Below are 103,061 nucleotides of genomic sequence, written 5' to 3'. Positions count from 1 at the left end.
GCAGCGCCAGCTCCTCCTCTCCTGCGCGCAGGAGAATCTGGAGTGGCCGGCTTTGTCTCCACCCGCACAGAGAACAGTGTCATCAGCAGTCACCATCGGGGCAGAGGCGACCACTGCCACTGCTGCCACCCCTTCTCCCCTCCCCCGCAGCGGCTCCTGGGAGCCCCGGGAAGCCCAACAAGCAAGCCTGGGAGATGCAGGCCGGAGGTGCCACCGTGTTGGTACCGCTGGGAGAAGCCCTGTCCTTCCTGGCCAGCTTGGTGCCCCACCCACTCGAAGCAGCCTCCTTCCCTGGCGGTTCTTGGGGGCTGGGGAGCCTGTGGCGCCCACGCTGGCCTCTGACAGGTGCCCTCTGTGTGGAAAGAAGCTGCTGGAGACCTCCCTGTCTGGTCAATTCGTCTCCCCAGCACCCTTGGTCGCTAGGACCATAGGCTTGGTGGGTATGGCCTTTCGCAGAGACATGAGTCAGAGGCGCAGGCCTCTTGCCCACACCACTGGGGACAGGAAGGGGCTCTTTCAGTCTCTCGTCTTGTAGGAGACGGGGTGCCAGGAGTGAGGATGTGAGGTGCGCCCGCTCTGCTTGGGTCCTCACTGAGTGCCTCTCTGCCTTCTCTGGACTCTGGTTTTCTTCTGGAAAACCTCAGACACCCTGGTTTTCTTCAGGTCTACTCTGAGCACCAGCAGGCTCAGCATTACCTGGAGAAGGTGTCACAATGCAGGTTACAGGTCCCTGCATCAGACCAACCGAACCAGAATTTCTGGGTGTGGAGCATGAATAATTCCAGGATTCAGTAGGTCTGGGGCAGGGCCTGGGAATCTGTATTTATAAAATTCTCTGGTGCTATTGTGGCATTATTGTTCATTTTTATGTATAGTGGTTATTATTATTATTTTTTTTTTGAGACAGAGTTTTGTTTCTGTCGCCCAGGCTCGACTGCAATCTCAGCACACTGCAATCTCTGCTTCCCGGGTTCAAGTGATTCTCCTGCCTCAGCTTCCTGAGTAGCTGGGATTACAGGCGCCCATCACCATGCCCAGCTAATTTTTGTATTTTTAGTACAGACAGGGTTTCACCATGTTGTCCAGGCTGGTCCTGAGGTTATGATTTTTTTCAAAGAAAACCTTTATCTAAAGTATTTAGGGATAAAATGTCATCTGCGTTTTGCCTTAAAATAATCCCAGTGGGGAGATACGGTACTGGTATAGAAGAAACAAATATGTCACCAGCTGTTGAAACAGAGTGATGGGTAAATGGGGTACACTATAACTATTCCCTCTACTTTTCAGTATTTAAAAAATGTTGGCTGGGTGCGGCAGCTCACGCCTATAATCCCAGCACTTTGGGAAGCTGAGGCAGGCAGATCACCTGAGGTCAAGAGTTTGAGACCAGCCTTGTCAACATGGCAAAACCTTGTCTCTACTAAAAATAAGAAAATTAGCCGGGCATGGTGGCAGGCGCCTGTAATCCCAGCTACTCAGAAGTCTGAGGCAGGAGAATCGCTTGAACCCGGGAGGCAGAGGTTGCAGTGAGCCGAGATCATGCCATTGCACTCCAGCGTGGGCAACCAAGAGTGAAACTCTGTCTAAAAAAAAAAAAAAAAAGAGTTTCAGAATTAAAGACTTGGGGAAAAATAAACCTTTCCTGGCAATTCTGATGTTGAAGCCCATGGAACTGCATTCAAGATTCATTGCAAGAACCCCCTTGAAGCCAGCCAGCTTTCGTCTCTTGCAGCATGATTTTAAAGGAAGCATGTTGATCAAGAACCCTTCATACCATCTTAAGGGTTCTAGTTTGCAAGTACAGGAAGAGCCCTTCCTATGGCAAAGGAAAGATCCCCTTAGTTGCAATTAACAGGTATCTTCTTGGAATTTAATCTTTAACTGATTACTCAAAGTCTCAAATGCTCTCTCTTCTCTTCCATAAGTGACAAGGTATGGGGCTGAAATGCTTGTTGCTTACATGATCAGTAGCCTGGAGAAGTAACAGAATGTACACACGTTATAATACTGATTCTTGTGATTTCAAGGTGATGAAAGCCTCTCTCTTTCTGGCCTCAAATTTCTCCTTCTGGACTCAAATCCCCTCAGTTTTCTATGGGAGGATACTTTAGGAGACCAAACCGTAAAGAAAAACAAGTATGTGATTGTCAAAAAAACAAAAAATTGACCGCTTGTCTTTCTGCTACCCCAATCAGAAAGAGGAGCTGTGATGTGGTAGAGGGGCACGTGGAGGGCTTCTGAGGGCTGGCAATATTCTTTTTTTATTTTTTACCTGAGTGGCAGTAACATAGGGTTTCATTTTACAATAGGTTATTAAACTCTACAACTGGTTTTGTGCACTTTTAAGGGTGTGTGTGTGTATTACGCCCTGTTTTAAAAACTAAAACAAAATGCTTCAGAACTTGAGAAAGGACTGGAAATGAGAGCAAAATCTGATTCCTTGAAATTCAAAGTTAGGAACCGAGTTAGCCTTAGAAAGACTCCCAGAAGTGAAAATGGGCAGAGGTTGTGAGGGTTTCTGAGCACTGTCCTAAAGCAAGTTCCACATAACTCTAGTTCTGGAGGATGTCATATGAATAAGTTGGGAAATTCAGGCCACACACACAAAATGAGAGACTTAAGGTCTCTCATTCCAAGCACCATGAACTTGATGGTCCTCGTCTAAAGTTAATTCGCTTTCTTTACGGTGGGACGACTCAGACCCCTTAATTTGCTGCTGTGATCTGAATGTCTACAAGGGGGAACAGGCTCTGCAATGCTCCTCAAAGTCGTAAGTCCCTGGTGCATCAGCCCCGGTGAATGCTCTGCCTCGGATTCGCTCAGCCTTGCCTCTCTCCAGGCCCTTGGCTTCTTGCTCATGGAGATCCTGGATGCTACTGGGCCACGGTCATGAATTCATCCCCTACTGCTGGTGGCTGACTTGGCCTTTCCTGGCATGAGTCTGGGCACTAGCCTGGCCCCCATTGTGTTCACTGAGGTGGAGACAGCAGCTGCCCCACCCTTGTCCAACCCAACTGGACCGTGGAGGCCCTGGCACCTCCCACCATTTCCAGACTCAACTGAAGTATCACCCAATGTGGCAGATGACCTTGCTCCCCCTGCAGCTGTGCCACCTGAAGTCAAGGCGGAATGAACAGTATGGGAGGCAGGAGACAGGAAGGAGCCAGCAGACACATTTCTTTTTTTTCTTCTCTCAGATGAAGGACTTTGAATCATGTTCTGTTCTTTATGGCCTGCTGGAAACATTTCACATGACTAAGCAGCCAGCCCAGTCTTTGGTGAAGCTGTGGCCAGCTCAGCCACGCAACACCTTGCCTGGCTTCCCTCCTTGCCTGCCTCACTTCCATTTTCCTTCCCTCTGTTGGCCTTGGGAGTGTACCTTGTAGGGTCTTAGAAAACAATACCCTGAAATGAAGGCCTCCCTCGGAAGCAAACGTTTCTCTTTGACCTTCTCCTGCCCTCCTGTCTCTGGTCCCTTATTCTCCCCCAAGGCTAGCCATAAAAACTACAATCCCTCTTCTCCAAAAGCCTGCCGTAAAACCTAAAAATATTACTCTAATTTTCCCCTTTCTTTCTGTGTAAAACTGGCCATAGGAAATTATTTGACCTTTGTCTGATTGTAGGTCAGAAGACCCCCATCCAGAGAGAGTCCTGCGCCATATGAGGAAGGAAGGAATGCTGCGCAGAGAGGCCAAAAAGAATCTCGACAGACGGGCCTCGTGGGGTTCCCCACTCAGTCTATCAGCATCAGATCAAGCTCTTTTGTCCAGGCGTATTTCTACACGGCCGTCCATACTTTGTTAAACTGAAGGCTAAAAATGGACAGCTTCTCCTGTATCTTTGGGTCTTCATTCTGAAGGCTCTTGTATCTCATAAAACCATGGTCAAATAAATTTGTGTATTTGTGTGCCTTTTCTCCTATTAATCTGCCTCCTTTTTTTTTTTTTTTTTTTTTTTTTTTGAGACAGAGTTTCACTCTTGTTGCCCGGGCTGGAGTGCAGTGGTGCAATCTTGGCTCACTGCAACCTCCGCCTCCTGGGTTCAAGCAATTCTCATGCCTCAGCCTCCCAAGTAGCTAGGATTGCAGGCATGCTCCACCATGCCCAACTAATTTTGTATTTTTAGTAGAGACGGGGCTTCACCATGTTGGTCAGGCTGGTCTGGAACTCCTGACCTCAGGTGATCCGCCCTCCTCATCCTCCCAAAGTGCTGTGATGACAGGCATGAGCCACTGCACCTGCCCAGCCTTAATCTGCCTCTTCTTGATGATTTTCAGTGAACCTGTAGTGAGCACGGGGAAGTCCCTATAACCTGCAACTCAAGCATTTGAATTTTGCCTCAGGCTCCGTTTTCTGGAGAACCAGAGCAACAACACGTTGAACCTGTTTTTAAAGGACCAGCTCAGGGCTGGCTTTCCATGGAGTCCACACTGGGAAATGGTGGTGTCAAGAACTCCTTCACTGGGACCTAAGCCTAGCCCTGCCATTGCCTCCTACCAGGGGTCCTGTTCATTCACACTCAACCCTCATCTCCAGGAAAAAAACGCTGAATGAAACCCCGGCTCCTTTGAAGAACAGGAAGAGAGCATTGTGCATTTATTAAAACAACATATAACACAAACTGTTACCACCCCATATGTCTGGGATAGGCACTGAAATACAGCACATCGACCCTGTAAGTGCTACCCCATCCTCCCGCTCAGGAAAGGAAGTGAGCAGCTCTATCAACCTGGCTTCTTTCCCCTCTTTCTGACAATCACAGGTCACCCAATGACCGGGCATTATTATACAAAAGTTCCTTTACAAAAAGCACCAAATTGGCATACATATACAAGTATATACAAAAATCACATTTAAAAAATGTACAAAATATTCCATTTTGCACCAATGTAGAAAAGTGTCCTGTGTGATTGTTTCAAGCACACTTCCAATTCTGGTTCAGTGTCTGCTGGATGCAGCGGTGAGGGTCCTACCCTAGTCCCTGCACTCTGAGCAGAGAGAAGACGTTACCTCCCCATTGCCCCTCCAGGGGCCCTGACCCCTCCCACCCTAGGCCTGTCACCAAGGCCGCTGGGCCCCTCCCCACCCTCTGCAGTCTCTCTGTGTCTGAGGGCCTCTCATCATCCAGCTCCTTACTGGTGTCCTGAAATGAAGAAAAAGATACAGAGGCAAGTGGTGAGACAGGGACTCAGGAGGATCCAAGGCTTACCAAGCTACTGTTTATTCAAATAGGAGTTTGAATAAAACATCAAACTCCAATTCCTCCTGGTCTCTTCCTTTTAAAACCAAAATAGAATTTAGCTGCCCAAACATTATGGATTGTACATCAGTACAAAACTCCAAAAGACTACCCTATAGTTTTCAACTGGATTGGAATTTAGTTTCAGAACCTGTGGTTTGAAAAATAACATTTGCAAGCATGTGCTAATTAGCAAACGTCCTTCCTATGCACCAGACACCGTGCTGAATGATTATCTTATTCACTCCCCACTACAACCTTTTGACGTCAGTACTGTTATGCCCCCATACACAGATGAGGAGCCCAAGACTCAGAGAAATTGTGAGCTGCTGTGATTCAGAACCCAGGCTCCTAATCAAACTCTGCCAGGCTGGCAAACTCAGATGCCTACAAGGAGCCAGCAGGTAACATGAATGAGTGAAGCAAGCGGGATTGATGGTGGTGGGGCTGGGGGCAAACTGGCAAGGGCATGTCCCATTTTTCATTTTTCTTTTCTTTTCTGTTTTTTTTTTTTTTTTTTTGAGACGGAGTTTCACTCTTTTGCCCAGGCTGGAGTGAAGTGGCGTGATCTCGGCTCACTGCAAGCTCCGCCCCCCTGGGGTTCTAGCAATTCTCCTGCCTCAGCCCCCCAAGTAGCTGGGATTACAGGTGCCCATCACCACGCCTGGCTAATTTTTGTATTTTTAGTAGAGATGGGGTTTCACACGTTGGCCAGGATGGTGTCGAACTCCTGACCTCAGGTGATCCGCCTGAGCCTCAGCCTCCCAAAGTGCTAGGATTACAGGCGTGAGCCACCGTGCCAGCATGTCCCCTTTAAAGCGGAGAGCCACTGCCCAGAGCCAGCACTCTTGAACAAGGAAGTTCAAGTCCAGCATTGTTTGCTTTTTCTAAACTTTCACAAGGTGAAAATGCAGATTCTTAGTTGAAATCTCCTTTTTCTTAATCCTTAAAAAAAAAAAACACCTAATTTAAAAAATGTTAGCAATTAATTTTTTCTTTTTAACAGACAGTGTAGTGTCCTTCTCTGTTGCCCAGGCAGGAGTGCAGTGGTGCAATCACAGCTCACTGCAGCCTCTACCTCCTGGGCTCAAGCAATCCTCCAGCCTCAGCCTTCCGAGTAGCTAGGACTACAGATATATACCACCACGCCTGCCTAATTTTTAAATTATTTTTGTAAAGACGAGGACTCGCTGCGTTGACCAGGCTGGTCCCAAACTCCAGGTCTCAAGCAATCCTCCCGCCTCAGCCTCCCAAAGTGCTGGGACTATAGGCATGTACCACCACACCCAGCCAGCAAGTAATTATTTATTTATTATTTATTTGAGATGGAGTCTCACTCTTGTCACCCAGGCTGGAGTGCAGTGGCATGATCTCGGCTCACTGCAACCTCCACCTCCCAGGTTCAAGCGATTCTCCTGCCTCAGCCTCCTAAGTAGCTGGGACTACAGGCGCCTGCCACCAAATTCAGCTAATTTTTTGTATGTTTAGTACAGACAGGGTTTCACCATGTTGGCCAGGCTGGCCTTGGCCTCCCAAAGTGCTGGGATTACAGGCTCCAGTCACCGTGCCTGTCCAGCAAGTAGTTTTTTTTGTTTGTTTGTTTGTTTTAATTTAAACACAATGCTGGCCAAATAAAACACCTCAATGGGCCCAGCCTCGCTCGTGAGCCCCTGTTTTTTCCTTCTGCTGTGCCACAGTGCTTTCCATTTAAGAAGATCATTTAGATGTGAAGTGGGAGCATTTTATTATGAATAGTTTCGGTTTTTTTTTCTTCTCTAAGGGTAAAGAGAACAGGACTTTACCCTCAATAGGATTAAAGCACGTGCTGGGGACAAGTCTCAGCGTCATTGCCAATGTCTAACACGGTGCTTTGCATATAGTAGGTACCTCAGGTTGTTGTGGAATGAATGAAGGAAGGAAGGAATGGAGGTAGATGAATTTCTTACCTTCTTCCTTCCCTTCTGTGGAGTCTTCCTCTTCCTGATCTTCTTCTTCAATGAATTCTTCCTCTTCCTCATCTGTGACAAAAAAACATTTGTGTTAGGATGGGGCCGGTTCCTTGAGGAGCTACTTGAAGAGGAACCAGGCAGGACAGAGCATGGTCTAAACCCCTTCCCGTGCCCAGTCAGGTCAAATGGCCACACAGAGACCGGCAGTGGTCTGGGAGGGGATGGGCTTGCCACACCCACACTGCACAGAGGCTCTGCTCCTGCAATCCCCCGCACTCCGTCCCAGGGAGCTGGGCTCAAGACGCTTCATTGCTCCAGCAACAGCAGCTTCTATCACTTGCTCTGCCTGTGACCAGGGAGGGGACTCTGAGGAAGCACACTCTGTGCTTCTGCACATCTCTCAGGTAGGCAGATAAACATTGCCTGGGGAGGAAAAACCTCCTCCATCCCCAGGGATCAGAGTCCTTGTCTTGAAAGAAGCTACTTAGCCTATGAGATCTGCTTGTTCAGCAGCTCCTGTCCCGTTTTCCTCATTCCTTAGCCTGTGGAGGGGAGGGGTGGACATGATGGGGAAGCACTTCTGGAGCCACCTCTGCTCCCTGAAGCTGAGCACCAGAGGGACAGTGACTGAGCTGCAACTCATGTCCCCACTTTTTCATCCTGAGATGTCACCATCAAGCTTTAACAGGGAACATCTCCCTCCCCCGATCTTCTCCCAAGCCATCTCCTTAATCTTTTGGGGCCCTGAAGGGGCCACCACAGAGTCAGGACATTTGTCAAGAGTATCTTCAGGCCAGGCTTGGTTGCTCACACCTGTAATCCCAGCACTTTGGGAGGCTGAGGCGGTCAGATCACCTGAGGTCAGGGGTTCAAGACCAGCCTGGCCAACTTGGTAAAACCCTGTCTCTACTAAAAATACAAAAAATTAGCCGGGTGTGGTGGCATGCACCTGTAATCCCAGCTACTTGGGAGGCTGAGGCAGGAGAATCTCTTGAACCCAGGAGGCAAAGGTTGCAGTGAGCTGAGATCACACCATTGCACTCCAGCCTGGGTGACAACAGCAAAACTCCGTCTCAAAAAAAAAAAAAAAATAGTATCTCCAAAATGACAACCAAAATTCCAGCCAAGTAACTGGGATCAGAGTATAACCCAGGGAGTTCTGTTGTTTAATCATTATCACAATGACTACTCTTAATAGCAGTTGCTGAGTACTTACTATGTGCAAGTAGTGTGCTAAGTGTTGAATCTGCATCGTCTTATAAAATCCTCCCAAGAGTTTTGCAAGCCAAATGGCCCTCAGTAGAATTTGCATGGGCTACTTGCTAGCTGTGTGGCCTTGAACAAGTGGCTTACCCTCTCTGAGCTTTAAGTTCCCTCAACTACAAAATAGAGATGGTAACAGAACCTATCCCGTGAAGTTGTGTTGAATGATAAAGCTTATGTTAAGAGCTTAGTGCTTAGGACAAACAGAACGTTCGGTGACTGCTGGTACTCTCCTCATTTTACTTGTGGAGAAACTGAGGCTCGGGGAGATTATGAAGGCCAGTGCAGGACTTCACAATATTATGTTCACACCGTATCACCCACTCTTGAATATCTATTTCTTTTTTTTTTTAGACGGAGTTTCGCTCCTGTTGCCCAGGCTGGAGTGCAATGGTGTGATCGCAGCTCACCGCAACCTCTGCCTCCCGGATTCAAGCAATTCTCCTGCTTCAGCCTCCCGAGTTAGCTGGGATTACAGGCATGTGCCACCACGCCCAGCTAATTCTGTATTTTTAGTAGAGACGGGTTTTCTCCGTGTTGGTCAGGCTGGTCTGGAACTCCTGACCTCAGGTGATCCGCCCGCCTTGGGCCCCTAAAGTGCTGAGATTACAGGCGTGAGCCACTGTGCCCGGCCGACCCACTCTTGAATATCTTAGCTTAGGGAAGCCGACAGTGGAGCAGCTCACTACAGCAGTGGATGTCCCCAAGGCCATTGGTATCTCTGCTTTGGGATGTATTTTGTCCTTACCTATGAAAGGGGTATATCTGGGGCTCTGAAAACAGACTTAGCACCAGATACTGAAGGTTTTCAGGAGACAGACACAGGAGGTGCCAAGAAGCTCTTCTCTTTCTCACGCCAGCCCACTTACAGTTCTTCCTTGTTCCTTCATCATCCCCCTGTCCCCCAACCTCAGGTGGTCATTGGAGCACCACCTCTCAGACCAACACAACAGTCAGCAATGTGGGATCTGCCCTCTCTTTCTCTGTTGCCTTTTAGCTGTGTTTCCCTTTTAGCTGTGTGACCTTTAGTAAATTAACATATTTGTTTCCATTCAGTTTCTTCATTTCCTTTGTTATTTTCACCCTTATTATTGTTATGGTTGCATTGTTACAATTATTCTAGGCACTCTATGGAAGAGTAATTATAAACAGAAATGAGGACATGATGAATTTTTTTTTTTTTTTGAGACGGAGTGTGGCTGGCTCTTTTGCCCAGGCTGGAGTGCAGTGGCACAATCTCGGCTCAGTGCAACCTCTACCTCCTGGATTCAAGTGATTCTCCTGCCTCAGCCTTCTGAGTAGCTGGAATTACAGGCACATGCCACCACGTCTGGCTAATTTTCGTATTTTTAGTAGAGATGAGGTTTCACCATGTTGGTCAGGCTGGTCTCAAACTCCTGACCTCAAGTGATCTGCCCACCTTGGCCTCCCAAAGTGCTGGGATTACAGGCATGAGCCACCACAGCCAGCCAGAAGTTGGCTATATGAATTTGATTGATATTTGGGGATCTTTATTAGTGTATCTGCCTCCCCATGGGGCTCAGTGGGAGGGATGCTGGTTTCCAGGGGTCAGGCAGGCAAATAGACAAGTGGCATCACCACCTCCTTTACCTGTCCCAAAGTCGATGGCTCTCAGGGCATCTGCTATGTGCTCTAAATTCAAAGTAAAGTAGTCCATGTTCTCAAAGCCCTGCTCTGTCTTCCCCAGTTGGCAGCCCTTGGAAGCTTCCACAATGCTGCAGGGGAGACAGAGAGAGAGGCAGGATGAGATCTCTGGGGCTGAGTGCAGGGAGGAGAGGGCACATGCCTTGCCCACGCCCAGGCCTTCTACTCAGAGGCTCCCCTGGAGGGATAGAGTATTTCCTCTCCAACCTCAAGCACAAGGAGTGGTCCAAAAAGTCAGGGATGCAAAGAGTCAGGGAAGCCAGCCTGGAGTGAGGCCCTCCCAGCAGTCCTAATGCCCAGGACGAGGCTTCCTGGACATAGGCCCTGGTGGGAACTAGGGGCTTGGATCATAGCCTCTGGGGAGACACTGACCTTTTGATGAGTTGCTTGGCAGTCTGCAGGGGGAGAGAGAACAAAGGATTAGGACTGCAGAAGAGGTAACCCCAGGAAATCAGCAAAACCAGTGAACTAGGTGTTGTAGGTGGATATTTGGTGCTATTCCCTAGCCCAGTTGTGACCTGCTCCCCACCCCAAACTGAGCAGAATTTGGAACTTTTCCCTCTGTCTGTGGTCTGTTCAGGTCTTGGTTATCACCCTAGGACCCACTGTCTTGACAGGAAGCTTGGATTCTAGGGGTATCAATCCCAAAACTCCTAAACCCTGAACTCCCCAATCCTAACCACCTTTTCATACCCAATGTCTAGCACAAAGCCTGGCCCACAGTAGAAGCCTAGAACATTTTTATTGAGCTGAACTACGAAGTCTTATAACTGAGCCTTTTCTGTCCTCCCCAACAAGCTCTCTGAGGGCAGGGCTGTGTCTGGTTTATTTCCTTGTCTTCCACCTCAGAGCCTGGCCTGCAGTAGGGGCTCAATTAATAGCCCATAAATGGGACACTGTATTTTGCAGCTCACAAAGTCATTTCATAAACATCCTCTTATTTGATCATCATAAAATCAGTAAGAGGAAGGTGGGGGGTGTTACATGCCCATTTGACAGATGAGGAAACTGAGGCTCACAGAGGTTTAAATGGCTTTTCCAAGGGCCCACGGGTGATCAGTGGAGAAGCATAACTTGAACCTTAGAGCTGCAGAGTTGAACTGACCCCACACAGACCCTTCTAGTCCTGCTCACCAAGAGGAAGGTGGCTCCCCCAGGCTCGTCCAGGGACTGGATGGCAGTCTCTACCAGCTTTGTGGACTTGTCCAGCTGCTCCTGGTACTGCTGGATGAGGGCCTCGATGAAGCTAAGCTTTTCCTCCTGCTCCTGCGTGATCCGCTGCAGCAACTCGCTTTTCTTCTCATCCAGGATGGCATACAATGTGTCAAACTTCTGGCTCAGCTCTTCCTTCACCTGGTGACTGTTCTCCTGAGGACGGAAGTCTCGCGGTCACATTCTGTAGGGTCCTTATTCCCTGCCCACTACACTCCCTTCCTGGGACAGTGGCAGGGAATCTAAAGCTAGAAGAGCTCTCACTACATACATCCCCACACTACAAAAGATGAAACAAAGCCTTAACAAGAAGAAAACGCTCATCTGACCTCACAGCTACTTAGTACGCCAGTGATATTTGGAGGCTGACGCCTTGAAAAACAGCTAGCCCCTTCTTCCAAAATAGAGGCTCTAGGGTCACATGACACAACATGTTCTTCCTTTTTCCTGCACCCTCCACCTGTCCCCCAACATCACCTCTCAGACCAATGCAACAGTCACCCAGGATCTGCCCTGTCTTTCTCTGTTGCCTTTTTTTTTTGAGATGGAGTCTCGCTCTGTCGCCCAGGCTGGAGTGCAGTGGTGTGATCTTGGCTCACTGCAACCTCCACCTCCCAGGTTCAAGCGATTCTCCTGCCTCAGCCTCCCAAGTAGCTGGGATTACAGACACGCTACCATGCCTGGATATTTTTTTGTATTTTTAGTAGAGATGGGGTTTCACCATGTTGGCCAGGATGGTCTCGATCTCCTGACCTCATGGTCCGCCCACCTTGGCCTCCCAAAGTGCTGGGATTACAGGCGTGAGCCACCGCGCCCGGCTCTCTTTTGCCTTTCAGCTGTGTTTCCCTTTTAGCTGTGTGACATTCAGCAAATTAACGTATTTGCTTCCATTCAGTTTCCTGGGCCTCCCATATGTCCCAGGTCACGCTCTTCCATCCCTTTCAGGACCAAGACTGGATTCGGGAAGCTCTGCATCATTTGGTCCTAGGAGAGGTGGAAAAACAGCTCCTTTCCTAGCACCCTCCTCAACCGAAGCTCCCTTCTATGTTCTTTTCTGTCAAATAGGTGTGACAATAGCATCTCATTAGACCGGGAGCCTCTCAGGGGTGATCACAATGTTCCCCTCCTTCTTACCCTTCGCCTAACTCTTCATCCACTAGCAATTATGATGACCCCTTCCCCTCATCTCATCTCCAGATCCCTACCCCAAGTGAACATGGAAAATCATGGAAGCTTTTTTCAGGGATAGAAAAGTTCCCTTCTGCCCTCAACAGTCTCACTACTCAAAGTGTGGTCTGTGGACCCAGCAGCTTGGGCAAATCCTGGGAACTGGCTAGAAATGCAGCTCTTATGCCTCATTCCAAACCAACTGAATCAGAACCTGAATTTCAACATGATCCCAGCGTAATTTTCATGCACTTTAAAGTTTGGGAAGTGTTGGTCTATAGCGCACTGAAGAACCGTGCTCTGAAAACGATTTGTGCTGAATAAATACTGAGAATTATTGATGGGCCACTCCTTGAGCTCAGGGACCACGTCTGTCTGGTTCATTCCTCCATCCCCCACAACTTGGGTGGGGCCGGACACACAGCTGTGCTTAAGAAGCATTTGTTGAGAGAGTGGATGAATGGATTAGTCCCTCCCCTGCCATCCCTGCTTGGCCGCCCCAGGCCCCAGGCCCCAACCTTTAGCCACAACCTACGGGTGAGCCTTCCCCAGAGACCAGGCTGCCCTGGAAAGCTCCAAATCCCCAGGCAGGACTATTCTGTCCCCTCACCTTGGTCACTCGACAGGAGTCCTCCAGCTGAGTGATGATGGTCTGCACGCGGTCATTCCCCGCCACCAGCATGGAGATACAGTTATTCAGTTCAGTCTAGATGCGGGTGTGGGGGTCAGGAGAGGAGAGACACAAATAGCCTCAGGGCCTACCCACTGGGGCATGGCAGCAACATGGCTCCCTCCCTCCCCTCTCTGCTAGAAAGAGCCTCCAGTAGGGATCTGGCCCCTCTTTCGGGTATAGCTCAGCTCCAGAGTAGAGGATATTAGAAAGATACTGCATCCCTTATTTTACAGATGAGGCCAAGAGCAGGCAAGTGAGCTGCCCAAAACACACAGCAAGGAACTGGCAGAGGAGGGGCTTGTTTCTAAGAAAGAAGGGACAAAAAAAGAAACAGAGTTGGAGACGCCTAGAAGAGAGAGACTTAGAGAAGAGTGGGGAGTGGGGAAGAGAGAATATGGAAAGGGGGTGTCTACGGCTTACTGCACAGACAGGGTGGTGAGCCCCCACAGGCCCAGGGGCCCAGGGAGAAGGCTCTAAGCTGCCTCCTGCTGCAGGAGAATGTGAAGACTAGAAGAGGTGAGAGGCACAGGAAGAGGTATCTGGGGGATGGAGAAGCCGTGGCCTGAGAGGACCCTAGTGGCCTGGCTGGGGCGTCTGGCCGCTCCCCTGTGGCCACACCCAGGTGCTCTCGAGTGGATCTAAGTATAACCGTGAGCTCAGCTGCCTCCCCCAGGAAGGCCAGGGCTGCCGTCCCTGTGGCCTGGGAAGTCCCTCCTGAGGGACTATTCCTGAAAGGCCAGATCAGCAGATCTACAGGGATCAAATCTGCCTCCTGAATCATCAGGCCATGCCCAGCAGGCCCAGGCTGGGGGTAAAAGTGGCTGGAGCCAGTACCTTTTGTCCCTGGAAGACACTCTGCAATGGGGCCACCTCGCAGGCCTTGTGGACCCCAAACACCTTGCACATGGAGCAGGTGGGCACCTCACACGTGAGACAGTAGATGTTGATTTTCTCATCTTCGTGCTCCTTGCACATGGGGTGACTGCCCTTCTGCAGCGGCCGACTGCAGTGGAGAACAGTCACAAGTCATGGGGGTCCTGTGTGCCCGCATCCCCCTCCCCAGCTCCAGTGCACCAGTCGCAGCTACTGGGGAGGCTGAGGCAGGAGGATTGCTCAGCCCAGGAATTCAAGGCTGCAGTGTGTCTGTGAATCTCCCGATTTATGCCCTGGGCTCTCAGTGTTTGGCTGCCCTAAAATCTTTTCATCTTCTGGGGACCAAGGACTTGGGAAGCCAATGACACCAAATCTGTCCCCACATCCTAAGAGGGAGTTAGCCTGAGGCTCTGCCAATGCCAAGGACACAGAAAGGGCCATAGAATTCCAGAGTCAGACCTGGAGATGTTTTAGAGAAGAAGAAACTGGGCTCCAGAAAAGTGAATTGACTCGTCCAAGGTCATACAGCAAGTAAGGGCAGAGGAGGCTAGAGTTCAGTTGCTCTAATTATAGTTACCTTAGCTTTGGTTGCTGCAGGCTGGGCTCTGAGCTAAGAAATTTACACTGATGGCCTCATTTAATTCTATATTTAATCTACCAGACTGTAACCTCCATCAGGTTAGGGAAACTTGCCTGTTTTCTTCACCTGTGAGCCTACACTGTACAGTGCCTGGCATAGAGGAGGTGGCAATTAAACAAAGGTAGAAAGAATAAATCCATAAGGCTGGGCGCAGTGGCTCACGTCTGTAATCCCAGCACTTTGGGAGGCCGAGGTGGGAGGGTCACCTGAGGTCAGGAGTTCGAGACCAGCCTGACCAATATGATGAAACCCCGTCTCTACTAAAAACACAAAAAATTAACCTGGCATGGTGGCATGCACCTGTAATCCCAGCTACTCGGGAGGCTGAGGCAGAGGAATCACTTGAACCCAGGAGGCAGAGGTTGTGGTGAGCCGAGATCGCACCATTGCACTCCAGCCTGGGCAACAAGAGCAAAACTTCGTCTCAAAAAAAAAAAAAGAAAGAAAGAAAGAATAAATCAATAACTAGCATAGGAGTCAATAATATTCACCATCTTGAACTTATTAAGATTCTCCATAAGAAAACAATTATTTTAAAAAAGAATATTCACCACAGAGTCAGTCATACCTTCTCTCTTTCTCTTAGCTTCACCACTTGCTAGCTGTATGGCCTTGGATAAACCTCTGACCCTCTCTGAGCCATGAGGTTGCCCCTGAGGCTCAGAGAAGGAGCAGCATGTATGCCCCATGTCATGGTGACTGGTGAGTGGGTAGCCCAGGGCTGTCCAACAGCCCAGCACAAGCCTGACTTCCAGTCCAGAGATTCTTCCAAAGGCCCAAGTCTCTTCCTCTGCTTTCTCCCCTAACACATATGCTTAGAACTACCTTTCTTCCCTGAGACCTCCGACCTGTTATTTGTGCTTCTCTTGGGACATCAGTCATTTCCTAACCTAGATTCATTGGGGTTTGGGGGGGATTTTTTTGTTGTTGTTTTGTTTTGATTTTTTGCCCAGGCTGGAGTGCAGTGGTGTGATCTTAGCTCACTGCAACCTCCGCCTCCCGGGTTCAAGCAATTCTCACGCCTCAGCCTCCTGAGTAGCTGAGATTACAGACGTGCACCACCATGCCCAGCTAATTTTTGTATTTTTTAGTAGAGATGAGGTTTCACCATGTTGAGCAGGCTGGTCTCAAACTCCTGGCCTCATGTGATCCATCTACCTCAGCCTCCCAAAGTGCTAGGATTACAGGCGTGATCCACTGCACCCAGGCTTTTTTTTTTTTTTTTTTTTTTGAGACAGGGTCTCACCATATTGTCCAGGCTGGAGCGCAGCAGTGATTCACAGACACACTGCAGCCTCGAACTCCTGGGCTGAGCAATCCTCCTGCCTCAGCCTCCCCAGTAGCTGCAACTGGTGCACCATGCCTGGTGTAGATTCGATTTTTTGAGTCTTCTGTCTCCAGCTAGACTATACACTCATTGAAAGCCAACACTACCTTCGATTCCCAGCCCCGAACAGAACAGGCATCTTGCAAATGTCAAATGGTGACTGTTCCCATCAGTGTCAATGCCTCACCTCCAAACAGCCTTACGTGACTGATCACACCCTGTGCTCTATTGTCCTCTCAAGTTCTTAAATAAGTCCCTTTCCGGGCTTGGCTTTTTGCATCTTTTACCCCAGGGTCCCTGTGCTGGCAGGGGTCTGCCATTGCTACCTGCCTCCATCCCCGATAAAGGGATGGCAGGGAGTGCAGAGGTGAGGCAAGAGCCTGAGGGTCTGGTTCCTGCACCCACAGCCCTCCCAGATGCCCACCCTCCCAAGCTCAGACTTTGGCATCAGGGTTCATATCCAGATTGTTCTTTTACATTCATTTTTGTGATTTTGGACAAGTGATTTCACCTCTCTTGCCAGGGATTCCTCCCAGAACTACTGCAATCATGGTAGAAATTGTCTATAATGAATGTGGAGTGCCCGGCACAGAGCAGACCCTCAATAGAGGGCAGCTGTCATTGTCATTCAACTGTGCGGAAAGGCCTCAAAGGTTCACATACAACATGCTCTTCAGAGGTCAGCACTGGGTAGGCTAACACTGGTGTGGAATTGATTTTATTATTCCTTATGATCAACAATACGTTTGCATTTTGTAGTGTTGTGCTCTAGTAACGTGAGAGGCAATCTAGAGCAGCAATTAAGAATATTCACCGGCCGGGCTGGGCACGGTGGCTCACGCTTGTAATCCCAGCACTTTGGGAGGCCGAGGCGGGCGGATCACGAGGTCAGGAGATCTAGACCACGGTGAAACCCCGTCTCTACTAAAAATACAAAAAAAAATTAGCCGGGCGTGGTGGCGGGCGCCTGTAGTCCCAGCTACTCGGAGAGGCTGAGGCAGGAGAATGGCGTGAACCCGGGAGGAGGAGGTTGCAGTGAGCCGAGATTGCGCCACTGCACTCCAGCCTGGGCGACAGAGCGAGACTCCGTCTCAAAAAAAAAAAAAAAAAAAAAAAAGAATATTCACCGGCCGGCCAGGCGCGGTGGCCCACGCCTGTAATGCCAGAACTTTGGGAGGCCAAGGCGGGTGGATTACCTGAGGTCAAAGTTCAAGACCAGCCCGGCCAATGTGGCGAAACCCTGTCTCTACAAAAAATACAAAAATTAGTTGGGTGTGGTGGTGCACGTCTGTAATCCCAGCACTTTGGGAGGCCGAGGTGGGCAGATCACCTGAGGTCAGGAGTTTGAGACCAGCCTGGCCAACATGGTGAAACCCTGTCTCTACTAAAAATACAATAATTAGCTGGGCCCGTTGGCACGCGTCTGTAGTCCCTGCTACTCGGGAAGCTGAGGCAGGGGAATCACTTGAACACAGGAGGCGGAGGTTGCAGTGAGCCAAGATCGTACCACTGCCCTCTAGCCTGGGCAACAGAGCAAGACTGCCTCAAAAAAATAAATAAATAAAAATAAAAAATATTCTCACACCCTCTCTCTCTCAGCTCTACCACTTGCAAGCTGTGTGGCCTTGGACAAATCTCTGATCCTCTCTGAGCTTCCATTTCCTCATGGTAAAATGGAGACAGGAATGCCTTCCCAGGTTACTATGAGAAGTAGATAGGAAAAACGCCTGAAAGTGCTTAGTACAGTGCCTGCACACAGTAGGTACCCAACAAATAGTTGATACATTAACCATTTTCCGTTAATATCTTATTTGACAGCCACAATAACAGATCTTACTATTTCTGTTTGCAGACAGAGGAAATGACGCTCTAAAGGCTTACCCAAGATGGTATAGTACATTAGTCACAGAGGCTGACTAGCAAGCACAGTTCCCCGGGCCAGGGTTTTTTCACCTGAGATCTGGTCTGTCACCTTCCCTTGGGCTGGGCACTGCCTGCAGGCAGATGCTTGGTGAAGGTTTTGGACCTTAAAGGCTGTGAGGTCAGCACTCCTGGAGTCTTACCAGGATGTCCTGATTTGTAAAGATCTTTCCTATAGCTGTGTCTCTCCCAAATTTTTGTGTTGTGTTGTGTGTGTGTGTGTGTTGTGTGTGTGTTTAGATGGAGTCTCACTCTGTCACCCAGGCTGGAGTGCAGTGGCACGATCTCTGCTCACTGCAACCTCCGCCCCCCTGGTTCAAGCAATTCTCCTGCCTCAGCCTCCTAAGTAGCTGGGATGACAGGCATGTGCCACCACGCCCGGCTAATTTTTGTATTTTTAGTAGAGATGGGGTTTTTGCCATGTTGGCCAGGCTGGTCTCCAACTCCTGACCTCGAATGATCCACCCATCTTGGCCTCCCAAAGTGCTGGGAGTACAGGCGTGAGCCACCGCACCCGGCCTCCCAGTTTTTTTGTCTGTTTGAGGCATAGTCTCACTGTCACCCAGGCTGGGGTGCAGTAGCACAATCACGGCTCTGCAGCCTTGACCTCCCTGGCTCAACAATTCTCCTGAAGAGCTGGGACTATAGGCATGCCCCACCATGCCCAGCTAGTTATTAAACTTTGTAGAAACAGGGTCTCACTATGTTGCCCTGACTGGTCTTGAACTCCTGGCCTCAAACAATCATCCCAACTTGGCCTCCCAGAGTGTTGGGATTATGGGCATGAGCCACCACGTCTGGCCCTCTCTCCCCAGTTTGAGGCCAACCCTTCACAACCTCCACCACTCACACATTCTGCCTATTGAATGAGCTGCTATTTTATTAGCAGGAAGACTCAGAGCTAGATTGACTGGGTCAACTCCCAGCCCTTTCACTTCCCAGCTGGGAAACCTTAGCTAATTGACTTCTCCTCTTGGGCTTCAGTTTCCTCATCTGTGAAATGAGGATAATAAAGTCATGCCTGATTTATGGAGTTATTGGGAGGTACTTAGATGAAGCATTCCCAGCGCCTGATGCTGTTCCTTGTGGCACACGGGAGAGTAGCTGTTGCTATCCTTATAGACAACCTGGCTGTTTCTCACTGGGCGTTCTCTCTGCTGACCAGAGCCACTTAGCTGGCCCCAGGGCCTTTCTTTCCCTCTCACATCTCATCTTTCCCCCAGTCTCTGTCTTGGTATCACCTGGAAGGGCAGCCTAGTGTCTGGGCCCCTTCCCATCCGCTGAGCAATCCTGAGAGCTGGGTTGGGGTGTATGGGTCTCCAATCCTACCTCTGAATGGCTCGTGTAGCTAGTCCAGCTAGAGGCCTGGATCCCGAGCAGATGAAGGAGGGGGAAGGAGCTTGGGGGAGCTGAGCACAGCATGGTTGGGAAGGAGGATGGGCCCCCAGCATGCACGAGAACCGACCTGGAGCACTCCTGTTTGTAGATGTCGATGATGTTCTCCACCAGCAGGTTCCGCTGCAGGCCGTACACTCCGTGACGATCCATGATTACCTCGTGGCGGCAGGTGGGGCAGCGGAAACGGCCTCCAGACATGGACGCTGAGCTGCCCCGGCTGGTCCAGTAGGGATTTGCAGCCTGCAGGTGGCAAAGGTCAAGGTGAGGCCTGGGCTCCCTCCTCAGCCCTTCTCCTTTCTAATCTCCTCTTATCCTTTCCTCTGCCTATCCCAACCACCCTGGTCAAACCTAATGACCTGGAGCTCCGCAGACTGCGATGAGAACCAGTCCTCACACACAGAGCACCTGAGAAGCAGCTAAGCAGTCGTCAGGATGGGGAGGCAGGAGACCTGGGTTCAAGTCATGTTTATTCTCTGAGTGATTTTGGGCAAGCAACCTTATCTGTCTAGGCCTCAGTTTGCCCACTTATGAAATAGGTATTACAATGAGAGCAAGCTCCTAAGGCTGCTACTTTAAAGATAATATCGTGAAAGAACATTTTGTAAAGTGTCCCTGGGGAACCTCGCATCCTGCCTCCCAGCCAGGACACCTACCCCCTTCCTTTCTCGGGGAGTTGGAGCCCCTTCTGCCCCCATATTGTAGGGAACAGCCTCGAAAGAGAAGATGCCTCTACTGCCCCCTGCCTCCTTGCCACCCTCTTCCGAAAGCTCTGGGCCTCTTGCCACCAGGACCTGGCTCCAGCCCCAGGGGTCTGGTTTCTCTCTCCTGTCCCTGCCTCCCCTGCTTATCACTTGAGGCATTTGATTCTTGATTGGAGAGTCAACAGCAGTGCTCAGGGCAGGGGTGGGGGAGCTGTGGGCAGGGTGGGGAGGGGAAACATGTGTCATGGAGAAGAACCGCAGCAGCCAGAGCCGCCTCCCAGCCCCCTCTCAGCCCTGTCCAGAGGTCTCTGCAGGGGTTCACTTCCAAGGGGAAAGAGCCTGTCCAGGTTGGAAGGCTAAGGGAGAAGAAGGGTTTCATCACAGGGAAGCCAAGTAGCAACCTGGGGCCCCCGGATGAAGCTGCACCCGGCACTTACCTGGAAGATGTCATTGGCACACTTCCGGCACAGGTTGTGCTGGCACGGCAAGATGACCACTGGCTTGGTAAACATCTCCAGGCAGATAGGGCAGATCAGCTGCTTCTCCAAGTTCTCCATGGGATTCCCATCCTGGATCAGGCTCGACTTGTAATCCATTCTGTGGGCAGGAATGAGAGCTGCGCCTAGCTGCCTCCTCTACTAACTTCGCTCTAAGTAGACCTGGGGGGTCTTGCCTTTGTCACAAAACACGGGGTCGGATCCTGTTGGCTTCCTTCTCCTGGTGCCCGAATTCTGTCTTGGTCTGAGGCCCCTCTGATATTTATAGCTAGATCTTGGTCACATGAGCCCCAGGAGGGGACCAGCTGAGCATTCCGATGCCAAGCGGCTGGTGGGGCTTGAGTTTCCTCCAGGCCTGAAAGACTGGCCCTCTCAAATCACATGCAGGGATGAGCAATCACTGTTCTGCTGGGACGGGGGTCATAAACAAGAACAGCCTGTTCAGAGGCAGGCTTATGGCAAGACTGGGTACCCAGAGCTTCCTCCAGAAATTGGTCTCCCCCCGGCACCAGGCTAGTGGGTCGGGGATGGGACCCAGCAAGTGAGCCACTGGGATTCAAGAGGTTAATACCCAATGCTATGATGAAAATGTCCGATGAATGAATTTTATTCATTCATCAAACATTTTTCTGAGTACTAGTATACATCAGGCAACTAGTACACATCACAACGTGACAGATGGATGAGTGATCTCTTTCCCTGCCCCGAGAAACTCACAGCCCAGGAAGGGAGATAGAAAGGATTGTGCAGTGGCGCGATCTCTGCTCACTGCAGCCTCTGCCTCCCAGGTTGAAGCGAGTCCCCTCTTTCAGCCTCCCAACCTCAACCCCCTCCCAGCCTGGCTCAACCCCTCACTGACCTAAATCAATTCCATCCCCTCCTCTGGAGTCCTGGGCAGCTCCTAGATGGAAGGGTCGGGCAGCCGCTCTCTCTGAGCCCATCCCTCTGCCTCAGACTTCAGCACAGCATTTTGCTGGAGATGATGGAGACCCCCACCCCAGCCAGCCCATCCTCCATCCCTCGGCCACTTATTTCACTTAGTGCTGAAAAGCCTCCCTTGAAACACAGTCCAGTCCCCTCATCTTATAGATTTTGAAATGGGACTCGAGAAGAAAAGGATTGTATTCAAAGTCAGTTAGAAAGTAAGTGGCAGCCGGGTGTGGTGTCGCACACCTGTAATCCCAGCACTTTGGGAGGCTGAGGCAGGTGGATCACTTGAGGTCAGGAGTTCGAGACTAGCCTGGCCAACATGGTAAAACCCTGTCTCTACTAAAAATACAAAACTTAGCTGGGTGTGGTGGTGGGTGCCTGTAATCCCAGCTACTCAGGAGGCTGAAGCAGGAGAATCACTTGAACCCGGGAGGCGGAGGTTGCAGTGAGCTGAGATCGCGCCACTGCACTCCAGCCTGGGTGACAAGAGCGAAACTCCATCTCCAAACAAAACAAAACAAAAAAGAAAGAAAGTAAGTGGCAAAGCCAGAAATTTTATTCATTCATCAGACATTTTTCTGAGTACTAGTATACATCAGGTAACTAGTATACATCACAGTGTGACAGATGGATGAGTGATCTGTTTCCCTGCCCCAAGAAACTCACAGCCCAGGAAGGGAGATAGAAAGGAAAAACCCACCGGGCACAATGGCTCACACCTGTAAACCTAGCACTTCGGGAGGTCAAGGTGGGCAGACCAGGAGGTCAGGAGATGGAGACCATCCTGGCCAACATGATGAAACCCCGTTTCTACTAAAAATACAAAAATTAGCTGGGTATGATTGCACGTGCCTATAATCCCAGCTACTCAGGAGGCTGAGGCAGGAGAATCGTTTGAACCCAGGAAGCCGAGGTTGCAGTGAGTCGAGATTGCGCCACCACACTCCAGCCTGGTGACAGAGTGAGACTCTGTCTCCAAAAAAAAGAAAAAAGAAAGAAAGAAAGGGAAACCCCTCATGCGGTGCCACAAAGCCCTACCTGGACACCTAGAAGGCTTCCCTCAGCTCGCTGCACACATTTTAACTTTTCTCCAGGTATTTTAGGACATCTTCCACGTTGGCAAGTAGAAGTCATTAGAGCAGTTGCAGTGGCTGATTTTTTTTTTTTTTTCCGAGACGGAGTTTCACTGTGTCGCCCAGAGGCTGGAGTGCAGTGGTGCCATCTAGGCCTCCGCCTCCCAGGTTGAAGTGAGTCTCCTGCCTCAACCTCCCGAGTAGCTGGGACTACAGGTGTGTGTCACCACACCCAACTAATTTTTGTATTTTTAATAGAGATGGGTTTTCACCATGTTAGCCAGGCTGGTCTCGAACTCCTGACCTCAGGCAATCCACCTGCCTTGACCTCCCAAAGTGCTGGGATTACAGGCACGAGCCACCGTACCTGGCCTCCAGTAGCTGTTTTTAAGGTAGCATCTAATGAAAGGACTGTGGGGTCATCTGGTGCAAGGCCAGAGATACAGAGCAGTGGTATCAGGGCCCAAGATGAGCCTAAGAGGCCGTGGAATACTCAGGAGGAGTATGAAGGATTTCAAGAAAGAGGAATGATGGGAGCAATGAGACAAGACATAGAGCAGAGAAGCAAACCTTGGAAGAGAGGAAATGGGAGGAGAAGAAGAGGAACAAGTTACAGAAAAAGGAGGAGGCCTTAAAAAGAAAGGGCTGGAGGATTTCGAGGAGAGAGTTGTTCCCCCAAAATTTTGCTGAGCACTTAGGTTTTGCTGAGCACTTACTATGTGCTATGCATTGTGCTAAATGCTTTGTATGCATTATTTCATTTTACCATCTCAACAGCCAATAACAAAAGACCCATAATATCCCCATTCCACAAGTGAGGAAACTCAGGCACACGGTAAAATAACTTGTATGAGGTCCCACAGATAGCACGAGGTGGCTCTAGGACATGAACCCAAATATGCTTGACTTAGGAACCCAAGCTCCTCACGTAGACGCTATTGAACTGTGTTTGGGTCAAGTCAACACTGACCGAAAAAAGGCCACCTCTCCTTCTTGCTCATGGGACCTCAGTTTAGTTCAGGCATTGGCAGCATTGTGCTCCAGGGAGATGGCCCTCTCCACTGACACAGGAGATGAGTCACACACAGTTTAAGCCTATCATACAACCCCATTCTCTTTTGCCTAATGACGCAGTTATGGCCAATGAGACGCAAGGATATGTCTGTTGGCTAAAGATAAAGGATTTCCTCCACGATACAAATGAATGTGCAAGAAGAAAGCTTTGTCCTTACCTCTGAATGGGGTTGTGAGAGGGTAGAGCAGCTGTCTTGCAACCACAAGGGGACAAGGCTGAGGATGATGTCAACACCCTGAGGATGGCATAGAGGAACCGTAGGAGGCACCTGGGTTAGAAATGCCATCATTTTGTTGCCAATTTATCCAACTCTAGAGCTGCCCGTCTCTTGACTACTTAAGACGTGAGATTACAAATGCCATTATAGTGTCATTACTCTGTTACTTGAAGCAGTGAGCACCTCATAAACATGCATGATTCCAACTCCCATATGCTGATGATTCTCAACTCTCTAATTCCAGTTCCGACTTCTCTCTCCCCCAAGCTAAAGATTTGTTGGAGATTTCTACTGCGATGTTCTAATAGCATCTCAAATTCATCATACTCCAGCCAGAATACACCATCTTCCCCGATACCTAGCTCCTCCCTCCATTTTTCTTGTCTCTCCTCTTAGTGAACAGCACTGCCATCCACCCATTTGCACCAACCAGGAAGCTGAGAGTCATCTTAGGGCTCCCTCTTCTTTTCATCACATGCCTACTTAATCTCTGTGTCAGGCATGGCCCATCTTTGCATCTCACTTGCCATATTACCATCATCTGCTTGTGAGTCCAACTCTCCCTCTGGACTTTGAAGACGTTGAGGGCAAAGATGGTCTCTATTCATCTCTGTACCCCCAATGCCTGGCACATAGTAGCACTCAACAAATGTTTCTTGGCTGGGCACGGTAGCTCACACCTATAATCCCAGCACTTTGGGAGGCCAAGGTGGAAGGATCACTTGAGCCCAGGAGTTAGTGTGAGCCCAGCATGGGCAACATAGTGAGATCCTATCTCTACAAAAAATAAAAAATTAGCTAGGCGTAGTGTTGCCCATCTGTAGTCCCAACTACTCAGTAGACTGAGGTGGGAGGATTGCTTGAGCCTGGGAGGTTGAGGCTGCAGCAAGCTGTGATCACACCACTGCACTCCAGCCTGGGTGACAGAGTGAGACCCTGTCTCAAAAAAAAAAAAAAGTTTCTGAAATGACTGGACAAGTGAATGAGTGGGTTAAATATAAAGGAGCAGCTGCATCACTGTCAGACTTGGTTCAGATACTTGAGCAAGTTTTTTTTTTTCTTTTTGAGACAGTGTCGCTCTGTCACCAGGCTGGAGTGCAGTGGCACGATCTTGGCTCACTGCAACCTCTGCCTCCTGGGTTCAAGTCATTCTCCTGCCTCAGCTTCCCGAGTAGCTGGGATTACAGGCACCCATGACCACGCCCAGCTAATTTTTGTATTTTTAGTAGAGACGGGGGTTTCACCATGTTGTCCAGGATGGTCTCGATCTCCTAACCTCGTGATCTGCCCGCCTCGGCCTCCCAAAGTGCTGGGATTACAGGTGTGAGCCACTGCGCCCAGCAATTTTTTTTTTTTTTTTTTTGGCTGAGATGGTGCAGCCAATGGAAAAAAAGTACTGGAGATGGGGTTTGGGGGATGATGGAGTAAATTCTAAAGCCTTGGGAAGGAGAGGGACGCTCCAACCTTTGAGTTGGAAGGATAGAAGGAGGGGAATGGATGGAGGTGTTGGGAGGTGGAGAGAAAGGTGTTCATATTTGATGACCTTGATAAAGAGAGCATTGAGGTCAACTTCTGAGGCTAAGGAATCAGTGGTGAAAAAGGTTTGGACTGGCCAGTGTGGAACACAAGAGGAAGTGCCCTGGAGAGAAATGGAAGGATTGTCTGGGGCAGAAGAGCCTCACTGATGTTTCCCAGTACTGATGTGTCATTTGCAAGGAGCCATTCACACGGCCCTGTTGACTTTCTCCAGCCGCACTTGGCAGTCTAGGTGCAGACGCCAAACAAATGGACAGTGGGATCGACTCCAGCCGGGGTGCTGGCAAGGCCAGTGCTGCTGAAAGTCAAGGGGTGAGGAACGGAAATTCCCACATGGGCTGTGCTGGGCATCAAAACATGTCATTTAATCCTCACCACAGTCCTGCAGGGGAGGTTTTATGATCTTCGGGTTTTTTCGCAGGAGGAAATGAGGCTCAGAGAGTTAATTGGCTTGGCTGGAGTCACACAGCCACAAGTAGCAGAGCCGAGCTGGGGTTCATATCTACGGCAGCCTGATTCTTCAACCTGTGCTCCCCTCACTGGAGGATTTACTGAGCGCTTATTATGTTCAGGCGTTGTGCTAAGTCCTTTCCATCCACCCTCCCATTCAGTACTCCAAATAACTTGGTACAGCAGAGATCATAATTTTCCCTGTTTTGCAGGTGAGCTTCAGAGGCCCAGTGAGGATAAGTCACACAGCCAAAGTCCCCCAGCAGTGGGTAGCAGAGCCAGCATCAGAATCAGGATGTGATAAGCCAGCATCATTACAGTTATAAGAACATACCGTAAGACTATAGTACTGGCAGATGAAGAGACAATTATGGAACACCAGTGGTGTGTCCGGACCCAGAGCTCTTAACCACTACATTTACTGCCTCCCTCTCTGCAAGTCGCTTCATTTATTTTTATTCCTTATGAACGAAAGTTTCAAACACACAAAACTAGAGAGAACAGTATAATGAGTTTATGTAATCAAACCCAGCTTAACTCATTCATCATTGCCCCAATATTCCCACACACTTCTTTTATCTTTTCTTTCTTTCTTTTTTTTTGAGACAGTGTTTTGCTCTTGTTGCCCAGGCTGGAGTACAATGGTGCAATCTCGGCTCACTGCAACCTCTGCCTCCTGGGTTCAAGCAATTCTCCTGCCTCAGCCTCCTGAGTGGCTGGGATTACAGGTGCATGCCACAATACCCGGCTAATTTTTGTATTTTTAGTAGAGACGGGGTTTCACCGTGTTGGCCAGGCTGGTCTCAAACTTCTGACCTCAAGTGATCAGCCCACCTCGGTCTCCCAAGCTACTGGGATTACAGGCGTGAGCTACCATGCCTGGCCCATGCTTCTTTTTTCTAAATTTTTTTTTTTTTTTTTGAAACAAAGTCTCACTCTGTTGTCCAGCCTGGAGTGCAGTGGCATGATCTTGGCTCACTGCAACCTCCACCTCCCAGGTTCAAGCGATTCTCCTGCCTCAGCCTCCCGAGTAGCTGGGATTACAGGCACTTGCCATCATGCCCAGCTAATTTTGTTTTTACTTTTAGTAGAGACGAGGTTTCACCATGTTGGCCAGGCTGGTCTCAAACTCTTGACCTCAGGTGATCCTCCCACCTTGGCCTCCCAAAGTGCTGGGATTACAGGCGTGAACCACTGCACCCAGCCTCTTTTCTTTTCTTTTTTTCGTTTCTTTTCTTTTCTTTTCTTAGAAGGAGTCTCACTCTGTTGTCCAGGCTGGCTGAAGTGCAGTGGTGCAATCTTGGCTCACTGCAACCTCCGCCTCCCGGGTTCAAGCAATTCTCTGCCTCAGCCTCCGTGCCCGGCCTTTTCTAAAATATGTTAAAGAAAATGTTAGACATCAAGTCATTTCACCCATAAATACTCCAATATGCATTTCTAATAGATAAGGATTTTTGTTGCATAATCACCATGCCATTATGTTAACAAACAATAATTAAGGTTTTTTTTGTTTGTTTGTTTTTTCTGAGACAGGGTCTCACTCCGTCACTCAGGCTGAGACCTCTGTTGTTTTTGTCTCATGGATCTCTTTTAAACTGTAACAACCATCATCCCTCTCATTCTTCTGTGCCATTGATTTGTCAGATAATTATTCTGGGTATTATGATTCTAATTTTTGCATATCAGGCACTGAAGCTTAAGGGACTTGTAGAAAGTCACCCAGCTAAGCGACAGACCTGTCATTTAGAATTGCTCCCAAAGTCTGTGTCACGAGTGTAGGAAGCTTAGTGCCCAAGAGGGTCCCAGCTGGGTAGAAGACAGGCAAGGCATCAGGGAGAATGGTCTAGGCCTGGCAAGGAAAAAGGGGAGGTGGAGGGTAATAGCAATTATAATGCTATTTTTTATTGATTCAGTGCTTGCAAGTGGCTGGGCATCTACAAAGAATTTTGAGGCACTATTTTATTCAGTCCTCACACAACCATAAATAGGTTATCCTTAAATTTTTTTTAATCGACAAGTAAAAATTGCATATATTTATGGTGTAACACATGATGTTTTGATGTATGTACATATTGTGGAATGGCTAAATCAAGCTATTTAACATATGCATGACTGTGCATACTTATTGTTTCGTGGTGGGAACACTTCAAATCTACTCTCTTAGCAATTTTCAAGTATACAGGTCATACTTATTGTCCTCGTTTTACAGATGAGGCACAGATCAGGGTGTGGAGTTGCCCCACGACCCACAGCTCATGTAGGCAAAGCTGCAACAGGCCTGTTTAACCCTCAAAGTCTATGCTTTTTCTTTTTCTTTTTCTTTTTTTAGACAGAGTCTTGCTCTCTGTCACTCAGGCTAGAGTGCAATGGCGCTATCTCAGCTCACTGCACCCTCCACCTCCTGGGTTCAAGCAATTCTCATGCCTCAGCCTCCCAAGTAGATGAGGTTACAGGTGCCCACCACCACACCTGGCTGATTTGTTGTATTTTTAGTAGAGATGGGTTTTCACCATGTTGGCTAGGCTGGTCTCTAACTCCTGACCTCAGGTGATCTGCCTGCCTCAGCCTCCCAAAGTGCTGGGATTACAGGCACGAGCCATCGTTACCAGCCTATGTTTGTTTGTTTTTTTAATTGTCTCTAGAAAGGGGACTTTTCAGAGATATGAGACTTTTTTGACGCCTCTTGGTTCAGAGGAGAAAACCCTGGCCTAGGGCCCAGACACCTGGGCTCCATCTCCATCTCTGCTGGAGACCTGAAATATGATGCCCAGCAAACCACACCCACCCTTAGTTTCTCCATCCGCCAAATGGAGCATCTACAGGAGATGATCCTGGATGGTCCTTCCACGGCCCCAGTGGCCAAGTTCTCAGAGGAGTGCTCCAGTGATGACACAGGCCCAGGGGGTGGTGATGCTGGAGAGGAAACCACTGTCGGTCTCCCCTTTCATGTCCACATAGTTCAGGCTTGTGGAAGTGCTTCCCTGGTACATCATGGAGCAGATCTTTTTCACGTGTGTGTACCTGTTCTCCCTCATTTCCTCCCTAGGAGTGTGAGGTCTGCCCTGCCTTGCTCTGGATTTCCCCTCAAGCCTCTGCTTGGAGCACCCTCAGGAAGTGGAACAGGCGTGGCACAGGGACTGTTTTTTTTCTTATGGTTTAAGATCCCCATCACATGCTTTGATGTCATCCTCATTGAAGAATCATCCCAAATCACAGGATCAAACCAATGGGTCATTTGATCTAGTGGTTAAAGCTGGGGCAGTTGGCAGAGGCAGGTCTATGGGGTATGGGACATGAAGCAGTGCCCTCAGTGCCAGGGCAAAGTCCACTGGACCTGGCCTGCATGCCACAGAAGGGGAGCAGAATGTCCCAGGACCTCCTCACTCATGGCCTGGGCTGGGAGCCACACAGGCCTCCTCCCACTGTCCCCAGGGCCAGATAATGCTTGTGGACAGCTACAAGGGCTCTGGGGAGTGGGCGGTCTTTAGAGAAAGGGACTGCCCCAGGGCGAATGGAGGCAAGTAGGGTCAGGAGGGGGCTCTGCATTGATGATCCTGAAATGAAGTATTGGAAGTGCTTTATAAACTGTGCAACATATAAACTGTGAAATGCAATAAATCCTTACTATAGGACCCTAAGAGTGCAGAGCAACAAAGAGGCTGCCCCAGGACGAATGGATCTGAGTTCAAGTTTTGACTTCTCCACATATCAGCTGTTTTATCTTGGGCAGGTTACATGACCTGTGTGTGTGAGTTTCCTCATCTATGAAACAACAAATGGGTAGAGTAATGATGTCTGTGGGCATTTCTAGTCCTGAGAGTCAAGGGTTCCTGGTGACTATCCTCCCCCAGCATTCTATGCCTTGCTGAAAACTGATGGCACAGAAGTGGGAGTCCATTTGCACAGGCACATAGCACATGTTTGACACATGGCAGACACTTAACAAACGTTGTTAACATTATCACAGTTGGGAATAACACGGGTTAGCATTTACTGAACAGTTAGTATGGGTAACCCCATGGCTTGCATACCATCTGTTGTTGCATAACAAATTATCCCAAAATGTAGCAGCTTAAGACAATAACAAACATTTATTATCTCGTACAGTTTCTATGGGTTAGGAATTCAAGAGCAGCTAAGCTGGGTGGTTCTGGATCTGGTCGCTAAGGAGGTTGTAGTCAAGATGTTGGCTGGGGCTGGGCGCGGTGGCTCAAGCCTGTAATACCAACACTTTGGGAGGCTGAGGCAGGAGGATTGCTTGATTCAGGAGTTTGGGACCTGCGTGGGCAACACAAAGAGACCTTGTCTCTACAAAAAAAAAAAAAAAATTAGCTGGGCATGGTGATGCGTGCCTGTAGTCCTAGCTACTCAGGAGGCTAAGGTAGGAGGATTGCTTGAGCCCAGGAGGTCAAGACTGCAGCAAGCTGTGATAGTGCCACTCCAGCCTGGGCAACACAGTGAGACTCTGTCTCAAAAAATAAATAAATAAATAAAAATATATATATATAGGCTGGGGCTGCAGTTGAGTTTAGCAGAATGCTTGAGTGGAGCTGGAGGATCTACTACCGAGATGGCACGCTCCTGGCCGGCAAGTTGGTGGAAGGCCTCAGTTCCTAAGTACACATACCTCTCCACAGGGCTGCTTGAGCATCCTTATAACATGGCACTGGCTTCCCCCAGGGCCAGTGATCCAAAAGAGCAAGACAAAAGTGGTACTATCTTTTATGACCTAGCCCGAGAAGTCACACACTATCATTTCCACTGTATTCCATTGGACACACAGACCAACCCTGATACAGTACAGGAGGCAACTGCACAGGACCTGATTACCAGGAGGCAAGAATTATTGAGCTCTATCTTGGAGGCCATCACAGTCTGTTCTAAGTGTTTTATAGGTATTAATTCATGTGTTAATTCATGACATTGATACCACTATCATCCCCATTTTACAGATGAGAAAACTGAGTCACACTAAGATTAGGTGACTTGCTTAAAGTTACACTTCTAAGAAATGGACTGGGGTGTTGTGATGGACTGAATGCTTGTGTTCCCCCAAAATTCACATATGGAAGCCCTAACCCCAAATGTGAAGGTATTTGAAGATGGGGCCTTTGGGAGGTAATTAGGGTTAGATCAGTTCATGAAAGTATGTCCAATGGGATTAGTGCCCTTATAAGAAGAGACATAAGGCTGGGCAGCTGGGCAGATGGGCATGGTGGCTCACGCCTGTAATTCCAGCACTTTGGGAGGTCAAGGCGGAAGGATCACTTGAGCCCAGGAGTTCGAGACCAGCCTGGGCAATAGAACAGACCTGGTCTCTACCAAAAAAAAAAAAAAAAAAATTAGCTGGGTGTAATGCCACACACCTGTAGTCCCAGCTACTTGGGAGGCTGAGGCAGGAGAATTTCTTGAGCCCAAGAGCTGGAGGCTGCTGCATTGAGCTATGATCACACCACTGCTCTCCAGCCTGGGCCACAGAGAGAGACCCGTCTTTAAAACAAAAGAAGAAGAGAGACACAAGAAAGCTTGCTCTCCTTTCTTCTCTCTCTGTTTCTCTTGCTGTATCTATGTCTCTCTGAAACCGCCTTTGCAAAAATTGTAACTAAGGAAACTATGACAGTGAAAGATTTCAGATCTAACCAACTCCGTCTTGCTTCTAACCTTTAAGCAGTCCTTGTTCATTCCTGGGCTTAAGCCAAACTAACCTAGGGAGGAATTTAGTTTGACCTGAAACAAAATTGATAATAACCCTTTCCTGAAAAGACCCCCTTCTTTTGTTGGGACCAGTCTGCTTTTGTAAGACTAACAAATTAGCTACAAGATTAGAAATTATGGTTTAGGGGTCATGCAGCCTCTGACTCCAAGAGTCTGAACCTCCCCCAAATTGCTCCTGTGGACATCACTATTGTAAAATCTAAGATCAGTGCTTAAGATATTTCGCAGACCCCGCACTTGATGGATCAGCTGACACCACCCAGGCCAGTAATCTGACTTAACCAGTTCTGCGATCTTACCCAGGAACAGAAGACAGCAAGAAACCTTGACTTTGACCCCCTTTATGATTCTATCTCCAACCTGACCAATCAGCACTCCCCACTTCCAGAGCCCCTACTCACCAAATTATCTTCAAAAACTCCCATCCCCGAATGCTAGGGGAGACTGATATGAGTAATAATAAAATTCCAGTCGCCCACACAGCCGACTCTGCGTGAATTATTCTTTCTCCATTGCATTTCCCCTGTCTTGACAAATCGGCTCTGTCTAGGCAGCAGGCAAGGCGAACCTGTTGGGCGGTTGCATCTCTCTCCCATTCTCTATGCATACACAGCAAGGTAAGACCATGTGAACACATAGCAGGAGGGTAGCTACCTCCAAGGCAAGAGAAGAGAACTCAGAATAAAATCACCTTGATCTTGGATTTGCCAGCCTCCAGAACTGTGAGAAGTAAATTTCTGTTGTTTAAGCCACCCAAGCTGTGGGATTTTAGCAGACTCATCAGGCTTTGCACTCAGAGGGTTCAGGATTTGACTTCAGAGCGCTGACTGTTTAGTCCTTGTTCTTAACCTTTCCCTCTTTCTCTGGTGCTAACACAGGCCCTGGCGCCCCCTGATTCCCGCCTGGCCCCTTGGCTGGGTGAGAGGCTCTCTCCACTGACAGTGAGGCCCGACGTGCCACTGGGAAGATTTGGAAACAGGACTAGGGGAAGCCTCTGGGGCAAACTCCAAGTCCAAGGGTTCAGTGCTGACCCAGATGTTCCTTTGTTTATACCCCTGGGAGACAGTCTTGGGGGCTCAGCTGCCCACCCACCTGGCCTGCCGCTCCCCACCCCCACAGCTTGAACCTGGGGTTTGCCACACACACCCTCAGGGACTAGCCAGATCACAAACAGTGAGCAGGAGGAAAACAAACTATATTTAAACCAGCAGTTGCTTCACAAACAAAGCTGGTGGGGGGAAAACACTAGAGACATGAAAAGACCAAATGTCAAAATCCATAATATGTTAAAATTTTAAGAATAAGCAAAAGATATAAAAAGGCAATTCACAGAAGAATAAATGTCAACGTCCCCAAAAACAAAAACGAAAAAAAAGTGCTCATCCTCACTAATTTAAAAATATCACATTAAAACCACAACAAAATCTGATTTTTCTTTGATCCAATAGACAAAAGTGTTAAAGATTAATAACATCTAAGCTCAGTGAGCGGTAGGGACATGGGCACTGGCACTGCTCTTGGCCCTGGGGGAAGAGGAGAGTGCAATCTGACAAAGAAAAATGTTAACTGTGCATACATGTGACTCAGCAATTATATTCTGAGGACTCTATCTTATCAAAAAACTAGAAAGATAACAGAAAGACATAATTAGATAGATAGATACAGATATGCAGATATAGAGAGCTATTTACACACCAGGACGTTTTTGCAATTTTGTTTGCAGTAGCAAAACGTTGGAAACAGCCCAAATGCCCATCAATGGGACAAATAAATAAATTGCCGTATGGTCACCTAGTGGAATATTATACAGAATTAGAATAAACAAATCTTGCCACACGTAACAACATGAGGGAAGCTCATAAATAGAATGTCAAGCAAAAGAGGACATCCTGTATAATTCTGTTTATATAAACTTTGAAAAAGGCAAAACGAATCTGAGCTGTCAGCATTCAGGAAGCTGGTTATCCTTGAGGAGGCCAGAAGGAAGCATGGGGCCCCTGCGAGTGCTGGTGATGGCCTGTTTCTTGACCCGGGTGTGGGTGATGCAGGTATACTCACTCTGAAAATGCCTTGAATTGGCTGGGCGCGGTGGGTCACGCTTGTAATCCCAGCACTTTGGGAGGCCGAGGCGGGCGGATCACGAGGTCAGGAGATCGAGACCACGGTGAAACCCCGTCTCTACTAAAAATACAAAAAAAAATTAGCCGGGCGTGGTGGCGGGCGCCTGCAGTCCCAGCTACTCGGAGAGGCTGAGGCAGGAGAATGGCGTGAACCCGGGAGGCGGAGCTTGCAGTGAGCCGAGATTGCGCCACTGCACTCCAGCCAGGGCGACAGAGCAAGACTCCGTCTCAAAAAAAAAAAAAAAAAAAGAAAATGCCTTGAATTGTACACTTAGGAATTGTGTACTTATTTTGTTTTTTTGAAACAGAGTTTCACTCTTGTCACCCAGGCTGGAATGCAGTGACGCGATCTCGGCTCACTGCAACCTCCACCTCCCAGGTTCAACCAATTCTCCTGCCTCAGCCACCCGAGTAGCTGGACCTACAGGCTAATTTTTGTATTGCTTGGTAGAGACGGGGTTTCACCATGTTGGCCAGGCTGGTCTCAAACTCCTGACCTCAAGTGATCCACCCACCTCAGCTTTCCAAAGTGCTGGGATTGCAATGTGTAGTTTTCTGAATGTATATTATACTTGAAGAAAAAGTTTACTAAACAAAAACAACAAAAAGCATACCCCAATAAGCATTCCAAATGTCCATGCAGAAAAATAAATACTTATTATATATACATAAATATTCCTCCAATTTTAAAACAATGGACATTGAGCTTTCCATATTGAATACCAATATCAAAAGATGTCAGCAATATATTGTTAGGCACAAACAGAAAAACACATGCCTATTAAATGTAATCTGATCCTATTCTTTTAAAAAATATTATACATGGGTATGTAAATACACGTATGTATCAAATATGTGGTACAGGCATAGAAAATAGATGGAAAGAAATCTCCAAACTGTTAAAAACTAGGAGCCAGGGCTCCTTAATGAGGCCCTCTAAAGGCTCCTTAATAAGCCCATTTAATGAGGCCCAGCAGGAAACTTGAGCCACAGCTGAGCAGAACTGGGCCCTCACCTCTGTCAGAGCTGGGCCCTGGCACAGCCCTGGGTAGGCCAGGGCCCACTTAGGATCAGAGTTTCTGGAAGCACCATGCAAGGCGAGCCCTGGGGGCCCTGGAACAGGCAGGTCAAGGCCAGGGGAGTGGACCCTGAGAGGTGGGATGAAGACATGAGAATTAGCCCTGGTCTCATGGGCCCCAGTGGTGTTGGGGGAAGTGGGAGGAAAACAGCCCTATCTGGACACACCAATTAATCATCACAACCCTCAGGACACCAAGGTCATAATGTTAGTAGGTAGAATAGCCAGGCCTTGATCCCAAATCTATCTGAATCTCAAATTAGAGGCTCTGCACTGGGCTGGGGAGGGCGTGGTGAAGACAGCAGAAAGGAGCACGGTGCCCTGTACAAAGACGCAGAACCCCACGGCAGGAATCACAGAAGTGGCTTTGGCCCAGTGCCCGCAGCTAAGCCACCCTCTGGGGTCAGAACTCAACCACTAAATCTGGCCCCAAGGGCCACTCCGTTAACTCAGCACTGACACCTCCAGCTCCAGCTTCCAGCAGCCTGGAGGCTGGCCCCAGCCAAAATAGATCCCAGGAGCAAGAGCCAGGTCTGTCTACTGTGCCTCTGTACACAAACACCCCCAATCCCCCTACTCACTCTCCACCCTACTTTCCCCTGCCCCCTTCACCCACCCCGCCCCTGTGTTCTGAGTCACTCGGGACATGATGGCTATTAAGGAGATGGCAAGAGTAGGGGCAGAGGAGCAGGGGTGGCTGGAACAGCCCGGGTCCCAGGTTCAAGTCCCCAGAGTTGAGCCAGATGTGGCCTGGCTGATTGTCCTAAGCAACTTAGAACAAACAAATTTAGCGGGTGTGGGACAGCAGTCGGCAGTTGGGAGCCTGCTGTGTACTGGGTTTGTTCAGTCTGTACAACTGTCGGTATTAGTGTCTCCATTTTACAGATAAAGAAACTGAGTTCAGAGGTGAAGTAACTTGTCCAAGGTTACCTACAGCTTCGACCACTGAACCAAGGAAAACGTAGATTTTGAGCACAGTCCTGCTACATACTAGGAGGAAAGCCATGTGGCTTGGGCAAGTTACTTTACCTCTGTAAGCCTCAGTTTCCTCATCTGTAAAGATGATATTAAATTAATATTTAAGTTATAAAATTGTGAGGATTCAAAAAGGTAATGTTAATCCGAGTGCTGTGGCACACACCTGTAATTCCAGCTGCTCAGGAGGCTGAAGCGGGAGGATCGCTTGAGCCCAGGAGTTCGAGGCTGCAGTGAGCTGTCATTGCACCACTGCACTCCAGCCTGGGCAACAGAGCAAGACCCCATCTTTAAAAACAAAAAAAGGTAATGTTAAAACTCTTAGCATGGTATCTGGTACATAGAATGTCCTTAGAAAATGTTTGTTTTACTTTTTTTTGAGACAGGGTCTCTCTCTCTCTCTCTCTCTCTCTCTGTCTCTGTTATCCAGGCTGAAGTGCAGTGATGCAGTCACAGCTCACTGCAGCCTCAACCTCCCGGGCTCAAGTGATCCTCCTGCCTCAGCCTCCGACTAGCTGGGACTACAGGCATGCGCCCCCACACCTGGGTAATTCTTTTTATTTTTTGTAGAGACAGGGTCTCGCTATGTAGTCAGGCTGGTCTCGAACTCTTGCCCTCAAGCAATCCTCCCACCTTGTCCTCCCAGTCTTAGCAAATGTTATTATGATTAATTTAATTATCTGACCAATGAGAGAGTTTACTTCCTCAGAGCAGTGGGGTTAGCGAAAGTTTTTAACCTTCCTAGATCAATCCAGGATGTCTTCCTGAAAGAAGCAGCATTTCTGTCCCATTTTAACCTGAGACCATGAATTCCCTAGGTATATAAGGTTGTGATGGGGTAAGCATGGGGAGCATTTGGTAGAAGAGAGCACAACTTGGATAGGGAGAATTGCCTCAGTCTGGGTGTGGGGGGTCAGGCCAGGTCTAAACACAGGCAGGACTCCAGATCTCGTTCTCGGAGAATGTCCCAACATCCTGCTTGGGTACCTTGGATGATAAACAGGTTGTCACCCTCCAAACCCCAAGTGAACCTGATAAATCCTGGCAAAGCTGAGGCGAGGAGAAGAGGCCCATCTATAAATACTCAGTGACTCAGGCTCAGTGTCGTGTTGAAAGAGCTGCTTGTGTTTATGGCTCGGTTGTTCTGGAGAGGCCATCCAGCTCTAGGAGGAAGGTCCAAGCTGCCCTGAAGTCTCAGACCTCCCAGTTTTCTCTGCTGGGGCAGGTTTGGGACCTGGGGCCAGACCCACCATACCCTGGCTTAGTGTCCAGTCCGTTATGGGACTCTGAACAAACCTCTCACTTCTCTGAGCTTCTAGCCATGCAGGAAATGAAACATGTTGACTCTCCCTACTTTGGCCAGATAGGCTGTGAGGCAGGATGGTCTAGTGATCACGCACTCAGGTTTTTGGTGCCAGATAAATATAGGTTCAAGTCCCAGTTTCATTTCTTAACTAGCTATGTAACTTTAAGCCAGTCAATTCATGTTTCTGAGCCTCAGTTTCCTGAACTATAAAATGGAGACAATAATGGAACTTTCTTCACAGAGTTGTCATGAGGATGAAAGAAGAGAAAATATACACAGCACTTAGCACAGTAACTGACAGGTAATAAACACTCAGTTAATGATAGTATTATGATTGCAAATTAAGCTAACTGTTTAAAATACTTTGAAAAGGGATATTGGAGATCTTGGTTCCCCCAGAGAGATATTTTGGGAGTCAATGATTACCCAAGAACTTCCACCACCTCTCTGCTTCCCAAACAGAAAGAGCCAAGCTATGAGGAAAACAAGACAGTTCCCCAAGGTTGGTAGGGAAAGGGCAAGGCACTGTCACTCATCAAATACCTACTGTGTGCCAGCTGCTGTCACCTCCAACATCATCTCACTTACTCTCCAGCCACCAGCAAGGTACAACTTCCCTACACAGACCAATAAACCCAGACCCTGTGAAATGAACTGAATGGCAGAGCTGGGATTTGTGCCCAGGTCTGAGTACTTTCAAAGTGCTTGTGTGTGGTCCTATCACACTATGGTACTTGGCTGCCTCCCTGGTCTAGGAAGGTGGCCAAGGAAGAGACAGAAGTGAGAGAATGAGGAAGGAAGATTCAAGGCGCTCAGCAACAGTCAAGGGAGAGTGTAGAGATTTAGAAGGAGATGGGAGGTGGGGAGCTGTTTGGAAGAACACATGACTTTGAGGTGACTGTTCTATGGGTCAACCAGCAGGCAGATGGAAAAGTACAGCTGAACTCGGAAGAAAGATCAGACTGGAGGCCGGGAGCAGTGGCTCACATCTGTAATCTCGGCACTTTGGGAGGCAGAGGCGGGAGGACCATTTGAGTTCAGGAGTTTGAGACATGGCGAAACCTCGTCTCTACAAAAAAATGCAAAAATTAGCTGGGTATGGTGGTGCACACCTGTGGTCCCAGCTACTTTGCAGGGGTTGAGGTGAGAGCATTGGTTGAGCCCAGGAGGCGGAGATTGCAGTGATCTGAGATCACACCACTGCACTCCAGCCTGGGCAACAGAGTGAGACCCAGTCTCCAAAAGAGAGAGAGAGAAAGAAAAAAGCTGGGATGGGGTTGTAGGGAAAGAATCCTTTGCTCAAGGCTGTCTGAAATGACTTCTAAACTTACAACCCCTCAAGACCCTCTTCTGCATGGCTTTGAATGCCGTCTCTGCAGCATCCTACCTCCGGGCCTTTGCACATGCTGTGTGATCTGCCTAGAATAGTCTTTTCCTCCTCAGCTGAGATGTAACCTCTTCAAAGAAGCCTTCTTTAACCACTCTATTTAAATAGGCCCTGTCCCATTACTCCTGGACTGAGCACCTGCTTGGTTCTTTCTCAATATTTATCACAATCTATATTTTACCCAATTTATTTGTCAGTTGTTTGTCCCCACCCTCCGCCCAAGACAGTATCTGTTCCATAAGCGCAGGGATTGGATGAGCTTGTTCACTGCTATCTACAGCTCCTGGAATAGCGCCTGGCATACAATGCAGCTTAGCGCGTTTATGGAATGAATGAATGATCCAGTCCCACCTGTCTCCTAAAATCCTGTCTCCGACTGTCTGCTCGTTGGAACTGATTTCCCACTATTTCTCCATTGCACCCTCCTCGTTCTCCCCTTCTATGGTCCCCTACTTGGAATACCCCCTGCCCTCTGCCCATTCAAGCCCTGCCCAAGGCTGAGCTCCCTTGGGAAGCCCACTTACCCCCAGATCAAGTGAAGTGAATAATCTATATAACTGTACATGGTGGCCCTGCTCCAAGCACCACTACTTACCTTAAGTAAGTCACATCAACTCTCTGGACCCTATTTTCCCCAGTTAATTCTATTCTTGGGACTGTATCCAAAGGAAATCATTTAACACCAGAGAAAAGCCAGAAATGGCCAAAGATATACCCTGAAGTATTATTTAAAATAGAAAAAAGCTTTTAAAACAACAAAAATGTTAAATGTTAATAATAATAAAAAGCTACTGTATAACAAGTGCTTAAATGGGTCTGGCAGTGAGCAGCTGTGGTTCAGAGCTGTGCTTAAGCACACAGGCTCTGGACCCACAGCCCTACCACTTACTGTATGATCTTTTAGTTTGTTTGTTTGAAACGTAGTCTCGCTCTGTTGCCCAGGCTGGAGTGCAATGGCGTGATCTCAACTCACTGCAACCTCCGCCTCCCAGGTTCAAATGATTCTCCTACCTCAGCTTTCCAGGTAGCTGGGAATATTATAGGCAGTGTGCCACCACACCCGGCTAATTTTGTATTTTTAGTAGAGACAGGGTTTCACCATGTTGGCCAGGCTCGTCTTGAACCTCTGATCTCAGGTGATCCACCTGCCTCGGCCTCCCAAAGTGCTGGGATTACAGGTGTGAGCCACCACGCCTGGCCCTGATCTTTTTTTTTTTTTTTTTTTGCTCTGTCACCCAGGCTAGAGTGAAATGGCACGATCTCAACTCATGCAAACCTCTGCCTCCTGGGCTCAAGCAATCCTCCCACCTTAGCCTTCCGGGTAGTCGGGAGTACAGGCATGAGCCACTGCACCTGGCTGTACTGTATCTTGAGCCAGTGATTTTACTTCTTTGAGATTCAGTTTCCTCATCTATAAAATGGGAATGATAAAGTTTCCTTCCTTGTAGAGCTTTTGTTGCTGTTGTTATTGTTGTTAAGTAAACCTTTTACCGACTGTAATCCAAATACCAAATTGTACATGACTAAGCGTGTAGCTGAATAAATTTTCACAAAATAAGCATTGTTGTGTAATCAACAAAAAAAGATTATTTTGATGATTACATGAGACAACACGTGGGAAATACTTAGAGCAGTGCCCGGCACAGAGAACACGCTGGGATGGGTTGCTCCTGTTTCATGGCCATTGTGCTAAGCACTCTCTTTACGTGCATTATTTTTATTTAATTTTGTTTTCCGTTTATTTACCTCACAATAACCCTATGAGGTAGGCACTAATATTACCCTCATTTCAAATAAGGAAACTGAGATTAAGAGAAGTTAAATATACTGCCCAACATCACAAAGTTAGTAAATGACAGAGGTAAGAGAGGAACCCACGTCTTTTGCCAAAACCTCCTTCCAAAACTCCTTGATATATAATGACTCCCCAAGACATCTATTGCAGCATCAGCTAATAAGCTATTTTTAAAAAGGATATTCAATGACCATCTAGGTAAACTGTGGTCTGCTGAATTCTCTTTTTTTTTTTTTTTTTTGAGATGGAGTCTTACTCTGTCACCCAGGCTGGAATAATGCAATGACTCGATCTCAGCTCACTGCAGCCTCCGCCTCCCGGGTTCAAGCAATTCTCCTGCCTCAGCCTCCCAAGTAGCTGGGATTACAGGTGCCCACCACTACACCTGGCTAATTTTTGTATCTTTAGTAGAGATGGGGTTTCACCATGTTGGCCAGGCCAGTCTTGAACTCCTGACCTCAGGTGATCCGCCCACCTCGGCCTCCCAAAGTGCCGAGATTACAGGCGTGAGCCACTTTGAGCCCGGCTGGTCTGCTGAATTCTCGAGTTGATAAAATAAATATCTGTTGAGCACCTACTACATGCCAGGCACAGTTCTAGGCACTGGAGATACAGAGAAAGCAAGAAAGAAAAGCTCCCTTTTCTCCCCAGGGAGCTTATATTCTGGCAGGAGAAGACAGATTTTTAAAAACAAAGATAATTTCTGATGTAATAAATGCTATCAAGAAAATAAACCAGGCCGGGCACGGTGGCTCATGCCTGTAATCCTAGCACTTTGGGAGGCCAAGGTGGGCAGATTTCCTGAGCTCAGGAGTTCGCAATCAGCCTGGGCAACATGGCAAAACCCATGTCTCTACTAAAAATACAAAAAATTAGCTGGGTGTGGTGGCGCGTGCCTGTAGTCCCAGCTACTTAGGAGGCTGATTCAGGAGAATCCCTTGACCCCGGGGACGGAGGTTGCAGTGAGCTGAGATCACACCACTGCACTCCAACCTGGGTGACAGAGTGAAACTCTGTCTCCAAAATAAAAAGAAAAGAAACCAGAATCGACTGGGAGCAATGGCTCATGCCTGCAATTCCAGCACTGTAGGAGGCCGAGGTGGGAGGATCACTTGGGCCCAGGAGGTAGAGACCAGCCTGGACAACATAGAGACATCCTGTCTCTACAAAAAATTTAAAACTTAGCTGGGCATGGTGGCACACGCTTGTAGTCCCAGCTACTCGGGAGGCTGAGGGAGAAGGAGTTCAGGAGTTCGAGGCTGAAGTGAGCTATGATGGCTCCACAGCACTCCAGCCTGTGCAACATAGCCAGACCCTGTCTCTATAAAAAATAACAGTAATAAAGTATTCTAAAAAAGAAAGAAAGAAAGAGAAAGAAAGAAAGAAAGAAAGAAAGAAAGAAAGAAAGAAAGAAAGAAAGAAAGAAAGAAAGGAAAGAAATTTAGTTGGTTGGGTGTGGTAGCTCATACCTATAATCCCAGCACTTTGGGAGGCTGAGATGGGGGTATCGCTTGAGTCCACAAATTCCAGACCAGCCTGGGCAACACAGCAAGGCCCCATCTCTACCAAAAAAAAAAAAAACCCCAAATATGTATGTGTATATAATCTATGTGTGTGTATATGTAAATATAAATATATAAAGTAGAGTAATAGGATGGAGAGAGACTTTCATTGAGGGAGACTGCCTTGGATGCTTTAGATATGATGTTCAAGGAAGGCCCCCTGAGGAAGCGACAGTCGATCTGAGACTTGGATGATGTGGAAGAGCTGACTGAGTGACAACCTTGGGGAAGGACACTCCAGAGAGAGCCTCAAGGGTATGCAGCCATTCTAATATATTGTATTGAGACCTGGAAAAAAGTAAAACAAGGCCAGGTGCGGTGTCTCACGCCAGTAACCCCAACACTTTGGGAGGCCGAGGCAGGCGAATCACCTGAGGTCGGGAGTTTGAGACCAGCCTGAATAACATGGAGAAAACCCGTCTCTACTAAAAATACAAAATTAGCCGGGTGTGGTGGCGGATGCCTGTAATCCCAGCTACTCGGGAGGCTGAGGCAGGAGAATCACTTGAATGTGGGAGGTAGAGGTTGCAGTGAGCCAAGATGCGCCATTGCACTCCAGCCTGGGCAACAAGAGGAAAACTCTGTCTCAAAAAAAAAAAAAAAAAAAAAAGTAAAACTAAGATGACAACTATTACAATACATGGGCTCACCTGGTCCCAACCTTTGCCAGATAGATAACGTCCTCAGAAAAGCGAAACAGTCAGTTACTGAGGTGCTGTGATTATGGGTGTTTTGGTTTTCTTGTCCTTTTCCAAAAAAATCTGCTGTTGTTACATTTTTCTTTTTGCAACTTTTTTAAAGTACAGAAGAAAGAAGAAACAGTCCAGGAGTCTCATACAAACCAAATAAGAGTTCTCTGATTACTACGAAGGCTATGTGTGTGAGAAGAATGTATTATCTTAGTGAACATGCTGTGCAATCTCAAGGGAGTCACACTCCCTCTCTGGGCCACAATACTCAACATGCAGGATGTCACATCCCCTGCTATACCTGCCAAATGTGGGGTTCTCCATAGGAAAGAGCACTGGCAAAGTCAAGGCTTTCTGCTATTCATATGGTACATACTTTCAAGAACACCTATTTTTTTATTTTTAATTTTTTTTTTGAGATGGAGTCTCACTCTGTTGCCCAGGCTGGAGTGCAGTGGTGCAATCTTGGCTCACTGCAACCTCCACCTCCCCGGTTCAAGGGATTCACGTGCCTCAGCCTCCCAAGTAGCTGGAACGACAGGCACACACCACCACACACAGCTAATTTTTATATTTTTAGTAGAGACAGGTGTCTCACCATGTTGCTGGTCTCTAACTCCTGACCTCAAGTGATCCACCCACCTCGGCCTCCCAGTGTGCTGGGATTACAGGTGTGAGCCACTGTGCCTTGTCAGAACACTTACTTTTTGGTAACAGAGGAAAAGAAACACTGAGCCATTAATAAAAATCAGTCAGGATAATGATGAGCCAAGTCAACAGACTGGGAGAAAATATTTGCAAAAGACGCATCTGATAAAGGACTATTATTCAACATATACAAAGAACCCTTAAAACTCAACAATAAGAAAACAAACGGGCCAGGCACAGTGGCTCATGCCTGTAATCTCAGCACTTTAGGAGGCTGAGGTGGGCGGATCACGAGGTCAGGAGATCGAGACCATCCTGGCTAACACGGGGAAACCCCGTCTCTACTAAAAATACAAAAAATTAGCTGGGCGTGGTGGCGGGTGCCTGTAGTCCCAGCTACTCAGGAGGCTGAGGCAGGAGAATCGCGTGAACCTGGGAGGTGGAGCTTGCAGTGAGCTGAGATAGTGCCACTGCACTCTAGCCTGGGGGACAGAACAAGACTCCGTCTCAAAAAAAAAAAAAGAAAAAGAAAACAAATGACTCGATTAAAACATGGACAAGGCTGGGCTTGCTGGCTCATGCCTGTAATCCCAGCACTTTGGGAGACTGATGGACTGATCACAAGGTCAGGAGTTCGAGACCAGCCTGGCCAACATGGTGAAACTCCGTTTCTACTAAAAATACAAAAGTTAGCTGGGCGTCGTGGTGGGTGCCTGTAATCCAGCTACTCAGGAGGCTGAGACAGGAGAATCATTTGAATCTGGGAGGTGGAGTTTGCGGTGAGCCGAGATCGCACCATTGCACTCCAGCCTGCGCAACAGAAAAAGGCTCTGTCTCAAACAAAACAAAACAAAACAAGACAAAAAAAATGGACAAAAGATCTGAACAGACACTTCACCAAAGAAGATAAACAAATGGCAAATAAACACATGAAAATATGCTCAACATCATGTGTCATTAGGGAATTGCAAATTAACACAACAATGAAATGCCACTACTAGAATGAAATACCTACTAGATTAGCCAAAATCCAGAACACTGAAACCACCAAATGCTGACGAGGCTGTGGAACAACAGGAACTCTCATTCATTGCTGGTGGGAATGCAAAATGGTACAGCCACTTGGAAGACAGTTTGCCAGTTTCTTACAAAACTAAACATACTCTTACCATACTAGCCAGCGATCACACTGCTTGGTATTTACTCAAAAGAGTTGAAAACTTATGTTCACACAAAAACTTACACATGAATGTTTATAGCAGCTTTATTCATAATTGCCAAAACTTGGAAGCAACCAAGGTGTTCTTCAGCAGGTGAATGGATAAATAAACTGTGGTATATCCAGACAGTGGAATAGTATTCTGCACTAAAAAGAAACGAGCTAGCAAGTGATGGAAAGACAGAGAGGAACCTTAAATGCATATAATTAAGTGAAAGAAGACCATCTGAAAAGGCTGACATACTATATAATTCCAACTATATGACATTCTGGAAAAGGTAAAACTATGGAGACAATTAAAAAATTAGTGATTGGCCAGGCACGGTAGCTCACGCCTGTAATCCCAGCACTTTGGGAGGCCAAGGCAGATGGATCACTTGAGCTCAGGAGTTTAAGACCAGCCTGGCCAACATGTGAAACCCCATCTCTACTAAAAAATACAAAAATTAGCCAGGCATGGTGGCACACGCCTGTAATCCCAGCTACTCAGGAAGCTGAAGCAGGACAGTTGTTTGAACCCAGGAGGCAGAGGTTGCGGTGAGCCAAGATCATGCCAATGCACTCCAGCCTGGGCGACAGAGTGAGTGAGACTCTTATCTCAAAAAAAAGAAAAAAAAACAACAAAATTAGTGGTCAGTGGTCAGTGGTAAGCAGGGAGCAAGGGATGAATTGGCAGAGCACAGAGGATTTTTATGGGAGTGAAATTACTCTGTATGGTACTGAAGTGGTAAACACATGTCACTATACATTTGTCCAAATTCCTAGAATGTACAACACCGAGTGAACACTAATGTAAACTCTGGGTTGGGGTGATAGTGCCGTGTCCACACAGGTTTATCAATTGTAACAAAGGTACCATTCTGATCACCTAAGGTCAGAAGTTCGAGACCACCCTGGCCACCGTGCAAAACCTTGTCTCTACTAAAAATACAAAATTTAGCCGGGCGTGGTGGTGGGTGTCTGTAATCCCAGCTACTTGGGAGGCTGAGACAGGAGAATCGCTTGAACCTGGGAGGTGGAGGTGGCAATGAGCCAAGATTGGGCCACTGCACTCCTGCCTGGGCGACAGAGTGGGACTGTCTCTAAAAACACAAAAACAGAAAAACCAAGGTACCGCTCTGGTGGGGGATGTTGATGGCGGGGAGGCTGTGCATGTGTAGGGGCCAGGGCTCTATGGGGTATCTCTGTACCTTCTCTCGATTTTGCTGTGAACCTAAAAACTGCTGTAAAATTAAAGGGTATTACTTTTTTTAAATCAATTTTAAAAATATTTTTTTCTTTGTTTTAAGAAAACAAAGAAGCATTGTCTGGTATAATTTGTTAGCTCAGGTGGAGGGATGAAAAATTCCTGGAAGATCTTTGTTCCTTAAGATCTGCCACGGCTCCCCTGGGGAAGAACAAAATGGGAAGTTGTGTGTAAAAATGAGGAGTTGGGCTACCGACACCCACTACTTCCCAGACACTTGCTGTACGCTAATCCCTGTGCTTTTAGGACTTATTTCATTTGTCCTTTCAACAGCCAAATGAAAATGTTCCTATTGCATGTGTAAACCAAGAAGAGTGTCTAAGACAGGTCTCCATCAGTTTAGAGGTTTATTTTCCCAACATTGAGCTGGAGAGGAAGGAGGAAATTAAAAAAAAGGGAGGGTAGAAAAAATGAGACAAGTGTGGTTACATTGTTTTGAGGCTTTGCTGAGCCCTCACTGAATCCACATGTTGCATCTGAAAAGGAGGGGGTAGAGGAACAGTCTGTATTTCAGCTGGGTGCGAGTGCAATGGCTCATGCCTGTAATCCTAGCACTTTGGGAGGGTGAGATGGGCGGATCACCTGAGATCAGGGGTTCGGGACCAGCCTGGCCAACATGGTGAAACCCTGTCTCTACTAAAAATACAAAAATTAGCGGGGCATGGTGGCGTATGCCTGTAATCCCAGCTACTCAGGAGGCTGAGGCAGGAGAATCACTTGAACCCAGGAGGTGCAGGTTGTAGTGAGCCGAGATCGCACCACCGCACTCCAGCCTGGGCAACAGAGTAAGACTCCATCTCAAAAACAAACAAACAAACAAACAAAAAATTATGTATTCCTCTCATGCTCAACGTGCTCAGTAAGTCTACACTTTACATAAGATAAACACACAGCAGAGGGAGAAGTCAAATACGCATTCCTCTGGGGTGGGCGGTGGGACTATTTCTAGTCTCCTCTTGTCCCATACCCGTCAAGATAAGATGCTCCTTTACATTGTCAGGGTGAGGGAGGCCACCTGGGGAGATACCTATTTAAGAAGAGAAGGAAAGGCAATTGTTTATGTGTGACTCAGTTTCCAAACTTAACTTTCCCTTTTGGCACAGTGAGTTGGGGGTCCCAAGATTTTATTTTCCTTTCATACATGGAAGGTGTAAAAAGTAAAGTAGAGGTTCCTCTTCAAAGACTTTCCTCCCCATCTAATTAGGAATAAATCATAACTTATCTTAGAAGCAATTTATTCAAAGGCCTGTGCTAACATTCTTAAATATCTGCTAGCCGTAATAAAGAAATCAATATACTTTATGTTCTTAGCTTCCACAATTTAGCCTAAATATTTGCCCTGGCATGCTTATACTGGTCCAAGCAAGCATTAGGTCATAGCCTGTTCCTCTTCCTTATTTAAAAGTGTTTTTACCTTTCCCAGCATTCCACAAGTTACTTCCTCCTTCCTTTGTTCCCCTCTACCTTTGCCTCTTTTAAAAAGTTCTAAGTCGCCAGCCAATCGGGATAAATACAGAATGTGAGGCCCCATTCCAGCCAATGGAAACCGGACACAGTAGTAGGGTGGACACGTCAGGTTATAAATGACCCTGTCTCCTTTGTTCGGTGTACTCTCGTGGCAGAACTGCTGGAGAGGGTGAAGTAAAAATGGCCTTACTAAATAAATTTATGTCCAAGTGCTATTTCTTTACTGCACCGAGGAACAAACATTTCAAACAAAGGGTTCAAACTTAGTATTATTCCCAGTTAACCGCTGAGGAAACTGAGGCTGAAGGATGTAGATTTTCCCCATCACTCAGGTCTGCCTGAGTCCAGATGTTGTGTCTAAACCCCTAAGGCAGACGGGAGTCCTTTAAGCCCCCTTCCAGCTTTGACAGTCCTCTGTTCCATGCCTGGATCTGTTCCTTCTGGGAGCGCTGCTCTCTTGGGCTTTGGATCCCTGGAAGGACAGTGCTGTGCCCGTAGAGGACTGAGGAGATGACAGCCTGGCGTTTGACTTCATGCAGGAATTTCACACCTTCCCAGACCTTAGAGTGCAGGTGGAGGGTGTCTGGCAGAGAAGGCGCCAAGTACTGTCTGCTGAGGCTGGGAAGGACTGCTCCCATGGCTAGGGAGGCCAGCGGCTCCTTCTCCTGCCCTGGCCACCTGTTTCCCAGCCCTCCCCTCCCCAGCTCTCCACCTCAGAACGCTAAATGCAAAGCTGGTGGGCTGGCTGGGTATTAATAACTCGACTCTGACAGACTCTGATGTCTACGCTGATAAGAAAGCCGTTTCCTACTGGAGCCAAGGCATCTGCGTGCCTTCTCAGCCATCTCTCCAACCCCTCAGGGGCCCTGAAGAGAATGAGGGTGGCAGGATAATAATAGTAACCATAGCTACCCTGTTTTGAGCGCTGTAAGGTGCCAGGCCACCGTGCCAAATGCGTCACCCACATTGTTGCATTCAATCCTACAGCCACCCCTTCAGGTACTTTTAGTATCTCCATTTCATATATGAAACAACTGAGGCTTGTGAGAGGTCAAGTAACTTGCCCCAGGCCGCACAGCAAGTGAGCCGCAGAGAGAAACTCAAATCCTATCCTCCAGCAGCACCAAACCCTCGTCTTCTCCCCTCTAGTGGGTGGTGAGAGCCAGAGGGAGGCACGCTGCTCCGGCTGGCTGGTGCGCAAGGGAAGTTCTGTGCCTGGTTTCTTCAACTTCCAGGAACAGAGTGGACTAGGATGGGGCAGAGAGGGAGGGGACGAGCTTCCAGGAAGCCGCCTTTCCGGTGGATGAACAGCAGGATCAGGGCTGTTGGCCCAGGCCTTGTGATGGCCCCAGGGGGCAGGGGCAGGGGCAGGGCCAGCCTGGGAGAGGCGCCCTCCCCAGGCTTCTAGAGTGCGGAATCGGGTAACAGGAACATCTGTTCCTGCCCAGGGAAGGCGAGGTTGTGCTTGGAGCAGGCAGGGCCTTTCCACCTCTGCCCACCTCTTCTCCTGTGGTCCCTGGTTCTCCATCCATCGCTCCTCCCTTCCCTCCTTTCAGGTGCTTGACATTTGGAGTCTCCCAGGAAATAGGGAAAATCACAGGGGGAGGAGAGCAGAGCAGCCCATTTGTCCGAGGCTCTCAGTCACAGAGGCCTCAAAGTTAGGCTTTTGACCTTGGCTTCTGAGTGGCAGTGAGGCATAATGGTTAAGCCTGCAGCCCCTGGAGCCAGATTTCTGCTAGACCACCCTCCCAGGGCCACCACTTAATGCTGCCTAACCTTGGGCAGGTTCCTTAACCTCTCTGTGCCTCAGTTTTTCTGTCTGTAAGATAGGGATAAATAACTACTTCATAAGATTTTTGCAAAAATGCAATGAGTTGATAAATGTAAAGTAGATATTTCTGTAAGTGTGAAGCCTGACACAGAATAAGCACTCTCTCGGCGTTAGCTGCTGTTTCCAAATGAAGTTACATACAGAATCATGGATAGAATGGAGAGAAGGCATCCATCAAAGAAATTTTCAAAACCAGTCCCCTGGCCAGACGCGGTGGTTCATGCCTGTAATCCCAGCACTTTGGGAGGCCGAGGCAGGCGGATCACGAAGTCAGGAGATCGAGACCATCCTGGCTAACACGGTGAAACCCCGCCTCTACTAAAAATACAAAAAAATTAGCCGGGAGCGGTGGCACATGCCTGTAATCCCAGCTACTCGGGAGAGGCTGAAGCAGGAGAATCGCTTGAACCCAGGAGGCGGTGGTTGCACTGAGACAAGATCTCACTACTGCACTCCAGCGTGGATGACAGAGCAAGACTCCGTCTCAAAAAATAAATAAAATAAAATAAAATAAAAAACTGTCTCCTATAACTACACCACTCAGCACAACCATCAACCCCATTTCACTCTATTTCCTTTAGATTTTTTCCTGGTCATCATTTTTATAACATCGTAACCATCACACGCTTAAAAGTTGTAAAACTTTGGCTGGGCATGGTGGCTCACACCTGTAATCTCAGCACTTTGGGAGGCTGAGGTGGGCGGATTACTTGAAACCAGGAGTTTGAGACCAGCCTGGCTAACATGACAAAACCCCCTCTCCACTACAAAAGTTAGCTGGGTGTGGTGGTACACGCCTGTAATCCCAGCTACTCGGGAGGGTGAGGCAGGAGAATCGCTTGAACCTGGGAGGCGGAGGTTGCGGTGAGCCGAGATCGTGCCACTGCACTCCAACCTGGGTGACAGAGTGAGACTCTGCATCCAAAGAAAAAAATAAATAAATAAAAAGAGTTGTGTAACTTTGGGACTTTTTTTTTTTTTAACATTTTATCCTAAGCATTTTCTATAATAACTCAGTAGGTTTTTGTTGAGGGACTACTATGCACCAAGCATTGTTCTAAGCTCTGAGTATACAGCAGCCAACAGAACAAAGCTCTTCTTCTCCAGGAACAGAACAGACAAAGCCCTTCCCTCAAGGGCTTGGCGACATTTCCCACTGGGCATTGATTGCTACATGGTCTTAGAACTCATTCTTTTAAATTGAGGTCTAATTTCGTACAGTAGAGTGCACACATATAAAATGTGAAGTTCAGTGAATGTTCATGTGTGTAGTCACCCATGTAACCACCACCCATCTCAAGATACAGAACATTTCCAGTGCTCCAGAAGATTCCCTCTCCTTCCCAGTCAATAACTACCTTTCTTCCCCTCATGTAACCTTCTGGCTTCTATCAACATGGATTAGTTTCACCTGTTTAAGAACAAGATCCACTCTTTTGAGAATGTCCACTTTCTAATGGCTGCAGAATATTCTATCCTGTGGATATGTTGTTGGACACATGTTTTACTTTTAGTTTCTCCCTGTTATTAATAACACTACCTTGGGCCAGGCACGATGGCTCACGCCTGTAATCCCAGCACTTTGGGAGGCCAAGGCAGATGAATCACCTGAGGTCGGGAGTTCGAGACCAGCCTGGCTAACATGGTGAAACCCTGTCTCTACTAAAAATACAAAAAAAAAAAAAAAAGCCAAGCATGGTAGCACACGCCTGTAATTCTAACTATTCAGGAGGCTAAGGCAGGAGAATCGCTTGAATCTGGGAGGTGGAGGTCGCAACAAGCTGAGATCACGCCACTGTGCTCCAGCTTGGGCGGCAAAGAGGGACTCCATCTCAGAAATAATAATAATAATGCTACATTGAATGTCACATTTTAAATCATTTCCTTAGGCTACAGACTCTCAGAAGCAGGACTGACTATTGAAAGCGTCTTGGTAAATACTGACAGATTGCTTTCCTGAAAGAGTGTGTGGCACCAGCAGTGAATGTAACTGGAGGGGCAAGTTATGGGTGCAGAGCATCCCTACAGTGTCCAGCTCAACTCAGTTGTCTACCTCCCTATCCCTGTTTGAGCTTGAATACTCACATATAATACAGTGGTCTGGAAGGGTGTCTCCACGAGAAGTCTGAACGCCTTGAGAAAGATCCACAAGACTCTCTTGGTGAAGCTGCCATAATGGGGAGTTTGGGCCTCAACTTTACAACATCAAAACTCCAACTTTTTGTTTACATTAAGAGAGGATTCACCCTTGGGCTAACCATAATGAAGCAACAGAGTCTGACTCCATCATAAAGCAGATAACAATCTGTGAGTTCATAAAGATAAATTTATCGGTCAAGTATGCAAGAATGTGTGTATATCAAAAGACTGGTGTGTCCTCCCCTTGTTAGAAAGCCACAGGGGAAGCCAAATGATAAACAGAAAATTTCTTGGTGTCTCAGTTTGAGTCAGAAAGCAGAGAAGGAAGCCCTGGAATGTGTAGAGAGGGCACCCTTATCTTCAGCTCAAAAGATCCCCTCAGCTCTGAGCCTATAGGGAGCAGGAAGTTTTCCTTAAGTTCAGCAGTTTCTTGGCTATTCCTCTTTCCCACCCCAAACTTCCAAACACCAGATCCTGTGCAATCTCCCACCTGCCCTTAAATCTACTTCTTCCCATCGCCTCATTCACAGCCTGGTCCAGACCACTAACATCTGTTGCCTAAACCTTTGCAACTCATCTCTCCTTGCCCTCTTGCCCACTCTTGATCCAGTCTCCATCTGCCAGCTAGAGTGACCTTTTTTTGTTTTTGTTTTTTGAGACTGAGTTTCACTCTATTGCCCAGGCTGGAGTGCAGTGGCACAATCTCAGCTCACTGCAATCTCCACCTCTCGGGTTCAAGTGATTCTGACGCCTCAGCCTCCTGAGTAGCTGGGATTACAGGCATGTGCCACCATGCCCGACTAATTTTTGTATTTTTAGTAGAGACGGAGTTTCACCATGTTGGCCAGGCTGGTCTCAAACTCCTGACCTCAAATGATCTGTCCGCCTTGGCTTCCTAAAGTGCTGGAATTACAGGTGTGAGCCGCCTCACCCGGCCTAGAGTGATCTTTTAAACTGGACATATGAGTGTGTTTAAAGTCTCTACCTAGTTGAATGTGTTGGCTCACAACTATAATTCCAACACTTTGGGAGGCCGAGGCAGGAGGATCACTTGAGGCCAGGAGCTCAAGATCAGCTTGGGCAACATAGCAAGACTATGTCTCCACATAAATAAATAAACAAATAATTAGCTGGGTATGGTTGAACGCACCTGTGGTCTCAGCTACTTGGGAAGCTGAGATGGGAGGATCGCTTGAGCCCAGGAAGTCAAGGCTGCAGTGAACTGCGATCGTGTCACTGTACTACAGCCTGGGCAAAGAGCGAGACACTACCTCAAAAATAAAATAAAATAAATAAAATCTCTGCTTAAAACTCTTTGGTGATTGACAGGTTGACAGATGAACAAAACGTAGTATACACACAAAACGGAATATTGTTCAGCCTTGAAGAGGAATGAAATTCTGACACATGCTACAACATGGGTGAAACTTGGAGACCTTACACTAAGTGAAATAAGCCAGACACACAAAAAAAATACTGAATTATTCCATTCATATGAGGTACCTAGAATAGTCAAATCATAGAGACAGAAAGTAGAGGCCAGGCGCGGTGGCTCATGTCTGTAATCCCAGCACTTTGGGAGGCCGAGGAGGGCAGATCAACCTGAGGTCAGGAGTTCGAGACCAGCCTGGCCAACATGGTGAAACCCCATCTCTACTAAAAATACAAAAAGTTAGCCAGGCGTGGTGGCAGGCACATATAATCCCAGCTACTTGGGAGGCTGAGGCAGGAGAGTCGCTTGAACCTGGGCAGTGGAGGTTGCAGTGAGCTGAGATTGCGCCATTGCACTCCAGCCTGGGAGAAAAGAGCGAAACTCTGTCTTTAAAAAAAAGTAAAATAGTGGTTATCAGGTTACCAGGGGCTGGGAAGAGAGGGAATGGGGAGTTATTGTTTAATGGATACAGAGTTGCAGTTTGGGATGATAAAAAACCCTAAGTGTCCTGGTTGGATGGCTCACACCTGTAATCCCAGCATTCTGGGAGGCCAAGGCAGGTGGATCACTTGAGGTCAGGAGTTCAAGACCAGCCTGGCCAACATGGTGAGACCCTGTCTCTACTAAAAATACAAAAATTAGCCGGACATGGTGGCACATGCTTATAGTCCCAGCTACTTGGAAGGCTGAGGCGGGAAGATTGCTTGAACCGGTGGGTGGGGGTTGCAGTGAGCCGAGATCACGCCATCGCCCTCTAGCCTGGGAGACAGAACAAGACTTCATCTCAAATAATAATAATAATAATAATAATAATAATAATAATAATAATAATAAATTCTGGATGGTGGTGATGGTTGCACAACAATATAAATGTACTTAATGCCGTTGAACTATACAGTTAAAATGATTAAATCAGCAAATTTTATGTTATCTCTATTTTACCACAATTAAAAAAAAAAAGACACTTGCTGACCTGTTGCTTTTATCCCCAAATCCATAAAATGACGTACAAGACCCTACAGGATCTCACCCCTGCTTGTGTAGGGGTTTTAAGGCTAAACCTTACAACTTATTCCCCCTCCAGTTGGGATCTGGACCTATTAGGAAATCCAAATGGCAATCAAGGCAACGGAGAGAGAAAAATATGGGCCTTATTACTGATAAAGTTGGGCTTTGGAAGCAAAAGCTTGTATTTATAGCCACAATGGAGCTTCCTAGTATCTTCCTCTCCCCATCCCCATCGTCTCCCCCAGCTCTTCATTTAAACTTCCAGCTGAGGCCTGCACAGAGCAGCCGGTACAGGCCGTCCTGAATGCCAAGGATGCTCCTCCCTCCGCTGCTCATTTAGCTCATTTCTGCCCCTCGGTCATTTCTTAGCATAAGTGTCACATGTGGCTGGGTGCATTGCCTCACACCTGTAATCCCAGCACTTTGGGAGGCTGAGGCGGGCAGATCACTTGAGGCCAGTAGTTCAAGACCAGCCTGGCCAACATGGCGAAAACCCATTTCTACTAAAGATACAAAAAATTAGCCGGGCGCGGTGGCTCACGCTTGTAATCCCAGCACTTTGGGAGGCCGAGGCGGGTGGATCACAAGGTCAGGAGATCGAGACCACGGTGAAACCCCGTCTCTACTAAAAAATACAAAAAATTAGCCGGGCGTGGTGGCGGGCGCCTGTAGTCCCAGCTACTCGGAGAGGCTGAGGCAGGAGAATGGCGTGAACCCGGGAGGCGGAGCTTGCAGTGAGCCGAGATTGCGCCACTGCACTCCAGCCTGGGTGAAAGAGCAAGACTCCGTCTCAAAAAAAAAAAAAAAAAAAAGATACAAAAAATTAGCCAGGAGTGGTGGTGTGTGCCTGTAGTCCCAAGCTGTCTGTGAGGCTGAGGCAGGAGAATCGCTTGACCCGGGAGGCAGAGGTTACACTGAGCTGAGATCGCACCATTGCACTCCAGCCTGAGCAACGGAGTGGGACTCTCAAAAAAAAAAAAGACCTCTGTCATATGCTCAGATATGGCCCATACTACCTCCTCCCTGCCTCCTAATAAGTCTCATGCCCCCTAAAGCCTCTCCTGCATAGCACTTTCCAGAACTGTATTTATGTGTCTCTTTCCATGATCACTGTGGGTGTAAATAAGAAGGCAGGTTTCATGAGAACAGGCACTGTGCTATGGTCTCCATGTGTCCCCCTAAAATTCATGTTAAAACTGAATTGCTAGTGTGATAAGAGGTAGGGCCTTTAGTATGTGATGAAGTCATGAGGATGGAGCCATCATGGGTAGGATTAGTGACCTTATAAAAAGGGTGCAAGGGGCCAGGCACGGTGGCTCATGCCTGTAATCCCAGCACTTTGGGAGGCTGAGGCAGGCAGATCATGAGGTCAAGAGATCGAGACCATCCTGGCCAACATGGTGAAACCCCATCTCTACTAAAAGAAAAAAAAATACAAAAAAATTAGCCAGGGGTGGTGGCACGTGCCTGTAGTCCCAGCTACTCGGGAGGCAGAGGCAGGAGAATCACTTGAACCCGGGAGGTGGAGGTTGCAGTGAGCCGAGATTGTGCCACTGCACTCCAGCTTGGCAACAGAGCACGAATCCATCTCAAAAAAAAAAAAAAAAAGATAAAAGGGGTGCAAGGGAGCTATTCATCCCTTTTTGCCCTTCCATTTCTGCCTTGTGAGGATGCAGCACCAAGCCACCATCCTGGAAGCACAGAGAGCAGCTCTCACCAGAGATGGAATCTACTGGCACCTTGATCTTGGTCTTCCCAGCCTCTAGGACTGGGAGAAGTAAATTTCTGTTGTTTATAAATTACTCAGTCTAAGGTATTTTGTTATAGCAGCATGAACAGACGAAGACGCATTGTGTATGCTGTATGTTTCCTTCATGGCCACATCCCCAGTGTGTTGCAGGAAGTCAGGAACCCCGAATGGAGGGACCGGCTGAAGCCATGGCAGAATAACATAAATTGTGAAGATTTCATGGACATTTATTAGTTCCCCAAATTAATACTTTTATAATTTCTTAGGCCTGTCTTTACTGCAGTCTGTGAACGTAAATTGTGAAGATTTCATGGACACTTATCACTTCCCTAATCAATACCCTTGTGATTTCCTATGCCTGCCTTTATTTTAATCTCTTAATCCTGTCATCTTCGTAAGCTGAGGAGGATGTATGTCGCCTCAGGACCCTGTGATGATTGCCTTAACTGCACAAATTGTTTGTAGAGCATGTGTGTTTGAACAATATGAAATCTGGGCACCCTGAAAAAAAGAATAGGATAACAGCAATTGTTCAGGGAATAAGAGAGATAACCTTAAACTCTGACCGCCGGTGAGCCGGGCAGAACAGAGCCACATTTCTCTTCTTTCAAAAGCAAATGGGAGAAATATCGCTGAATTCTCTTTCCCAGCAAGGAACATCCCTAAGAAAGAGAATGTGTCCCTGAGGGCAGGCCTCTGAAATGGCCACTTCGGGGGGCAGCCGTCTTTTATGGTCAAGGCTGTAGGGATGAAATAAGCCCCAGTCTCCCATAGCGCTACCAGGCTTATTAGGACCAGGAAATTCCTGCCTAATAAATTTTGGTCAGACCAGTTGTCTGCTCTCAAACCCTGTCTCTTGATAAGATGTTATCAATGACAATGCCTGCCCGAAACTTCATTAGCAATTTTAATTTCACCCCACTCTTGTGGTCCTGTGATCTCACCCTGCCTCCATTTGCCTTGTGATATTCTATTTACCCTGTGAAGCACGTGATCTCTGTGACCCACACCCTATTCATACACTCCCTCCCCTTTTGAAAATTACTAATAAAAACTTGATGGTTTTATGGCTCGGGGGGCAACACGGAACCTGCCAATATGTGATGTCTCCCCCAGACAACCAGCTTCAAAATTTCTCTCTTTTGTACTCTGTCCCTTTATTTCTCAGACTGGCAGACACTTAGGGAAAATAGAAAAGAACCTACGTGCAATATCGGAGGTGAATTTCGCCCGATATCTGGCTGAATTTCCCCCAATACCAGTGCCTAGCACGGTGCCTGGCACGTTGGCTCCCATACACATTGCAGAATATTCCATTCACTAGCACTCCTCTACAGGAGAGTTCTGTATACTGTAGGAACACAAATGTGGATAAGGCTTGGGGCTGGGAGGTCAGGGGCCAGCCTAAGTAATATTCGCAGCTACGTGAATTAGCAGGCCTTATGGAGTCTACAGGTTTGTCCAGGGCCCAAGAGGTCAGGACCATCGAGAGGCTAAGTGTAGTTATCTGTGCCTCCTTCCCAGCCCCTGCTCTAAATAACCATAGAGCAAATATTTGAAGAATGTCAGCTCAAAGGAGTGTCTCACTCTGACCCTCAAATCTCAATTTATTTTTTAAATTGACTAAAATTGTATATATTTACACATGTGTACAACATGATGCTTTGAAATATGAATACATTGTGGAATGGCTAAATTTAAGGCCCAGTGTAAATGCTACCTCCTCTCTAAAGTTTTCCTGCCCACCATTCCCCTCCACAGAAGCACGGTTTGGATTTCCTCCCCTGGGCTATGTAACCTCAGCTGGCACTGGTTGAATTGTACTGTCTGCATATTTATATGTCTGTCTCCCCTCCCAGAGGAAGTCTGAGGGCAGGGACCTTATCTTTCTGTTCACTGCTTTTTCTCAGCATCAAGCACAATTTCTTGCACGTGGTAGATATTCACCAAATAGCTGTTGACTTAATGAACAAAGTGCCACCATGTGCCAGGCAGTAGTTGAATTCTGAGAATGGGGGTATATGTCAAGACATTTGTTAGCCACCCACCAGCCTCTGAAGTTAAGCCTGCCAGGAAGCCCCATCCTTCAGGACACAGAGCTTGGTCAAGGAGGGGCCCACAACCCTATCTCTTACCCCTACTCCCTAGCCCCTAGCCAATCAGGTCCAGCAAGACTTAATTTCAGGAGTTGTTTGAGGAATAGAGAAGCTGACTTTCTCATTCCTGCAGGATATGACCTCATAAGGCCGAATTCCCACTAGTGACCCCGAGGCCCACAAGGGAAGCCAGCCTTAAGATGAAGGCAGCATCATGGGAGGCAGAACAGAGGAAACTGGAGTCTTTGGTGACATGTGAGCTGCTGAATCAAACTTCCTTCCCGAAGCTAGCCCTCCCATCTCCATTTCTCTTAGATACATGTACCGATCATTCCTTTCCATCACTTTGAGTGGAGTTACTGCTCTTGCAACATGAAGCATCCAGAAGAGGCCAGAGAATCAGAGGAAGCCCAAGCTTTAACACCTCAGGACCTGCTGAGGATTTGGGTGAATCCTCAGTTTGGGACACTCTCAACCCCCCCATCCAGCATGGTTTTCAGATGGTGGCATCCCCAGTAGCTCTTGGACCCAGGGCAGGACATGTGAACCTGGGTCTTAACCATCAGCTGCTCCAGCTGTTCTCAGTCCTCACCAAGAAGTCAACTAGGACCCATCCAAAGACAAAAACAGCTAAAGTTATACCTTGTGCAAGACCTTTGTGGGCCCCCAGATCACTTGTCTCCGGGGCTGGATCGGAAATAAACATTTTGGTCTTCTTGTTACAAGCATAGTGGAGGTGTAGGATTCAAGAATCAGAGTGTTGGAGCTGTAAGCATCCTTAAAGATGAGCTGGTCAGACCCCCTCATTTTGCAGATGGGGAGACTGAGGCCCACAGCAGGGAGGAGTCTTTCTTGCTCAAAATGACACAGCGTGTTAGTGCCAAAGCTAGTACCCTCCCTAAAGGAGTTTCTCCCTCAGCCTCCCCCTGCAGAAATGGGGCTGGGGCGGCTGGGCGCAGTAGCTCATGCCTATAATCCCAGCACTTTGGGAGGCCGAGGCGGGTGGATCACCTGGGGTCAGGAGTTCGAGACCAGCCTGGCCAATATGGAGAAACCCCGTCTCTATCAAAAATACAAAAATTAGCCAGACATGGTGGTGAGTGCCTATAATCCCAGCTACGCAGGAGGCTGAGGCAGGAGAATTGCTTGAGCCCAGGAGGTGGAGGTTCAGTGAGCCAAGACTGTGCCATTGCACTCGAGCCTGGGCAATAGAGTGAGACCCCATCTCAAAAAAAAAAAAAAAGAAAAGAAAAGAAATGGGCCTTCCCAAGCTTGGGAAGGAGAAGAGAGGAGACACTGACGGGGATTCTCCCTGCTACAGCAGTTAGGAGCTGCTCCAGAAACATTCACTGACAGGCCTAGCCAGTCGCCCTTAATGACCTCATTGTGGCATTTTGATAACAACTTGTGGTTGGCTCAGTGGGTACTAGGTCTCTAACAATGCATCAATGATGCCTCTTATAATTTCTCCAGAGGAGAAATTCAGCGTCAGCAATCTGGTGGGAAGGAAGACTCCAAGATGTGCCTTGGGGACAGGGTTTATATGGGAACTCTGTAATTTCCACTCAACTTCACTGTGAACCTAAAACTTCTATAAAAATAAAGTCTTTTAAAACACACACACACACAACCAGGCATGGTGGCTCATGCAGGTAATCCCAGCACTTTGGGAGGCCAAGGCGGGCAGATCACTTAAAGCCAGGGGTTTAAGACTAGCCTGGCCAACATGGTGAAACCCCATCTCTACTAAAAATACAAAAATGAGCCAGGCGTGGTGGCATGCACCTGTATTCCAGCTACTCGGGCGCCTGTAATTCCAGCTGCTCGGTGGGGGCTGAGGTGGGAGAATCACTTGAACCCAGGAGGCGGAGGCTGCAGTAAGCCAAGATTGTGCCACTGCACTCCAGCCTGGGGTACAGAGCGAGACTCCATCTCAAACACACACACACACACACACACACATACACACATGCATTGTAGTTAGACCCCAACTGAAGCGCCAGTGTGACTTTGGACAAGTTCTTTCACCTCTTAGAACCTCTGTTTCCTCAGTTGTAAAAGGGAGGACAATAATAGTACATGCTTTACAGGGTCACAGTGCAGATTAGATGAGATCACTCTATAAACAGTACTTGGCACAGTGCCTCGCACAGAAAGTAGTATGAATATTACCTATTATTTATTTATATTACCGATTTGTATTTATCTATAGTTTATAGGTAAAATTGCTCCATGATAATCTCTTTCCTGTGGACCCATTCTAATTAGGGACAGCCCATTTGCCTCTTCCCATGTGACCTCTGTTCAGATACGAAAAGTAAGGCTCAGATTCATGTTGATTTATGGGGCTGGGGACCTGGAGTCCAAAGACTCCAGCAGTCTTGGCTCTACTAGTGACTTATTAGGAACTTAAGTTACTGAGTCCCTTTGAGTCTCAGTTTCTCTAGATGTAAAAGACTATGCTCATATTCTCCACTTCGTAGGGTTCTTGTGGGATAAAGGACTTGGATCTTGACAGGTCTGGGAATTCAGACCTGCTTTAGTGAGACTGGAGCATCAGCTTCACTAATGGAACCTGCCACCAGGGGGCAGGCTTGCCACATCCAAGTTCCCATTTGTCCAAAACACTCATTTCCTTTTTTGAGCTTGATTGTCTAACTTTTTATTATGGAAAGAGTAAAAAATGCACAAAAATAGAATGGTATAATAAGCCTCATGTACCCAGCACTAAGTTTCAACAACTATCAACATTTTGCCAATCTTCCCCTCTCAGTTTGCTGTGCTTATAGTGGAGTATTTTAAAGCATATTCCAGACCTCATTTCGTTTCATCCATAATGCACGTGTGCTGCTCCAATTGAAAAAGACTTATTTTCGGCCGGGCGCTGTGGCTCACACCTGTAATCCCAGCACTGTGGGAGGCTGAGGTGGGCGGATCATCTGAGGTCGGGAGTTTCAGACCAGCCTGACCAACATAGAGAAACCCCATCTCTACTGAAAATACAAAATTAGCCAAGCGTGATGGCACATGCCTATAATCCCTGCTACTCGGGAGGCTGAGGCAGGAGAATCGCTTGAACCCAGGAGGCAGAGGTTGCAGTGAACCGAGATCGTGCTATTGCACTCCAGCCTGGGCAACAAGAGCGATACTACATCTCAAAAAAAAAAAAAAAAAAAAAAGAAAGAAAAAGACTTATTTTCACAAGCACTGTGTCACTTAACAAAAAAGAACAATAATTCCTTAATTTGATCTAAGTTCAAATTTAAATTTTTTTTTTTTTTTTTTTTTAGGGTCTCACTCTGTCTCTAGCCCAGACTGTAGTGCAATGGCATCATCTCCGCTCACTGCAACCTCTGCCTCCTGGGTTCAAGTGATTCTCCTGCCTCAGCCTCCCAAGTAGCTGGGACTACAGGCGTGTGCCACCACGCCTGGCTAATTTTTGCATTTTTTTATAGAGACTGTGTCGTTCACTGTGTTGGCCAGGCTGGTCTCAAACTCCTGGCCTCAAGTGATCTGCCCGCGTCAGCCTCCCAAAGTGTTGAGATTTCAGGTGTGGCTCACTGTGCCTAACCTATATGTAAATTTCTGAAGATGTCTTTTGACAGTTGACTCATTTGAATCGTGATCCAAATGAGTTTACTGCATTTGGTAAGTCACTTTCACATTCTACTGTCCAGTTTTACTTCTATATCATGAATCTACTGGAGAATCCAGGACACTTGTCCTATAGAATGCTCCACATTTGGAGTTTGACTGATTATGGTCTTTGTCTATCCCTCATATTTCTGGTAAACTGGTAATTAGATTTTGGCTTGATAAGGCTTAGGCTCTTTTTCTTTCTTTCTTTTTTTTTTTTTTTGTTGTTGTTCTTTTTTTTGAGACAGGGTCTCGCTCTGTCACCCAGGCTGGAGTGCAGTGGCGAGATCTCGGCTCACTACAACCTCCGCCTCCCAGGTTCAAGAGATTCTCCTGCCTCAGCCTCCCAAGTAGCTGGGACTACAGGCAAGTGCCACCACGCCCGCCTAATTTTTGTATTTTTAGTAGAGACAGGGCTTCACCATGTTGGCCAGGCTGGTCTCGAATTTCTGACCTCAAGTGATCCGCCTCCCTCGGCCTCCCAAAGTGCTAGGATTACAGGTGTGAGCCACCATGCCAGGCCTCTTCCGCATACCTTTTCACGGCTGCATAGTACTTCAGCCTGTGTATGTACTATAATTTATTCAACCAGTTCTTTATCATTAGACATGTGAGCAGTTTCCAATCTTTTGCTACTGATTAATGCCATAATGAATAGCCCAGTATACACAGGTTTGTTGTTTCTTGTGTGTGTGTTTGCCGGTGTATTACTAGGATAGATTCCTCGAAATCTAGTATTTGATCTAGGGTTACTGGATCAAATAATATTGCTATATATTGCCAAATTTCCTTGTTAACAGTTGTATCACTTTGCCTTCCCACCAGCCATGTATGAGAATGCTAGCCTTAGGAGTATTTTGCTACCATATCAGATTGAGGAGGCTGCAGAGATGAATCACAGACAAGGTTCCTGCCCCTAGGAATTCTCAGTACTCCAGGAGGCCTCCAGGCTAAAAAAAAAATGGCATAACATAATAAGCAGGGGGCAGATTTACCCCCAAGCTAATGAATCTTAAGCTTCAGAGTCCTGTACTTACAGGGACCCTTTCCAATGTTGCAGATATGTGTTCACAGGGCCATTTTATAACCTTTTTCCTCAGGAGGACACCACAAATTATTTAAGCTTCAGGTCCCACAAGATCTAAACCCACCTCACAGACTTAACAGTGAGCCTAAATTAGGGGTGAGAGTGGATTTCAAATCTCATCTGCAGCCAACATGAGCAAGGGTTCCTATGATATTTAATGTCTGAGACAAAATGAAAACACTACTTTGATGGAGAGAGGTCCCTCCCCTGATTCGGATCAATAACCCACACAGGTAGTTAGCTGTCTATGCAGAGCCTTCTATATTCTCCCTCTACTTTTGAGGGCGGGAAATAAGTCTTGGCTGACACCAGTGTTTCCAGCAAACAGCTGAAGACTTGAACTTGGATGGCATTCAGAACAAAAATCTGAACAGATTACAGAATGGTTGTGGGTTTTTTTTTTAAGGGGAGGGGGTGTTACACCAGGAGTGGGTATTCAAGGTAGACACACCCCAAAACAGACACTTCAGTGAAAAGAGGCAGAAGTGTTTCCTCGCCTGTTAAAACGGGATAATAAAACCTCCCCTTGTGGGGTTTGGTTAGGATTAAGCAAGGTCATTTATATAAAGACCTAACCCAGTGCCAGACTCTCGGGAGAAGGGGCATAAATGGAGGACAGAAAATAAAATGGGTTGATCTTTGAGCACAGCGACAGGGATTCTTTGTACATCGTGCCTTATAGAGCGAGCGCTGGAACGAGGAATCATCACCATGCTGAGAAGTAATGGGTGCAGAATAAATCGAGGAAGAAGGAAAGGACGTTTCTGGCGGATGCTTACTGATCTAACAACTGGATGACTGAGAGATGCGAGCCTGAGTGACCCCGGGCTGGCTGTGGGGCCGACAACGTGCGGGATCTGACAGCGTGTGGCAGCCGAGCGACTGCGGCAGCAGCGGGGCCCCCATTGACTGTCCCGCCCTGAGAGCGGCCGGAGCGCGGTGGATCCTGGCTCGGACCCAGGCCTCTCCCGAGCGCCGACTGCAGGCCAACCCTCCACCAGGAGCCTCGGGGGGGCGCCGCGGGCACTGCAGCCAGGTGCAGGCGCCGCCGTCCCCTCACTCCCCACGCCGAGGAGGTGGCTTGGCTCCCTGCGGCCGCGGCCGGGGAACAATGAGGCGCCGGCTTCTTTAAGGGAGATACCACCGCGCCGGCGGGGCAGGGGACGGCGTCCTCCCCGATGATCGCACCCAGCCCCGCGCCGCCGCCGCCGTCTCGGCAACTGCACCGCCCGCAAACATGGCTCAGTGACTCGGACAAAAGCTGCAGTCTCCCTCCCGGCGGGGCGGACACCAGGCCTCCTTGGTCGGGCCGCACCTCCCCGCGGACCTGCCAAAGAGCACCGCGCCCCGCAGGCACCCGAGACCCGCGTGGAAGATGCACCGGGCGTTCCACCCCAGCGAGCCCCGCACCCCAGCCCGCAGCTCGGTAGGTCGGAAGCGGGGCGGGTAGGGGGAAGGGAGGCCGCGGCCGGGCGCGCAGCCCCAGGGCCAGACCTGCCGCTGCAGACCGTCCCCGGGGCCGCGGGCCCTGAGCGCCCGCTGCGGCTGGAGGGTGGCCGAGCCCCGGCGTGGCGTGGCCTCGCCTCGCGGTTCCCGGGCCCGGCCACCCCTGCGGGGAGCAGCACCAGTGGTGCGCTCCGGAGCGCGCACACCTCCGACGACTCCCGGCTCTGCAAATCCTCGGGAGAGGGAGGAGGCGAGCGGAGCGCCGGCCGCGCGCCTCGTCGGTAGCGCGGAACGTCCCGGCTCGCGCTACGGAAAGCCGGAGGGGGGCGGGGCCGTCGGCGTAAGGGGGTGTGTCCGCGCGCACCACGGGGGCGCGCGCCGGCTGCTGACTGGAGGCGGCGGCAGCGGAGGCGCGAGCTGCCTGATAATGGCGGCCTGCAGAGCCCATGAGAGGGAGAAGCGGCGGCGTCTACCCTGAGGTAAATCTGGCCCTTCGGCGTGGCGGAGAGGCCCTGCTGCAGAGCCGACGGCCCTGCATGTGCCTCCCTCCCTGGGAGGCCTGTCACAGACCTGTCAGCGGAGTCATCCCGGGGAAGGCCCTGCGGTCCTCAGGCCACCGGCCCAGTCGCGGCCTCCTCTCATACCGGGGCCACCTCCCCCCGGCCCTCAGCCCCCAGCCCCGAGGAGTTGAGGCAACTGCAGGGCTGGCTCCTCTGAGCGAAGGGCCTCGGGAGGCTCCCCTCCGGGCTTCATCTGAGCACGGCCGAGGAGGGGGAGGGCCTGACACTCGGCCAATGAGCGCGGCCTGAGCCGCCGCGTCGGGCAACACCTCTGGCCGGGACTGGCCTTTCCCGGGCGCCGGCAGGTGTCTGGCCTGGCCCGCCCGCGTCCCAGCGTCTGCTTAGAGCAGCGGGAGCGAGGGCCCGCCACTTTCGGTCGAAAGTCACTTAAGTTCGCACCGGATGCATCATTGGATCCGGGATCCCACGGGTTTCGTAAATACCCCTCTCCTCCCTATTCAGGAAGGTGCCGTTCCCCATGGGGACTGTACCAGGCTGGAGAGGACATGGCACTGCTTCAGAGACACGAACCACCTTGAGTGGATGTGATTGGCGATCCCCGTAGAGCAGGAAAGCTCGTCTGCTGTGCAGCCGGCGCAGAGGATTCTGTGGCAGGAAATTAGACACTAGGAAACTCAGTAGCGATTTGAAGGGTGGGTGTCCAGTTAGAGGAAATGAGACTGAACGCAATCTCAGAAGTCATTTCTTTTTATTAAATCTATCCCATGGACTTAAAGTAGTGGATCCCAACTTCTCAGGCTCTAGGGTCAGTAGCCTTTTGCCTCCCCAGCTATACAGAATAAATATTGTACAATCTCAGGTTACTTTTCTTGCCCGTGGTCACAATCTACAAATGAGAATTCGTGAAGTTCGTTATAATCTAGAAATTCTTTGGGGAGTGAGGAAGCACGCTTTAGACTTTCTCCATTCAACACATGAGCATCTCTGTGCAGGGCCTTTGCTCTCGCCTTTAAACTGTTCAGTACGTTGAATTCCCAAGTACTCTGTCTGAGAGCCCCTTCATACGCAGGATCTTTGTTGGCAAAAATGACCTCGAACTAAATAGATATTGTTTACTCCAGCTCTTATGATTAGTAAAAAGGAAACATACAAATTTTAAAATAGCTATTGTTAAATGACTATAAAAAAGTTAACTGTAGTCTAAGTAGCTTACTTTATTTTTAAATAAACGTTTCTGGCCAGGCGCGGTGGCTCACGCCTGTAATCCCAGCACTTTGGAAGGCCAAGGCGGGCGGATCACGAGGTCAGGAGATCGAGACCATCCTTGCTAACACGGTGAAACCCCGTCTCTACTAAAAATACAAAAAAATTAGCCAGGTGAGGTGGCGGGCGCCTGTAGTCCCAGCTACGCGGGAGGCTGAGGCAGGAGAATGGCGTGAACCCTGGAGGCGGAGCTTGCAGTGAGCCGAGATCGAATCATTGCACTCCAGCCTGGGAGACAAAGCGAGACAGCGAGACTCCGTCTCAAAAAAAAACGTTTATTTTCCACAAACTTTATTTTCATTTATTTTGGAAGAAATAAGGAGATGACATAAGAGACAGAATTAAAATATGAATAGATAGAGTTTGGCCACTTACTTTTACATAATGAAAACAAACATTTTCAGTTCTATAAATGATTTGGTTCACTTTCAGGCCTTAAGCATAAGCCAGGTGTTTGTACTTCTAACTGTGAGGGGGTTTTGTTTTTGCTGTTTTATGACCATTATGTGTGTGTCAGCCTGAAGGAGAAGCTGGGATTTTGCTTGCTTGCCTGTTTTTTCCTGCTCAGTAAATAAGAATGCCGAATTTTGGGGGTGTATTTTTAACAGTGACATTTTCAAGCAGTTCATATAAGAGACAGCATACTGTAGTGCTTCAAATCGTGGTCGTCTGAGGAAGATGGCCAGGTTTCAAATCCCACGTCCACCAGTTACTAGCTATTGACCTTAGGCATTTCACTTAACCTCTCCATTATATAGTTTCATCTATAAAAAGACCATAATAGTATCTATCTCATAAGATTATTATGAGGATTACCTGAATTTAATATTCTACAGAGCTTAAAACAGTTCCTGATACATGGTAAATACTACCTGTTAGCTTTATTGTTACTATTCTTAAAATTAGATTTCCCCTAGGTATAGCAAATATCCTTCATGCACTCCAGACAGACAGATGACAAGTAAATCATACATAAGAAGAAATACAAGCCAGTAGGTATACATAATTTCAACAGAGCACTTTGTTGATTTTTCCAGAAACCTCGACCTTGAAGATGGTGAGTAGCCAGCCAAAGTACGATCTAATACGGGAGGTAGGCCGAGGTAGTTACGGTGTTGTGTATGAAGCAGTCATCAGAAAGACCTCTGCACGGGTGGCAGTGAAGAAAATTCGATGTCACGCACCTGAAAATGTTGAACTAGCCCTTCGTGAGTTCTGGGCACTAAGCAGTATCAAGAGCCAGCATCCAAATGTGATTCACTTGGAGGAATGCATCCTACAAAAGGATGGGATGGTGCAAAAGATGTCCCACGGCTCTAATTCTTCCCTTTATTTACAGGTATGTGTTGTTGATTGGGAAATAGAAATGATTTGAACATGGCATTGGCCAGCAAGAAGAGGAATGAAAGGGTCTAACGAACGTTTCCCTTTAAATGCAGGTGTTTTGTAGTTAGAAGTAGATAAGTGTCTGCCAAGAATTGAGTAGATGTTTGCTTTAAAACAAGGTTTTATTTAAACCTGTGATGCACATACCTAAAAATAACATAAGCCACCTGTTATGCAATGGTACTTGCCAGTCTGCATAGGAATGGGGCAAGATAGGAGCTAGAGAGGTGCTTGAGACTACAGTCTAATAACTTCATTTCTTTGAAGTCAATAATTTTGGACTTGAGGGCAGAAGAAAAGGAAAAATTCCACAACCAGTAGCAACACCCCTAGGTAATTGGGCATCTCTTTTATAAATCACTGGTTTGAATGTAAGCCTCTGCTGTTTTAGAGGGGTATTTGGTTTTTTCACCATGCAATTCCAGTTAATTTTCATGAAGTACATGGTTTAACACCTGAATGTTATTAACAGTGCTAACAGCTAACAGTTGAATTTGCACACAGTTCCATGCTCTGTGCTGAGTGCTTTAAAAGCAGTTGCTCAAAACAATCCTATGAGGAAAGGACTATTATTATCTTCATTACAAATGAAGAAACTGAGGCTTAGTATAGATAATGAATTTATCCAAAGTCACATACATAGTAAGTGGTAGAATTGGGAGCTGGAACTAAGACTGACAGCTAAAGCTTATGCTTTCTTAACTCCCAGATTACTCTTCTGTCAACCTGGGAAAATGGAAAAGCTTTTCTGTTTTTCTTTTGTCGGCTTCTGCCAGAAATTAAAATCTCTAGGAGCTCTATACTCAAAGAATAGAAAATATATTAAGACATAGCTTGTTAAAGGCTAGGGCAGAATTTCTTAAAGCTAGTCATTCTTGGGCCGGGCACAGTGGCTCACGCCTGTAATCCCAGCACTTTGGGAGGCCGAGACGGGCCGATCACGAGGTCAGGAGATCGAGACCATCCTGGCTAACACGGTGAAACCCCGTCTCTACTAAAAATACAAAAAAAAAATTAGCTGGGCATTGTGGCAGATGCCTGTAGTCCCAGCTACTCGGGAGGCTGAGGCAGGAGAATGGCCTGAACCAGGGAGGCGGAGTTTGCTGTGAGCTGAGATCATGCCACTGCACTCCAGCCTGGGCGACTGAGCAAGACTCCATCTCAAAAAAAAAAAAAAAAGCTAGTCATTCTTGGAAAAGAAAACAACTTTCTTTGAGTGTGTCTAAATTCAGAATTTACCATCAGACTTTTACCATTTAAAAGTCTGCTTTTGGGCTGGGCATGGTGGCTCATCATGCCTGTAATCCCAGCACTTTGGGAGGCCGAGGCAGGCGGATCACCTGAAGTCAGGAGTTTGAAACCAGCCTGGCCAACATGGTGAAACCCTGTCTCTACTAAAAAACTACAAAAATTAGCCTGGCATGATAACATGCAACTGTAGTCCTAACTACTCAGAAGGCTGAGGCAGGAGAATCTCTTGAATCCAGGAGGCAGAGGTTGCAGTGGACCAAAATCGCACCACTGCACTCCAGTCTGGGGGACAGAGCAAGACTCCATCTCAAAAAAAAAAAAAAAAAAAGTCTGCTTTTGCCGGGCGCGGTGGCTCACGCTTGTAATCCCAGCACTTTGGGAGGCCGAGGCGGGCGGATCACGAGGTCAGGAGATCGAGACCACGGTGAAACCCCGTCTCTACTAAAAATACAAAAAAAAATTAGCCGGGCGCGGTGGCGGGCGCCTGTAGTCCCAGCTACTCGGAGAGGCTGAGGCAGGAGAATGGCGTGAGCCCGGGAGGCGGAGCTTGCAGTGAGCCGAGATTGCGCCACTGCACTCTAGCCTGGGCCACAGAGCGAGACTCCGTCTCAAAAAAAAAAAAAAAAAAAAAGTCTGCTTTTGGCCAGGCGTGGTGGCTTATGCCTCTAATCCCAACAATTTAGGAGGGTGAAGCAGGAGGATCACTTCAACCCAGGAGTCCAAGACCAGCCTGGGTAACATGGCAAAACCCCATCTGTACAAAAAAAAAGTGCAAAAATTAGCCAGGCATGGTGGCATGCGCCTTATAGTCCCAGCTACTTGGGAGGCTGAGGTGAGAGGATCACTTGAACCCAGGAGGCAGAGATTGCAGTGAACTGACATCATGCCACTGCACTGCAGCCTAGGTGACAGAGCGAGATTGTCTCAAAAATAAAACCTCTGTTTTTAAAACAAAAGTTTTGGACTAGGAACAACAAAGAAAACAAATACACGAATGCATGTATTAAGAAACTTGCATGTTTCCTTGTATGATGAGCAGTATTAGTCTTGAGAACTTAATTTATATTAATTTATATTGCAGTTTAGCACTCTGTGCCCTGAAGTTTTTTTTTTTTGAGAAGAAGTTTTTGCTCTTGTTGCCCAGGCTGGAGCGCAATGGCGTGATCTCGGCTTACTGCCACCTCCGCCTCCCGGGTTCAAGCAGTTCTCCTGCCTCAGCCTCCTGAGTAGCTGAGATTACAGGAAACTGCCACCACGCCCGGCTAATTTTTGTATATTTAGTAGAGATGGGATTTCACCATGTGGACCAGGCTGGTCTTGAACTTCTGACCTCAGGTGATCCACCTGCCTTGGCCTCCCAAAGTGCTGGGATTACAGGCGTGAGCCACTGCGCCCGGCCTTTTTTTTTTTTTTTTTTTTTGAGATGGAGTCTTGCTATGTCGCTCAGGCTGGAGTGCAGTGGTGCGATCTCGGCTCACTGCAGCCTCCGCCTCCCAGGTTCAAGTGATTCTCCTGGCTCAACCTCCTGAGTAGTTGGGACTACAGGCGCCCGTCACCATGCCTGGCTAATTTTTGTATGTTTAGTACAAATGGAGTTTCACCATGTTGGCTAGGCTGGTCTCAAACTCCAGACCTCAAGTGATCCATCTGCTTCGGCCTCCCAAAGTGCTGGGATTACAGGCATGAGCCACCTCGCCCAGCCAATGCCCTGAAGTTTTCCGTTTTATGACAGTAAAAATAACTATTTAGCCTCTGTGCATTTTATTGTTTGCTTTTCTTAAAGTGCTTATTATGTAAGTTGAATTGATAGAAAATATTGGAAACATTCTTACTATGTTCTCTCTGAAAAGTGGATAGAGGCCAGGCATGGTGGCTCACACCTATAATCCTAGCCGAGGTGGGCAGATTGGCTGAGCTCAGGAGTCTGAAACCAGCCTCGGCAACACGGTGAAACCAAAATACAAAAAATTAGCCAGGCGTGGCAGCGGGTGCCTGTAATCCCAGCTACCCAGGAGACTGAGGCAGGAGAATTGCTTGAACCCGGGAGGCGGAGATTGCAGTGAGCCAAGATCATGCCACTGCACTCCAGCCTGGGTGACAGAACGAGACTCCATCTCCAAAGCAAAAAACAAAAAAAAAGTGGATGGAAAGCCAAACATGGTGGCTCACACCTGTAATCCCAGCACTTCGGGAGGCTGAGGCAGGCAGATCACTTGAGGCCAGGAGTTCAAGACCAGCCTGGGCAACGTGGCAAAACCTCATCTCTACGAAAAATACAAAAAGTTAGCCGGGTGTGGTGGCACATGCCAGTGGTCCCATCTCCTTGGAGGGCTGAGGTAGGAGGATCACTTGAGCCTTGGAGGTGGAAGTTACAGTGAGCCGAGATTGGGCCACTGCACTCCAGCCTGGGCGACAGCCAGACCCTTGGGCCACTGCACTCCAGCCTGGGCGACAGCCAGACCCTGTCTCAGAAAAAAAAAAAAAAGTGAATAGAACCTTGCTGAACTTTACATTGAGTTTTAGAGACTAAGAGGCATGATCTATTTTGAACTAGAAAAGCAAAGATATTTAAACAAAAGATTTATTAGCTGAGCATGGTGGCACACACCTTTAGTCCCAGCTACTCAGGAAGCGGAGGCAGGAGGATTGCTAGAGTCCAGGAGTTCAAGACTGCAGTGAGCCATGATTGCACCACTGCACTCTAGCCTTTGTCACAGAGTGGGACCCTGTCTCAAAAATAAACAAACAAACAAGCAAACATATTTAGTACTGAGTCCAGATCCAGCAATTGTTACAGTAACTAGGCATTAGCTCATAAAGTTTTAACATGTAAAGGCCTACCAGACTTGATTCAGTGATTTTTATATCTAAAGCACCTTTTTGTTTAGTAAATCTCTTTCATCTTTTAAAGCCTGATAGACTTGTGTTTCACTTATGGTATGTTTTGCTAGCTGAATGACCTTGGATAAATAACCCAACTCTTCCTAGTCTCTATTTCTTCATATTTAACATAAGGGGTAATAATATCTACTTTGTATAGGAGTTGTCAAAATTAGAGATGTTGCAGAAACAATACTTGGTACATATAAGTACTCAGTAATTGGTACCTCTATTAAAATTGTCTTTTCTATGGATTTGTTTAGTTGTCCAGACATTCATCAACACATTTAGCAAGTGCCTTCTCTAAATTTGCATCTAGTAAAGACAACCAATATTTACATTTAGTAAAGACAAACAAATCTGTAATATGACTACAGAGTCCCTATGCATGGTATATTCTCCATACAGATTTTAATTTTTCTCCATGTTTTTCCTGATGTGTTCTTCCTTGTTCTCAGTTGGAATCACTGAATCAGTTTCTGATAGCCAAAAGCCTCACCTAGAAGAAAATGTAAAACAATTAACAGAGGTTACAATCTCATGCATAGGAACCTAGTGGCCAGTCTGTGTACTTGTGATAAATATCATGAATGAGAAGTACAGGATGCATACAACAGGGAAACCTACATAATCCCGTGGTTCAAAAGTTACGAATCGTTGGCTGGACACTGTGGCTTACGCCTGTAATCCCAGCACTTTGGGAGGCTGAGGCAGGTGAATCACTTGAGTGCAGAAGTTCAAGATTAGCCTGGACAACATGGTGAAACCCTATCCATACAAAAAGTTTAAAAATTAGCCGGGCGTGGTGGTGCATGCCTGTAGTCTCAGCTACTTGGGAGGCTGAGGCAGGAGGATCACTTGAGCCAGGGAGATTGAGGCTGCAGTGAGCCATGATTGTGCCACTGCACTCCAACCTGGGTAGTAGAGCAAGACCTTGTCACACACACACACACACACACACACACACACACACACACACACAAAATATATATATAATTGTCTAAAACTTGTAGTGTGAAGAGGAGTTAGCTGGATAAGTGAGAAAAATTTCCTAGGCAGAAAAAAACTGTACATACAAAGGTCTTGAAGCAAAACACATGAAGTGTTTAAAAATTGAAAGAAGAGGCTGGGTGCAGTGCTCATACCTGTAATCCCAGCACTTTGGGAGGCCGAGGGGCGGATCACAAGGTCAAGACATCAAGACCATCTTGGCCACAATGGTGAAACCCCGTCTCTACAAAAAATTCAAAAATTAGCTGGGCATAGTGGCGCATGCCTGTAGTCCCAGCTACTTGGGAGGCTGAGGCAGGAGAGTCTCTTGAACCTGGGAAGCAGAGGTTGCGGTGAGCTGAGATCGCGCCACTGCACTCCAGCCTGGCAACAGAGTCAGACTCTGTCTCAAAAAAAAAAAAAAAAAAAATTGAAAGAAGTTAGTGAGATAGAGTTGTTTTAGATGAGGCTAGAGGGGACAGCAGGAGTCAGAGCACACAAGGTCTCATAACCCATGTTAAAGAGCTTAGACTATATCCTAAGAGAACAGGGAAGCCATTGAAGGGCCTTAGTCAAGAGAAACCAATGGCTAACATCCTCTACATGTTAAAATAAGCAGATTGGGCGCTGCATTTCCATAGCTCTCAGCCAGAGGCCCCGTGGCCTGTTTTCGTATGGTTTCGATGCTAAAAATAGTTTTTAGATTTTAAGACTTCTGGGGGGAAAAAAAGGAAGAAGTATATGGTACAGAGATCTTATGTGGCTGTCAAGCCCGAAATATTTACTATCTGGCCTTACTCTAAAACATTCTTTGAACGCTGGGACTCTGCATTGCTCAAAGCTATTTAGGAAGTTTGCTTTTGAGAATAAAGACAGAAGAAGAAAAGCATGTTTAGTATCAGTGCACCTGGTAAATAATTATGTGATCTGTACCTTTCTTTCATTTTCCGTCTCACTGGCAAACGTGCAACAAGGAAAACTCATGCAAAAGAGGTATCTGCAGATCATTGCAATTACTGTTGTCTGCCATGTGGAGAGATGGCGTGAAGAGATGTTCTTTGCTGGTGCTTTCCCAAATGGTAGAGAAAGTACCAGTAGATTTAAATGTGAAATTAGCAATTCATTCACTCTTCAGCAACTCTTTGGCCTTTTCTGTTCAACTCATGGGTCTGAAAAGGACACCATACAACAAATGCTTTTAAAAGACAATATACAGGGCTGGGTGCCATGGCTCATGCCTATAGTCCCAGCACTTTGGGAGGCCGAGGTGGGCGGATCACGAGGTCAAGAGATTGAGACCATCCTGGCCAACATGGTGAAACCCCGTCTCTACTAAAAATACAAAAGTTAGCTGGGTGTGGTGGCACGCTCCTGTTGTCCCAGCTACTCGGGAGGCCGAGGCAGGAGAATCTCTTGAACTCGGGAGGCGGAGGTTGCAGTGAGCCGAGATTGTGCCATTGCACTCCAGCCTGGTGACACAGCGAGACTCCGTCTCAAAAAAAAAAAAAAAAAAAAGACTATATACTGTATTTTAGAGTGATAGTTCATGTCCAGTGAAGTAATTCTATTGAATTTCAAGTAAAGGAGAGTTATAACTAGATAATAATAACAAACAAAACTGTGATTTAGTCTAGGTTTTCAGTTTGTATGAAAGAAGAAATATACAAATTCAGAGTTGATTTTTTAATATCAAAATGCATATTTGAAAACAAAATAATAAATATTTAAAATTTTAAAAAATGCATATTTGATTTTTATAAATTGGTTTTTAAAAGTCATCCAGTGAAAGAGCCAACGTGTTTGCATTCTGCCTGTAGAAGTTTATGAAGTACCGATGTCAGTCTTTATTTTATTAGTGACTACAGGAACAGCTATTTCTGCAACAACCAGTTGTTCCTTGATCATTTTTCTGTCGATTTCACAGGTTATGTTGATAGTGTCTGTGCAATGGGTAAGAAGTATATTTCAGGCGATTTCACTGAATAGAGTTTCCTAATTGAGGTTTATACCCCAGCTGGCAATTTCCTAGGTCTATCTGCTGAAACTTTGGTCTTTTCATGAAGCTATGAGCTAGGTGGGTAGAGTTCAGCTCCACTGACACATGGAGAAAATGTGTGGCCACTTGGACGCTTTTCAAAATAAAGCTATTTTAAAATTTTTACCCCTTGGTTTAGAGCTTTGGTGTATATTTATCAGGGACAAAATGACAATTTGAAGCATTTTTTAAAGTTTAAAATAAAATGCATATATGAAAGCACTGATTAAATAAAATATTATAGAGTTTCCACTTAAAGGTGGAGACTGACTTAACCTTTCAATTATTCTTTTCCTATAACTGAATTGTATAACCTGTGCAAATGATTGTAATCTTTTTTTTTTCCTTCTTGTAGCTTGTAGAAACTTCATTAAAAGGAGAAATTGCCTTTGATCCCAGAAGCGCCTATTATTTGTGGTTTGTGATGGATTTTTGTGACGGAGGAGATATGAATGAGTATCTGTTGTCCAGGAAACCCAATCGTAAAACTAACACCAGCTTCATGCTTCAGCTGAGCAGTGCCCTGGCTTTCTTGCATAAAAACCAGATCATCCACCGAGATCTTAAGCCTGATAACATCCTGATTTCTCAAACCAGGTTGGATACCAGTGACTTGGAACCTACACTCAAAGTGGCTGATTTTGGTCTAAGTAAAGTTTGTTCAGCCTCTGGGCAGAACCCAGAAGAACCTGTCAGTGTAAACAAGTGTTTCCTTTCCACAGCATGTGGAACAGATTTTTACATGGCTCCTGAAGTTTGGGAAGGACATTACACAGCAAAAGCTGACATCTTTGCTCTGGGGATTATCATCTGGGCAATGCTGGAAAGGATCACATTCATAGACACAGAGACAAAGAAAGAACTCTTGGGGAGTTATGTCAAACAAGGAACTGAGATTGTGCCTGTTGGGGAGGCACTTCTGGAAAATCCCAAAATGGAACTTCTCATTCCTGTGAAGAAAAAATCTATGAATGGGCGAATGAAACAACTGATTAAGGAAATGCTGGCTGCAAACCCTCAGGATCGTCCAGATGCTTTTGAACTAGAACTCAGATTAGTACAAATTGCATTTAAAGATAGCAGCTGGGAAACGTGACACATATTATTTGCAAATACCGTGGATGATATGCTGCTTCTGTTTAACAGTGATGCAACATTATGTGGCTGAAAAAGAATATAAAAAGCTAGACTCCACCCTCTAAGGGTTTAGATTTTTTGTGGGATTTTTTTTTCCTCATTTTTCTTAAAGCCAAGTTGGCCGTTTTATTAGTATGTTTCAAATGTGTATTACCAATGTGGGTGTAAATTTTTAAAAAATGATTATTGATAGAAGTTTGGCAGGAAAATTCTTTAAGAGCTAACAAGAGAAGAGAGTCCAGTTTTCTGGAAATATGTCTCTAAGTATTTTAGACATTCCTTGTCAGTATTAGGAATTTCCATGGGAGAAGAGGTTTGCATGCTGGTAATGCAACCTTTGAAACTTTGTAAAGGAAACATATATGTATATATTTATGTATATGTAAGTATGTGAATGTGCGCATTTTGCATTCCATATGAAAAAAAATGCCACGTCTGTTTAAATTATTTGATGTAGGTTTGGGTTTTTGAGATTTGCTGGTGAAATCAGTGACGAAAAATAAACAAACCTCTTATCTTCCTACTCTGCCCCTCCCCCTAATGAAAGCATATTAAGTTTTTTTTTTTTTTTTGTAATATACAGCTTTTTTTTTAAAGGCATCATTTTGGAGGGTCTAAAATTATCTGGTAAAACATAAATGAAATTAAGTGATCCAAAGCTGCTGAAGTATGTTTGAACTCTCCAGTGCCCTATAGCTGCAAGAGTTAATCATGCAGTCATGTGGTAGCAGGTTGGTAATTCAGTCCGACCTTCTTTAGGTAACCGAGCATTTATTTAACCAACTAAACCACTGCATTGGGACGTCTGCACTTGAGCTTCTACAATCTGATATAAATCTGAATACAGGATTATTCTGTTTCTGAAAACTTTGCTATGTATGAACTGTAATACTTGATAAATTTTTGGTTTGAAGACTTTGTCTAAGCCTCATTATACTGAAGTTGAAGAAACCAAATGAGCTCTACCCTCACTTTGCCTGCCTTGATAATGGTCACTTGTTGAGTCACTGGAGTTCCTTTCATTTTGGCACTGATGCTGTTTTCTCTTGTCTGATTTGAGACAGTACTGGTAATAATGTGGTTGCTGAAAATGTTGATCAGCTTTATCTAAAGTGGGAGAAGGTACAGATACAGTATGGCAAATGGATAAAATATCGTGGCATCAACTACTTTTAAAGTAGAAAAGCTATCCATTTGATACAATCACTGATATAGTCGATGTCAAAAAACCAACAGACCATTATTCCTCTTGAAGGTAGTTTGATTTTAACTTTGTATGGTTGTCTACAATTTTGTTTTCCTGTAAAGGCAGATAGTTTAAAGGATAGAATGCTTTCCTAAAACAGAACATTAGCCTTTAAGGTTAAATAGACTTTACATTGTATCTAAGTTAATCTTTATAAAGCACTAGAATTTTTGGTCAAAAGTCAAACAAAATAGTGTTAGAATATTGAAATTATTGATAGCTTGCATAATCTCAGCTTCTTTGAACCTCCACAATTTTTGGAATATGTCATAATTTTTTTCCCTGTTTCAAATGTGTTCAGAGGAAATAGAATGTAAAACATCACAAAAAAATTGCAGTACATAAAATTTCTGGACTATGTTAGTTACTTGATCTGGAAGTTTAAAATTTGGACTAAGGTTTTATTGAAATAAAGCCTCTTAAAATGAAAAAATCATATACTTTTGACATCACTTTTAAGCTAATAAGTATAAGAATTGTTTTGGAAATTAGAGGTGGAAACGCACTGGAACCTCATGATAATTGACCCTCTGGATCACCAGATTAGTTTAATTTAACAGATATGTCCAAGGAAGTTGAGCTATAGGGAGTAAGAAAAAGCATCATGATAACGTCTAGTCAATAACATGGCACTTCAGCAGAGATTCATAGATGATGGTATGCCCATGCATCATTTGCTCTTCAAATATCTATGTGCTTGGAGCCACAGTTTCCTAAGCGCATAGTTTTTGGTCCTGCCTCATGTAAAATAGTTAATGATTATCATTTACTTGGAAAGATTTTACCTGTGAAGTGAAATTCTTTCATTGGGGGTAAGGGTATGAGGTGATCAGGAAGTTTCTTCTGGAATTTTATCAAGTCCTTGTATTCTAAAATAGCCAAGCAAAATGATAGTAAATTCTTTGTCTTTGTTCTTTCGGTCAGAGGTATTTATTAAGTACCTACTGTGTGCTCAGCACCAAAGATTTGTTGATAAAATGACAATTAAAAAATGGCATTTAGCCAAAGGCCTTTTCCACCAGGAGTAAGAAAAGATGGTTAGTGATATTTGGAAATACCTGGATATTTGCTAGAGGAAAAATGAAAGCAAAACTTTGTGCACGGTGCCTTGCCCATAATAGGTACTCAATAAGCAATTGTTCCTCATCGAGTCTTTTGCCATGGTTTATGGTGTTTTTTGAAATTTGTCTTAATTGAAAAAAGACCAAATATTTCAAATGAGCTTATAGGCAGCTGTGGCCAGTTAAAATATGGGGTTGTACAGTTAGTTCCTAGAATGTTATTTTGCACTAGTTGTCACTTAGAAAGATGGGGTTCCTGTAGATTTTTTGGTGCTAAGGGATACTTTGTCATTATGATGAAGTAAGTGTTAAGTGTCAGATAAATAGCACACAGAATAGTTCTTTCTGCTGGTCTGTTTTTTCTCTTCGTTGTTGTTGTTTTTAATTGTAAATTGTTATCAATCAAACTATTGTAGCAGCTACAAAGTAATTCACCAGCATGACAAAATGGTCAAAAAATAAGTCATCAGCACTTAAGAAATGAAAGCAACTTTTGAAATTTTCTGTTAAAATTGTCAAATATATTTTATGAAGAATTTATAAAAGGGGAAAATGATTGTAATTTATTGTTCATGACTTTTTTTTTTTAAATAAAGTGAGTTTCAACAAAAAAAAAACCCTGAAAATTCTACATTGCTGCTTTAGTGGCTCTGTGAGTAGTTCTGTAGTACTTTACTTCATGAGCATAGAATAGAAGGTATAAAATCTGAAACAATGACTCTGAAATAGAAGTGATTGCCAAGGAAAAGATGACTGAATTACAGGAGTTTCAGCATTTCAAGCTCTCTTAAGATTTTAATGCTGTCTTGCTGTATTTGCTTTGCATACAAGAAGAAGTCGTATTGCCAGAGATGAAATTTTTTATTCATTTATCCTTCTATTTCATTAAGCTGAGGATGCAGCTCAGACTCAGCATAATATATATTAAATAAATGAGAGGATGCAATTTTTCAATCTATAACTTGAGACCATGGTTTAATTTTCTGTTAAAAAGTTGGGCCCACTTTTTTATGTTTATCATTTCTGCCTGAAGATACAGTCTATTTAGTGGTCCAATGGAACAGCAGAGGGGAATACGGAAGACAGAAAACAGCTCTACATGTGACCTAGTGAAGGTAGGCATCAAGAATTGTGGCTTCAAAAATAAAACCAAAAAAATGAGGAAAAAAAAGAATTGTAGCTTCCTGCTCTTCTGCTTTCCCTTGGTATAACCTTTACAGACAGGCAATTTTTGCTTTCTAGAGATTGTTTTTAATTGAAGCTTTAAATATTTGTATTTATTAGCATTTTGTAATCCTTTGCAGTTTACAAAGCACCTTCACATGGTTTTTACATATCTTTTTCACTGAGTTTTACTTAAAATAGGGGCTGATTTCCTGATGAAATTAACAGTAATTACACCAGTTACTGAGATGATGACAAAAGGTTTTACCTTAAGACAGAGTTTTGGTGCCTAATCTCTGACTCCAGTTGGAGTTTTCTCTGACAACTAAGCTTTATCTTTCTCACTGAAGTAATGACACTTGGTTGTTTTGGTCTTTTCTTTAAATTCAAATGTTGCTCTCTTTGCCAACCAATCATAGACATCCTCTAAAGTGCAGTGTAATGACAGACGGTTGGTTTGTGGTTAGATAATAACTCCCACTTGAGAAAACCTACAAGGCTGCCACACCTCTTGAAGGCCAAGTGCATCTTTTAAAGGCAGTACTTTCACCTTTGCAATCATTTTTCATTGCGTAGAAGGAAATTGAGAAAAAAAAAAGCTTGGGCTTTGACTTTACTCTTTTATTTCCTGTTCAGCCTGGTATTTCAAGCTCAGCTCGTTCTGAGCAGAAGTTGGGCAAGTTGATATTACCAAAGGCATCCTGGTCTAGCAGAAAAAGCCCAGGCTTTGGAGTAGCAGATGTTGCGTGGTGGCTCATGCCTGTAATCCCAGCACTCTGGGAGGCCGAGGTGGGTGGATCACCTGAGGTCAGGAGTTCGCGACCAGCCTGGCCAACATGGTGAAACCCATCTCTATTTTTAAAAATACAAAAATTAGCTGGGTGTGGTGGCGGGTGCCTGTAATCCCAGCTACTTGGGAGGCTGAGGCAGGAGAATCGCTTGAACCCAGGAGGCAGAGGCTTCAGTGAGCCGAGACTGCACCATTGCACTTCAGCCTGGGCAATGAGCGAAACTCCATCTCCAGGCCGGGTGCGGTGGCTCACGCCTGTAATCCCAGCACTTTGGGAGGCCGAGACGGGCGGATCACAAGGTCAGGAGATCGAGACCATCCTGGCTAACACGGTGAAACCCCGTCTCTACTAAAAATACAAAAAATTAGCCGGGCGCGGTGGCGGGCGCCTATAGTCCCAGCTACTCGGGAAGCTGAGGCAGGAGAATGGCGTTAACCCGGGAGGTGGAGCTTGCAGTGAGCCGAGGTCGCGCCACTGCACTCCAGCCTGGGCGACAGAGCGAGACTCCGTCTCAAAAAAAAAAAAAAAAAAAGAAACTTCATCTCCAAAAAAAAGAAAAAAGAAAATTCATCAAGCTGCACTTAAAATGTTTACATTTTTCTCTAGGTATGTTATACTTCAAGAAAAATTTTATTTTTAAAAAATGTGCATTGGGGCTACGGGTGACAGCTATTATCAGGCAGAAGGAAAGGACAGACTTTGAAAATAGACTCTTTACCTTTCTGTTACTAACTGTGACTTTCACGAGTTCCCTGGCCCCTCAAATTCAGTCTCCCACATGTTTAAGCAGAGACAGTACCTGACTCAGAGCACTGTGAAGATAAAAGGAGCCGATGCATGTAGAAATGCGTGGCATGCTCAGGAAATGTCAGTGCTTCCCGTTCACCCAGGACGACTCCTGGGAAATGACTCTGAGCCTCCTTTACTGCTAATTTGTACTGCTGATAGGGAGCACGTTGATTGGTTTGTTTAATCTAGCTTACATTTTTTCCACAATTATTAGAGAAATACATTCGGTTATGATGATGTCCCGTGTGTCTCTTTGCCCTGCAGCCCTATTTAAGAACAAGGATAGTTCAATAAAAATCCCCTCAGCCCAGTTTTCTTTCCTCCTTCTACTTACTGATAACATGATTGATAGTAATTTAGGATGTTTACTGTCTCTTTCACATAGACTACCACGCGTGGAAATTAGGAAAGTAGTAATAAGTACCAAATACTAGAATGACATGCCATTTCTCCTGTCTTTAGGTAGAAGGCAGGGAGCGTTTACTGATGTGATTTGAGAAGCGACAGTAGAAGCACAGCTGTGAGGGCGGCGTTGAGCAGGGCAGCGATGGCTAGAACTTGGAAGTTGGAATTACAGTAGACTCAGTGTTTCTCAACTCTGGCTGCATGTTACAATTTTAACCTGAGGAGGGCAAAAGCAAGCAAAAATTCTGATGACTTCTGCTTCTGGCCATTATGGAGTAACAGGCCGTAAACAACTCAAATGTCCTGCCATAAACAACTCAAATGTCAGACACTGGGAGACTAGCAGTGCAGGACAGCGATGCCTGGGAGAAAAGGATCAAATGGGGTGAGCCCTGTGGTTGCTCCAACTTGGAGGGAATCTTTAGGCTGCTGTACAGGGAATAAGTACCTAAACAGCGTTCAACAGTCTCCCTGAGTTGAGGAGACAGAGTTCAGGGTTCAGGGAGCACAAGCCAGCTAGGATTCATGGGGCAGAGTATCAGAGAGAGAGCGAGACAGATGGTAACAAAGAATTCCAGACCTTGTTTGTTTATTTTTTTTCTTTTCTTTTTTGTCTTGTTTTTCATTTGTCGGTGAGAGTTCCAGACCTTTGCAGAAAGTTTCCTTCAAGACATCAGCTGAGGCAGGGTCAGGTGGCTCATACTTGTAATCCCAGTACTTTAAGAGGCCAAGCCAGGAGGATCACTTGAGCCCAAGAGTTGGAGACCAGCAACATGGTGAAACCCTGTATCTACGAAAATAAAAATAAAATTATCCAGGTGTGGTGGTGTATGCCTATAGTCCCAGCTACTCGGAGGCTGAGTTGGGAGAATCACCTGAGCCCGGGAAAGCCAAGGCTGCAGTGAGCTGGGATCACCCCGCTGCACTCCACCCTGGGCGGCAGAGCAAGACCTGCCTTAAAGAAAACACACACACACACACACTCACACTCACACACTCACATTCACACACACGGTATCAGCTAAGTACTAATCAGTCATGCTTATGAAGAAACTATCAGACCTGAATGCAGGAAAGAGCCTCTGGAAGGATTAGGCAGAACAATCCTGGAGCTCACACAGGACCAAGAATAATTGATGTTTCCACCTGCCAGAGCAGAAAGACCTTCTTCCAATACACAGAGCATCACAGAAGAGTATTGTCTCAGTAGTGAGGCCAAGGCTAACAGCTATTCTGGACCTGTCTATCCAAGCTTAAAAGTAAGTCTTGAAAGGTACTCAGACAAAATTACAGCAAATTTGATTTAAAGATCTATATTGGCTTTTCTTTGTGATTCTAGAAAAAGGCAACACCTTATTCTATAAAATACAGTGAGTGTTCCGATAAGCCAAGCAGAAGAGTTTGGTTTTATAGACAGAAGAGGGCTGAGAAAAGCAGAAACAGAGAACGGAAAATTGTTTGGTTGTTTCAAAGTTACTTTCCTTATAGGGTTAAAACAGACACAGGCGTAGTGGGTTGCTGCGCCCTCCCAGGCAGTCCCAACAACTAGTTGACCAGAGCCCCCGGGGGACACAGCCTAATTCCCTGCCCATCAGATCATCTGGAACTTCTGCCCAGAGAGGAGAGAGCGACTGGAAATTCTCTCAGGCAAGGTCCAAACCTAAAAGAATCACTGGCACGCCTACCAGGACTAAGACCAATTTTTAATGAAAAATTTTCTGTGGGCTGCATAACTATATTTCTTTATAACAAAATTATTTATCTTAAATGTTTTGATTTTTTATTCCTCATATGCATGGCCTGTGATAGACCAGGGAACTTGTAAGCTCAGAGTCCATGAGGTCAGAAGCTGACATCCTAAATGTCTATTTAGAATGAATTTAAACCAACCAAAAACTCTGCCATGAAACTCGGAAAGACAAGCAATTTAACAAAAATGAACCAGTCTCTAAATAAATAAAAAGATTAAAATTTTAAAATTAAAAAAAAAAACAGAGGGAACTTCATTTTCATGCCAGCTCAGGTAAACTGGGCCCCTTTTGATTGGTTGCTGTGAATCTCCTGGGGGTATTTTTTTTGGTAGTGGGGTCGGGGAGTGGACTGGCCTGTTTCAGAGTTCAGTTTAATTATGTGGCACCCAGCATGAGTGACTCCATTCTGATTTGGCCTGGTCTGCTAGTGCCTAGTGTACGAGGCTAGTCCAAAATAATGGTTTCCTATACATTTTATTTAACAAAATACATTTTTTTCTAAGTAACATAATGTGCTAGAACAAAGCTCAAAAATACTTGAGTCCAAAAATTCCACTTCTCAACAATATAAAATTCAAAATGTCTCCCAGCCAATTAAAAATATTAGAAAGGGGCCAGGTGCAGTGGCTCATGCCTGTGATCCTAGCACTTCGGGAGGCCAATGTAAGAGGATTGCTTAAGCCCAGAAGTTCAAGACCAGCCTGGGCAACATAATGAGACCTCATCTTTACTGGAGAAAAAAAAAAAAAAAAGAATTAGCTGGGGGTTCTGGTGTGGTGGCACGTGCCTGTAGTCCCAGCTACTCAGGAGGCTGAGGCGGGAGGAGCACTTAAGCACAGGAATTGGAGGCTGCAGTGAGCCGAGATCGCACCACTGCAGCCTGGAGAGAAAGCAAAACCCAACTCAAAAAAAAAAAAAAAAAATGAGGACTTCCCATTTCTGGTTTGGCACAAAAGGAGCTTAGAAGTCACCACTCCACCCTAACAACAATTAAAAAGCTGAACACATGGAAAAATCAACAACTCTTTTTAGATATGTCAGAGCAGTGAGGTCACAGGGCAAACTGCTGCCCCCGTAATTGGAGAGATGCATTGGTGGATACAGAATATGACAATTTACTAGTGTGGAAAAGGTGCAGGGGTAGGAAAACCTAAACTGTAATTGATGAATTGCTTAGTGTGGTCAACTCTGAGAGTTAAAAAGCCCTGGGGGACCCAATCACAGGGGGCCCCCCACACTATTACCTCCAGGAGCACTGCCAGGTCCTCACAGGTGCTCATTCTGCTAACGGGAGGGGGAAAGGAACCATTTTGAAACCTGCCCGAACATTCTGTTCTTAACAAGGACAACCCTTAGGAGCAACTATTTTACCAGAGCCTCATCTGTTGTGGTTTTATCAGCTGAGCCTAACCTATCTGAGGGAATTCCAGCCCCCTCTAGCCATCCTAACCACCTAAGGGAACTTCACCAAGAGAAGCACTGGTGAAGTTCACAGTCCAAGGGCACAGGCTCACCTATGAAAAGCCCATGACCAAATCATAAGATTATAGAACACCTGCCATCCCCACACGTTACATTACTAAAGGCCTATTTATGGCAGTTCCTTTAGCCAGTACATTACATCCACCTTTCACAAAAAAGTACAAGGGATACTAAAAGGCAAAAAATACAATTTGAAAAGTCTGAACAATCATCAGAATCTGAGTCAGATATGGCAAGAATCATGGAACTATCAGGCCAGGGATTTTTTTTTTTATTGTGATTAATATGCAAAGGACTTCAATGGAAAAAGTAGACAATGTGCACAAACAGATGGATAATGTAAGCAGAGAAATGGAAATTCTAAGGGTCAAAAAGATGCTAGAGATCAAAAACTCTGTAATAGAGATGAAGAATGCTTTTGATGGGCTCATCAGTAGACTGGACATGGCTGAGGAAAGAATTTCTGAGCTCGAACATATGACAAGACAAACTTCCAAAACTGAAAAGCAAAGAGAAAAAGTCTAAAAAAATTTTTTTAAAGAACAGAATATCAAATAATTGTCAGCCAACTATAAAAGGTATAACCTACATGTAATGGGACTATCATAGGGAGAAAAAGGAGAGAAAGGAACAGAAGCAATAGTTGAGGTAATAATGACTGAGACTCTCCCCTAATTTTTTTGGTTTTTTTTTTTGGTTTTTTTTTTTGAGACAGGGTCTGGTTCTGTCACCCAGACTGGAGTGCAATGGTGCGATCTTGGTTCACTGCAACCTCTGCCTCCTGGGTTCAAGCCATCCTCCTGCCTCAGCCTCCCTAGTAGCTGGGACTACAGGCGCCTGCTAATTTTTGTATTTTTTGTAGAGATGGGGTTTCGCCATGTTGTCCAGGCTAGTCTTGAACTTCTGACCTCAAGCGATTTGCCTGCCTTGGCCTCCCAAAGTGCTAGGATTACAAGTATGAGCCACCATGCCCAGTTGAATTTCCCCAAATTAATGTCAGACACCAAAGCACAGATTCAGGAAACTCAAAGAATACCAAGCAGGATAAATGCCAAAAAACCCACAAAATGACACCTAGACATATTCAAGCTATACCTAGACATATTCAAATTTCAGGAAATCAAAAATAAAGAAAAAATCTTAAGAGAAGTTAGACAGAAAAAAACACCTTACCTATAGAGGAGTAAAGATAAGAATGACACTCAACTTCTCAGAAACCATGTAAGCAAGAAGCAAGTGTAGGAAAATGTGTAGTGTTGAGAGAAAAAAAACACTACCCTAGAATCCTGTACCCTGTGACGTTGTCCTTCAAAAGTGATGGAGAGGTCAAGCGCAGTGGCTCACGCCAATAATCCCCGCACTTTGGGAGGCCTAGGTTGAGAATCACTGGGCAGCCTGGGCAATGTAGTGAGACCCTATCTCTACAAAATACGAAAATTTAAAAAATTATAGCTGGGTGTGGTGGTGAGGTAGGAGGCGAACTCGACTCCAGAGGCAGGGCTTGGACACCAGACCAAATTGAGGTCTAGTTAACACAGGTCCCTGTATGGAAGCAGCTTTCCATAAGACATACCCAGCAGTGTGCCATGTCAGTTTACCGTTGTCATAGCAACACCTGGAAGTTACCACCCCTTTCCATGGCAATGACCTGACGACTCAGAAGTTACTATGCTTATCCTAGAAATTTCTGCATAAACCACCCCTTAATTTGCATATAATTAAAAGTGGGTTAAAAATATGAGTGAAGAACATATTCTGAGCTGCTATTCTGGGCACTGCCCTGCCCTACAAGGAGCAGTACTTCTGCTGCTGCTGTACACTGCTACTTCAATAAAACTTGCTGTTTACCACCATTGGCTCCCATTGAATTCTTTCCTGGGTGAAGCCAACAACCCTCCTGGGCTAAGCTCCAATTCTGGGGCATGCCTATCCTGCATCAGTGGTGCACACCTGTAGTCCCAGCTACTCAGGAGGTTGAGGTGGGAGCCCTGAGGCTTGAGCCCTGAAAGTCAAGGCCACAGTGAGCCATGATCACGCCACTGCACTCCAGCCTGGGTGACAGAGCAAGACCCTGTTTCAAAAAAAAAAGTGATGGAGGGCCAGTTGCAGTGGCATGTGCCTGAAGTCCCACTTACTCAGGAGGCTGAGGTGGGAGAATCATTTGAATCCAGAAATTTAAGGCTAGCCTGGGCAACAGAGCCAGACTCTGTCTCTTAAAAAAAAAAAAAAAAAAAAAAAAACAGAAAAAGAAAAAAGAAACGCTGGGCGCAGTGGCTCACGCCTGTAATCCCAGCACTTTGGGAGGCCGAGGCAGGCAGATCACGAGATCAGGAGATCAAGACAATCTTGGCTAACACGTTGAAACCCCGTCTCTACCAAAAGCACAAAAAATTAGCTGAGCAGAAGAATTGCTTGAACCCAGGAGGCAGGGGCTGCAGTGAGCTGAGATTGCACTACTGCACTCCAGCCTGGGTGATAGAGTGAAACTCTGTCTCAAAAATGAATAAATAAGAGTAGGTAGCCAGGTGCAGTGGTTTGCACCTGTAATCCCAGCTACTTGGGAGGCTGAGGCAGGAGGATCACTTGGGAGGCTGAGGCAGGAGGATCGCTTGAGCCTAAAAGTTAGAGGAGAAGTAGATGAATCCACTATTTTTTTTTTTTTTTTGAGACGGAATGGAATGATCTCGGCTCACCGCAACCTCCGCCCCCCGGGTTCAAGCCATTGTCCTGCCTCAGCCTCCTGAGTAGCTGGGATTATAGGTGCGCACCACCAAGCCTGGCTAATTTTTTTTTTTTTTAGTAGAGATAGGGTTTCACCATGTTGATCAGGCTGGTCTCGAACTCCTGACCTCATGATCTGCTCGCCTCAGCCTCCCAAAGTGCTGGGATTACACACGTGAGCCACCATGCCCGACTGAATCCACTATTTTAGTTGGAGACTTTAACACCTCTCTATAAGACATAGACAGATCCAGCAGGCAGAAAATCGGTAAGGACATAGTTGAACTCAACAACACTTCAATCAACTGGATATGATTGACATCTATAGACTTCTTCATCCAATAACAGCAGGTTACACACTCTTATCAGCTCACATGGAACATTTACCAAGATTAACCACATTCTGGGTCATAAAACACACCTCTACAAATTTAAAAGAATAGAAATCACATGATGTGTGCACATTCAGACCACACAATGGAATTAAACTAGAAACATGAACAGAACGGTACCTGGAAAATCCCCCAAATACTTGGAGACTAAAACAACACACTCTTAAATAACACATGCAAAAAAGAAACTTCAAAAGAATTTTAAAAATATTTTGAACTAAATGAAAATGAAATACAATTTATCAAAATTTGAGGGATGCAGTGAAAGCAGTGCTTAGAGGGAGATTTGTGGCATTGTTAGAAAGAATAAAAATCTAAAATCAATAGTCTAAACTTCCACTTTAGTAAACTAGAAAAAGAAGAGCAAATTAAATCCAAAGTAAGCAAAAGAAAAGTAATAAAAATTGGAGCAGAAATCAGTAAAATTGAAAACAGAAAATCGACAGACAAAATCAATGAAACCAAAACCTAGTACTCAAAAGATCAATAAAATCAACAAACCTCTAACCTGGCTAACTAAGAAAAAAAGAAAGAAGGCCAGGCATGGTGTCTCACGCCTATAACCCCAGCACTTTGGGAGGCTGAAGCGGGTGGATCACTTGAGCCCAGGAGTTTGAGACCAGCCTAGGTGACGTGGTGAAACCCCATTTCTACCAAAAATACAAAAAAAATTTAGCCAGACGTGGTGGTGTGCACCTGTAGTCCCAGCTACTAGGGAGGGTGAGGTAGGAGAATCACCTGAACCCAGGAAGCAAAGGTTTCAGTGAGCAGAGATCATGCCACTGCACTCCAGCCTAGGTGACAGAGTGAGACCCTGTCTCAAAAAAAAAAAGAAAAAAAAAAAAAACAAAGAAAGAAAAGAAAAGAAAGAAGACACAAATTTCTAATATCAGAAATAAAAGAGGGGACATCACTACAGACCCCATGGACATCAAAAGGAGAATAAAGGAGACATCAAAAAGAAAATGTGAACAACTCTATCCCCACAAGTTTGATAACCTAGATAAAGGGGCCAATTCCTTGAAAGATATAATCTGCCAAAATTCATACAAGAAGAAACACAGTCTGAATAGGCCTATATTTATTAAAGAAACTGAATCAATAAATAGTAACCTTCAAAACAGAATTCATCAGCCCAGATGGTTTCACCAGTGAATTCTACCAAATGTTTAAGGAATAAATTATACTAACTCTCTACAAACTCTTCCAAAAAATTGAAGCAGAGGAAATACCTCTTAACTCACCCTACGAGGCCAGCATTACCTTAATATTGCCCCTTCGTGAACATAGATGCAAAAATTCTCAACAAAATATTAGCAAATTGAATCCAACAATGTATAAAAAAGAATTACATGCCATGACCAAGTGGGATGTATCCCAGGTATGAAGGCTGGTTCAGTATTAGAAAATCAATTAATTCAATCTATCACATCAATGAGCCATATAAGAAAAATCACAGTATCATATCAATAGATACAGAAAAATCATTTGACAAAATCCAACACCCATTCATGATTTTTAAAAAAGCTCTCAGAAATGGAATAGAAGGCATCACTGCTTTTTAGCATTATACTAGAAGCCCTAGGTATTACAATAAAACAAGAAAATGAAATGAAAACATACAGATTTGGAAGAAAGAAATAAAACTGTATTTGTTTACAGATGACATGATTGTCTATGTAGAAAAATCCAAAAGAATCATCAGCAACAACGGAAACTCCTAGAACTATTTAGCAGTTATAGCAATGTTGTAGAATACAAGATTAATGTACAAAAGTCTATCACTTTCTTATTTGTCAACAATAAGCAAGTAGAATTTGAAATTAAAGATACATTACTATTTACATTAAGTTGTACAAATTAAGCGTATAAATTACATTAAATTGATGTAAATTGTTTACTCAAAAAAGCCACTTAGGTATAAATCTAACAAAATGTATACAAGACTTACATGAAGAAAACTACAAACCTCTGATGAAAAATATCAAAGAAGTTGGCCAGGTATGGTGGCTCACGCCTGTAATCCTAGCACTTTGGGAGGCCAAGGCAGGTGGATCACGAGGTCAGGAGTTCAAGATCAGCCTGGCGAACATGGTGAAATCCCCGTCTCTACTAAAATTACAAAAATTAGCCAGGTGTGGTGGTGCATGCCTGTAATCCCAGCTTCTCGGGAGGCTGAGGCAGGAGAATTTTGCAGAGGCAAAAGACCCAGAATAGCCAACTCAAAATTGAATAAAGAAGAATGAAGTCAGAGTACAGACACTACCCAACCTCAAGACTTACGATCAGCCTGGTCAACATGGTGAAACTCAGTCTCTACTAAAAATACAAAAATTAGCCAGGTGTGGTGGCAGGCGCCTGTAATCACAGCTACTTGGGAGACTGTGGCAGGAGAATCGCTTGAACCCGGGAGGCAGAGGTTACAGTAAGCCGAGATCGTGCCACTGCACTCCAGCCTGGGGGACAAGAGTGAGACTTCGTCTCAAAAAAAAGAAAAAAATTTCCCAGTAATATGATGAATTAGATACCCGAGTGATCCTCCTGATGATAAAAAACTAAATTATTGTATAAAGTTTTTATTTTTTTATTATGTTGCTGAGCTGCATGAAACTAAGAAATAAGCCCCAAAATGAAGTGAAACCAGGAACTTTGGAGAAAGGAAAGTAAATACCAACATCGTGTTTAACCCTCAGGATGCCTGCCAAACCCCAGAGACCTTAACCTCCTCCTTTCATGTTTGCACAGGATACTTGGGGGACAGGAGATAAATCCCAAGGCCTCTCCAAAATGGGAACTCTAACAGGAGACCCCAGAGGGTCATAACTACAGTGCAAGAGCTAAGGTAAAATAAATTGGCTGGGCATGGTGGCTCACGCTTGTAATCCCTGCACTTTGGGAGCCTGAGGCAGGCAGATTGCTTGAGCCCACAAGTTGGAGACCAGCCTGGGCAACATGATGAAACTCCTTCTCTACAAAAAATACAAAAAATTAGCTGGGTGTGATGGCGCGTGTCCACCAGGAGGCTGAGGTGGGAGGATGGCTTGAGCCCAGGAGGCAGAGGTTGCAGTGCGCTAAGATCATGCCACTGCACGCCAGCCTGGGCAATAGAGCCAGACTTTGTCTCAGAAAATAAATAAATAAATAAGCCATAGCACTAAGATGGGAGGTTCAATGAAATCTTCCTATGTCAACTCTGGCCCTGGAAACAGAAGAAAATAAAATCACCTTTAAGAATTCATAACTTTTGGCCAGGTGCTGTGGCTCAAGCCTGTAATCCCAGCACTTTGGGAGGCCGAGGCAGGCGGATCATGAGGTCGGGAGATCAAGACCATCCTGAGTAACATAGTGAAACCCTGTCACTACTGAAAAAAAAAAAATACAAAAATTAGCTGGGTGTGGTGGCGCTTGCCTATAATCTCAGCTACTCGGGAGGCTGAGGCAAAAGAATCGCTTGAACCCGGGAGGCAGAGGTTGCGGTGAGCTGAGATTGTGTCACTGCACTCCAGCCTGGTGACAAGCTAGACTCCGTCTCAAAAAAAAAAAAAGCATTCATAACTTTTGGCTGGATGCAGTGGCTCACTCCTATAATCCCAGCACTTTGGGAGGCTGAGGCAGGTGGATCACCTGAGGTCAGGAGTTCAAGACCAGCCTGGCCAACATGGTGAAACCCCACCACTACCAAAAATACAAAAATTAGCTGGGAGTGATAGTGCACACCTGTAGTCCCAGCTACTCGGAAGGCTGAGGCAGGAGAATTGCTTGAACTCGGGAGGCAGAGTTTGCAGTGAACTGAGCTCACACCACTGCACTCCAGCCTGGGTGACAGAGCAAGACTCCATCTCAAAAAAAAAAAAAAAAATTCATAACTTTCCAAAAACAAAGAGTTCATAATTTTCAAGCCAGCTCTCTCATGAAATCCCAAGTCAAATCATATTACTATGTAATCCTAAAATCCTCAGAGAACTTAAAATTTAAAGTGGTATGAGTTGGTAGTACCAGCACATTATTGACAGAAATCATTGCAAATTGTCTCTGAAGAAATCCAACTTCAACAGAAGTCTAAAATAATTCCCACAGATTTCCAAACGACATGAGCACCTAGTGACAAAAAATAACTGAACACAAGATAATAAGGCACCATGAGAAAGAACAAGCAGGATTGGGAGGCGGTGGAAACAGACCTTCAAAGGTATTGAAATTATCAGACAGAATAAAAGATAATCCTGCTTAATATGTTTAAGGAAATAGGCGAGGCACATGGCTCACACCCGTAATCCTAGCACTTGGGAGGTTGAGGCGGGCAGATCATTTGAGCTCTGGGGTTCCAGACAAGCCTGGGCAACATGGCAAAACCCCGTCTCTACAACACATACAAAAATTAGCTGGGCATCACGGCACCCACCGGTAGTCTCAGCTACTTGGGGACCTGAGGCAGGAGGATAGCTTGGGCCCAGGAGGTGGAGGCTGCAGTGAGCCGAGATCACACCACTGCACTGTAGCCTACGTGACAAAGTGAGACCCTGTCTCATTAAAAAAAAAAAGAAAAGAAGGACAGAAAGAAAGAAAGAAAGAAAGAAAGAAAGAAAGAAAGACTTTATACCGTGTTAGCAAGTAAATTTCCAAAAGAACCAAATACAATTTCTGAAAATGAAAAAATTATGCTAATTGAAATGGAAAACTCAGTAAACAGACTCATCGTTAGGTTAGAATTGTTGAGATAACCATTAAAAAAACCAGACCTAGAACCAAAAACTTCCAAACTAACAGTGGGGAAAAAAAAAATCAATGTAAAAAAAGTGTTTTTTAGGCTGGGTACGGTGGCTCACACCTGTAATCCCAGCACTTTGGGAGGCCGAGGTGGGAGGATCACTTGAGGTCAGGAGTTTGAGACCAGCCAGGCCAACATGGTGAAACCCCATATCTACTAAAAATACAAAAATTAGCTGGGCATGGTGGCACATGCCTGTAATCCCAGCTACTTGGGAGGCTGAGGCAGGAGAATCGCTTGAACCCAGGAGGCAGAGGTTGCAGTGAGCTGAAATCATGCCACTGCACTCCAGCTTGGGCAACAAGAGTGAGACTCCATCTTAAAAAAAAAAATTTTTTTTTTTTTAAGAGAGAGGGAAAGTATAGCAAATAGAATGTACATTACAAGATGAGTGAAATAAATAAAAATATAGCAATGTCTACAAGTGGGCTAAATTCTCCAAACATAAAGGATGTCAGACTAAATAAAAGAATAAAATCCACTATTAATATGTTCTGTTTACAAAAGACAAATCTAAAACATCAGGACATAGATTGGCAAAGTCTGGAAAAAGAAATACTTGGCAAAAAAAAAAAAAAAAGAGGATGAAATAGCTATATTGAAGCTAAAAGCATCACTAGAGACAGTTTCTACCTAACGATAAAAGTTCCATTCATCAGAGACAGAGATAATATTTCTAAACTGGCACACATCTAATAACACTGCCTGTCAACACTTCACTGTCTTAATTACTGTAGAATTAAATAAGTGAACCCTTAACATCATCCTTGGCACACAGCAAGTGCTTAACAGATGTGAGTGATAGCAGCAGCAGGAACACACTCTGTGACTGGTGAAGCCATTTGACTTCTATGAGCCTTAGTTACCTCTTCTGAAAAGTGGCCATAATAATAAATTATTTTTTCAAGTTGCTTTGCGAACCAAATGAGAATAACGTATGTGAAAATATTTCATACACTACAGAGAACAATAAAAATGCAGAAATCGCTGCTCTTACCAGTTAACTGGTATTACAAGCAGCCATCTGAGTAAGCAACCATCTGAGCGGTCCCCAGGTGAAACAGCAGCTCTGAGAATGTCCAGGTGTGCGCAGCAAGGCCAGGCAGCAGGGCGGCCCCCTGTGCTACTGAAGTTCAGGAAGGGCCCGTGGGCGAAGTGGTACCGGGAAAGCTTCTTGGAGGGTAAAGCCCGCCCTCTGGTGGATGACCTTTTCTCAAACTTAATCAGACGAGCTTTCCGGACGTCACATCTCCCCAATCCCATGGTCTTGTTTTCTGCAGATCTTCTGGGGTAGGGTGGGATAATTTTGGAAACAAAATTATTGTGACCTGTGCCTCATGGTGCCAAGCTCACCTAAACTCAGAGTCCTTCCGTTAGGGGCAGTCTTTAAACCGTAAGCAATTTACCATGGGTCTCCACAGTGCGCCACTAACGAAGGCTTGGACTCGGCTCCCATCTCCCAGTGACTTATAGTTTTTTAGATCACTAGGATTGGCAAGCGTGGCCTCTCTAGCTCAACCGACCTGGCTCGAAGGTCTGGAGTGACTATTGTTGGTCTGAGTGTCCTGCATTAAACTGGAATGGCCATCACCTCCCTCAGGGTCTGCCTCAGCTGCTGAGGGGAATCCACAGAGGGATCGGGGAATGCACTCAGAGGGATCGGGGAATCCACAGAGGGATCGGTGTACAGGCACTCAGAGGGATTGGGGTAAATGCACTTTTTTTTTTTTTTTTTTTTTGAGATGGAGTGTCATTCTCTCTCCCAGGCTGGAGTGCAGTGGCGTGATCTTGGCTCACTGCAACCTCCACCACCCAGGTTCAAGCAATTCTCCTGCCTCAGCCCCTCGAGTAGCTGGGATTACGGGCAAGTGCCACCACGCCTGGCTAATTTTTGTATTTTTAGTAGAGACGGGGTTTCACCATGTTGGTCAGGCTGGTCTGGAACTCCCGACCTCAGGTGATCCGCCCACCTCAACCTCCCAAAGTGCTGGGATTACAGGCATGAGTCACTGTGCCTGGCCCACGGACTTTCATATAAGTTTTCTCCAATACTCTTGTCTTTTGAGACCTTAGGAATTTAGCCAGGTGTCTCAACCTCACTGATATAGGTCATGTTGAGTACTAATTTCAGCTGACCAAACAAGCAAACCATCAGAGCTACTTTCAGCTGCAAGAGGTAACCCATTAAATCTAGAATGTCTAGTAAGAGCATTCATACCAATAAATTCAGATCGATCCAGTGTTCTCTTCTCTCCTCCATGACTCTAGCCCAGATCTACTAACTTAGCGTCTCTGAGAATGAGAGCCTGGCATTAGCCTTGTTATCAAGCTCCCCATGTAAATTTTTTTGTCTCTCTCTTTTTTAATTGTAGAGACAGGGTCTCACGATGTTGCCCAGGCCAGTCTCAAACTCCCAGGCTCAAGTGACCCTCCTGCCTCAGCCTCCCAAAGTGCTGGGATTACAGGCATGAGCCACCACACCCAGCCCCCACATACATTTTTATGTAGCCAACTGGAATCCTCCCAAGGAATGGCATTTAGGAACCCTGAGTCTAATCCACTTCCCTCCTTTCAACAGATCAGAAACTAGAGGCTCAAGAAAGTGACTTGCTGTAGACAAAGAGTGAGTTAATGGTAAAGTCAGGACCAGAACTTTGGTCTCCTGACTTCTTTAGGGAATGTCTACTGCACTTCCAGGACAGCTTTAAACAAACCTGGAAGTATTTGGTCAGCATATCTTCCAAATTACCATGGAGATGGACTGGATGGTGAGCAAACTGAGGCTGTACATGTTCAACATTACAACCGTCATGAGAAAGGTGATCCTAGTTTAGGAGGGAATGATGTGCTTCCTTCGGGTTTTAGTTGTAAGCGACTGAAAAATCAACCCGACAGATTTAAGCCTGGGGATTGCCTGCCTTGGGTTTAAAAGGGTAATTCCCCAGGGTTGGATATGTTCACTGTGACACACCTCCCTGATCATAGCTGAGTGCCCTCCTTGGAACTGGATAGAGGGGCTCCTGCCCTTTAAAGGACCCCATAACCCAGGTGTGGTGGTGCTGCGCCTGTAGTCCCAGCTATTCAAAAGGCTGAAACTTGAGCCCAGGAGTTCAAGGTTGCAGTGAGCTATCATCATGCTACCGCACTCCAGCCTGGGCGACAATGAGATCCTGTATCCAAAAATAAGTAAATAGGCCGGTGTCTCACGCCTGTAATCCCAGCACTTCGGGAGGCTGAGGCGGGCGGATCACCTGAGGTCAGGAGTTGGAGACCAGCCTGGCCAACATGGTGAAACCCTGTCTCTACTAAAAATACAAAAATTACCTAGGCATGGTGGCGGGCGCCTGTAATCCCAGCTACTCGGGAGGCTGAGGCAGGAGCATCACTTGAACCCAGGAGATGGAAGTTGCAGTGAGCTGAGATCACACCACTGCACTCCAGCCTGGGCAACAAGAGCGAAACTCCATCTCAAAAAAAAAAAAAAAAAGTAAATAAATAAATAAAAATGAAAATAAAGGACCCCATATATCAAAAGCATCCAGAAAGGAATTTATTAAAGACCACCTGGGCCTCTGTCACTCAGGACCCAGTGCTCAGTGCCGCACAGTGGAAGCTGTAGCTCTCGACAGCTGCTCTCACACCTAATTCCATTCAATCCAGAGAAACACATGCTTAACAACAAACACCACGCTTCTCCATATCTTTTGCCCTGTGTCCTCGAAGCAGAAGCCTACTGCATCCGAATGCCAGGAAAGTTAGTGTGTGGTGCTGCTGTTATTGTTGGATAAAGAGCTGTTTGGAAAGTGGAAAAGACTGAGTGGTGGAAGCACTCAGGTAAGAGAAAAGACATCAATTAACTCATCAAATCCGTCCTCTCTGAGAGCAGGAGGGCTGTAGATTCTTGCATAAGAAAGTGTTGTAGGCCGGGCGCAGTGGCTCACGCTTGTAATCCCAGCACTTTGGGAGGCCGAGGCGGGCGGATCACGAGGTCAGGAGATCGAGACCACGGTGAAACCCCGTCTCTACTAAAAATACAAAAAATTAGCCGGGCGTGGTGGCGGGCGCCTGTAGTCCCAGCTACTCAGAGAGACTGAGGCAGGAGAATGGCGTGAACCCGGGAGGCGGAGCTTGCAGTGAGCCGAGATTGCGCCACTGCACTCCAGCCTGGGCGACAGAGCGAGACGAGACTCCGTCTCAAGAAAAAAAAAAAAAAAAAAAAAAAAAAAAAGAAAGTGTTGTTTCCCAGCAGTGCCATGTCCATTTTCCCGATTCACCTCATGTTCCAACTTGTAGCACAGCCCAGTATCCCCCGTTATACGAGGTTTAACTTTCCACAGTTTCAGTTACCCACAGTCAATGGTAGTTGGAAAATATTAAATGGAAAATTCCAGAAATAAACAATTCATAAGTTTTAAGTTGCATGCCGTTCTGAGTACAGTGATGAAATCACAGGCCATCCCTCTCTGTCCCTTCTCCATCACAAGAAGCATAATACAATAAGATATTTTGAGAATGGGAGAGAGACCACATTCACATAACTTTTTTTTTTTTTTTTTCAGAGACAGAGTCTTGCTCTGTCACCCAGGCTAGAGTGCAGTGGTGTGATCTCGGCTCACTGCAACCTCGGCCTCCCAGGTTCAAGCTATTCTTCTGCCTCAGTCTCCTGAGTAGTTGGGACTACAGATGCGTGCCACCACGCTCGGCTAATTTTTTAGTAGAGACGGGGTTTCATTATGCTGGCCAGGCTGGTCTCGAACTCCTGACCTCGTGGATCTGCCCACCTCGGCCTCCCAGAGTGCCAGGATTACAGGCGTGAGCCACCACATCTGGCCTCGCATAACTTTTATTACAGTATATTGTTTTGTTATATTTCATTATGGGTTTTTGTTATTAATATCTTACTGTGCCTAATTTATAAATTAAAATTCATCATATGTATGTATGAATAGGAAAAAATATAGTATATATGGCTTTGGCAATAGCTGTGGATGCAGGGATCCCTTGGGGGTCTTGAAATATAACCCTCTCGGATAAGGGAGGACTACTGCATTTTCAAAAGAAGCATAGAATGGCTGAGGAACATTCTGCAATATGAAACAATTCATTTTGCTCGTAAATTTGTAAATGAAGGCTAGGTATAATATGCATGAAGCATGGTGCCAATTCCTTACTATTAATTCATGAATCTAGGTTTACTTTATGAGATGTGAAAATTATGATGTAAGAGATAGGCGTGTATATGATGACATTGACATATCTTGTAATGTGTCCTGTGTTCACCACCATTTATCATATGTACTCCATTTCAACGTTTAAACCTGTTATGTAACATTCATAGTTCCTTTCTAAATTTAAATATTACTTTAATAATTTTCTTTTTTCTTTTTTTTTTTTTTTATGAGACGGAGTCTCGCTCTGTCGCCCAGGCTGGAGTGCAGTGGTGTGATCTCTGCTCACTGCAAGCTCCGCCTCCCGGGTTCGCGCCATTCTCCTGCCTCAGCCTCTCCGAGTAGCTGGGACTACAGGCGCCCGTCACCACGCCCGGCTAATTTTTTGTATTTTTAGTAGAGACGGGGTTTCACCGTGGTCTCGATCTCCTGACCTCATGATCCGCCCGCCTCGGCCTCCCAAAGTGCTGGGATTACAAGCGTGAGCCACCGCGCCCGGCCTCTTTTTTCTTTTTTTTTTGAGACAGAGTCTCACTCTGTCGCCCAGGCTGGAGTGAGGTGGTGTGATCTCGGCTCACTGCAACCCCCACCTCCCAGGTTCAAGCGATTCTTCTGCCTCAGTCTCAGGAGTAGCTGGGACTATAGGTGTGTGCCACCACGTCTGGCTAATTTTTGTATTTTTAGTAGAGATGGGGTTTCACCATGTTGGCCAGGCTGGTCTCAAACTCAAGTGATCCACCCACCTCGGCCTCCCAAAGTGCTGGAATTACAGGTGTGAGCCATCCTGCCCACCCTTTATTTTGATTTCTAGTTGCTAATATCTCCGCAGAGCAATATTTCTCTAAATTGAAACTAAAAAAGAAAAAACAAACAAAAAACACCCCAACACAGACATAGGAGAGGTTGTCTAATGAGGCATTACTGTCAGTAGAATACAAATTATGTGAGACTCGATTACAGCAACACAATTATTAATTTTGCCAAAATCAAGGCAAGAAAAATAAATTTTACAGGATAAAGATGTAATTTATACCTTATACACATCTTTGTTTTCTTACTCATCCAACATTACTGGCCCTTTAACAGAACACCCATATGTGTTCAATACTAATTAAATTCAGTCATCTTTGACATCTTGCCAACTCTCTGTTTCAAAAAATTTAAAAATAGCTGTTTTTTCTTTGGGTTAGGGTCTTGCTCTGTCACCCAGGCTAGAGTGCAGTGGCGCGATCATAGCTCATTGAAGGCTTGATCTACTGGGCTCAGGTGATCCTCCCATTTCAGCTTCCCAAGTAGCTGGGACTACAGGTGTGCACACCACCATGCCTGGCTAATATCTTTTATTATTATTTGTAGAGATGGGTCTCACTATGTTGCCAGGCTGGTCTCAAACTCCCGGGTTCAAGGGATCCTCCCTCCTCCACCTCCCAAAGGGCTGTGATTACAGGTGTGAGCCACTGCACCTGGCCATATTTTTCAACATTGTCATTATGAAGATATATATTGTCAAGGTAGGAGGATGATAGATTTCTTGCCAACTCATTCCATGAGAAACCCTGTTTCTTTTCCATGTGTTCCCCTATTTTACTTAGTCTAGATGAGAAGTTTTTTGTTCCTTGTACCCAATCTAAAGGAACTGTGATGAAGACATGTAAGTGGAAGGTGAGATGGTGGAGATGGAGAGGTGGTGGCTGAGGTGGAGATGACGAGAATGGCAGTTGGGACTGTCTTCATGCCCATCCTTGCCTCAGTCCAGAAGACAGAGCAAGCAAGGCAGGGAGGCCAGCAGGCAGTGAGAACAGATTTGCTCTGGCCCTGCCTGAGCCACATGGGAGCGGACAGCTCTCCCCCGGGGTTAAAGCCCCAGCTCTACCATCTGCAAGCCGTGTGACTGTGGGTGAGTTATTCTACCTCTCTGTGCCTCTGTTTCCTCATCTATAAAAGTGAGCTAGTAATAATACCCACCATTTCACATAGGATTTTGTAAGAAGTCAGCGGGGCACTGAGTGTGAAGCACTTGGCATAGTGCCTAGCATATAGGGAACAGTAAATGTAGTTGGTTTTGTTATTCTGACACTACGCTGGAGACTCCATGAGAACAGAAATCTTATCCTATTCACTTTGTTCACTAGCAACACATAATTACTCAGGAAAAAAAAATGCTTAGGCTGGGCTCGGTGGCTTATGCCTTTAATCCCAGCACTTTGGAAGGCCACAAGTTCGAGGCCAGCCTGGCCAACATGGCAAAACTCCATCTCTACCAAAAAATACAAAAATTAGCTGTGTGTGATGTTGCACACCTGTGGTCCCAGCTACTTCAGAGTCTAAGGCAAGAGGATCACTCAAGCCTGGGAGGTCGAGGCTGCAGTGAGCCGTGATCACACTACTGCACTCCAGCTTGGGCAAATGAGCAAGACTCTGCCTCAAAAAAAAAAAAAAAGAAAAAAAGAAAAGAAAAGAAAAAAGAAAAAAGTTTAATGGCATCTTGCTTCCCATTCTCCCCCTGCCCCCTCCTCCGTGAGTCATGGGCGGTGGGTGTGGGGCCTGGCTCTGCCCAGAGGCCACACCCCTCAGAGGGAGCGCAGGCACTGGGGCCAGGCTATTGTTGTGGCTGAGATTCTTTCCGAAACGGAAAGCCCTGAATTAGAGGACGGCTGCTCTAATCTCTGTGGGGGGCTTCTCCTGTGGCCTTGGGGCCTGGCAGATGCTCCTACCCACTCCCCAACTCTTCTTTCAAGAAACCCCAGTCCCTTCCCTGAGCCCTTCCCTTCGCTGAGCTCCCGTCTTTTCTCTAAGTCCCCTCGAGCCCCTTCTCTCAGTCTGAGCCTCAACCCATCTATTCACAAACCCCATCCCTTCTCTGCACCCCGTCTTCTCTCTTACGCCCTCCCACCTTCTCTCCCGCTCCTCCCTCTCTCACTCTCTGCGACCCCTCCCTGGCCTCTTGCCCTCACTGAGACCTGGCGCCTGCAGTGCTCTCGGCCCAACACTCTCTCCGTCTCCCCCACTCCTAACCCAGTCAAAAATCCCTTCCCAGTAGGGCTCAGATACCCCTCCTCTTTGAAGCTTCCCACCCCACCCTGGGCAGAAGAGGTCACCATCCCCTCTGCTGTGTTCATCTTGGTTGCAGTAGCACTGGTCTCTCACCAGTCGTGGTGAAGCTTCCTGCCTCTGCCACCATCTGAGAGCAAAACCACGTCACATCCCTCTGCGGACCCCATGGCACAGTGCAGGTGTTCCCGGTGATTTGCTGCCGGCAGCTGTGAGCAAGACTGGGATTAGGAAAAGAGATGTAGGCCAGAAGTGCAGCAAGGAGTTGGTAAATGGCGAAAGCTGAAGTCAGATTCATCTAACTAGCACCTTGCGGATTGCAGGCCCCACATTCCAGAGCACTTCTCGGTTGCAGGCTCCACTTCCCTGCATCTCCAAGCCACACAGGAGCTGGGTCTCACCATTCCTGCCTGACACAGAAGGAAACTCAGAGAGGTTAAGTTCTTGCTCAAGGCCACACAGCCAGCGAGAGGTAGACTACAGCTGGAATCAAAGGCAGGGCTGAGGTGTGGGGGCTGTAGCCAGCTAGTGAGGGGGGTGACACACGTTTCCTCCGTGACAATGTGGGCATGGGATGTGAGACTGGATCTGAAGGCCTCCCTGACCCGGCTGGTTATTCCCGACACTGACCAGAGCTGCTCTCCCATCCTCCCACCACCCTCTCCTGGAAGGAGATGTTCTGACTCAGGCCCATTCCCGATCTCCATCCTCAAGGTGATCTGGGAATGAGGTCGGAAGTAGGAAGGAAACCCCCCAAGACTCGCTTCCCCCTTGCCTGAGGTCCTGGCTCTAGGGCCGGAAAGAGCCACTTTAAGGTAGTCCCGGGGGACCCACAACCAGAAACAGGGACGGTCCAGTTCATGGTGAGGGTTGCTGGGAGCCGAGGCCACACAGATGCAGCCCACCTCATCCTCTTATCTGCCCCCGCCTCCCCTCTCCTCTGCTGACTTTTTCAGGGCCCCCTTACCCAGAAAGCCGATCCAATTCAACCTCTCCTCCCTGACCCTGCTCTGCCCACAGGGTGGAGGATCTGTGCCTGTCTCCCAGGATTCTGTCCATTGGCATCATGGTAGGGGTCTGTTACCCTCACACTGAGACCCCCCTGAGAGCAAGGCTGCTTAGCCCTCCCCCAGCCCCCACCAGAGATCGCTGGGGGCTCCCAGAGCTGGGGCTGTCTCCCCTCCCTGACAAAACCCTCCCGAGCAGAGGTGGGGGCACTTCCAACTGAGGGCTTTGGTGTGGAGGACCGAGTCACCCTTGTCAGACCAGAGCTGCCCCAGGGTGTCACCTGCGTTGCACCCTGACTCCCCCTTTCTGTAGTCCAGCATCTGTCCTCGATCCCTAGAAGGGAGCTGTGAAGGGGCCCCTACCGGTCCTACCACCCAACCTGGATGCTCCTTTAAGACCAAAGGGATGGGGGTTGCAGAGTCAGACACAACAGCCCCATCCTCCCCCTAGGCGGCGGGCCAGGTTTCCTGCCATTGACAGCAACCCAGCTGGGCCCTGCCCACCTCCCATGCTTAACCCCTTCCTGACCAGATCTGAGCCAAGCTGGCACCCCCAGCCTTCATCTAGAAAGTTAGGAGAATGAAAGTGACTTTTTTTCTTTTTCTTTTTTGCAGCCTTGTCACCCAGGCTGGAGTGCAGTGGTGCGATCTTGGCTCACTGCAACCTCCGCCTCCTGGGTTCAAGTGATTTTCCTGCCCCAGCCTCCCGAGTAGCTGAGATTACAGGAGTGCGCCACCACACCCAGCTAATTTTTGTATTTTTAGTAGAGACAGGGTTTCGCCATGTTGGCCAGGCTGGTCTCCAGCTCCTCGCCTCAAGTGATCGGCCCGCCTCCACTTCTCAAAGTGCTGGGATTACAGGTGTGAGCCACCGCGCCTGGCCCAAAAGTGCCATTTCATCCGGTTGTTTTGAGGATTAAATATGTTAATCCTTAAGTGAAGTACTTAGAATAGCCCCTAACATATATTAATCTCTCAATAAAACTTAGCTATTGGCCGGGCGCGGTGGCTCACGCCTGTAATTCCAGCACTTTGGGAGGCCGAGGCGGGCGGATCGCAAGGTCAGAAGTTCAAGACCAGCCTGACCAACATGGTGAAACCCTGTCTCTACTAAAAACATTAAATTAGCCAGGCGTGGTGGCACTTGCCTGTAATCCCAGCTACTCGGGAGGCTGAGGCAGGAGAATCGCTTGAACCCGGGAGGCGGAGGTTGCAGTGAGCCAAGATCCCGCCACTGCACTCCAGCCTGGGTGGCAGAGTTCGGTGAGCTTGGATAAGTCATTTCTCTTCTCTGAGCCTCAGTCTCTTCAGCCATAAGTGTGAAAAATAATAAAACCTCCCCCAAAGTTTGTCATGGGGATTATGACAAAGCAGCTGATGGCATTTTGAAAAATGCTATAACAACACAATATGGAACTATCACCAACAAAATCCCCAAAACAAAATCCCCCCTTTAGGTTATGAAAACCTCTTACCAGGAGATGGGCCTTGAGTTTTCAGACCCATTACTGACAGGCAGAGCGTGCAGTTCCAAGCGCGGATTTGAAGCTGGGCTTTGGGCATCTCTCTCCCCCCTCAGCTTCTGTTTCCTTACTCATTAAGTGGGGGGTCATTCCTGCTGGACCCCTGTCTAGGGTCCTTGTTGGGGGGCAGTCAAAGGAGATCAGAGAGCACAGACGGGAATGTGCTTTGCAAACATGAAAGAGGGCTAGAAAGGAGGAGGAGGGACTTGGGGAAGGTGACCAACCAAAGGGGGCAAGGATCCTTTGGCCTGAGCACTGGTCTTAGTTTGGGCTGGAAAGTTTAGTTTGTCTGCTGGGGAGAGGGGAGGTGTCTCCTATGAGGTAGGGTTTCACCTTGAGATATAAGGTGTCAGAGAAGAAACTGATGGAAGAAGCTCTAAGAGGCTCCAAGTGTGGGCAGAGAAGGAAGCGGGCCAAAGGACCTGGCTTGGCTCTGGAATCAGCCCCTCATCACTGTCTTCCCAGGTAATCCCATCTGCCATGAAAGGACCTTGGGCAGAGGCAGCTCCAGTGGGCTCCAGGGTCACCTTCATACCAAGACCTGCCGCCACAGGCTCACCTGCACATCTACAGCACCAATGCCCCCACCCTTAGGCTGCAGATTCCTGGCCTCACCCCTAGGGAAAGCAGGCTTGACACCACCCAGCACCCAGACCAGGACAGGTCTCAGCCTGCTACAGAGGGAAAAAAGCAAGTCAACTAGAATCCTGTTCTGCCTTCCCATTCAGACTGTCAGAGCATCTGCCACAGCCCAGGGAGGGGGCTGACCCAACATACGGAGCCCCCACCCCAGGCCTTTGGAGGAAGCCTGGGGATCAGGAGGTCTTGTTTGGAGTCCTGGCT

The 103,061-nt window shown here is 46.6% G+C and overlaps 2 protein-coding genes across 10 annotated transcripts; one reads left to right on the top strand and one right to left on the bottom strand.

Moving 5' to 3' along the window:
* Nucleotides 1-4,562: 4,562 nt before the first annotated feature.
* TRIM63 (tripartite motif containing 63) lies at nt 4,563-64,644 on the bottom strand. 6 transcript variants are annotated; one of them, XM_063631143.1, is made up of 10 exons: nt 64,488-64,644; nt 20,464-20,623; nt 19,393-19,565; nt 14,002-14,170; nt 13,105-13,200; nt 11,250-11,483; nt 10,488-10,510; nt 10,062-10,186; nt 7,185-7,256; nt 4,563-5,142 (listed from the first exon to the last, which is right to left on the bottom strand). In XM_063631143.1, the coding sequence occupies exons 2-10, from the start codon at nt 20,620-20,622 to the stop codon at nt 5,132-5,134; spliced, it is 1,062 nt and encodes a 353-aa protein (XP_063487213.1). In that variant the 5' UTR covers nt 20,623; nt 64,488-64,644; the 3' UTR covers nt 4,563-5,131. The 6 variants fall into 6 exon arrangements, with proteins under 6 accessions (XP_063487213.1, XP_063487214.1, XP_063487216.1 ...); XM_063631144.1 differs by having other exon boundaries at nt 20,464-20,928; nt 64,488-64,606; XM_063631146.1 differs by having other exon boundaries at nt 64,528-64,582.
* On the top strand, nt 63,174-77,823 carry PDIK1L (PDLIM1 interacting kinase 1 like). Of its 4 annotated transcripts, none has more exons than XM_055261744.2 (3): nt 63,174-63,416; nt 66,258-66,559; nt 74,118-77,823. In XM_055261744.2, exons 2-3 carry the CDS (start codon nt 66,275-66,277, stop codon nt 74,856-74,858), a joined length of 1,026 nt encoding a protein of 341 aa, XP_055117719.1. In that variant the 5' UTR covers nt 63,174-63,416; nt 66,258-66,274; the 3' UTR covers nt 74,859-77,823. The 4 variants fall into 4 exon arrangements, with proteins under 4 accessions (XP_055117719.1, XP_063487218.1, XP_055117717.1 ...); XM_063631148.1 differs by having other exon boundaries at nt 63,201-63,416; nt 66,258-66,277; XM_055261742.2 differs by lacking the exon at nt 63,174-63,416 and adding an exon at nt 63,785-63,915.
* The last annotated feature ends 25,238 nt before the right edge of the window (nt 77,824-103,061 follow it).

This window comes from Symphalangus syndactylus, chromosome 22, assembly GCF_028878055.3.
Source record: "Symphalangus syndactylus isolate Jambi chromosome 22, NHGRI_mSymSyn1-v2.1_pri, whole genome shotgun sequence".
Lineage (NCBI taxonomy): Eukaryota > Metazoa > Chordata > Mammalia > Primates > Hylobatidae > Symphalangus > Symphalangus syndactylus.
The sequence above is the reverse complement of the archived record's forward strand: the minus strand, read 5'-3'. Positions and strand labels throughout refer to the sequence as shown.

Excerpts from the sequence above, each read along its gene's own strand:
- TRIM63 (XM_063631143.1), bottom strand. The coding sequence starts at position 20,622 with ATGGATTACAAGTCGAGCCTGATCCAGGATGGGAATCCCATGGAGAAC. Across the intron at positions 11,484-13,104 it reads ACTCCTGTCGAGTGACCAAG|GAGAACAGTCACCAGGTGAA; the intron begins GTGAGGGGACAG and ends TTCCGTCCTCAG. Across the intron at positions 10,187-10,487 it reads GCCAAGCAACTCATCAAAAG|CATTGTGGAAGCTTCCAAGG; the intron begins GTCAGTGTCTCC and ends TCTCCCCTGCAG.
- PDIK1L (XM_055261744.2), top strand. The coding sequence starts at position 66,275 with ATGGTGAGTAGCCAGCCAAAGTACGATCTAATACGGGAGGTAGGCCGA. Across the intron at positions 66,560-74,117 it reads ATTCTTCCCTTTATTTACAG|CTTGTAGAAACTTCATTAAA; the intron begins GTATGTGTTGTT and ends TCCTTCTTGTAG.